This window comes from Aquarana catesbeiana, linkage group LG01 (assembly GCF_042186555.1).
Source record: "Aquarana catesbeiana isolate 2022-GZ linkage group LG01, ASM4218655v1, whole genome shotgun sequence".
NCBI lineage: Eukaryota > Metazoa > Chordata > Amphibia > Anura > Ranidae > Aquarana > Aquarana catesbeiana.
Window position 1 is genome coordinate 597008625 of NC_133324.1, and position 144179 is coordinate 597152803.

Here is a 144179-nt window from a genome sequence, read left to right on the forward strand (position 1 = left end):
TTTAGGGTCTAAGGGTATCAGTATCTGGAAAACTCTATTAATAGTATCAATGACATTATTCCAATAGAGGTGCAGTTTGGGGCATCTCCATAAGAGATGGATGAGATCTCCGTGATCTCTGGAGCATCTGGTGCAGGTGGGGTCAGTACCTATTCCCATACGGGTCAATCTAGCCGGCGTGTAGTGTACTCTGTAAAGTATATAAAGCTGGGAGAGTTTTTGAGCAGCATTCAACGAGCACATGGGAACTGCCTGTAAGGCTTCCTCCCATTGTTCCTCTTCAAATGCACCAACATCCTGTTCCCATTGAGACACAACCTTCAAAGGTGTGTCCCTTAGGAAGAGATTCAGAAGCATGGCATAGCAATCAGATATAAACCCTTTATAAGTAGTTATTTCAAATAGGTGATTAAAAATGGCCGTGGGCTCCAAGGTCCAAATGTCCGTACCTCTCTGGGCATCTATCGCGTGTTTGAGTTGCCTATAATAAAAAAACATAGACCCCGGCAATTGAAAGGCCTCTCTGAGCTCCGAGAAGGATCTCAATGTGCCATCTCTGAATATATGTATCATGTGTGACACCCCATATTGTTTCCATTTCAGACCATATGGTATTTTAGCTATCTCTAAGCAGTGATTATTTTCCCAAATGGGGCTATATTTGGTAAAGCCCTCCACCCCCTGGAGCATCCTGACCTTGTTCCAAATCTTCTGCATAAGAGCGTAAGTTGGGAAGAGCTTATTGGATTTAGTGTATTGTAGGGCCTCTAAACCATCCACTACCTCTCTCTTGGACTTGAACCGGAGTATTTGAACCGAGGAGTCCCTCAGATTCATTTCCAAGTCTTGTCTAGGACTTATGACTCTTGCAATGTGTTGCAGTTGGGAAGCTAAATAGTAAACCCAGGGGTTAGGCAACGCTAAGCCCCCATCGTCTTTGGGGCGCTGTAACTGCTCAAGTTTAATTCTAGGAGGTTTTGATAGCCATATGAATGTCCGGAAAAGGGAGTTAATAATTCTAAACTTTTTCAAAGTGATGACTATTGGGGAGTTGTGAAGCACATAAAGTAATTGTGGCATGAGGATCATCTTTATTAGGTTTATCCTCCCTACTTGGGATAGTTTCAATTTACTCCATACTTTGACACGATCGCGACAGCGATTGATCAAAGGGGTTAGGTTTAGGTTGACGTAGTCCAGTGTACGGGCTGTAACCTGTATGCCCAGATATTTAAGGGATGTCGAGATCGGGATATCCTGCATATTTCTTTGGGATGGGGACGGGTCACGGTCTAGCAATAGCAGAGAGGACTTGGTCCAATTAATAACTAGACCTGAGTACTTCCCGAACTGGCTAATGACCCTCATTGCTTCCGTCAGTGAAGTAGATGTATCACCAAGCAGCAACATGGTGTCATCAGCATACATGATGACCTTTTCTTGAATGTCCCCATATCTAAAACCCTGTATCGAGGGATTAGTACGTACCATAGCCGCTAGGGGCTCAATAGCCATAGCGAATAGGAGGGGAGACAGGGGGCAGCCCTGCCCCGTACCTCTATGTAGTTTAAAGGGTGACGAAATCTTCCCTCCTTCCCTAATGGCTGCTATTGGAGACGAGTAAAGTAGTTGTACCCACTTAATGAATCCTTCGCCAATGCCGAATTTCCTCATTACTGCCCATAGATAGTCCCACTCGACGCTATCAAACGCCTTGTGGGCATCCAGTGACAGCAATGCTCTATCACCCCTATTATCTGCCTGGGATTGGATGTTGAGAAAAAGTCTGCAAAGGTTTATCGCAGTCGACTTTTGGGGCATAAACCCGGATTGATCCGAGTATATTATAGTGGAGATTACTTTATTAATTCGAATTGCCAATACTTTAGCTAGGATCTTTACATCATTTTGTAAAAGAGAAATAGGACGGTACGACCCCGGGTCAAGGGGGTCTTTATTGGGTTTTAATACCAGGACTATGTTTGCTCTGGTCATTGATTGAGGGAGGCTACCATTCTGTCTCGCTGCATTAAATACCTTCAGCAGGTGTGGAAGTATATGCTCGCCATATTGTTTATATACCTCAATGGGAAGTCCATCATCTCCCGGAGCTTTTGAATTGGGGAACAAACTGGTCGCCATCTGCAATTCTTCAATGGTTAAAGGGGCATCAAGTTCTACCTTAGATTCCGCCGTTAAGCTAGGGAGCTGGATATCATCCAGATACTCAGATAAAGAGTCTAATGAGTACGTTTGTTTAGATTCGTACAGGGAAGAATAAAATCTCACCAACTCTGCCAAAATTTGGTCTGGAGAGTTGGTTAGCCCACCGAGGTGCGTACGTAGGGCCCCAATAGAGGGGGAAGTTTGATGGGAATGGGCAATAGTTGCTAACAGGCGTCCAGTATGCTCACCCTCTTCATAGAATGCTGCTTTATGAAAGAATCTTTCTCTCCGCTGTAGATGCCGTGATCCTATACAGCGCGTCTTTCGTCGAAAGCCACGCCTCTTTGTTAGTTTGAGTTGGATCTGTAATAAATTTATTCTCAAGATCCTCTGTCATACGTTCTATTCCCTCCCTCTGAGCATGTGTCTTTCTTTTAATAGCTTGAATTTCGGCTATGAAAAGGCCTCTCAGGACAGCCTTAAAGGCTTCCCAGTTCATGGCCAACAATTCGTCGGCTGTATGTATGCGCCAAAAGTCAGTAATATGAGATTCTATTTGCTCATGGAAAGGGAAGAGATTCAACCAAAATGCATTCATTTTCCATGGAGCCTTTGCCACTGTGGAAGGAGGGCGCACCTCTAGAGTCACAATCAATGGGGAGTGATCTGACACACTCCTGAGAGCATATGTCATCTCAGAAATGTATCGTTCAGCCACATTGGAGCATAAACATAGGTCTATCCTTCACAGTGATGAGTAGGTTTTAGAAAAACAAGAGAACTGTTTCACTCCCAGATTTTTAGCTCTCCACCCTACTTCCTCAATAAATTTTCGAAGAGCTGTGTGGTGTACCCCCTTCCCACCCACCACAGGCGGATGCTTATCTAACAGCAGATCCGTATAGTTGTTGAAGTCTCCGAAGGCATACAACGGTATCCCCAGATACTTCATTTGGTATGCCACCAGGGCTCTCAACACCTGATTGTTATATGGGGGGGGGGGCACATATACAAAAGCTAGTATGCATTTAAAGGTAAACAATTTACAAAACAGAAAGACAAATCTCCCTTCTGCATCAATTTCAGAATCTAATTCCTCGTAATCTATGGAACTATGTATCATCACACTCACGCCTCGAGAATACGAGGTATGAGTGGAGTGATATGCCTTGTTCACCCATCTAAAATTAAGGCATGACAGAGAGTCCATTGTGAGGTGAGTCTCTTGCAGGGCACATATGGCCGGGAGGCGTTTCCGTAACAGAGATGATACCATAGTCCTCTTTAGGGGATCTTGCAGACCCCGAATATTCCATGAAAGAACAGTCACTGTCGTCATTTTTGAGTGTCTAGTAAGTAACTTGCAGGGGAAAACCATTTGTTGCTCCTCTTACTCCCACCTGGGGGGGGGGGGGGGAGGGGCTTTCATGTCATACCTTAAGAGTGCTGTCAATTGACGAATCAACCAGCAAAAGAGAAATGGAATTGCAGTTCTACACGAATACTGATATACCTCTAACGCTCTGGAACAAGCTTGTATGAAGGAGTACCTTCATACAACGGTGCGTGAACCGAACATAAATGCCTCTTCTGATGTAGGCTATCCATCATCATGACCTCGTCACACAGAAGGGCAAACATTTCTTGTAATCCAGGACACCGATGTGTCAACAGGAACAACAAAACTTTGTGGGACAACCGGTCCCTCCGACCCCCAGCGGGGTTCCGAACAGCAATAACATAGTTCCTGGTACTTACTAGTAAGTACATTGCCAGGATCCATCACATCTTTCGAACTTGCACTTTTATAGGAGAGAAATCAATGTAAGTTTCCGGCACTGCCCTCAGCCGAGGGAAAAATTAATAAAAGCCCCCGGGGCCATTGTTAAAGGTGTCAATCTCTGCTTTAGGTCTCCGGTCTTGAAGGAACTCATTTTCATTGGCATCCAGCCAGTCTGCGGCTTCTGCAGGGTGTTCAAAAAAGTGTACTCGACCCCTTAGGGTAATTCTGAGTTTCGCAGGATATAGCATTGCATAGGAGGCTTGTACTCTTTGCGGGCGTTTTTTGATCTCAGAGAACCGCGCACGATTCTTCTGGACTGCAGCCGAGAAATCTGGGTATAATGAGATCCGTGTGCCATTGTACTGGATGTTTCTTTTTTCTCTGGCTAATCGCAGAATAATCTCCCTGTCTCAATAATTCAGGAGATGGGCCAGTATCAGACGAGGGGGGTTTCCAGGTGGGAGAGGTCTTGTGGGTATTCTGTGGGCCCGTTCTACAGCGTATAAATGGGTGAGAGCTTCCTTGCCAAAAACCTCAGCCATCCATTGTTCTATGACCTGCGTGGGGTCACGGCCCTCCACCTTCTCAGGTAGCCCCACTATGCACACATTGTTACACCTGAGACGATTTTCGAAGTCCTCAGCGCGTGTATCTGTGGCTCTCGCTAAACGTGTGGTGGATTGGGAGTCTCTAATCAGTGTAGGGAGTTTCTCCTCAAGTTCACTTATTCTGCTTTCTGCTGCAGTGGTCCGTTCCTGGATTTTCTGAATATCTTGCCTGAGGTGACTGACCTCTTCCTTCAATCCACCAAAGCGTACTTGTAAATTATTCACAGAGGCTGTGCAATTATTAACTGCTTTTAAGATGTCAGCCAGTGTGGGCTGTTCACCCCCTCCTCCTCCTCAGGTTCTTCAAGCTCATCAACTGCAGTGACACTGACCTCCTCCTGAGTCATCATGGCGCCTTGTTCCCTTTCACCCTCCTCCTCCTCAGTGTCATTAAATGCAGGGCATTCACCCAGCGGCTGGGCTGCAGCCAAACCTGATTTCTCAGTCAATTTTTGAGCATAGTACCTCATATCCTTAGGGTGATCAGCGGAGCCATCCTTGGAGCACTTTTGCTGCTTAGTCTGTCCCTCCTTTGTCTTGTCACGCTTCTGTGTGGAGGGCGGAGTGGCGCCATTTTGAGGATCCATCCTGGAGCTTTCTCCTCTCTGTCCTCGGGTCATCATGCCCTGTGTGCGTATCTGGATGGGAGCGGAGCGTGGAGGAGATTCTCCCCGGGTGATCCAGCAAAAAACGGGTGATATATAGTGGCGGGAACCTGTTCAATACAGGATCACTGCGGGAGCTCTGTGACTAGACGTCTGTTCACATGCCGCGCTGGCCACGCCCCCGGATGAGTCCCTTGGTAAATTTAGTGGCAGACTTAAAATAAAACTATTTATTCCCAGTAAAAGGGCCCGCTATGGGGTGAAGGTATACAAATTATGTGACCGAGTCACAGGTTACATATATGCCTTTAAAGTCTACGATTAGAAGGACACCCAGATGCAACCCCCTAATTGCCCAGACTACTTGGGATCAAGCGGGAAAATTGTTTGGGACCTCATATACCCCCTACTGGAAAAAGGCTACAATTTATACGTAGACAACTTCTACACATCTCTGCCCCTGTTCCACAACCTTCACCGGAAGAAGACGCCAGCATGTGGCACCGTAAAAAAGAACCGGAAGGGCTTTCCGCAAAGTCTTGTCAATAAGAAATTGAGAAAAGGAGGAACAGCAAGTCTAGGAAACATCGAGATTTTGGCAGTGAAGTGGAGAGACAAAAGAGATGTCTACATGTTGTCTTCAATCCACAATGATACCTTCGTGGAATCCCCAGAAGGAATGGCCCCATACAAAAACCTAAATGCATCTATGATTATAATTTGTTTATGGGGGGAGTCGACTTCAATGACCAAATGCTGGAACCATACCTTGCCACAAGATGGACATACCATTGGTATAAAAAAGTCGCAATTTATTTTTTTAAATTGGCCATATACAATTCATATGTAATTTATGGTAACTCCACCCAAAACCCCAAACGCTTCCTTGGCTAACAGAAGGAAGTTTTCACTGTCCTTATATTCCCGAACGGCCCACCAGAAAATATCCGATCAGATGTTCTAAGTCGACTCTCCGAACGCCACTTTCCCGATAAAATCCCTCCCAAACCAACAGGCCAACGACGGCAAAAAAAATGTAAGGTGTGTACCAGAGCAGGATTCAGAAGAGACACATCTTTTTATTGTGCACAATGTCCTTCCGAACCAGGCCTCTGCATAGGTGAATGTTTTCGCCGTTACCATACTTCAGTAAATTATTAGTGAAGTATGGTAAGCGTAAGCCTCAGTTCCTGCAATTTACCCTCACACCCCTTATGCCACTGCCTGCTCGGTAGCTGACCCTGGCTTGTTTTTTGACCATGCTTCTGTCTGCCGATTCTGTACATACCTCTGCCTGATCTGGAACTGACCTTGGACTGTTTGACCATGTTTTTTGCCTGCCTCATGGACTGATCTTGTACCCTGCTACTGGACTAGTGGAATTCAACACAGGGGTCTCACATATGTGAGGGGCTCCAGAATTGTTTTTCTGGATGAAGAAAACAATTTTTTTTGTTTTCTCAATCCTAGATTAGGGTCTGGAGACTCGGAGGCTTCAAAGAGATTTGGGTGGGAGAAGCCTCTACCCCTGTCCCCATTCTGTCCTGAACGAGGCCCTACTTCTGCCTGTAGGACTTACTGCTGTCATGCCTCTGCCTGTCGCACTGACCACACCACATGGACCTGCCTACTACCAGGACCAATATTTTTGGCACTGCTGACAATATCTCTGCCTGCACTGACCCTGGACTTTATATGAACAGTAACCCTGCCTGCTGCCTGGACAATTGTGTTCGCCATTGCTGACCAAGTCCCTGCCTTCTGCCTGGACCGGTGCTATCCTCCTATGTACAACTGCACTACTACAACCACAGGCAATCTTTTGCTCAGCATACTGTATTTTGAGGTGTAATTCTTGGTTTGTACATGCTATGTGTCCCTGGAACACCTGACGGTGTCCCTTGCATGTTGGATCTCTGTATGTGGCCAGGCTGTGTAGAAGTCTCACACATGTGGTATCTTAATACTCAGGAGGAGTAGCAGAGTGTATTTTGGGGTGTCATTTTTGCTATCTAAATGCTATGTGTTGGAAATATCTTATAAACGGACAACTTTGTGTAAAAAAAAATGCGTTTTAATTTTTTTTCCACATTTTCCAAAAACTTCTGGAAAAAAATGAACCGTTCAAAAGACTCATTATGCCTCATAGATTATACATTGGGGTGTTAGCTTTCCAAAATGGGGTCATTTTGTGGGTGTTTGCATTGTCCTGGTGCTCCAGGGCCTTCAAAAGTGTAATAGGTGGTTGAGAAATGTGATGTGTAATTTATGCTCCTAGAACAACACCTGGTGGTGCTCCCTGCATGTTGGGCCTCTGTATGTGGCCAGGCAGTAAAAAAGTCCCACACATGTGGTATCGCTGTACTCAGGAGGAGTAGCAGAATGTATTTTGGGGTGTCATTTGTGGTATACACATGCCATGTGAGAGAAATAAGCTATTACAATGACAATTTTGTGGGGAAAAAAAAATCTCAATTTTGCAAAGAATTGTGGGAAAAAATTCAAACTTCAAATAACTCACTATGCCTCTAACTAAATACATTGAAATGTCTACTTTCCAAAAAGGGGTTATTTGGGGGGCATTTGTACTTTCCTGGCTTGCTAGGGTCTCAAGAAATGAGATAGGCCACCAGTACATAAGATGTGATAATTTTTTATGATTTGCACCATAGCTTATAGACTCTAAAACTTTCACACAGACCAAATTTCCACAAATTTTTGGTTATTTTTACCAAAGATATGTAGCATTATAAATTGTGGCCAAAATTTATGAAGAAAAATTACTAATTTGCAAAATTTTATCACAGAAATTAAGAAAAATTTGTTTTTTTTCAAAATTTTTGGTCTTTTTTGATTTATAGCGCAAAAAATAAAAAACCCAGAGGTGATCAAATACCACCAAAAGAAAGCTCTATTTGTATGAAAAAAAGGACAAAAACTCATTTGGGTACAGTGCTGCATGACTGAGTAATTGTCATTCAAAGCGTGAGAGCACTGAAAGCTGAAAATTGGTCTGGATAGGAGTGGGGTTTAAAGTGGTGTTCCGGCCGAAATTATACTTTTTAAATAAAAATACCCCTACAATACACAAGCTTAATGTATTCTAGTAAAGTTAGTCTGTAAACTAAGGTCTAATTTGTTAGTTTATAGCAGTAGTTTGTTATTTTATAAACTTACAGCAGGCCGTGGCCATCTTAAGTGTGGGCATCTGAAGCCAGACTGTATTTCTTCCTGGATCTCATCCTTGCAGATCTCGCACATGCTCAGTGCAGCACAAGCAGTGTAATAGGTTTCAGGTCAGGTTTCCATAGCAACGGCAGTTTCAGAGGAAGTTGCCGCCCCTTCCCAGAAGGCATTGCAAACAGGAAATGATGCGATGGGCCGCGGCCAGGGAGGAGGAAGTGAAAAATGAATACAGCAGATATACAGTAGGTGCTGAGAAAAAAAATTAAAAAATATCCAATTTGTTTACAGTGCACAGTTTAGTGAGGGATGCTGAAGAGTTGTAAAAGTGGGTGGAACTCCACTTTAAGTGCCCAGTAAGCAAGTGGTTAAATAAAGTTTCCAGCTTTTTGTCAGTTGGATCCTTAAATCCTTGCGCATTGTCCACAGGACAGGTCAGGCTCTTATTTACACAAGAAACAGCCGCATCTATGGCTGGGACTCCCCATTTCGTGGTGAAACTTTCCTCCACCGGATAAAGCATAGAAAACCTTTTAGAAGGAGAAAATTGTTTATCTGGGTGACCCCAGTCCTCATACAACATCTCATCCAGTAAAGGATGAGTTGGGAAGGCGTACACAGCCTGTGGGAATTTCCAGAATCCCAGGGAGGAAACAGGGGAAATGGCAGCCTCAGCAGAGGGCAATCTGTATGTGAAACGTACCAATTCACTATAGTTTTGGGGGGGGACCCTTTTCCTGCTATCTTTTAAGGAAGCTGTGACAAAGGTAGTAATCCTTCCTTCTAAACCATCCAATGCAGCCTTTAAAGCGTCTTCTGTGACGTAAACAGGGACTGAAACATTGGGAGAGGCTGCAAAACCTGACAGGGGTAAAGACTCATCCTGTGAGGCTGCCTCCAGTCTTGCAGGGCGGGGGGTATTGGTATCCTACAGGTATGTCCAGAACCCCTAGATGTAGGCAGTGATTTTCTGGTGCCTCTTTTACCTCCCCCTGGAGTCCACTCTCCATATGGGAGGGGTTATATAAGGGAGGAACTCACTTTGTAATTAGGGTTACCAGTGTCCAATCACCTGAAGGCACTATCTAACCCACTAAGTAATTACCAAGCCTCTGTGTCCCATGTTGTATGAACAAGAAAGCCTGGCTTTCAAGTGGCTAGACTTTGCAGTGGTTCCCTGGTGACTCCATGGGATTGGTTCAATCTGATCTATGCCTTTCCTCCTTTGAGCCTGGGTTCATACTATTGTGAACACAGACATCACATGTGATTTGCACCCACACTGCTGTGCCGATCACATGCGATGTCTGTGCAATGCAAGTTTAGCCATACAGTTGTATGGCTGAACTCACATTGGATTTGCATAAAAAAGGTGCAGGGGCTTTTTTTTCCCACACTGGAATCAGATCGCATGGGTGTTCACACCCATGCGATCTGATTCCTGTCCGAATCCATAGTTCACACTGCGATCTGTGAACCGATCTGGGGGTGTCATTAACATTGTATTGACACCCACAACGGTTCACAGAGGGCAGTGTGAACTGCCTGCGGGAGAGATGTGATGCGGGAACCGGCGCTGGAATCGCGCTAGTTCCCGCATCGCTACAGTGTGAACCTAGGCTGAATCTTTGCCAGAATGAGATGGAGGGCATCCCAGTGATTCTTATTGCACCAAATTAACCCAGGCAGATGTGGTACTTGGACCTCCTCAGACTGCTGAGAGACTCCCCCATTGCCTCCCAGATCCTCTGTCCCAGGGATCGGTTTACCACCCTGCTTCCAGGTTGCTAGCTTTACAATTCACGAGTGCCACACTGCATGTTGCTGCAGTACCATGTAACTCAGCGTGGCGCAATTTAAAATAGGGTCAGGGACTGTAAGACAGCCCATTGAAGTGACTGGGCTGCCTATATGCACAACGCAGGTTGCAATGATATAAATGTAACCCCAGATCCTTCATATCACAATCCCATTAATACATCAGTATTCTCAGTCCCCCTGCATATCACCCCCCTTCATATGTCCCTACCCCCTTCACATCCCTGCCCTCAGTCCCCCTTTATATCATCCTCCCCCTCCTTCACATTCCTGTCCTGGCACCCCTTCATATCTCCCCTGTATTTCTGTATTGCTTTTAGATTCCAGTCCTCTTTTTTACAGTATCACCTCCCTCACAACTCTGTCCTCAGCCCTACTTCATATCACCCCCCCACTCATTTATATTCCTGTCCTCTGCCCCCCAATTTTATATTCCCCCCCGACTTCCCCATACAGCACAGCAGTGGTTCAGTACTCTCCCTTGTCTTACCTTACACAGGGCTGAGTACAGCAGACACAACAGGTCTAGAGCTGACATAAGGAGGCAGGACTGTTATGAATGGAGCACAGGCCCTGCACCACTTTTTCTGTTAATCGGCTTGTGATTGGTTGCTAGGAACGCCTAGCAACCAATTACCCGCTGCTTAACTTGAAAAGTTAACTTTGCAGCACTGCCCTCCTCCAGAACTGTCTTGCCTCCAGATGCCGATAGCAGCATGTAGGGATGTCAGCGGTGGTGACGGCTGAAGGGGTGAGCCGGCTCCTAAATGGCAGGATTGCGGCGGGCCAGGTGGAAGAGTGTCTCGGTCCTGGTTTGGCCTGCGGTCCGTCATTTCATGATGCCCGGTCGACATGATCCTGCAGTGGAAGCAAGCACACTGAATACTCACTGTCTTTCTGAAAGTCCATGCCAAAAGAGCTGCCATTGACCAGATATAACAATCTACTTCTACATTCTTTTTTAGTGTATGTTGCCCAAGAGTCCCACCATTCCTAATGGATTTTATACCATATAAAACAAAATATTGCTGTCCCCTCAAAATAACAGACAGCCATTAATGTCTAAACCGCTGGCAACAAAAGTGAATACACCCTTAAGGGAAAATGTCCAAATTGGGCCCAAAGTGTCAATTTTTTGTGTGGCCACTATTATTTTCCAGCACTGCCTTAACCCTCTCGGGCATGGAGTTCACCAGAGCTTCACAGGTTGCCACTGGAGTCCTCTTCCACCCCTCCATGATGATATCACAGAGCTGGTGGATGTTAGAGACCTTGAGCTCCTCCACCCTCTGTTTGAGGATGCCCCACAGATGCTCAATAGGGTTTAGGTCTGGAGACATGCTTGGTCAGTCCATTATCTTTACTCTCAGCTTCTTTAGCAAGGCAGTGGTTGTCTTGGAGGTGTGTTTGAGGTCATTATCATGTTGGAATAATGCCCATGGTTCCAGTAATCCTTGTCTTCAGCAAACCGGTTGCAGGCATTTCTTGTGGATCATCTTTAGAAGAGGCTTCCTTCTGGGATGACAGCCATGCAGACCAATTTGATGCAGTGTGTGGTGTATGGTATGAGCACTGACAGGCTGATGCCCCACCCCTTCAACCTCTGCAGCAATGCTGGCAGCACTCATACGTCTATTTTCCAAAGACAACCTCTGGATATGACGCTGAGCACATGCACTCAATTTCGACCATGGAGAGGCCTGTTCTGAGTGGAACCTGTCCTGTTAAAACGCTGTATGGTCTTGGCCACTGTGCTGCAGCTCAGTTTCAGGGTCTTGGCAATCTTCTTATGGCCTAGGCCATCTTTTATGTAGAGCAACAATTCTTTTTTTCAGATCCTCAGAGAGTTCTTTGCCATGAGGTGTCATGTTGAACTTCCAGTGACCAGTATGAGAGAGTGAGAGCGATAACACCAAATTTAACACACCTGCTCCCCATTCACACCTGAGACCTTATAGCACTAACGAGTCACATGACATTGGGAGGAAAAATGGTTAATTGGGCCCAATTTGGACATTTTCACTTAGGGGTGTACTCACTTTTGTTGCCAGGGGTTTAGACATTAATGGCTGCGTGTTGAGGTATTTTGAGAGGACAGCAAATTTACACTGTTATACAAGCTGTACACTCACTACTTTACATTGTAGCAAAGTGTCATTTCTTCAGTGTTGTCACATGAAAAGATATAATAAAACATTTACAAAAATGTGAGGGGTGTACTCACTTTTGTGAGATACTGTATATTATATGTTTTGCTTCTGCTCCTAAATGCCAAAAGTGATTTTATAGTACAGTTGTCAAGTTTTGAAAAGCAAGGAAATAACTTTCTAGGGGCAAATCTTAAAAACCTGTGGCTGACCCTGGAAATATAAGAAATGTGATTATGGTGCCTGCACACAGCAGCAAAACATCCAAAGAATGTGTTGCTATGGTAATTCCTTTATTCTTATTGACTGTTTCCATGTAAAAAAAATCATGTTGTCAGTAGGCAAATATTTACATCCTTGCTTCTGTAATCGCTCACCCTCTTCAGTGTTTAATTGTGCAAGATAAAAGCTTCACTGAGTTTTCTTTAATCTTCTCACGTAGGTGGGTGGGGCGTTTCTCCTAGAGACAGATTCTTAATGTAAGACAGACAAACATAACATTGCACTTTTTAATGCTTGTACTAGTGCAGTATAATATATGTGGGGGAAAGATTACAGAATTACTTTACTGCAGAACATAAAATTCCATCACGGTGAGTTAATTTATTCCTTTTTATATCTTCTGTTTGCCTGCTATAGAGGAAAGTGCAAAGTATTACCTACTAGAACCAGAATGCTATAATTATTTTGCATGCAAGACGTAAAACATTACAAAAGTATATATTCATAACAACCATGACATCTTGCCAAGGAGCAGGTCACAGATTAGCATTAACATTTTTGTCACAAGTCCTGTAATACCAATAAGATACAGGAGGATGTTTCAGGAGCTTATGATTCCTGCACAAATATCAAATAAAACTGTTACTATGGGGATTTCTTCCTTCTGCTACTGTATCAAATCAATATTTGGTGTGCCCACCTGTTGCCTTAAAAACATTATTAATATTTTTAACCACTTAAAGACCATGCCTTTTCTGGCACTTTTTGTTTACAAGTTTAAGGCCTGGTTCACACCTATGCAGGTTACAGTTTGCATATTCCAGTTGCCTTTTTCATTTTGCAATACACATTTTTGATCCATTGCCTATGGAACCAAAAAAACTGAAAAAAGCCCCTGGCCCTTTTCATAAAATGCACAGACGTGAACATGATCCATAGGAAACCATGTTAAATGGACTGTAGTGTGCTTCTAGAAAACTACTTATAACCCCCAAACACTATATATAGTGTTTTTAGCAGAGACCCTAGGGAATAAAATGGCGATCGTTGCAATTTTTTTTATGTCACATGGTATTTGCACAGCGTTTTTTTAAACAATTTTTAATGAATTAAAGAAAAATAAACACAATATACAGTTGTGCTGATACGTTTACATATCCTGGCGGATTTTATGATTTCTTGGCCATTTTTTAGAGAATATGAATGATAACACAAAAACATTTCTTTCACTCATGGTTAGTGTTTGGCTGAAGCCATTTATTATCAATCAACTGTGTTTACTCTTTTTAAATCATAATGGTAACAGAAACTACCCAAATGACCCTGATCAAAAGTTTACATACCCTGGTGATTTTGGCCTGATAACATGCACACAAGTTGACACAAAGGGGTTTGAATGGCTATTACATGTAACCATCCTCATCTGTGATCTTTTTGTAATTAGTGTGTGTGTGTAAAAAAGGTCAATGCATTTCTGGACTCCTGACAGACCCTTGCATCTTTCATTCAGTGCTGCACTGACGTTTGTGGATTCTGAGTCATGGGGAAAGCAAAAGAATTGTCAAAGGATCTATGGGAAAAGGTAGTTGAACTGTATAAAACAGTAAAGGGATATAAAAATATATCCAAGGAAGTGAGAATGCCAATCAGCAGTGTTCAAATTCTAATCAAAAAGTGGAAAATGAGGGGTTCTGTTGAAACCAAACCACGGTCAGGTAGACCAACTAAATTTTCAGCCACGACTGCCAGGAAAATTGTTCGGGATGCAAAGAAAAACCCACAAATAGCTTGAGGCGAAAAACAGGACTCTCTGAAAAGATGTGGTGTGGCTGTTTCAAGATGCACAATAAGGAGGCGCTTGAAGAAAGATGGGCTGGATGGTCGAGTCATCAGAAGAAAGCCATTACTACGCAAATACTACAAAGTATCCAGCTTACAATACGCCAAACAACACAGAGACAAGCCTCAAACCTTCTGGCACAAAGTCATTTGGAGTGATGAGACCAAAACTTAATTAAAACTTTTTGGCCACAATCATACTTGATTAAGTTTTACGACCGCTCTGTGATTAGTATCCCCCCCCCCCCCTGCATTCCCCCCTAGCTCTCCCTCTGTCTTATCTCACTAACTCTGCTGCTATCTTTATTACCATTGATTTGTATGTGTTTGGTTTTCTCTTTCTTTTTTTTTTTCTCTTCTTTAACATTCTGCTTAAAAATTTGTGAATCAGTACTGCTTGGACCTTGAAGAAGGGGACATACCCCGAAAGCTTGTCCTGAAAAATTGTATGTTAGTGCAAATAAAAAAAGTATCACGGACAGTACTCAATTTTCTCGGCCACAATCATAAATACAACATCTGGAGAGGAGTCAACAAGACCTATGATGAAAGGTATGGAGGTGGATCGCTGATGTTTTGGGGATATGTGAGCTACAAAGGACCAGGAAATTTGGTCAAAATTGTTGGCAAGATGAATGCAGTATGTTATCAAAAAAATACTGGAGGAACATTTGCATTTATCAGCCAGGAAGCTGCGCATGGGATGTACTTGGACATTACAACACGACAATGATCCAAAACACAAGGCCAAGTCAACCTGTCATTGGCTACAGCAGAATAAAGTGAAGGTTCTGGAGTGGCCATCTCAGTCTCCTGACCTAAATATCATTGAGCCACCCTGGGCAGATCACAAACGTGCAGTTTATGCAAGACAGCCCAAGAATTTACAGGAACTCAAGGCTTTTTGCCAAGTGGAATGGGCAGCTTAACTATCTGAGAAGATAAAGAGCCTCATCCACAATACCACAAAAGACTTCAAGCTGTCATTGATGTTAAAGAGGGCAATACGCAGTATTAAGAACTGGGGTGTGTAAACTTTTGATCAGGGTAATTTGGGTAGTTTATGTTGCCATTATGATTTAAACACAGTTGATTGATAATAAATGGCTTCAGCAAAACATTAACCATGAGTGAAAGAAACGTTTTTGGTTTATCATTCATATTCTCTGAAAAATGGCAAAGAAATCATAAATTCTGCCAGGGTATGTAAACTTATGAGCACAACTGTATACCCCAATTTTTTTGTGTAATAGAAATAGATGATGTTAAGCTGAGTAAATGGATGCTGAACATGTCACACTTTAAAATTGTGCATGCTCGTGGAAAGGCGACAAACTACAGTACTTAAAAACCTCCATAGGCAAAGTTTTAAATGCCTTTAAAGGTTACCTGTTTAAAGTTATAGAAGAGGTCTAGCGCTAGAATTATTGCTTTCGCTCTAACATTTGCGGCGATACCTCACATTCGAACACCATTTACATATGCATGCGTGACTTACGTATGTGTTCGCTTTTGCACGTGAGCACGGAGGGATAGGGGCACTTAAAATTAATTTTTTTTTATTATTTATTTTATTTTTTATTTTTACATCAACCTTTTTTTTCCCTATTACAAGGAATGTAAACATGCACAAGCAATGGGGGGGGGGGGGGACCCCTCCCTAAAAATTGGGTACTTAAAGTGATTGTAAAGGCTCGTTTTTTTTTTTTTAAATAACAAACATATCATACTTACCTCCACTGTGCACTGTCCCGATGGGGTTCCCTTGCAGGCGCGCTCCCGAGTCCGGCATTTGCGTCCATAGACACGAATGCCGGACTTGGCCCCGCCCCCTGGCGTCATTGGATTTGATTGACAGCAGTGGGAGCCAATGGCTGCACTGCTATCAATCTATCAAATCAAGAGCCAAGAACCCTGGGCAGAGGAAGAGCACGTCCCTGCTGGGTGAAATTCCAGAGCTCAGGTAAGTAAAACGGGGGGGCTGGGAAGCCCAGTCACTGCCAGGTGTTTTTTCACCTTAATGCATAGGATGCATTAAGGTGAAAAAACATGAGGGTTTACAACCCCTTTAATGGGATTAATGTGGCATGTATCCAGACTGAGTAAAAGGTATTAACGTTCATTTCAATTTAAATTCAACATATGTGTGTACGTATCAAAAACATCCCAAATCTCTTCTTGACCTTTTTAAAGCAAAAGATCAAAAAAAAAAACATTTTTGATTTTTTGCTTTTAAAAAAAAGGAATTGTTTACTTTCGCCCTGGACCAAAAGTGAGGTCCTGACGTTGTTTCGGTCCTCCGAGGCCATAGAGGTGATCAAAGCGGATCTACTCTTTGATCGCCTGTGTAGCCAGCTGGCGGAACCGTCGGATCATTTCTTGGGCGGAAACGTTAACCTGAGTAAAACCAGGAAGCTTCCGAAAGCATTCCAGCGGTTCACGAGCAAATGAAAGACAGCCACTGCTGAACAAAAACAATACTGGTGTTATGGCTGATAGCTTCAGCTATAATCCCGGTAAACCACTTGCAAACCACAATGTACAGTATATATACGTATTGCGGTCAACAGGTGGTTAAGGAACTCAGCAGGTAAATTGTTCCAAACATTAACATTCTTCCATGGATTTAGGCCGTCTCTGTTGCCTCGGACTCTTCATGTAATCCCAGACACACTCAATGATGTTAAAATCAGGTCTCTGTGAAAGCTACAGTATACCATCTCCTCCAGGACTTTTCACTGAACATAGTTCTTTATGACTGGCTCTACATTTGGTGTAATTTCCCTGCTGCAAAATTAATGATGGATAAGTATTTGTACAATTCAGTATTGAGGAAAGCAATGATTCTGTCCAAATCTCCAACTTCCTGTGCAGAAATGCAGCCCCAAACCTGCAAGGAATTTCCACCATGCTTCACTGTTGCCTGCAGACAGATACTCATACTTCAACACTCTTCGGGCTATATGAGCTGATTGTGCCACTGGAAATCTTTTGATTGCTAAGGACAGTCAGCATGATATGTCTTTTATTTGCTCCACTAAACTTCCTTATCACAAATAACAAACAATTTCCCAGCACACTTACCAGCTAGCTTGCAAAAAAAACAACCAAATTGACCCTGTTTTATAATTGTGAGGGGTTGGTTAGCTCAGTGGTAGGTGCGTTTTTCAGTGAAGTCTGTGCCTGTCCAAACTGTGTTTTAAGGGCCTGGTAACCCACTTTTATTAAAACAGATCCACAAACTTGACCATGCAGGGGTTTCGGTTGCACGCAACATAAACAGGTAACAAAATAGCAAGCTACCTGGCTCTCTCTTCAGTAGTACTTCTGCTCTCATTAATTGGTCCCTCAAACCATCTGCACTTCAATGCAAATAGCTTTAAGCCCGTCAACGCGCATTGATCTTCCTTAATGCACACAGCTCCCCTTCAATGCACACTGCAGCACACAGTGATACCGGCTCATAGCTGTCTCCTATGGTGAAGCCCTGTCTCCAAAATCGGAGCCCACCTCTCTCCTTGCTGTAGCTCTCAGTCCTTTCATAAAGGCTGTGTGCACCTCCACAAACACCCTGCTGGTCTTCAACAAAACCTGGACACTGGGTTGGAAATTTCTTCTCTCTCAAGGCACTTCAAAATCTCCAAACTACGGAGCCAAATCCAGGGATACCAAAATCCAGGTTAAGCTGTAAAAACAGTTTTCCTGGTGCCTTCATGGTAGCATGCACATGGTGGGTTGTTCCGCCAAACCACAGAACCATAAGAACTCTCTAAAAGAGAGCTACGCCTCCCTGCCTCCATACTTTCTCCATCTTAAAGAGGATTTAACTTTCCCCTTGATGGAAGAGATCAAGGATGTTGTTCTGGAAGAAATGGAGAAGGTCAGCAAGAGACTGGCACCATTCAACCGTTTCCAAAAGCTATATCCCCTGTCAGATACAGATGCAAAGCAGCACCGAAACTCACAATAGCTGAATGGATTATGCAGATTATACACAGGGCTTACTGGTTAGAGGGCTTCCTGTTCCTCAGGAAGTGAATGTGCACTGGACTAGAGGGATTTCATCATCTTGGGCAGCCTTGGCAAAGGTCTCCCCAGAAATAATCTGCAAGGAAGCAAGCTGGTCCTCTTTTTCCTTGATTATGGCTCACTACAGCCTAGATCCAGCTAGTGTTACTTCCCGGGATTTTGGGAGGAAGACCTTGCAGTTTTGTGACAGTCAATTAATATTTTGTCTTCCATCAGCATTCCCTCCTTGGTAGCGAGCTATTTACCATGCATATGCTGCCATGAAGGAAAATGGAATACTTACATTTCCTTTCCTGGTGACTATCCATGACAGCATATTTCCCTCCCTCGTTCTTATCCTTGTGGCTGGTTTGAGTCTAGTTATGAGAATTTGGGTGTGGGGGCATCACTCTCTTTCATAGAGTTATTATGGTCCTGTGGGTTGGCGGGGGCGAAGCAACCAACCATGCGTATGCTGCCATGAAAGGCACCAGGAAAAGAAAATTACTGAAAAGTGAGTATTCCATTTTCTGAGCTCAAAATCAATACTTTGGAGTCCAAGATTCTGCACACGTGCAAACCCTTTTCCCTTTGTCCAACCATTTTCCCAGTGGCAGGGCCTCACACTGTCAGGCTGGGTTCACATTTACAGTGCCTTGAAAAACTCTGAACTAAAAACGGACTTGCATACAGTGCCTTGAAAAAGTATTCACACCCCTTTATATTTTCCACATTTTGTCATGTTACAACCAAAAACGGAAATGTATTTTATTGGGATTTTATGTGATAGACCAACACAAAGTGGCACATAATTGTGAAGTGGAAGGAAAATTATAAATGATTTAAAACATTTTTTTACAAATAAATATCTGAAAAAGTGTGGTGTGCTTTGTAGTCAGCCCCTTTTACTCTCATACCCCTAACTAAAATCTAGTGGAACCAATTGCCTTTAGAAGTCACCTAATTAGTAGAAAACGTCCACCTGTGTTTAATTTAATCTCAGTATAAATACAGCTGTTCTGTGAAGCCCTCAGGTTTGTTAGAGAACCTTAATGAACAAACACCATCATGAAGGCCAAGGAACACACCAGACAGGTCAGGGATAAAGTTGTGGAGAAGTTTAAAGCAGGGTTAGGTTATAAAAAACTATCCCAAGCTTTGAACATCTCATGGAGCACTGTTCAATCCATCACCTGAAATGGGAAAGAGTATGGCACAACTGCAAACCTAACAAGACATGGCCGCCCATCTAAACTGACAGGCCGGGCAAGTAGAGCATTAATCAGAGAAGCAGTCAAGAGGCCCATGGTAACTCTGGAGGAGCTGCAGTGATCCACAGCTCAGGTGGGAGAATCTGTCCACAGGACAATAATTAGTCGTGCACTCCACAAATCTGGCCTTTATGGAAGAGTGGCATTGTTAGAAGAAAGCCATAAGAAGTCCCGTTTGCATTTCCCGAAAAGCCAAGTGGGGGACACAGCAAACATGTAGAAGAAGGTGCTCTGGTCAGATGAGGCAAAAATTGAACTTTTTGGCCTAAAAGCAAAACGCTATCTGTGCCAGAAAACTAACACTGCACATCACCCTGAACACACCATCCCCACCATGAAACATTGTGGTGGCAGCATCATGTTGTGGGGATGCTTTTCTTCAGCATGGAAAGGGAAGCTGGTCAGAGTTAATGGGGAGATGGATTGAGCCAAACACAGGGCAATCTTAGAAGAAAGCCTAAGCCAATCTAAGAATAAAGGGCAAGGGTTCGCCTTCCAGTAAGACAACGACCCTAAATATACAACCAGAGTTACAATGGAATGGATTAGATCAAAGCATATTCATGTGTTAGAATGGCCCAGTCAAAGTCCAGACCTAAATCCAATTGAGAATCTGTGGCAAGACTTGAAAATTGCTGTTCACGCTCTCCAATCTGATAGAGCTTGAGCTATTTTGCAAAGAAGAATGGGCAAAAATGTCACTCTCTAGATATGCAAAGCTGGTAGAGACATCCCCAAAAAGACTTGCAGCTGTAATTGCAGTGAAAGATGGTTCTACAAAGTATTGACTCAGAGGGGGCTGAATACAAATGCAGGCCACACTTTTCAGATATTTATATGTAAAAAATGTTGAAAACCATTTATCATTTTCCTTCCACTTCACAATTATGTGCCACTTTGCGTTGGTCTATCACATAAAATCCCAATAAAATAAATTTACATTTTTGGTTGTGACATGACAAAATGTGGAAAATTTAAATGGGTATGAATACTTCTTCAAGGCACTGTATGCAGGTCAATTTTTGGTTCAGAGTACGGTACGGTTTCCAATCAGTGGTTCAGGTGCGAATTTGACACTGAACCGGACCCCTTTTAAAATTTGCATCGCAACCAACATGCATATATGTAAACCGGCCCCATTGAAACCCAGTCTGGGTCAAATGTTATGCAAATCGGATGTAGTTCAAAACGCATCCAATTCGCATATATGTAAACCGAGCCTTACACAATTCACATTAAAAACAGAGGGTTTATTTGCACATATTTGCAAATATATATGAAAACTGCACTGCCTCGCCAAGGCACCTCTGTATACTGCAGTTCTAACTCTATATTTTAAAGCAAACCGATCAATATACGCTTATTGCAATTTTTTTAACCAAAAATATGTAGAAGAATACATATTGGCCTAAACTGAGGAAATTTTTTTTTTTTTTTTTTTTTTTTTTTTTTAAATTGGGATATTTATTATAGCAAAAACTTTAAAATATTGTGTTTTTTTCAAAATTGTCGCTCTTTTTTTGTTTATAGCGTAAAAAATAAAAACCTCAGAGGTGATCAAATACCACCAGAAGAAAACTCTATTTGTGGGGAAAAAAGGACAAAAAACTTTGTTTGGGTACAACGTCGCACGACCGGGCAAATTGTCAGTTAAAGCAACGCCATGCTGTATCGCAAGAATTGGCCTGGTCAGGAAAGGGGGAAATCCTTCCGGGGCTGAAGTGGTTAAAGGCACAGGGACACACTGTAAGCCTAGCAAGAGCACAAGGGCAGCTGAAGGCATCCAATTTGTCCCCACACCAAATCCAGCAAACAATCTGTACAGATAAATGGTAAATACCCCAATCTTTAACTAGATTATACAGTAAGATGGAAGGGCTTTGCACATCATAAACAACAGAAAATTTACCAGCACACTTAACAGCCAGCGTGCAAAAATAAACCAAAAAAACCCCCCTCAACTTTCTTGGTCAGTCACTGCATTTATAGTCCCCATATTGCCTGTTTCTTTGTGCTTCTGCAGAAGAGCATGGCCAGCACATCTGGAAACACCAGGGCCATCTTAAGAGCATTATAGGCCCCCGGGCAATACAGTGCACTGGGGCCCTGTCTACACAATCACGTACGAGAATAAAAATGCAAATTATCAATAAGGCTATATTTATTGGTACTTCCATCAAATTCAGTGTTTAAACATTAACACAACGTTTGGACAATATAACACGAGTTTAATGGGCACAGTGGCAGCATTTGATAGGCACAGTGGCAGCGTTTGATGGGCACAGTGGCAGCATTTGATGGGCACAGTGGCTGTATTTGATGGGCACAGTGGCAGCTTTTGATGGGCACATTGGCTGCGTTTGATGGGCACAGTTGCAGCTTTTGATGGGCACAGTGGCAGCTTTGATGGGCACAGTGGCTGCGTTTGATAGGCACAGTGGCTGCATTTGATGGGCACAGTGGCAGCTTTGATGGGCACATTGGCTGTGTTTGATGGGCACAGTGGCTGTGTTTGATGGGCACAGTAGCAGCTTTTGATGGGCACAGTGGCAGCTTTTGATGTGCGCAGTGGCTGCGTTTGATGGGCGCAGTGGCTGCGTTTGATGGGCACAGTGGCAGCTTTTGATGGGCACAGTGGCAGCTTTGATGGGTACAGTGGCTGGGTTTGATGGGTACTGTGGCAGCTTTGGACACAGTGGCTGTGTTTGATGGGCACAGTGGCTGTGTTTGATGGGCACAGTGGCTGTTTGGGCACAGTGGCAGCTTTAATGGGCACAGTGGCAGCTTTTGAGGGGCACAGACAGTGGCTGTTTTTGATGCACAACTTGAACTTACTTAAGTAGACAGTGTTAGACTTACTTGAGGCTGCCGGTCTGGTGCAGTACAGTGTGTCACTCACAGCAGCAAGGCAGCACCAGCTATCAAGGGCCGTCTTTCCGCTCCGCTCCCTCTCCGCGCTGCATGAAGAACATGGCAGAGGTGGGCGGAGCTTGTTCACTAGCAGCTTGGGTGGCCGTGGCGCGCTATGAATGCTGGGGCGGCCGCGGCCTCTGACTGACGTCACTGGTTGCTAGCTAGACGCCGGGCGGCCGGCGATCCTAGCAAGTGAGAAACCAGTGCAGATAGTGAACTTAAGCAGCAGATTGCAGCACTGAGGACCGGCCCTGCATGGGGCCCTCCAGACAAGTGGGGCCCCCGGGCAACTGCCCAGCATGCCCAGTGGAAAAAACAGCCCTGGGAAACACCAATCTTCCTTGAAATTTCAGCCTGTGAGAGATCCTGTTGATGCAGTCTGACCATAATGGTTTTTGCTGTGCTCAGTCATGCAATTGTGTAGGATGTTAAGACTGAACTGCCTTCATTGACCTTAAATTGTTAGTAGACAATGGATTTTCCATGCCAAGTTTCATTCCACGTACTCAGCTTACTCTGTTTGATTTAATGAAGGTATTTTATCCCACATGTAATCTTGTTGATCATTACCATTGATCTGGAATAATTGTTTAATCACGTGCTGGACCATATGCCTGCAGAAACCTTAAAGTGGTTCTACAGGCTGAAGGTTTCTTTGCATACCTTCAGTGTGCAGCTCCCCCCTCAGCCCCCACTAATACTCACCTAAACCCGATCTAGCGATGTCCACAGGAGCAGAGCTCTCCCGTGTCTCTGCCTCTTCATTGGTTGAGACACAGCAGTGGGAGCCATTGGCTCCCACAGATGTCAATCACAGCCAGTGAGGAGGGAGCGGGGGTTGGGGCCAAGCAGAGCTCTGTGTGTCTCAGACACACAGAGGTGACTCGAGTGCGAGCACGCACAAGTGCATATCAAGCAACTTGCTATGGAGGCATTTAGCAGGGGGGAGGGGCCACTTGTGGTTGTGGGACACTAAAAAAATAAGTGGCTGAGCTGTGTTTTTACCACCCTTAACCATTCCCTTTAAGTTGCAAAGGCAGCTGGATGGGGTTGCTCACAGGCTCATGTTCGGCAGGCAGTATTGCTCTGGAACATGACCTGAAAAGCCTGCGCCAGTGCTTGTGGCGTGGTGTTGTGGGCTTTACAGGGTTAAAGCAGGTGGGGACAAGGTGAAGATATTGCTTTATTTCATTATTTTTGAAAACATCCTCACTTTCTATAATTTTTCACACGTGCCTAAAATTTTTGCATAGTACTGTATGATGTAAATAACTGTCCTGTGGTCATATACATATAGTTTCAAAGAAATATTAGTGTGTGTGTATAATGTGTGTACATTACTAGTATTTTGTTTAATATTACATACTAACGTTCTGCTTCTTGCTTTGCTGAACTGCACAATGGTTATACTTTCTAAAGCTTAGTGCACACAATAAGATTATCAGACGAACAATCATCCGTTTTTACATGCATAGGCACAATGTCACATGATAGTACAATATAAGTAACTTATAAAACGGATAATAACAAGATAAAAAGTAAGTATCTAGTCTGGCCATAGATAGGCACAATGTTGCACATATCTAGATGTTGCTGTGAATGAACGATGCATGGGTACAGCATCAGTAGCTCGACGCGTTTCGTGGTTGATATGTGTGTACATATATGTATTGACTCTATATGTATATATATGAAATGCATCATAAGACTCATAGTGCTGTGTGTCTTGTTTATTTATTTTTTTATATGGAATAAATTTGATACGAATTATTATTTATTTTATTGTACATGTTTAATTTAAAGTCCCAATCCTTTATTCAGTTTTTCAGCTGAGAAAGCTCCTTCTCCAGATGAAAGAAAAAAAAAATCACAGGAAGACTCATGGGATGACGTCATTTTGGCCTAGGCCAGAAACCAGGAAGCAACTGTTAAGCCGGCAATAGACAGTTCTCAGCCGGTTCCTGCTGAATCAGCCTAGATTCGAACTGTGTGTGGGCAGGCTGAATGTACCAAGTTGACTGATCTATCAACTTGGGTACAACCAGCCTGCTGGATTCACTTGTGCTTATCGTTAGCGGCTACTATAGCTACTAGCAATATTCACTGCCTTCTCCCAGTGGGGACGGCTTCCCCCGCCCGCTCCCGGCCCCCAGGATTCCCCTGTCAATACTGTGTTGATAGGGGAACTGTGCAAATTTCTTTCAGTTGCAGGAAAGAAATTTGCACTGTCTATGACCTGCCTTAGACCTGTTTGTTATTGGGGTCTAACTCACTGGTAAGTGGCTGTGTGGATCTTTGGTGGCTGGTACACAGTGGTGTTCATGTTATGAGAAGAATTATTTTCATTGACTTATGCACTTGGGATTTTCAAAACGATTACAGACCTATTGATTTGAGAGGAGCTTAGTTTCATGTGTTTATTTATTTGGAATTGTTTGTCATTATTACAATTGGGTTTATATTATTTAAAGTGATAGCGCAACCCAATTTTTATTTATTTTATTAAGATATACCTTATGTGTTGAAATACCGGTGAGTGCTGCTGTTAAATTTAAATTCAAGACTTGGTTTGTGGAGCACTTTAGCATGGGTTACATCAATTCATTTACTTTTGTAAACAGAATCATTGTTGCTAACCTTCCCGGTGTCTAGCAGCTAATCTACAAATCTCTGCATTTAATACATGAATAAAACATGGAAAGAGCAAGCTTGTAAAAATGAGCAAGTCTCTATTCAAAAGTATTTTAAAGTGAACTCTGCACTAATAACTCTAAATATGTGCTAATTAACTACTTCAGCCCAGGACCATTTGGCTGGCCAAAGACCAGAGCACTTTTTGCGATTCGGCACTGCGTCACTTTAACTGACAATTGCGCGGTCGTGCGACGTGGCTCCCAAACAAAATCAACGTCCTTTTTCCCCCACAAATAGAGCTTTCTTTTGGTGGTATTTGATCACCTCTGCGGTTTTTATTTTTTGCGCTATAAACAAAAAAAGAGCAACAATTTTGAAAAAAACGCATTACTTTTCACATTTTGCTATAATAAATATCCCCAAAAAATATATAGAAAAACATTTTTTTCCCTCAGTTTAGGCTGATACGTATTCTTCTACATATTTTTGGTAAAAAAAAAAATCACAATAAGCGTATATTGAGTTGTTTGCACAAAAGATATAGTGTCTACAAAATAGGGGATAGTTTTATGGCATTTTTATTAATAATTTTTTTTTTACTAGTAATGGTGGCGATCAGTGATTTTTATCGTGACTGCGACATTGTGGCGGACACGTCGGACAATTTTGACACATTTTTGGGACCATTGGCATGAATACAGCGATCAGTGAGATTAAAAATGCATTGATTACTGTAAAAATGTCACTGGCAGTGAAGGGGTTAACACTAGGGGGTAGTGAAGGGGTTAATGTGTGTCCTATTGTGTGTTCTAACTGAAGGGGGATGTGGACTGTGCAGGGAAACTAACAGATCCTCTGTTCATACTCTGTATGAACAGAGGATCTGTCAGTTCTCCCCTCAGAGAACCAGAAACTGATCCTGGTTCTCCGTGTGCCACGAGCGATCGCGGGAGCCTGGCGGTGATCGAGACCGCCGGGCACTCGCATCGCCTCGGGGGCGAGCGGGGGGTGTGCGCGCGCTCCTCTGGTGGCGTGCACGCGCCCCCTAGTGGTCACAGGGCGAAGCAACGTTACCTAATGTCGTTTCGCCCAGCCGTGCCATTCTGTCGCAGTACAACTGCAGCGGCTGGTCGGCATGTGGTTAAATGACATTGCTTTTACTCTTTTCCCTTTGCGTTTTGATAGCAGTAATATATTTTATTGTATTCCATTTTCTATTACATTTGAGCCTATAATCCAGTTGAAAGATAGGTAACCCAACCATAGAAAGTTAAGTGGTACAAATGCAGTGTTTATACTTTAAACCATCCTTTAAATTCCATCATTGGTGTCATTGGGAAGGATTGTGCCCCTTCATTGGTTTCAGTGGGGGAAATTATGGCCCACTGTTGGTATCAGTGGATGAAAAAGTGCCCCAAGGGCCGAATAAAAGCAAACAAAGGGCCACATCTGGCCCCCAGGCCACAGTTTGGAGACCACTGCTTTAAACTGTACATGTACTCACTGGCCATACTGATTTTTTACTAAAACACTATTAACCTCTTATATGCTCTTATTTATGGTAATTTTTACTATTTCCTGTTGATTTCTGCTTGCATAGCTATTTAGGTATAAATATATATTCTTATTAATTAATTCTATGTCATCAATACAAAATTAATTTATATTTTATAGAATCTATATGATGATTATGGTGGTATATTATCGACAATGGAAAACAGTTTAATGTATCATTTGGATGAAGCAGACAGTGGATGCCCAAGGTATAGTTCACTTGTATATATAAAGATGTGATGTGCTTTTTACAGGTGGATGTGAGTGGCAGGTTTTGGAGATATATCCCTGTTTTTTGGGAATCTGACAAACTGTGGGATTGGCAATGATAGACTCAGTTTGTGAAGTTTGGGGTTAAGCATGGAACATTAAGGGGGATAGGGGCTGTGAAGCCCAAGAGAGAATGTCAGAGAGGACATGTACAGTGCCTTGAAAAAGTATTCATACCCCTTGAAATGTTCCATATTTTTACATGTTACAACCAAAAACATAAATGTATTTTATTGGGATTTTATGTGATAGACCAACACAAAGTGCCACATAATTGTGAAGTGGAAGGAAAATGGTAAATGATTTTCAATTTTTTTTTACAAATTAATATCTGAAAAGTAATGGCGTGCATTTGTATTCAGCCCCCTTTACTCTGATACCCCTAACTAAAATTTTGTGGAATCAATTGCCTTTAGAAGTCACCTAATTAGTAAATAGAGCCTACCTCTCTGTAATTTAATCTCAGTATAAATACAGCTGTTCAGTGAAGCCCTCAGTGGTTTGTTAGAGAACCTTGGTGAGCAAACAGCATTATGAAGGCCAAGGAACACAACAGACAGGTCAGGGATAAAGTTGTGAAGTTTAAAGCAGTGTTAGGTTATAAGAAACTATCCCAAGCTTTGAACATCTTACGGAGCACTGTTCAATCCATTATCCAAAAATGAAAAGAGTATGGCACAACTGCGAACCTACCAAGACAGGGCCGTCCACCTAAACTGACAGGCTGGGCAAGGAGAGAAATAAGTGGAGAAGCAGCCAAGAGGCCCATGGTAACTCTTGAGGGGATGCAGAGATCCACAGCTCAGGTGGGAGAATCTGTCCACAAGACAACTATTATGCCCTGTACACACGGAAAATGTACGGAATTTCCGACACACAAAGTTTGAGAGCTTGCTATAAAATTTTCCGACAACAAAATCCCTTGTCGGAAATTCTGATCGTGTGTACACAAATCCCAAAGTGCCACGCATGCTCAGAATAAATTAAGAGACGAAAGCTATTGGCTACTGCCCTGTTTATAGTCCTGACGTACGTGTTTTACATCACAGCATTCAGAACGATCGAATTTTCCAACAACTTTGTGTGACCATGTGTATGCAAGACAAGTTTCAGCCAACATCCCTCGGAAAAAATCCATAGATTTTGTTGTCGGAATGTCTGCTCAATGTCCGACCATGTGTACAGGGCATTAGTTGCGCACTACACAAATCTGACCTTTGATCTGACTTTTTACAATTTGGCACTGCATCGCTTTAACTGCTAATTGCGCGGTCATGCAATGCTGTACCCAAACTAAATTTGCGTCCTTTTCTTCCCACAAATGGAGCTTTCTTTTTATGGTATTTGATCACCTCTGCCATTTTTATTTTTTGTGCTATAAACGGAAAAAGAACGAAAATTTTGAAAAAAAATGATATTTTCTACTTTTTGTTATAAAAAAAATCCAATAAACTCAATTTTAGTCATACATTTAGGCCAAAATGTATTCAGCCACATGTCTTTGGTAAAAAAAATGTCAATAAGCGTATATTTATTGGTTTGCGCAAAAGTTATAGCGCCTACAAACTAGGGTACATTTTCAGGAATTTACACAGCCTTTAATTTATGACTGCCTATGTCATTTCTTGAGGTGCTAAAATGGCAGGGCAGTACAAAACCCCCCCAAATGACCCCATTTTGGAAAGTAGACACCCAAGGAAATTGCTGAGAGGCATGTTGAGCCCATTGAATATTAATTTTTTTGTCCCAAGTGATTGAATAATGACAAAAAAATTTACAAAAAGTTCTCACTAAATGATCTATTGCTCAAACATGCCATGTGCATATGTGGAATTACACCCCAAAATACATTCTGCTGATTCTTCTGAGTACGGGGATACCACATGTGTGGGACTTTTTGGGAGCCTAGCTGTGTACGGGACCCCAAAACCAAGCATCGCCTTCAGGATTTCTAAGGGCGTAAATTTTTGATTTCACTCCTCACTACCTATCATAGTTTTGAAGGCCATAAAATGCCAAGATGGCACAAAACCCCCCCAAATGACCCCATTTTGGAAAGTAGACACCCCAAGCTATTTGCTGAGAGGCATGTTGAGTCGATGGAATATTTTATATTTTGACACAAGTTGCAGGAATATGACAAACTTTTTTTTTTTGCACAAAGTTGTCACTAAATGATATATTGCTCACACAGGCCATGGGCATATGTGGAATTGCACCCCAAAATACATTCTGCTGATTCTCCTGAGTACAGGGATACCACATGTGTGGGACTTTTTGGGAGCCTAGCCGCATACGGGGCCCCGAAAACCAAGCACCGCCTTCAGGATTTCTAAGGGCGTAAAGTTTTGATTTCACTCCTCACTACCTATCACAGTTTTGAAGGCCATAAAATGCCCAGATGGCACAAACTCCCCCCCAAATTACCCCATTTTGGAAAGTAGACACCCCAAGCTGTTTGCTGAGAGGCATGTTGAGTCCATGGAATGTTTTATATTTTGACACAAGTTGCAGGAAAGTGGCAATTTTTTTTTTTTTTGCACAAAGTTGACACTAAATGATATATTGCTCAAACATGCCATGGGCATATGTAGAATTACACCCCAAAATATATTTTGCTGCTTCTCCTGAGTACGGGGATACCACATGTGTGGGACTTTTTGGGAGCCTAGCTGCAGACGGGGCCCCGAAAACCAATCACCGCGTTCAGGATTTCTAAGGGCGTAAATTTTTGATTCACTCCTCACTACCTATCACAGTTTGGAAGGCCATAAAATGCCAAGATAGAACAACACCCCAAGCTATTATCTGAGAGGCATGGTGAGTATTTTGCAGCTTTTCATTTGTTTTTGAAAATTAAGAAAGACAAGAAAATTTTTTTTTTCTTTTTTCAATTTTCAAAACTTTGTGACAAAAAGTGAGGTCTGCAAAATACTCACTATACCTCTCAGCAAATAGCTTGGGGTGTCTACTTTCCAAAATAGGGTCATTTGGGGGGGGATTTGTGCCACCTGGGCATTCCATGGCCTCCGAAACTGTGATAAGCAGTGAAGAGTGAAATCAAAAATTTACGCCCTTAGAAAGCCTGAAGGCGGTCCTTGTTTTTCGGGGTCCCGTACGCGGCTAGGCTCCCAAAAAGTCTCACACATGTGGTATCCCTGTTCTCAGGAGAAGCAACAGAATGTATTTTGGGGTGTAATTTCACATATTCCCATGGCACGTTTGAGCAATATATCATTTAGTGACAACTTTATGCAAAAAAAAAAAAAAAAGTGTCTTTTTCCCACAACTTGTGTCACAAGATAAAATATTCCATGGACTCGACATGCCTCTCAGCAAATAGCTTGGGGTGTCTACTTTCCAAAATGGGGTCATTTGGGGGGGTTTTGAACTGTCCTGGCATTTTATGCACAACATTTAGAAACTTATGTCACACATCACCCACTCTTCTAACCACAAGACAAAGCCCTTTCTGACACTTTTTGAAAAAATTATTTTTTTTTGCAAGAAAATTACTTTGAACCCCCAAACATTATATATATTTTTTAAAGCAAATGCCCTACAGATTAAAATGGTGGGTGTTTCATTTTTTTTTCACACAGTATTTGTGCAGCGATTTTTCAAACGCATTTTTTGGGGAAAAAACACACTTTTTTAACTTTTAATGCGCTAAAACACACTATATTGCCCAAATGTTTGATGAAATAAAAAAGATGATCTTAGGCCGAGTACATGGATACCAAACATGACATGCTTTAAAAAGTGGTGACAAACTAAATACATTTTTAAAAGCCTTTAAAAGCCTTTACAGGTTACCACTTTAGATTTACAGAGGAGGTCTACTTCTAAAATTACTGCCCTCGATCTGACTTTCGCGGTGATACCTCACATGCATGGTGCAATTGCTGTTTACATTTGACGCCAAACCGATGCTTGCGTTCGCCTTTGCGCGAGAGCAGGGGAGGAAAGGGGTGCTTTTTTTTTTTTTTTCTTTATTATTTTTTTTCTTTTTTATCTTATTTTTGAACTGTTCCTTTCATTTTTTTTTTTTAATCATTTTTATTGTTATCTCAGTGAATGTAAATATCCCCTATGATAGCAATAGGTAGTGACAGGTACTCTTTTTTGAAAAAATTGGGGTCTATTAGACCCTAGATCTCTCCTCTGCCCTCAAAGCATCTGACCACACCAAGATCGGTGTGATAAAATGCTTTCCCAATTTCCCAATGGCGCTGTTTACATCCGGCGAAATCTAAGTCATGAAATGCTCGTAGCTTCCGGTTTCTTAGGCCATAGAGATGTTTGGAGCCATTCTGGTCTCTGATCAGCTCTATGGTCAGCTGGCTGAATCACCGGCTGTATTCTCAGGTTCCCTGTTGGGACAGGAGAGCCAGAGAAAAACATGGAAGACAGTGGGGGGGCATTCCCTCCCACTGCTTGTAAAAGCAGTCTAGAGGCTAATTAGCCACTAGGATTGCTTTTACATGAAAGCCGACCGCTGGCTGAAAAGAATGATACCTAAATCTGCAGGCATCATTCTGGTATAACCACTCAAATTCCAGCAACATACCAGTACGTTGCTGATCCTTGTTGGCATATATTGTAAACTTTTTTTTCATGCAGCCTGTGGACTGAACGAAAAAAAGAGATTGATCGGTGGGTATGCCCACCATTCGAATACCACTCTTCATCCACCCACTTCTAATGATGGGCATACATGCACCGTATATATGTCGAAGCATGGGAGCATCCTCCCGCAAAAGTTAGGAGCAAATCGCTCCTCCACCCACTGCTGCCCCCACGCTTCGGCATATATGCTGAAGTATGTGACTGTGGTGGTGAAATCACCTCCGACAGTGCTGGAGTCACGGCTTTATGTATCATGGGAGCAAACGCTGTTGCTGTCAAGATAAATAAATCCACGCTGCAACTGAATGGCGTACCTGCTAAGCAAATGATGGTTAACAATAAAACAAAATAACATTACAGTATAACAGTAAGACTTACCATATCTGCAAAGCAAATACAAAAAAATATAGTAAAAAAATAAAACATTTAACGCAACCTGTGCCTAAAATATATATATGCCGAAGCATGGGGGCATCCTCCTGCAAAAGGTAGGAGCAAATCGCTCCTCCACCCACTGCTGCCCCCACACTTCGGCATATATGCTAAAGTATGTAACTGTGGTGGTGAAATCACCTCTGACAGCGCTAGAGTCATGGCTTTATGTATCATGGGAGCAAGCGCTGTTGCTGTCAAGATAAATAAATCAGCTCTGCAGCTGAATGGCGTACCTGAAAACAAAAAAATCGTTAACAATAAAACACAGTAAACAGTAAAGTATAAAAAAATTGCATATCTGAAAAGCAAACATGGTAAAACATAATAACAATAAAACATTGCAGAATAGAATACAGTAAAAAAGAGCAGAACAATAGAGAGAGAATAGAGAGAGAGAGAGAGAACAATAAAACGACAACTATTTTTGTTTTTTTTATTTTATATTTTTTTGTGTTTTTATTTTTTTTACTTTTTTTTTTTTTACGATTTTTTTTGTAACTATAACTTTTGTAACTGGTACCAGGTTCGGGTCTCTCAAAATGCGATGGCATCTTGGGAGACCCTATGTTAGTGTGCCTAGTCTGTGCAGTGCTGTACCCTACGCTAATACTCAACTAGTGAATGGTAGCGTTCAAAACATTCACCAATGCAAAGACCAGGATTGTCAGGACAGGAGGGACAATAATACCGGGTGTCACGCCTATATCCGTGCTTGCTGCAGACACGACATCTTCTTTGGGGGGCTCGTTGTGTAGGGGTACTCGAGAGGACATACGGAAAATGCCTCTCATGCAGCCGGCTTACTGCATTTGGTTGGGGAAGGTGAGGTCGAGCACCGTCTGGAAACAGAAGGGCTCTGACGATCTCTTCCTGGAATTTAAGGAAGGATCCAGTCCGTCCTGAAGCTCTGTATAGCACATAAGCGTTCAGCAAAGCCAATTGAAATAAATAAATAGACACTTTTTTGTACAAGCGTCTGGCCTTACGGGCAACTAGGTACGGCGCCAACAACTGGTCGTTGAGGTCCACCCCTCCCATATTTAGGTTATATTCGTGGACACAGAGGGGATTCTCCACAACACCAGTCGCCGTAGTAATTTGCCGTCGTGTCTGCATGAAGGTAGGTAAGAACGAAAACATTCTTATTATCCCTCCACTTCATAGCGAGCAAGTTATTACACTGCAAGCAGGCTCTCTCCCCAGCCTAAGACGGGAATCTACAAGCCGCTGGGGAATACCCCGGCGATTAGATCGATTAGATCGCACGGTGCCACATGCTCCAATTTGATGATCAAACAGGTGACTAAAAAGTGGCACACTCTTGTAATAATTGTCCACGTACAAGTGGTACCCCTTTCTGAATAAGGGTGACACGTGGTGGTGGCTCTACGTGACTATATTTGCCCTCGTAAACCATAAAACTACATTTATAGCCTGTGGCCCTGTTACAGAGCTTATACATCTTGACCCCGTATCTAGCACGCTTGCTGGGAAGGTACTGTTTGAATGACAAGCGGCCAGAAAATTTAATCAGGGACTCATCAACGCAGACAACTTGATGGGGAGTAAACAAGTCTGCAAAACGTTGGTTGAAGTGGTTTACGAGGGGCCGAATTTTGTAGAGCCGATCGTATTCAGGGTCTCCACGAGGACAACAGAGTTCATTGTTGTTGAAGTGCATGAACTGCAAAATCTGCTCGTATCGTGCCCTGGCCATGGAGGCAGAGAACACGGGCATATGGTAAATTGGGTCAGTGGACCAATATGACCGCAACTCACTCTTTTTATTTATGCCCATGTTGAGGGAAAGGCCCAGAAAGATCTTAAATTCGGAAACCGTAATTGCTTTCCAATCTCTGGCAAGGGAGGACTAGGGATTAGCGGCGATGTGTTGACCAGCGTACAAATTGCTTTGGTCCACAATAGATCTATCTATCGGTGAAAAACAGCGAATAAAAATCCAGTGACGTAAAATCAACTGTTTCCACCTGAATGCCGGGTTGGCCAGTGAATGGGGGAAGTACGGGTGCTGCAGAAGTGGTGGGTTCCCAATTCGGATTGGCGAATGCAGCAGGAAGGGCACTATGGGCACGACGTGCCTGTGTTCATCTTCTTGGTGGCAGCGGGACACTACTTGTGCTTGCCACCTTGCCAGCTTGAACTGCACTTATGGGACTCGCCACGTCACCAAGTGTTACTGCAGTGCTGGATGTACGACCAGGGTGTACTAGGCCGCTGGTGCTTGCCAGTTCACCAGAAGGAATAGCGGCGCTAGTACTTCTCTGCTCCATATGAGGGACCTGCGGTTCTTGCACATCAAGGACAGAAGAAGAAGTTCGGGGTCTGGTACGCCTGACCTTGGCAGGGATCACAACTCCGTCGTCAGAGCTATCTGTCATAGAGCCGCTGTCTTCTACAGGATCGTATTCTGAGCCTGAATCTGACAGATGAGTGACTTCCTCTTCACTTTCTGTCATGCTCAGAAACGTGTAGGCCTCTTCACTAGTGTACCTTAGATTTGCCATTTTGGGCTCTAAATTTAGTGGTACACTAGTGAGACTCACAGGCAAAAAAGCTCCTGACTGTTAGCGACTGTATCAAAACGCTACCAAAAAAACTGTTAGCGATCGCAGGGATCAGACCTGACTCTGCGAATGCTGCAGTTACGTGTGTTTAGTGTTTTGTAAGTGACAATGATCGATCGATACTGCACTTGGGTGGGCTGGGCCGAGGGGCAAAACGCAGGTGCTAGCAGGTATCTGGGCTGATCCCGCTAACACTGCGTTTTTGGGAACCCTAAACTGCTGGGGACGCTAGTATAGATCTGATCGGATCAGATATTGATCCGTTCAGATACTATAGCACTAAGGGAGATGTATGCTGCGTGCGTGGGTGTTAGCAGTACTGGCGCTAACCTGACGCTGCCTGGGGCGACGCAGACCTTATCTGACCCTAAAACCCAACTTATATCACCGCCGGGCAATCAGGGGGTTAAATCTTTATAAGGTAATAAACAGCGGGTGCCCTGAAACTATAAAAAATGAACTAACTAACCAGCGTCACCCGTAACAGTTATACGGTGATCGCTGGTGAAAGGGTTAACTATGGGGCAATCAGGGGGTTAAAACCTTTATTAGGTAGTATATGGGGGTCCCTGTCGCTATAAAACACTGACGGCGAACCTATATACTTACCTCCCTAACTAGCGTCACCTGTGTCACTAATACAGCGATCAGAAAAACGATCGCTTAGTGGCACTGGCGACGGGGGATGATCAAGGGGTTAACCTTTATTAGAGGGGGTTAGGGGGTATCCTAGACCTAAAGGGGGCTAACCCTAACTGCCCTACCACTTATAACTGTCACAAACTGACACCAATGCAAAAAAAAAAAACAGCTATTGGTGTCACTGTGACAGGGGGTACAGGGGGGTGATGGGGGGTGAAAAGTGTTCCTGGTGTGTTCTACTGTTAGTGTAGTATTGGTGCACTTACTTGGATGTCTTCTCTCCTCGGCGCCGGAACGAAAAGACCGGCTCGAGGAGAGATGACATCACTTCCTCTGCCGCTGTTTACATTACAGCAGCAGAGGAAGCATTCCATTGGCCGGGAGCGATCGCGAGGGGGTGGCCACGTATGGAAGGCCTCCCCCTCACCTCCGATCGCCGGGGGAGAAATACCGACCGCCTTGGGCACCGGGGGTGGTTCGATCGGACCCCCCCGCCCGCGGCAGGCAAAGTAACTTTGCCTGACCGTGCCATTCTGCTGGCGTATATCGTCGTGAGGCAGTCGGCAACTAGTTAATACTCCACACAACCTCCGATCTGCTTCTGGAGTCTCATCAGGCAATTACACAACAGTGTGGCACATCAGGGGCACATCAGACATTACGTATGATGAAACGTGTAGGGTGGAGGCGGAGTGCACGCTACTGCGCATGCATGAACAGCCACGGCCATTTTGTTTTTGGGAAACTTGATGTGCATTTATCCTTATTAACATTGTTGTATCCATGGATTTACACTATGGAGGGTATTGTTTTCTTCCTTTATGGTATCATTCGTGTATAAAGCCTCATTGCATACTGAATTGCGGGACACACTGTGGTGTATTTGTCTGATGAGACTCCCAGAAGCAGATTGGAGGTTCCGTGGAGTACTAAACAAGCACTGTTTTACCTTTCCTTAGTAAGGGTCATTGGAATCTGGTAAGCCCCCACTCTTCACGCACTGTGGTGGTTTGTATTGTGGTCCTAGTATTAAGAAGTTTTGAGGCTTTTTCTTGGGATTGACTTTTTTTCTATCATATACAGGGAAGATTACCTTATCAATTTCTTGCTCTTCATTGGGACTTTTATTGATCTTTTTTATGTCTTATACTCATGGAATTATACACTACATTGTCAAAAGTATTGGGACACCTGCCTTTACAAGCACATGAACTTTAATGGCATTCCAGTCTTAGTCCGTAGGGTTCAATATTCAGTTGCCCCACCCTTTGCCACTATAACAGCTTCAACTCTTCTGGGAAGGCTGTCCACAAGGTTTAGGAGTGTGTCTATGGGAATGTTTGACCATTCTTCCAGAAGTGCACATGTGAGGTCAGGCACTGATGTTGAACGAGAAGGCCTGGCTTGCAGTCTCCGCTCTAATTCATCCCAAAGGTGTTCTATCGGGTTGAGGTTTAGGACTCTGTGCAGGCCAGACAAGTTCCTCCACCCAAACTCGCTCATCCATGTCTTTATGGACCTTGCTTTGTGCACTGGTGCCCAGTCATGTTGGAACAGAAAGGGGCCATCCCTAAACTGTCCCTACAAAGTTGGGAGCATGAAATTGTCCAAAATGTCTTGGTATGCTGACGCCTTAAGAGTTATCTTCACTGGAACTAAGTGGTCAAGTCCAACCCCTGAAAAACAACCCCACACCATAATCCCCCCCTCCACCAAATGATTTGGACCAGTACACAAAGCAGGGTCCATAAAGACATGGATGAGTGAATTTGGGGGTGAGGAACTTGACTGGCCTGCACAGAGTCCTGACCTCAACCCGATAGAACACTTTTGGGATGAATTAGAGCGGAGACTGCGAGCCAGGCCTTCTCATCCAACATCAGTGCCTGACCTCACAAATGCGCTTCTGGAAAAATGGTAAGACATTCCCATAGACACACTCCTAAACCTTGTGGACAGCTTTCCCAGAAGAGTTGAAGATTGTATTGCTGCAAAGAGTGGGCCAAATCAATATTGGACTCTACGTACTAAGACTGGGAGGCTATTAAAGTTCATGTGCATGTAAAGGCAGATGACCCAATACTTTTGACAATATAGTGTATGTTCACAATCATTATTTATGTTTTTGCTTTTTTGTACTATACACAGCATATGCATTGTTCATTATTTGCACATACTGTATGTGTTTTATAACTTCATAAGCGCTGCACTACTGTTCTTGAATTTATGTATGCCCTGTATTAGGGTATTGTGCTAGCTGCTTTGAACTATTACAATTCCTTGGGCTCTTAGCGCATTTTTTTGATTATAATTCAATAAAGCTGCTGCGCCACTTTTCTGCCGCTATTCCCTCTTGTAGTAGGTCAAATTCATTAAGCATTTTTACCACTTTTGGTTCTGACAGCGGCTCGTGCACCAAATTCAGGTAGTTCTAAAATGTGTCACTTTTACATTGTAATTGCATTGAATGCACCAAATGTAAAAGTGGAGCTATTTTAGACCAACTCTCTTTTGGTGTAAGGAGGGAAAAAAAAGTGGCGCAAAGTGAGCCAAATTCAAGTACAAACAGGTACATTCTTCAACAAACATTCTAAACAGGTACATGGATTTGGCATATTCTTCACCACTTTTAGAATGCGAGACAAAATCACAAAATCTGCCTATGCCAGTCTTTATGAATTCCAGGGATTGTCTTGCTCTTGTAACTGGATCTTCCAGTTATGTACGCAGTGTACATTATTACAAATCTATGCAAAGTGACTCTGTCGTTGGATGAAGCTGGCCTTTAAATATCCTTAACTGGTGTTTCTTGTCATTTCCAAAGTTGTTCTTCAAGTCCGAGATATTTTGAGGATGAATTAAAAAATGAGTTTGCTTGGTCAGAGAAGAGGCGGTTTGCTCTTCACCAGAGCCTAAGGAACGCTCACCATGCCTTACAGCATCAGAATGACTGCTTACAACAGCAAGAAAATGACATAGCCAGCAGCGATGTGACACTTGAACATTTGTTGCTGAGACAAGAGGTAAATTTCAAAAATGGCATATTTGTAAACTAGACTGTGCACATATAAGTCACAGTTTTAACATAAATGATCTAACCATACCATTATTAGAAAGAAAAGTTGAGCATAATCTTATGATACATATTCCATGTTATGTTTTCATATGTAATTTTTGTTTTGTGATTATTGTTTAACCCATTTCTGACACCTCCTCTCGACCCTTTAGGAGCTTCTAACTGGAGGCGGGCATTTTGGTCATGTGACCACTGTGATTGGCTGTCACAGCGGTCACATGATCGGAAAGCTCCCAATTGCAAGAATGCATCGGGAGGTTTCTGGTCCCCACCGGTGACTGTGCTGGGAGCACACAGGGCACGCTTTCTGAGCACAGAAGAGTCTTTACATAGGTCCGCATAGATACGGCTTTCGGTCTTAAAGCCCACCCACCAAGAAGCCGCATATATTCGCCACATCAACGGGAACAGATTAACCAAAAATATAAGCATAGTAAATACAGGTTCTTTTGATGGCAATCTACCAAGACTGTAAACAAATAAGTTTTAATTTAGACACTCGGCATCTGGAAATTAGTAGCTGAATGTAGAAATTTTAAAAGGCATTGTACATTTTCAAATGTTTTTGTTGTTTTAACTAGGTATTAGTGTATTCCCCATGTCATTTGCTTGCCTTGCCTTGTAATGATGTTCACAAAAGCATATGTAACGGAGACTTACTCATTTAAAAATGAACATGTTGAGGCATGTACAGTATCTTACAAAAGTGAGTACACCCCTCAAATTTTTGAAAATATTTTATTATATCTTCTCATGTGACAACACTGAAGAAATGACACTTTGCTACAATGTAAAGTAGTGAGTGTACAGCTTGTAAAACAGTGTAAATTTGCTGTCCCCTCAAAATAACTCAGCATACAGCCACTAATGTCTAAACTGCTGGCAACAAAAGTGAGTACACCCCTAAGTGAGCATGTCCAAATTAGGCCCAATTAGCCATTTTCCCTCCCCGATGTCATGTGACTCATTAGTGTTACAAGGTCTCAGGTGTGAATGGGGAGCAGGTGTATTAAATTAGGTGTTATGGCTCTGACTCTCTGATACTGGTCACTGGAAGTTCAACATGGCACCTCGTGGCAAAGAACTCTCTGAGGATCTGAAAAAAAGAATTGTTGCACTACATGAAGATGGCCAGGCTATAAAAAGATTGCCAAGACCCTGAAACTGAGCTGCAGCATGGTGGCCAAGACCATACAGCAGTTTAACAGGACAGGTTCCACTCAGAACAGACCTCGCCATGGTCGTCCAAAGAGGTTGAGTGCACGTGCTCAGCGTCATATCCAAAGGTTGTCTTTGGGAAATAGATGTATGAGTGCTGCCAACATTGCTGCAGAGGTTGAAGGGGTGGAGGGTCAACCTGTCAGTGCTCAGACCATACGCTGCACACTGCATCAAATTGGTCTACATGGCTGTTGTCCCAGAAGGAAGCCTCTTCTAAAGATGATGCACAAGAAAGCCAACAAACAGTTTGCTGTAGACAAGCAGACTAAGGACATGGATTACTGGACCATGTCCTGTGGTCTGATGAGACCAAGATAAACTTATTTGTTCATATGGTGTCAAGCGTGTGTGGCAGCAACCAGGTGAGGAGTGCAAAGATAAGTGCGTCTTGCTTACAGTCAAGCATGGTGGTGGGAGTGTCGTGATCTGGGGCTGCATGAGTGTTGCTGGCACTGGGGCGCTACAGTTCATTGAGGGAACCATGAATGCCAACATGTACTGTGATATACTGAAGAAGAGAATGATCCCCTCCCTTAAGAGACTGTGCCGCAGGGCAGTATTCCAACATAACGACCCCAAACACACCTCCAAGACAACCACTGCCTTGCTAAAGAAGCAGAGGGTAAAGGTGATGGCCTAGCCAAGCATGTTTCCAGACCTAAACCCTATTGAGCTTATGTGGGACATTCTCAAATGGAAGGTGGAGGAGCGCAAGGTCTCTAACATCCACTAGCTCCGTGATGTTGTCATGGAGGAGTGGAAGAGGACTCCAGTGGCAACCTATGATGCTCTGGTGAACTCCATGCCAAAGAGGGTTAAGGCAGAGCTGGAAAATAATGGTGGTCACACAAAATATTTGTCAGGGCTGGGCTCAGCCCTTCCTTCTCTGAGCTGGCCGCTCAGCTGTCGGCTAATTGCCAGCTCCCATCTCTCTCCACAGTTACCCAGCTGTTGTTGATTCTGCTCGTCAGCCCTGCTTACTTAAAGCCGTCCAGCTCAATTGATCTCTGCCTTCTCCTTTGTCAGCATCACAGAGACTTTCTCCTGCGTTCCTGTTGAAGACTTGCTCGGCTGACATTGCTTCTGGCTCTGTACTACTATGTTTATCTCTGTCTCTCTGACATTTGCTTGGAGAAGTACAAAAAGAGAGAGGCGCCTCTGGGTGTAGACGTAAGAACAGTTAATTCATAAATCACATGTCAAAAAAACTCACATTTTGGAAGTCATCAACAGCATGTAAATGTGCAACATCCATCAAGGGGTAACCATCAGATCAGTCAAGGGACTCTTCCTGCCTGCTGGATGCTCAGCCTGCGTGTAGAGGACACCGCTAGAATGGTGGGCCGGCCATGGTGAAGACGAAAAACAAAGCGAGGCCTGGAGCGCAGATGGACAGCAGGCGGGGAGAGATAACGTCACTGGCAAGCGACGCATTTCATGAGCGTACGGGCTGCAATGACATGACAGCCGCGCTCCTTCATCAAGCCTTGGATAACACAGTTATCCTTATGGTGGTTGACCGGTTCTCAAAGATGTCTCATTGTATTCCACTTAAAAAGTTGCCGACTCTAAGGAACTGGCTTCTATTTTTGCTCGGGAGATCTTTCGCTTACATGGGCTACCCAAGGTGATTGTCTCGGACAGGGGTAGTCAGTTTGTCTCCCGGTTCTGGCGAGCCTTTTATGCACAGTTGGGAATTCAGCTTGCTTTCTCCTCTGCGTATCACCCGCAGTCTAATGGGGCCGCAGAACGAGCCAATCAGTCTTTGGAGCAATTCCTACATTGCTATATTTATGACCATAATAACAACTGGTCAGACCTATTACCATGGGCAGAGTTTGCTCACAACAGTGCCTTTAATTCTGCTTCCCGATTGTACCCATCTATGGCGAATTATGGTTTCCAACCTTCCATGTTGCCTGACTCATTTGTTCCGCAGAGTATTCCTGCGCTAGAAAAGCATCTCTGTGGTCTTCGTTCCACTTGGGCACAAGTTCAGGAGGCTTTGCAACATGCCAACGATAGGTACAGACTCCATACTGACTGCAGACGCCTGCCTGTGCCTTCCTACCAGGTTGGGGACAGAGTCTGGCTGTCGTCTCGCAACCTCAGACTTCGTGTTCCTTCTTTGAAGTTCGCACCTCGGTTTATTAGGCCTTTCCGTATCCTTCGCAGGATTAACCCAGTGGCTTACGCCTTGGACCTTCCTCCTAGTATGCGCATTTCAAATGTGTTTCATGTCTCCTTATTGAAACCTTTGGTCTGCAACCGCTTTACCACCTCGGTGCCACAACCTCAGCCTATACAGGTTGAGAACCATGAGGAGTTTGAAGTACAATCCATTGTTGACTCCCGTATGTTCCGTAGCAGACCTGGTGCATTGGAAGGGGTACGGTCCAGAGGAACGCTCTTGGGTCTCATCCTCGGACGTACATGCCCCTGTCCTCCTCCTTGATTTCCATAGATGTTTTCCCCTCAAGCCTGGTGGTCCTCCGAGGGGGAGGGAGGGGTCATTGAGGAGGGGGTACTGACAGGGCTGGGCGCAGCCCTTCCTTCTCTGAGCTGGCCGCTCAGCTGTCCGCTAATTGCCAGCTCCCATCTCTCTCCACAGTTACCTAGCTGTTGTTGATTCTGCTCGTCAGTCCTGCTAACTTAAAGCCGTCCAGCTCACTTGATCTCTGCCTTTGCCTTTGTCAGCATCACAGAGACTTTTTCCTGTGTTCCTGTTGAAGACTTGCTCGGCTGACATTCCTTCTGGCTCCTGATCCTGCTTGCTGTACTACTACGTTTATCCCTGGCTCTCTGACATTTGCTTGGCTGACTACCCGATCCGGTTACTGAACTCTGGCTTGTTTTGACTACGTTTATTCTGTTTACCTTACTATTTTTCTTATTATTAAACAAGTGTGATTTAACTATACTTCTGTCTCGTTCTGATTCATGGTTCCTAAAAAATATTGACACTTTGGGCCCAATTTGGACATTTTCACTTAGGGGTGTACTCACTTTTGTTGCCAGCGGTTTAGACATTAATGGCTGTGTGTTGAGTTATTTTGAGGGGATAGCAAATTTACACTGTTATACAAGCTGTACACTCACTACTTTACATTGTAGCAAAGTGTCATTTCTTCAGAGCCCATTCACACAGGGGCAACTTTGGATCCGACTTCAAGTCGCCCCAAGTCGCCCCTAGTCGCCTCAAGTCACGCTACATGAAAAAATCTATGTAAGTGAATGGATCCGTCTCAATGCACACTACTGCAGTCGCTCCGACTTCAGAAAAGGTTCCTGTACTACTTCAATCTGACTAGAAGGCGACTTGTACCCATTGATTTCAATGGAAGTTGCCTCCAAGTCTGATCACTGTTCATACTGAGGCAACTTTACAGGAAGCAGAAAGGAAACAGAAAGTAATTTACTCCACTAAACAGCCAGCCCCCTCCTTTTCACACACAGCTGATAAGCTCTGATTGGACACTTGTAAAGTTCCCTGTCCTGGAGGCGACTTCAAGTTGTGTTGTAAGTTGCCCCAAGTCGTGCTGTGATTCATACTCAAGTCATGTCCAAGTTGCCTCCCAAAGTCGCGCTGTAAGTCGTTTTGCCCCTGTGTGAATGGTGTTGTCACATGAAAAGATATAATAAAATATTTACAAAAATGTGAGGGCTGTAATTACTTTTGTGAGATACTGTATGTGTCTATTAAACTTTTGCTTTTGGTGCAGTGAGTAAAGTATATTTTGTGAGTAGAAAGACTGTGGCATGTGGGACGTGTATAGAATGAGTGGGCTCAAGTTTTATTTAACCATGCACCTTTAAGCTCCTTCCAATGTTACTGCAATTTGGCCACACTCACCAATATCCCTGTGAGCTGCTGTCAATTTTCACAAATAATTATTCCACAGTGCCTGCAGTTACAGAGGTCAGTAAGGGCTTGTAATAATGCTAATATACCGATTGTTAAAACTTGTAATATTTAAATATCTGTATTTAATTTTAGGCCGCGCTCACACCATAGTGCAGAGACATCAGTTTTTCTGCAGGCATTCTGCATGGGCTCACACCGCGCTGATTTTTTCTGCACAGGAATCTGCAATGTGTATGCAGTTTTCGGCAAGGGAACAGGGCACATAAATGACGTGCATGAAAACTGATGTCAATGTGCATAGAAACTCACTGAAATGCTCATGAAAACTGATGTAAATTGATGTGAAATTGATGTCTCTGCAAGTGAAATCTGCACATCAGTTTTTATGCATGTATGGTGTGAACGAGTCCTTAAACATGTCATAATACAGTACTACTGTGGAGCACACCAGTTTATACCATTTTCACACAGAAAATTTGGAGTTTAAGTGAAACCCTTTATTGGCGGGCTTAAAGGGGTTGTAAAGTTTCATTCTATGCTTTAAGGTGAAAAACCTTCTGTGCTTTAGCTGCCCCCCAGACCCCCCTTTTTCTTACCTGAACCCGATCGTTCCAGCGATGAGCACAAGCCCAGTTCGGGTTCTCATTGGATTGATTGACAGCAGCGGGAGCCAATAGCCAAATCCAGTGACAGGAGAGCCGGGGGGGGGGGGGCAAGTCCTGTAGTCTGTGTCATTGGCGCCCCTATGGAAAGCGGCTCTCCGTGGGGGCACCCAATGAAAAGGAGGAGCACCGCCAGGTCATCCCAGAAAGGGAAGATCGGGGGTGCTCTGTGCAAATCCTTTGCACAGAGCAGGTAAGTATGACATATTTGTTATTTAAAAGAAACTAACTTTTACAATCATTTTAAGCTATGAATGATACAAGTTTTTGCAATGACATATACTTTCTTCAGATTTTATTTAACCCCTTTTTATATAAAACCTGAAGAAGGGATCTTAGTCATCCCACAAGCTTGCATCTTTACTAATTTAAAGGTAAACTAAAGGCATTTTTTTTAGATTTGGATAGAGTGATGAGGGGCCAGAACTAATATCAGGTTTTTGTTGCTTTCTGTGTCCCATGGGGAGATTCAACCCTCTCTAACTGTCCTGATCACCAAGGTCCCCAGGAATGAAAGTTAGGGTAAATCAATATTTTTGATTTGTCAGCAAAACATTAATAGAGGGAAAATATTCCAATGGGGAAAATTGTTCCCATGACAACAGTCTAAGATGGAATTTTCCTCAACTTGTAAAGCTTATCTCACGTCCTGTTGATTCTACAGAACAGGAAGAAAACGGTAATCTTCCTAATGAGACACAGATGACAAAAAATTCCGGATTTTAAATCTCCACTACTCTATCTGAAATAAAAAATAAATATTAAAAGGTTTAGGCTTTAGATATACTTAAGGGTATCACTTAAAATCCAAATGTTCTGTATAAATTGAGAGCTAACACAGTACAAGTTTCTACTATTACTGTTTTAGTCTTGACATGAGATGAAGGAAATTAAATTAAACAAAGGAGTCAAAAACAGAATGCTTGTTTATATACAGTATTTGAGGGATATTATCCAAAATTACTGTACAAATTTGTGTGGAACACATAGAATGTGAACCTTTGCTTCCAGTAACTGGTGTCCCCTACTTTGGGCAACAAAAACTACAACCAAACTTTTCTTGTAGCTGTTCATCTGTCCTGCACTTCAGCTTAGAGGAATTTTAGCCCATTTCTCTTCACAGACCAGTTTAAACTCAGGGATGTTGGTGGGATTGTGAGATGTTGGTGAACTGTCCACTTTAGGTCTTTCCACAACATCTCTGTCAACTTATGGTCAGGACTTGACTCAACAATTCCAAACCATTAACTTACTTCTGCTTTAATAATTCTTAGGAGGATCGTGTGTAGTTTATTTCTGCATTACTCATTTTGTTCTGAGCTGTAGTTCATGATACTCTGAAAGATACTCTAAAAAAATTCCTGCAGAATTGTCTGGTACAATTCAGAATTCATGTTTTCATTAATGCTAAAATGTAGTGTTTGCCTTTCTCCAAACAGAATGCGTTTCATTCAAGCCAAACATTGCTATTTTGGTTTCATTCATCAACAGAACATTCTTTCAACAGACTTCTAGCTTATCTACTTGGTCTTTAGCATACTGTAAATGGACAGCAATCTTTTTTGATAGAAGTTTCTTTCTCCTTGTAACCCTGGCATGCATTATTTTTCCGTATTTCCCTGATGGACCCATGAACATTCATTGATTCAAAAGATGCCTTCAGTTCCCTACACATTAGGGGTTCTTTGAGCTCTTCCCAAAACGTACTAACCTTGCTCTTGTTTTGATCCTTGTTTGCCAAAAACTCCTGTAGGGACTGACAATGATGTTGAATTGCCTCCTCTTACACATGATCTGTATGATCTTTTTCAGCCTGGTATCAATACCTGTTTTTCGGAGGTCTTTAGAAGTCTCCTTTGTTCAAGCCATATTTACACAAAACAATGTTGTTAGGTTTAGACATGGATAGCGAGGACGCTGAATTCCATTGTTTAAACAAAGCAGGGCTTTCCACCCTTACACCTAATTATCTTACCATTAATTGAAGTACCAGACTTCCCCCCTCCTCAAATGAACTGAGAATTACATACTTTTGCAACAACCCAATATGTAACTTTGAATAATTTCCCCCAATAAATATTATTTAGCATTTATAAAGGTTAAAAAAACACTGTATCTGGGGAGAAAATACCCAGTGGGGATTGATTTATAATGAATTCACATAACCATTCATGCAGTTAAAGTGCATTTGAAAGTGAATTCACCCATGGACTATGCAAATGGGGCAAAATGCAAATGTAAAACGGCTATATCCTGTGCTGTTTGGTTATAAATCATTGATTTTTAACCACTTGCAGACCGCCGCACGCCGATGTACGTCCAAACTTTGGCGGCGGATATCGTTGTTATGACAGCAGCTAGCTGCCATAACCCTGGTATCCCCGTCTACTTGCGGCGGTCGGCTTTAAGATAAAAGTGGTCTCTGCAGCGGATTCGCAGCGAGATCACTTTTATCGGTCCTCCCGCCATGATCCGGTGCCCTCCGCCGCTTACCGGAGCCGTCGGTAGCGGCAGAGGCAATTGCGTCCTTCTCCGTGCTGTGCCTGGAGACGAGTGAGGCTAAAATAGCGCCCACTCGTCTCCATGACACTGCTGGGCGGAAGCGACATCAAATCGTCACTTCCGCCCATACGTCTTAAAGGCACATTTTTTTCAATGTAATTTTTTTAGATTTATTTTTTTTTTTTTTATTGCATTTTGGTGTAAATATGAGATCAGAGGTCTTTTTGACCCCAGATCTCATATTTAAGAGGTCCTGTCATGCTTTTTTCTATTACAAGGGTTGTTTACATTCCTTGTAATAGGAATAAAAGTGACACATTTTTTTTTAAACTGTGTAAAAATAAATAAAATCATGTAAAATAAATAATAATAAAAAAAAAAATTTAAAAAAAACCCCCGGTCCCGACGAGCTCGCGCGCAGAAGCGAACTCATACGTGAGTAGTGCCCGCATATGAAAACGGTGGTCAAACACACACATGTGAGGTATTGCCGCAACCGGTAGAGTGAGAGCAATAATTCTAGCCCTAGACCTCCTCTGTAACGCAAAGCATGCAACCTGTAGAATTTTTTAAACGTCTCCTATGGAGATTTTTGAGGGTGAAAGTTTGACGCCATTCCACGAGCAGGCGCAATTTTGAAGAGTGACGTGTTGGGTATCAATTTACTTGGCGTAACATTATATTTCACAATATAAAAAAAATTGGGCTAACTTTACTGTTGTCTTATTTTTTTATTCAAAAAAGTGAATTTTTTCCAAAAAAAGTGCGCTTATAAGACCGCTGCGCAAATACGGTGCAAAAGAAAGTATTGCATTGACTGCCATTTTATTCTCTAGGGTGTTAGAAAAAAAACAATATGTAATGTTTGGGGGTTCTAAGTAATTTTCTAGCAAAAAAAACTGTTTTAAACATGTAAACACCCAAAATCCAAAACGAGGCTGGTCCTTAAGTGGTTAATCTAAAATACCAAATTTGGCTGTTAGTTGGGGCTAAGTATCAAAGGAATTTCCTATAATACTTAGCGTGGCAAAATGCGATATCTTCCATTGAAAATAAATGAATCAAACAGCACAGGACATAGCCTATTTACATGTGCTTTTTGCCCCATTTGCACACAACAAATGTACATCAACTTTCACTGGGTAAATGGCTGAGCAAACTCTTTCTAAATCAATCACTGTTGAAAATGCGCTATGCTTTTCCTTTATATCAGTTTGCACAAATGGAAAAACTACCATTTATTTTTTTTCAGCTTTTGGAATCAAGATTTTCTTATTTGAAAAACAACAATTTCAGCCCAGGGTTTGTCAGTCGAGATGTAATGGGAACTAAAGAAAACCATTGTATTCATTACTTACCAGCTATCACTGATTCCAACAGGTATGTAAAAAGAGATCATAATATCACATGAGATGCAAATAAATTATACTGTACCTTTTTTCAAAACATATTTATGGTGTTTGCATTTTAGGTTAAGAAGCATTGGCCTAGGTTAGTGGACTGATGCTTATATTAGATTTATATCACTTTTCTTTGACAAAGACTGAAAACAAAAAAGCAATATCAAACATGTGCTTTCATGATCTCCTCCATTAATACTTTTGTACATTATTATGATCACAATTATTATTTTTTACTAATAATATTATTAAATATTATATTAATGCATTTAATATAGAATATTTCACAAAAAATATTCTAGCATGCTAAAATATTATAATGTCTTGTCTGGATTTTGCTGCAATGTTAATTGTATTCACCAAGTGATTACACAAATGCACTAAGTGTTAAAAAAAGGTGTAAAAATTGTACGGTTCTATGTCCCTAAAATATGTTTTTAGGTTGTCATTAACTACACACTTTGTGGCTATGTATTTATCTGTGCTTTGTGGTGTCAGATAAGCATGGATTCAACCACACAGGCCATTTGACTGGCAGTACCAAAGATAGCATATGTATTTCAGATATAGCAAAAGTTTCCTTTTCTGTAAAAATCAACTCACAAATAGCACAAATGGCATGGTCACATGCAAATAGGTGGGCATGAAATCTGAAATTTTTAAAAATGTATTTATTTATTTGTTTTTTGGGGGGAGGGTGGAGTGGGAAACTGTTAAAGCTTTTTGTTTGTTTTTTTAATTTATTTTTTTATCTCTATCTATGCCTCGCCGGAGACATAGCAGGGTGCGAAAATACCCTTTAGACCAGACTTTCTCAATCTTTTAACCACAGAGGAACCCTTGACATAATTCTCAGGGAACCCCTGTTAAAATGACTTAATCAGGGTCATTGGGAAATGTCCCTTACATTGGTGGTCAGTGAGAAGAATACACCCTTTACAGGGGTGGTATAATAAATGTCATCTTTACAGACAGCTGAAAAGATCACTGGTATCCTGCTGCTGGCTTTGCAAACTGACGTTGAACCCAAAACTATGCAGGAACCATCAGATGGGAGATCAACCAGCCATAGCTCAAGGATCTCCTTAGCAACCTCTGGAGGAACCCTAATTGAGAATGGCTGCTTTAGACTGTTGTCACCAACAGGTGCAAGATTTCCCTTCCCTTTCGTCTAATGACAATTAGACTTTTGGATTTTCACTTAGTGTCCTAAAGACAGTGGTCACCAGGACATATAGAGAGGGTGAATCTCCCCTGTGTGGAATTAGCAATAAAAACTAATATAGGTTCTCACCATTCACCACCCTATGCAAAGAGCTTAACATGTGTTGGCTTTAGAAACACTATAAAGCCCAACTTAAAGCAAACTTGTTTGTTTCTTACCCAGTAGCACATACCTTTTAAACTGTAACCCCTCTATTCCATTTAAAAGCAAATTCCTGGAATTTCCAGGCATAAAGAATCATACAACTCACTCCCATTCATGTGACAGTGCTTGTGCTTGGCAGTTGGTCCAATGCTGTCACATGACAATGGATATAGAATCCTCAGCCCTGTGTAGGCTCTGACTGGAGCAACTCCTTGTTTACACAAGGCTTCCTCTTTTTAGTGGATGTGCAAAGCTGTGGGAACAAGAAGGAAAGATAATTATGTTTTGTTGGAGAGGGGGAGCACTAAAGCAAACTAGCTGTATGCTGTACTTGGTATTCAAAATAATTATATCTGTTTATAGAATTACTGATTTAGAAAGGGAGATAAATGACATCAAAATGAAGATGAGAAGATATTCTTTATTAAAGGAAAATAATGTACATAGATGGAACTTATATGAAGAAAGAAAAAACAAAGAAGCAGAGGTACATTACAACAAATTGCAATAATGTTTTGCCATCACGGATATAACACTCTCTAAAAATGACACGATCACTTACAGAAGCTTCTAAAAGTGCTTATTGATTTTTTTTACCTCTCTGTCTATATAGAAAATGTGAGAAAATTGATGAATGCTCCATATTTTATCTATCTTCATTACCATGAAAAAAATGACATCCCAAATCTGTGGCTACCCTCAGAGGCTGTTGTCATTGACAGAAGTTTACCATGATATGATACAATACCTAGACTGTGTGTTAGGCAAACCTAACTAGATTTCATTACAAGCATAAAAATCTTAAATAAACAAAATAAATACATACATATGTTTCTAAATAATAATACATTTTAATAATAGTTCATATTTCAACCTATAGAGATTCATTTACAAAGAGGCAAATAGACTGTGCACTTTGCAAGTGCCATTGCTCCAGTGCTAAGTAAATGAGGGAAAGCTCTGCTGACCCTCATCATCCAATAATTTTCAATTTAAATCAAACATTTTTATAAATTTTCCCTGCATGTTATTGCGTATTCTTTGCAAAGTGAATCGTCACCTGGTTTACTAAGCTCCGGAACAACTACACTTGCAAAGTGTACAGCATATCTGCCTTTAGTATATCTATGTTTTTGCCCTTCTATGTGCTCCTTGCTGTGAAAGCCAGGTGGGGGCAGGGGCCATTTGTTTGTTACTGGTGTAAAATATGGTCCAGGGACACACTGTACACCTTTGCTGCCATTGTGCTCTTGCTGGGTGTCCAGTGTGCTCCTCTTCCTTTAAGGGGGATTGGGCTGCCTCCAGGCCCACCTGCGCCTCATCTATCCATTTAATGCATGTGCTTCCATTGTGGAGAAGCTTATAAATTCAGTAGCATTAGGACTGCAAGCATACACAGGGTGCCGTGAAGAGGCCTTGCAGCTTATGCATGCGTTTGTAAATGCGTGCTAACTAAATCCCTGTTTTTAACGCAGACTGTTGGACAGGTTAATTTGGTCAGTTGGCAGACTGGTTGGTGAGTTGAGCTATGGAATGTTCTGTTTTTGCCTTTTTTAGTATATCTACCCCATAGTGTCCATAAAGATATATTATACAGTATGTGAAGCAATAAATCAGTGCCTATCCAGAGATATAATCCAGTTTCAAATTTCACATTTTCCCCTTTTTCATACAGTGTACAGTCTTTACAAGAAATGTTTGTCTCCCATTTCCCTCGACCCCTTAACTAAATACATAGGTAAAAAAAAACAAAAAAAACACTGGCTTATGATAAATAAATACACATGATAATAATCTGTGTTCCTTCCCCTTTATGTCCCCTATGCAAACTGCATTGTGAGGTATAAGAAGAGGAGAAATGCACAGCGCAACTTCTTTACATCACACAAATTAATACCACTGACAAATATAGTGCTAAAACCCAGCACTAAGGATGAACACTTAAGCCTCGTAAACACAATCGGATTTAACAATGGGAAATGTGTGATGACAGGCTGTTGGCGGAAAATCCGACCGTGTGTATGCTCCACCTGACAATTGTTGTCAGATTTTCCGCGGACAAATGTTGGATAGCAGGTTTTAAAATTTTCCGTGGACAAATGTCTGTTGTTGGATTTTCCGAACGTGTGTACAAGAGTTCGTCGGACAAAAGTCCAAAGTATAAACACGCATGCTCGAAAGCAAGGACGAGCCAGAAGCGGTATTGTAAACTAGCGTTCGTAATGGAGAATTAACATTTGTGATGTGGCAAATTATGAAATCTCGAAATGCAGCGCACATTCTGTTCTTCTTTAATGGGATAATAATGAAGCCGCTTTGCTGGTGATACTGATGGAGTTATTGCAAACAAATTATCAAAGGCTTTTTTTTTCTAGTGATATCAAGAATAATATTATTTTTTAATTTTTTATTTTTTTGGGCAAGTTACCACAACACTACCACAACACTATTATCCTGTAGCTTTTAAGATCAAGGATACAACTATGTTGGAGTCTCTTGTCAATTTTACATTGTATTTTTTTAAATGTAACTGCCTACTCCCAAACTGTCATTTGAAGTAAAACACATAGCCAAGTATTATTCTCCACAATTTTTTTATTGCGCATTAAAAAAAGAAAACAAATAAAATTAGACATGCTATTTGCCAATAGAACTTAACCAAAAACTGCATTCTACGCATCCAAAAATATAGAAAATATACCAAATCAAATCATTATTCAACCAAAAAAAAAAGTCAAATCAATAACAAAGGCCAAAAATAAATAACATGTTATCTCTTCCGATTCCACAACATGTCGGGTTGACGAATAGCCGTTCAGAAACAAACTGCAAAGCACGAAATGAAAAGCGTGAAATGAAAAGCGCGAATCAACACTCACCAAACTTCTACTAACACGAAATTAGCAGAAGGAGCCCAAAGGGTGGTGCTAAAGAGCTGAAAAACCATGTAGTACATCACTACATTTGTGATTGTTGGCCAACAATTGTGTGCTGTGTGTATGCAAGACAAGTTTGGGCCAACTCCCTTGGGACAAAAGTCCACGGTTTTGTTGGCCAGTAATCCGATCGTGTGTACGAGGCTTTAATCCGGTCTAGGAGTGATGCACCATCAGCTCCTACTTTCATGCTTGGTGCATAAGCTTCATTCAACTTGTTTCATCTCCAAAATACTTTATCAGAAGCATCTACTTGATGCATATGAACACATTTAATATGTGTTTATGGACACTGTTCTGTCATATTTGTATTTTTTTGTGTTGTATTGAATTGCATAATGTATCTTATTGTTGTGATGTATGCTGACATCTAGTGGTGGCTTAGGGCCATTACAATTTATTTGCTTTTGTATTTTGGTATCTTCCTCTGTCCTCCTCTCCTGTTTAGTGCTGGTTAGTTCAGTGCTTGCTATATCTTCTCTGTTTCTTCCATATTACCTCAGTTGATGTTAGTATTTTAGAGGGCTTAGGAAGCCATTGTCTACTTACACATCAGGAGACTAGGAAAACATCCTCTGTACTGCAATTATGTGAAGCAAAATTGCAATGGAATCAACTTCTGTGTCTTATTGAAGAGTAAAGCTGCATGCGGATGGTGCTATGTCAGCATGTGACCATACTGTCCAGACAGACTGGATCTGTCACGTACCAGGTGTGAGGCCGAGATGCTGAGAGGGCTCGCCTTGCGGCTAAGTGCAGCGCTTCCCTGAAAGTGGTACAGGGAGAGCAGTGCCCAGAGAAGCACGGTTTGCCAGGTACTGAGATGAGATGAGCTGGTCACCGTGATGTAGCAGAAACAGGCTGGATGAACTGTAAAGCTGGTGTGCTTGCAGAGTACCAGGTAAGCTTGACAGAGAAGAACCAGAGACAGAAACGAGAGCCAGGCCCGGGGGTCATACACGGTAAGATCAGTTCAGATGATGAGATTGGATAGCCGGGGTCATACACAGGAAGATGGATCTGTAGCAGAGTCGATAAGCCAAGCTAAGGTTAGACACAGTGGAGCAAGCCAGAGAGAAGTCAGAAGTACAAGCCAAGGGTAAATCAGGAGATCAGGATCACAGGGCAGAGCAAGCCGGGTCAATAACAGAAGTTCAATCAGGATACACAGGGACACAGTATCAAGGAGAAGCTGAAAATAATTCAGCAATGAGCAGCTCCAGCAGCAGGCTTAAATAGAGCAGGAAGTCAGTCATGTGATCTGTTCAGGTTACAAGGAGGAAGTACCGCTCACATTAATCACACTGTGCACCATGGCGGCCATGATTGTCTTGGGCGGAATTGCCAGTCCTTCTTCGGCCATTTCTCTGACAGTGCTCCCCCAAGGGGCAGCCTCCGGATGCCTAAACAAGCCCATTTTTCAGGATGTCTCTCACGGAACTCCTGTAGTAGTCTAGAGGCATGTATGTTATCCACTGGTTCCCAAGAGTTCTCCTCTGCTGAATACCCTTTCCATTTAATAAGAAATTGGTTTTGCCTACCTCTCTACTGACAATCCAGGATAGCTTCTACCTCAAATTCTGGTTCATCGTCCACAAAGACTGGAGGAGGTGGTACTTCATCTCTTCCAGGAAAAGGGCTTGGCGTGACTGGTTTAAGCAGCGAGACATGAAACACCGGATCAACCCAATACGATGTTGGCAGTGCCAGTTCAAATACCACAGGATTAACTTCCCTCTTGACCTCAAATGGCCCGACAAACTTTGGCCCCAATTTCCTGGAAGGACAAGACAATTTGAGGTTAACAGAAGAGCGCCATACCTTGTCCCCGACTTGGAAGCTAGATTGTCTCTTGAAGTCCTCTTGAGCTTTCTGCATAGTCTCTTGGCGGGTCTGATAATTTGTTTGGATAAATGTTATGCGATCCTGAACTGCGGGTACTGAGGCTTCAGGTATGGTGTTTGGCAGGAATGAAGGATGAAATCCATAGTTCACCCAAAAGGGTGACTGATTGGTTGCTGCATGTACTGAGTTATTGTACGCAAACTGAGCACATGGAAGTAAGGGAAGCCAATCATCTTGGGAAAAAGAACAAAAGCACCTTAGATACTGTTCTAGAGTTTGGTTGGTTCTCTCGGTTTGCCCATTACTTTGTGGATGATAGGCAAGGAAAAGCAAACATCTATTGCCAAACTTCTGCAAAGACTTGAGGTAAACTGGACCCCTCGATCCGAAACAATGCTATCAGGAAGTCCGTGTAGTCTGAGTACCTCTCTAATGAAGATATTTACTGTATCCATAGCTGAAGGTGTGTCTATCATAGGCAGGAAGTGAGCCATTTTAGACAGGCGATCCACTACTACAAAAATAGTTGTGTACCCTTCTGATGGGGGTAAATCCACTATAAAGTCCATTGAAATTTTTTTTCATGGCTGCTCCTGGACTGGTAATGGCCTCAACAAACCCCTAGCCTTGGCATTGAACCCTTTGTTGCACTGACAGATGGCACAGGACTTCACATACCTCCTACAATCCAATTTCAAGGTGACCACCAAAAGGACTGCTGAATGAGTTCTGTTGTCTTTCGAACCCTGAAATGCCCAGCAAGTTGATGATCGTGGAGGGTCTTTAAAACCTGTAACCTGGTTTGTTGAGGGACAAAGATCTTATCCTGATGCCACAAGAACCCTTCTTGACTTCTTAGAGAGGAAGCCTCTGATTTTGTGCATTGGACTGAGGATTGTTCAATTGATGCTCTTAAATCATGTTGAAGTAACAAGAAGTTCTGGCTTGGCAGAATTGTGTCAGGTATTGTTACCTCTGGGGTGTCAGGAAACATCCGTGATACATCATCGGCTTTTCCGATCTTTGACCCTGGCCGATAGGTAATATGGAAATTGAATCTGGAGAAAAACATTGCCTGAGGAGTCTGTTGGGGTCACGTTTGGCTGTTCGAAGATGTTCCAGATTTTTATGGTCAGTGAAAATCATAATAGGGTGTGCGGCTCCTTCCAAAAAAATACCTCCACTCCTCTAGGGCTGTCTCTATAGCCAGGAGTTCTTGGTCCCCAACATCATAGTTCCTTTCTGGCTGACTCATTTTGCATGAAGAAAAGGCAACAGGGTGGAGTAACACTTTAGAACCCTGACGTTGTGACAGGACTGGCCCTGTGGCTACTTCTGAAGCCTCAACCTCCAAAACGTAGGATAAAGCAGGATCAGGGTGCTGGAGAACTGGAGCAGAAGTAAACAGGGATTTTAGTTTGTCAAAGACTGCTTGGGCTTCAGACGACCACTGAAATCAAAAACGATGGCGGGTGACTAGTGAGATGATGGCAGAAAAGTTCTTCATAAATCTTCTGTAGAAGTTTGCGAATCCAACAAACCTTTGTACCCCCTTTTTATCTACAGGTGCGATACATTCATTCCAGAATAGCCTTGACTTTTTGTGGATCCATGGCGACTTCTTCTGTAGAAATGATAAGCCGCAAGAACTGAATTGACATCTTTTCAAAGTCACACTTTTCGGCTTTTACATATAGTCCATGTTTCCTTAAAGTTGACAACACTTTCTCCACATGTGACCTATGAAGCTCTAGGGTAGCTGAAAAAATGAGAATGTCATCAAGGTAGACAATGACAAAATGATACAGGAACTCCCGAAAGATGTCATTCACCAGATGCTGGAATGTGGCTGGTGCATTACAGAGTCCAAATGGCATTACAAGGTTTTCGAGGTGCCCGAATCGTGTTCTGAATGCCATCTTCCATTCGTCACCTTTGCGAACGCAGTTGTAGGCACCTTGCAGATCTAGCTTCGTAAAGACTTGAGCATTACGGAACCTCTGAAAAAGCTCTGGAATAAGAGGGAGCGGGTAACGGTTTTTAATAGTGATTTTGTTCAGCTCCCTGTAATCCACACATGGTCTGAGGGTCTTATCTTTTTTTTTCCACAAAAAATATGCCACCCCCGGCAGGAGAGGAAGATGGCCGGATGAATCCCTTTTCCAAGAGAGAGGAAATATGCGGCCAAAGGGTATTTCAGAACCTGGAAGGAGCTCTATTGGGCAATCATATGGCCGATGAGGTAGAAGAACATCGGCATTTTACTTGAAGACATCTGAGAATCCTCGATAGACTGATGGTATATTCTTATGGGTGCTGGACATTGGTTGGACAGTCAAGCAGTTAGCAGACTTATTATGCATGGGAGTGAGACAGTACTGATGACAATATGAAGAGGGAAATAGAACTTCTCCTTTAGACCAGTCGATCTGCGGATTGTGTGCCTGTAGCCATGGGACACCTAGAATGACCGGGAACATAGGTGAGCTCAGAACATCAAAGCGCAGAAATTCTTGGTGACCAGTCAAGGTGAAAAGAGGTGCAGTCTCTTGGGTAACAAGCCCAGAACTGGGCAGGGAGCCATCAGTAGCTAGATGAACTGTCAGTTGTTTTTTCCTGTAGAGGGGAATGCCAAGTTTCATTGCCAAAGTCAAGTCCAGAAAGCAGCTGCAGGCTCCAGAATCAATTATTGTCGGAAGCTGAACCTTCTCATCTGCTATCTGCAGGGAGACAAGAAGGACAAGATGAGAGGAGGAAGATTCTGCCATCTGGGAATATTACAGGAAGACATGGAAGAGACTTACGAGGTCTTATGGGGCAGTTGTGTAAGAAATGTCCAGTTCCGCCACAGTAAAGGCAAAGATTAGCATGCAGGCAATGAAGTTTCTCTTCAGGGGTCAGAGCTTTGCACACTAGCCCTATTTGCATAGGTTCAACTTCTGAAGTGGATGCAGAGGAAGGCATGGTTGCTGGAGATGAAGGAACCTTGCGTAACATCCAAGTGGGTCTGAAGGCTTGGGCTCTTGTGGAACGTCGCTCCCACAGGTGCCTGTCAAGTTGAACAGCAAGCTGAATAAGGCCTTCCAGGGTGGAAGGAGACTCTACTCTAGCCAATTCATCCTTGAGAGATTCTGACAGGCCCTGGCGATACTGATATTTTAAGGCTGCCTCGTTCCATCCCATGTCAGCGGGCCATTTACGGAAGTCTACTGTATAGTCCTCCATGGGGCGCCTTCCTTGTTGAAGAATATGTAGGACAGCTTCAGCAGTGGTTACCCTCTGTGGGACATCGTATAATTGTGCCATAGAATCAAAAAACAAGTCCACAGAATTGATGACAGATTCTTTTGTTCCAATAAGCTGTGAGCCCAAGCCTGGGGTTCGTCTGTTAGTAATGAGACAATGAACCCTACTTTGATAGTCTCAAGAGAGAAAGTCCATGGTTGTAGGGCCAAGTACAACAAGCAAGCATTCTTGAACGATCTAAATTTTTTCCGGTCCCCGGAGAATCGTTCAGGAGTTGGTACCCGTAGTTCAGGTGGAGGGACCACCACTGTATGGGTAGTGGTGGTGTGTTCTTAAGCTGGTTCAGCGGTTGCAGAACTGGTGGAGGGTAGAGCATGATCCGCCTGGACAGGTGGCCCAGTCAAATGCTGCAGATGCCCTTCCAAGCTGGAAGTAGCCTTCCTGCAATCTTTGTACTGTTTGAGTGAGAGCAGTGACCTGTTGGCACAAAACCTCCAGAGGGGAAGCACCTCTGTCGGCCTCTGACATGTTGGCTGCATTATGCTGACACGTATCAGGTGTGAGGCCGAGATGCTGAGAGGGCTCCCCTTGCGGCTAAGTGCAGTGATTCCCTGAAAGTGGTACAGGGAGAGCAGTGCCCAGAGAATATTCAAGGATTGACTAAGTCAAAAAATTAGCGGACTTTGTGGGCACATAATGAGAGAGAGAATCAATAAAAAAGTATAAATTTTATTACAACATAGTTAAAAAACATATAAACAACATACAAACAACACCCTATATGGACACAGTTACCAGTTACCCAATAATGCAGTTATAGAGGACTGGATCTATGGTACAAAGATTAATTTAATACTGTATCAGGTAAAAGAAACATTTCTGATCCAGTAATGCCTCCAAAAACGTGCTCGTCAACGCATTTCACTAAAAAAAAAAAATAGCTTCCTCAGGACAAATACTGGGTAGGTGCTGGTATATTTAAAAACAAGAAAGTACATGTGTAAGTATTCAATGTAGTATATATCTACATAAGTATGAATTATGATTATTACAAGGTTTCTCCAGGAGGAGTACGTATACACAGAGACTAATTAATTATATACATAACAACGTGTATGCTTGCCTGGTAAACTTGTGGCTCAAGGTGTGGGAGAACTTGACCAAAATGACAAACAGCCGAAAAAACAAAATTGCATATGTTTGTCTAAAGTAGTGGGATACACATATATCATGTGGTCTATAGTAGATACCACTAAATAAGACAAAAAACAACAAACATATGCATTATAGATTAAGGTGCTACTATAAAGGTCCCCCAATTCAAAGACCGATTTATACTAGACTTGGCTCTCACCTGGTATATAGTAGTCATGTATAGGTATTTGAATATAAATCACACACAGCGGTAAGTGGTCACAAATTCCCACTATAAGTGTGTTCAATACAAAAAATAAACCAAGTCAATAATCAGATATTGACCCTTTAGATAGGGTATATATAATAAATAAAAATGATCCAGATATTAAGATATCCAGAGAGTATATACGAATGATACTTACCAATAGTATCAAGAGATAGCCCATGGATACCGGACCATGTTATTAAATGGATAATTATACAGTCCCCTTAAGTATAGAGGTGCATGGAATATCTAAGAGAGGGGGCATAGCAAACTGTTAATTATTTGGCATATGAAAAAAAAACAAAATGCACGGACCCACCTGAATGTGTAAAAACTGCGCTTATCTCATAGGGGGAGACCTTTTGTTGGGGCTCAAGTTGGTATTGTCGCATACATAGGGGAAATGTGTGCCCCTGTAATAGAAGCAATTGAATGGAATAAATATCCACTTTAGGACATAAATTTGCATAGTGTTTTCTGGAATGGTTGAGCAAAGATACGGCTTACCTTTTAGTGCTACACCCCTGTGGACAGCTTTCCTTGCTGTGTGTGGCCCAGACCCATGTGCATACCAACTTATATAGAAGGAGAGGAAGTAGAGGGGTGTGGCAGCCTGAAAATTGTGCCAAAAAGCTGAGTTATGTGACGTAGAATAGCTCCACATGATCATAGGTCACATGCTCAAAGTCATGTGACCACCTGCATCACCATCTGGCATAAAGAAAGCAGAGGGATATCTGGTCACATGGCGTATAACATTTCCATGTGATTGTAGTCATGTGGGTATAGTCATGTGACCACAAACCCATCTTTCAAATGATTAAACAGATATCAACAGGAAGTGAGCAGGGCTATGCGACCATAAAGAAGTATCTGAACACATATACCATCAACTGTGTGATTATAGTCATGTGAACATGGTCATGTGGCCAAACAAAACACTTCTCAAATGGTTCAGCAAATATCTACAGGAAGTGAGCGTGGTCACAAGACCACAACCATTTAGCCAGTGATTAGATAGCTGTACACAGGAAGTGGAGAGATACATAGAGCAGTATAATGACACATATCCACGCAGACACACACCAAGTGGCCAACGCCAAAACTCTACCCCCAGATAAGTGGACGGACAAAAACAATCCCTCCATAATATGGCATATGCGGCAAATAGTGCAATGACATATCGCACAAACGCAAAACAAAAATGCATCAACATCATGGATCCCCGAAAACAGGAAACTCCCGCCAACAAGCAACCGGCAAGCTCAGGACAAAATAGACATACAGATAAATGAAAAAATAAACAAATATATATATATATATATATATATATAAATAAAAATTAAATAAATATAAATGTACATGGGGCCACTGTGGTCAGACCAGAAGATGGTTCCGTTACACCCTGTAACAGATCAGTACAGACAGCAAAATGAAAAGAAAAGGCTTGTAGCTAATAGCATCATTGAGGCCAGGGGCAGTGGTAGCAGCCAGAGTGTGAATCCATCTAATTTCCCTTTGTAGAACCTTTTTTATCATGACTACCACCTCAGGAGTTAATTGGAATGTTTTCTAATGCTACAAATTTTACTACACTGCTGTCACCAGCATGCATTTGATTTACATGTCGTCCTATAGGTGTCAGCAGTTGATTATTGTTGATGTAATATATATATATGATCCTTAATTTGACGCCGAAAAGCTTGTTTGGTTTTGCCCACTAGGAAACTACTATGCAAAACATAATATACACCACGCCCTCCATCTGACAGTTGACGTGGTGTATCGTGGTGTATCGTAGAGTGTAATCTGCCTTTTGGCAGATACATTGCATGGTTTTTATATCATATCATATCCATGGACAACAAGCGCATGAACCATATTGCCAGGTTCCTCTCGAGGTGGTGTCTTCCCTGGCTCTCTCAGTAAAATGGCTCTGTATCAATCTATCCCTGAGTGATCTTGCCCTCTTAAAAGTAATGTTGGGTTTAGAATCGGTATATTTACAAAGGATGGGATCATTGGTAAGGAGATACCATTGTTTCTTAAGTATTTCTCTTATACATGAGTGTTGGCAGGTATAGGTAATAATCATCCTGGTGGTATCTTCCTCATTTTGTCGGGGTCTCTTACGTAGAGCTTCCTGTCTCGTCTGTTTAGATGCTCTTTTTGTAAGCCTTTTTAAGCGTTGTCTTTGAGTATCCCCTATCGGACAGTCTCATTCGTAATTTGTCTGCTTCTTGATTGAATAGTATATCATTAGAGCAGATTCTGCGTAACCTGAGATATTGTCCGTAAGAATACTATTGATAAGAGGGGTCGGATGGAAACTGTTAGCGTGTAAGAGGTGTTCCCTGCTTTCTCCTTTCAATATAGAGTGGTGTTGATATTCCCGTCACCTTCAATCACAACTGTGATATCCAGGAAGGGAATGGATTTCTTACTTTGATGCATAGTAAATTTTAAATGAAAGGCATTCTGATCTAAATGATGCATAAATTCAGCTAGATCAGCAGAGGACCCAGTCTACAACATCAAAACATCATCTATATACCTATACCACATTAGGATGGAGTCCCAATATTTGGCATACCTGTCATCAGAGAAAAGCATGTATTCCCACCCCCCAGGTACAGGTTGGCATATGATGGGGAACAGGAGGTCCCCATCGCAATCCCCTGCACCTGGAGGTAGTGGGAATAGTTTAAGGTGAAAATGTTGCCTATCAAAATAAGCTTCAAAATAGAAAGAATAAATTTACTGAAGGACCATGTGTCCTGAGTCTCACTCAGGAAATCCTGTATGACAGACAGACCTGAAGAATTTGGAATGCTTCTATACAGGGCTTCGATGTCAATAGCCACTAGTATCCATCAGTACCTGAATATTTTCCAGACGTTGTAAAAGATCTGGTGTGTCCTGAACATATTAAGGAAGTTAGAAAACATGGGAGCGGAGATATTGGTCAACTAATTGACTAGCCTGTTAAGGCTGAGATGCTGAGAGGGCTCTCCCTGCGGCTAAGTGCAGCGCTTCCGTGAAAGTGGTAAAGGGAGAGCAGTGCCCAGAGAAGCACGGTTTGCCCGGTACTGAGATGAGATGAGCTGGTCACCGTGATGTAGCAGAAACAGGCTGGATGAATTGTAAAGCTGGTGTGCTTGCGAGTACCAGGTAAGCTTGACAGAGTAACAACCGGAGACATAAACGAGAGCCAGGCCGGGGGTCATACACAGTAAAATCAGTTCAGATGATGAGATTGGATAACCGGGTCATACACAGGAAGATGGATCTGTAGCAGAGTCGATAAGCCAAGCCAAGGTCAGACAGTGGAGCAAGCCAGAGAGAAGTCAGAGGTTAATTCAGGAGATCAGAATCACAGGTCAGAGCAAGCCAGGTCAATAACAGAAGTTTATTCAGGATACACAGGATCAAGGAGAAGCTGAAGATAATCCAGCAATGAACAGCTCTAGCAGCAGGCTTAAATAGACCAGGAAGTAAGTCCTGTGATCTGCTACAAGGAGGAAGTACTGCCCACATTAGTCACACTGTGCACCATGGTAGCCATGATTATCTTGGGTGGAATTGCCAGTCCTTCTTCGGCCATTTCTCTGACAGGATCTATGGCGGTATGTTAATGAATAAAGTGGCATTTGAAACATAACAGTAAGAAAACATATTTCTATTTTTAGAAGCCACTGAGAATTAGATTACAGTTATCTGCAACATTCTAATGTGTTTGATCTCACTAATTAGAATTAAAACTTTCCACAGTTTGTAAAGCTGTGCATGCATTGGATTATTGTGTATACTGAATTTGCTTGGGGAATTAAAGGAATGGTTGTTGCTAGACATTTTTTTTTTAATTCTTTATTTTATTTTAATAAATATACACCATTATATAACAAAGAAAACATAATAAATTATTACTTACTACTCATATTCTCACCATTTACCTTAAGACCTACCCACCCCCCCCCCCCCACCCCTATCTTGCAGAAACCACTAAAGGAAGATGTTTAAACTATTTATTTTCCCATCATTATCCCCTTTCTCGTTATCTAGTGATCTCTTCAACATATCTCCACATTTTTTTAAACTCAAGCCACATTTCCCATTTATCTTTACATTCTGTCCCTTCTGCCAGTTCAACTCCCTTATCATCTAGACTCTCTAAATTATATATTTCATTTACAGAAAAAATCCAATCCCTAATTTTAGGGCTCTTCACTTCCTGCCATTTTTTCGGTATTTGCCCTTTTGCAGCGTTTAACATGATGGGAATAATAGATGCTTTATATTGTCTGTACTGGAACAAACATATCCACGGATCTTCCATAATTGCTTTGTTGGTAATAAACCTTATAATCTGTAAGACTTCCTTCCAGAATTCCTTAAAGATGGAGCACTCCCACCATATGTGGGCCATTGTTCCCGGAACCTTACACCCTCTCCAGCACTCCACGGACTTTCCCGGTTGAAATTTACTAACCTTATGGGGTGTAGCATACCACCTTGCCAGGCACTTATAGTTTGTCTTGGACGTTTTTGTATCTACAGCAGAACAATGTGTCAAATTTAAAATTTTCTCTAATGTGTATTTATTACATTGTGAACCCAATTCATCTTCCCATTTCTTGATATATGGCGGAGTAACCAGCTCCTCTCCAATCATTCGCGATATATTATTTTTTGAGTTTTCTCTCATGCATAGCTGCTTCAACGGCCTAAGATCTTCTACATCTCTAATTGGCTGTGGCAATTTTTCAACGAAGTGGGTCAGCTGTATAAACTGCCATGTATCAATCGTCATTAGTTCCGTGTCTAATCTTAATTCTTGATAAGTGTTTATTTTACCCTTCTTAGTTATATCTTTCAGTTGTGCATTTCCCCTTTTTATCCAGTTCCCCCCATCCGACCTCATCCCTGGCTCAAAAAACTCATTGTCCTTTAAATAAATCAAGGCTGAATTATATTCCCAATTATTTTGTGTGTGAATCCTATCCCATGTTTTTAGTGTGTTCCGTGTTAACTCGTGCATATTTGGTCCCAGTGCCCTATATTGTGGGGGACTCCATATTATGTGACTTAACTGTGTATTACTCATAGTGTTTTCTATACTAACCCATCTCTTTTCTTTGGACTCTTTTGCCCATTCCACCACCCTAGAAAGGACCACTGCAATAAAATACTTTTTAAAGTCCGGGATCGCTAAACCGCCCTGTTTTTCCCCTGCTCAGTACCGAATATGCTATTCATGGTTTTTTATTACACCAAATACATTTCAATATCAGACCTCTTAAGGCTGTCAAGTATGATTGTGGGAGTGGTATTGGCAGCATTTGAAACTTGTATAGGAATTTCAGAGCAAGCACCATTTTACTGTATTAATACGACCAATCCATAAGAGAGGGCGCGTTGATATTTTTTTGGCTTCCTTCTTAATTTCATCTAACAAAGGGATATAATTTATTAAATATATTTTCCTCAGAGAATCTGATAATCTGACTCCAAGATATTTTATGTCCTTTCTCCAAGGGAAATTAAATTCTTTAAGGAGTTTGGCTTCTTCCAGCTTAGTTATATTTATACTTAAGGCTTCTGACTTGCTGAGATTAATTTTAAAGTTTGAAATCTCACCATATTTTCTCAACGACTCCAGCAAATTTGGAATCGTAATTCTAGGATTAGTGATGAAGAAGAGTACGTCATCAGCAAACACCGCAAGTTTGTGCTCCTCTGCATCTATCTTAATCCCACTAACATCTAAGTTGTTTCGGATTGAAGCAAGCAGAGGCTCCAAGGCTATCATGAACAGAAGGGGTGACAGCGGACACCCCTGTCTGGTTCCATTTTCCAATGTAAACGATGAGGAAAATACCCCAATCACCTTCACCGTCGCAGGAGGATGGTTATATAGTACTTTAATCCATTGGATCAATCTCGGGCCTATCCCCATGACGTCCAATGTTTTCATCATGAATCCCCAGTCTACCCTGTCAAATTCTTTTTCGGCATCTATTGACAGGAATAGACCTGGGGACCCATTTGACTTGAGAGACTCAAGGAGGAGCAACGACCGCACTCCGTTGTCCCGCCCTTCCCTTCCTGATATAAAACCAACCTGGTCTGGATGTACCAGGGCGGACATCCTTTCCTTCAGTCTCATTGCCAAAACTTTTGCATAGAGTTTAGTGTCTGCATTTAGTAGGGCTATTGGCCTGTAGCTAGAACAAAGCGTCCTATCTTTGCCCTCCTTCAATATCACTGTTATTGCTACAGACAATGCTTCTTCTCCCATTTCACAGTTTAAACCTAAACCATTCCAATACTGGCAAAGCTTCGGGACTAAAATTTTCTTGAATTTTTTGAGATAATAAGTTGTAAATCCATCAGGGCCTGGGCTTTTTCCCGGTGCAGATTCTTTTAATACTATATTTATTTCCTCCTATGTAATAGGTCTATCCAAGTCTGCTCTATCTCTCTCTGACAGGCACGGCAGTCCAGCAGCATTTAAAAATTCTTTGACTTTGTGCATATTTTCTTGTTCCCTTGACCCTTCTGTCTTACTGAGTATAAGGCTTTATAGTAGTTTCTAATTTCTTCCACTATCTCTTTAGAGGTATGGACCACGTCCCCCTTCTTATTTTGCATTCTTTCCATAAAGTTAATTTCTCTTTTCTTTCTCAGCATCCTAGCTAGGTGCTTACTTGTCTTATTACCCCAAAGGTACCTGTCTCTGGCTGAGCTATTAAATATCCTTCTAGACTCTTGTTTCATAATATCTTTCAGTTCTTCTCTCTTATTTTTCAATTGATGAAAGAGATCCTGATGGTGGCTCTCAGCTTTTTTATGATCTTGCTCTAATCTATGAATTTCCTCAATGAGGCAATTCCTTTTTCTTCTTCTCTCTTTTTTTCTTCCAGAACCGATAGATATGAGGACTCCCCTAATATAGGCTTTATGAGCCTCCCAAAGGGTGGAACCCGGTATTTCCCCTGTATCATTAACTGAAAAAAGGGTTCTGTTTCTTTCTGTACTTTTTCTACTATTTTGTCATCTTTTAGAAGGTTTTCGTTCAAACGCCATGTAAACGGTTGTCTCTGGGTCGCCCGGAATCCTCAGTCTCATTGAGACCGGGGAATGATCAGATAGTGTTGTTATTTCTATCTTAGTTTCACCTACTAGGTCTAGTAGACTATGGTCTACCATTATGTAGTCCAACTTAGAGTACGTCCCGTGCACAGGGGAGAAAAAAGTATAGTCACATGTTTTAGCGTGTTGTACCCTCCACATGTCCATAATTTGACATTGATGCAATATAAGCCTAATCATATTTAATGAAACTCTACTCATCCCCTGCGCCCGGGACGTACTATCCAGAGAAGGGTTCAAGCAAAAGTTAAAATCCCCCGCTAAAATAACCTCTCCTGTCTTATAGTCCATTAGCTTACTCAATACCTGTTTTAGAAATCCAATCAGATATTTGTTAGGACAGTATACGTTTGCCAGAGTAAATGTCTTATTACCTATACTTCCCTTCAAAAAGAGATAGCGACCATCAGGGTCTGTCATTCTGTCCACCAACGAGAACTTTGTCGTTCTTACAAACCCAATGGCCACCCCCTTGGCCCTCTTGGTTGACGAATCACCATAAAACCAGGTCGGGAAATCTTTAGAGCAGAGTTTAATGCATGACTCATGAACCAAATGGGTCTCCTGCAGGAACACCACATCTGCCCGATACTGCTGGAGTTCTTTTAAAAGTTTATGTCTCTTAACTGGGGAATTGAGACCTTTAACATTGTATGACAAAAAATGTATTTCTGTCATTTATAATAATCTAATAAGGGCCCTCGTATCAATGTTTAAACTTGTCTTCTGCATGTATGTTTATTTATTTCTGCAAGATAAATCTCCTCCCTCTCCCCCAACCGACACCCCCACCACCCCTCCCCAAGGCCGTAGATCGGCCACAAGTCCACAGTAGAAAATCCATATCGATCTCACCCTGCAGACTTCTTCTCCTAGGGTGCGGCTCCAACCACGGCCACCCATGTCCATGTCCCTACTCCCCCCCAGCCCTAGAGGAGGAGGAGGGACCGAGCGTACAGAGTTGGCCCTATTCCCCCATGAACCTTCAACCTCCCACCTCTCCCTGTCTTTATATGTTAAACCTTCACCCCCCCCCCACTCCCGCATCCACTTTGATTATATTTAATTTAAAGTAGAGAAATCCTACTTTGAAAGTTACAGTAATACCCTTCTACCACTATGTTTGATCTTATTCTTTCTATCTAGGGATGTTTGGGACTGAAATGTCCAACTTTTTGCAAAAGTCTTGGAGATCTTCCAAGAACTTTAGTCTGACTGTTCTTCCATCTTTTTGCACTATTAATGATATTGGAAAACCTCAACTATATCTGATTTTGGCCGTCCTCAGTTGTTCCAGAAGGGGTTTTAGTTGTCGTCTCCGAGCCAAGGTTCCTGCTGATAGATCAGTAAATATTTGTAAGTCCACTCTCTCATATTTCACTGGGGGTGCTCCTCTAAGTTTGTTCCATATCTTGGCTTTATCTTCATACAGATGGAATTTGATGATAACATCCCTTGGTATTTCCTCTCTCAGACCTGGGGGCTTTCTGACCCTATGTACCCGGCCAATCTTTAGATCGTCTTCAACCCTTCTATCCAAAATTGGATTAAATATTTTTTTCATTTTAGTCTCTAGGTCCTCCCCTTGTTGTTCTGGTAAGGCTCTAATCCTGAGATTTTGCCGGCGACTTTGATTTTCTTGTTCTTCTAATTTATATAGTATATCTCAATGGTCAGTTTGCATTTTTCTCATTTGTATTTTTAAATCTGATATTTCTTGGGCCTGTTTTCCTGTTAATTCCTCTGCTTCTTCAACCCTCCTTAATAAGTGGCCCATATCCATCCTTACATTTGAAATCTCCATTTTGATCGAGTTTTCTAATTTAGCAAACATTTCCAGCATTTCTATTTTCGTTGGGATTAAAGTCAAATTTCTTTGTTCTTCCATTTTGCTGAGATCAAGTTCTCCCATCGAATCCGACTCTTCTCTGGACTTTTCACCTTGATCTACTTTATGTTTCACTGGTTCCCTCTTCTTTTCTTTTGTACCCAGCTGCTTTTTTTCCAATCTGGGACTTTTTGAACTCGCTTCTTTTAAATATTTCTGGATTGTGCTCATGTTCAAGCTCTTTTTGGAGGTCTTAGGTTCTGTCGTATTTTAAGACTGACCTCTCATGTTCTCTTTTATTTTTTCTCTTCCCTCCCCACTTAGATCTCAGTATTCCAGGAGTTCAAGGAATTTCACCCCCTAAGGTTTCCTATTTAGTCCCTTTTAACGCCTTACGCCCAGCTATAGGGTCAGTTAAAGACTGTATTTACTGATCTCTTGTTCACTTTCAAGTTCCTTGTGACGGTATAAACTGCTATTTAGTTTTGTTTCTCAGAGAAACCAAATCTTCTCATATATAGAGTGTTAGTAAGCAAGATACGAACAAAAGGGCGCAGGCTGTGAACAATGGGATGGAAAAACCAGTGTTTATGCTCTAGATCCCTCTTATAACGTAATATTCTTGGTATAATATAACCATTTGTATAACCATTTGTGGCCTCACATCTTTAAACATTAATTCCGTTCCATTTATTTCATTAGAAACATCAATTATTGCTTAAGAATAAACAGTTCATTTCTAGAGCAATCTCACAGGGGCGTCCTTGGGGTTCGCACTAAGTAGTGTGGCCCGACCTTTGCTTATGATGGCTTTGAAGTACAGTTTTATCAAAACAAAAACCTTTCTTTTTCCACTGCCTTCTTTCTAGCTGTATAACAGCAGTCATATGCCCTTTTTAAAGTTCAGATGCAAAAACAAGTATAGTTCTGAAGCTCAATGTGCACATTGAAGGACAACAGTCACAGTACATTGTCAGCAGTATGTTACACAGATTAACTCAGCTCCATTTGTTTTCTAGTTCCTGTTTTAAACACTGCAGTTAGTATTTAGGCCCTTGAATATAACTTTCACTAAGGTCCCACAAACAATTATAACAGTTCTAGAGCGTTTACACCCACTTCTGGGGTCCAAAAAAAAAAACCTTTTATCACCCAATTCGTGTTTTGTTGCTATGTTCAACACTGACTTTAGGACAGGTCTCTTCAGGAAGTCTCTGGGATGTTTATAGCAGCAATGATTTTAATTGTAGAGGCAAAAGTCATACCTGGGGGGGAGTTTCTTCATACTGAATTTTTCTGGCTCTTACCCTTCAGCATAGATCTGGTCCCGCTGTTTATGTGAAGCAGTAGTATCCCTCCAAAGACCTCTTGTTCTCCTTAATGCATCCACTCCACATACAGGAGCTGGCAGCACTCTTTTCTCCCTTCAATCGTGATCAGTTTGGGTGAGTATGCAGCAGGCAGATAAGATGAGGGGGGGTGGACTTGTAGTCAGGCTGGCTCCGGCCGGTCCGAGAAGGAACGCTAAAGATAAGACACTCCACCGCTCCAATAGCCAACTATGGGCATTCTGCTCCTGTACTCTCCGCCCCCCGGTGCCGAGCCCGAGACCGCCGCTCTCTGTTGCAGGTGAGAGGTATTCATCCGCTGGAGCGTCCGCGATCTCTCACCTCGCTCTGCTCCAGCTGGTTCATCCAAGCCCCCTCTGTCCGCACACCACTGCACTGCTGTCAGGCCCCTCACCTAACGCTGACACGTCACGTCAGCATTGTCAGCCCCTGTGAGGCCTGCAAGACTTGTTTCTAAACTTAAAACTATAGGAGAATTTCAGTAAAATATTCTTCTCTTCTATGGAGTCTCTGCAAGAGTTAAATAGTTCTACTACTCTTAACAAAGAAAGATGCATAACATCTTTGGAAGCTAAGTCACAGGTAGATTACAAGATATCATAACTGTATGTAACTGCATTGTGCCACTATACTTCCTCCAAGCACGCTAAGGTATCCTCCAGATCACTAAGGTCCCACTCACAGCAATTGTCACTATGACCCTGCTCACAGCAATCATCTCCGAGTAACCCACTGATATTACCTTGGGCAAAGGTAGAGGCAAGAAAAGTGCAAGCATGCTGCATTAAGAGGGAAGCAGCCATCAAAGCACAGGCTGTCCAAGCTTGTGCACAGGCAGAAGAGTAAGCTGCCCAGGCAAAAGCACAAGCCACTCAAGCTCCTGCACAGGCAGAGGCACAAGCTGTCCAGGGAGAAGCGTAAGCTGCCCAAGCTCATGAAAAAGCAGAAGTGCAAGCTGTCCACGCACTAGCCCAGGTAAAAAAAGAAGCTGCCCAGGCAGGAGCACAAGCTGCCCACACACGAATGCAAGCAGAAACAGCTCAAACAGAATCCCAGCTAGAAGTGCTTAAAGCAGAATTCCACCCACTTTTGAGAGGTGGTCTTAAACGAAAGACCACCCCTCGACCCCTTGTTTTTGAATATTGAAAAAAAAATTTTTTTCCAATAATACCTTTTTTGGAAGTATAAGTGTACTTCCGATTCAGCCGGGCCGCGGCCCAGGACGTCATGTCCTCTTCTTCGGCGACCACCCCCGTTGTTTTCTGGGACCTGTGTGTGTGCCAGAAGACAGGCTTGCCATTCACAAAGCACTGCGGGACTTGTGCATGAGCAGACGGAAACCTTTGTTTCTCTTAGTTAGAATGGTGGCGCCTGCACCCGATCCAATGGCTTGATCAGCCTCGGGGGGGGGGGGGGGCTGAAATCGTGGGCTCCCTGGACAGGTAAGTGTCCTTATCAAAAGTCAGCAGCTACAGTGTTTGTAGCTGCTGACTTTTAAAAAAAAAAATTGCGGTTGGAACACCGCTTTAAGAAAGAAAGAATGAAAGCAGCAGTCATAGCTGAGCTATACATTTTATAACAACCTGCAGAGGAAGAGGTCCATTGTCCCATTGTGACAATCTGCTGCTCCTGCAAGGCAGACCTTGCAACTTATCCTAAGCCAGAATGATGTCAACACAATTGCAAAGGACACTTAAAATATTGTACACCAACCCATAGTACATTTGCCATTGGGCAAAGTTGCAGCAATCAGTCACACCTGTCATCCTGGTGCAATAGACAGTTCTCCACCTCCCAAACTATTATCATCCTATGGAGCAACTCATGTGTCATAACAGACCCTCCTGAATCTAACTCACCAGATTATCTTAAAACCACCTGAAACTGGTCACACTATTCTTGAGACTCATCTGAGCCTTCACCTGGAGTGAACCTGTCTGCTACTCTTTTCTCTCCTTCAACACCTAAACACCGGGTATTGATGGTTGTCCAGAGAACAATAGAAGCTGGAGATCAACCTTTAACTCAGTAGTCCAGGACCTTAGCATCCCACATATGCATAAAATTAGTCTGTTGATAAGCTGATTGGACCTTAATTTGTCAGATTGTATTAGAAAGCTTAAAATAGCTCACATCCATAAAATCAAGCAGGGACCTTAATCTTGTTCGAGAAATCATATTTTTGGGAGCTCTGAAGTTATTAAGCTTGCCTGGTTTAGGAGACTGCAGAACTTTGCAAAACTATCCAACAAAAACAGATGGTAGCTAGAACATTGTTGCTAATTTTTATGGACAGTTTGCTGACTGGGATGGTACCAGCTGATTGGAGAAAAGCCAACGTGGTACCAATATTTAAAACAGGGTAACCGTGGTACCAATATTTAAAAAAGGTAGCGTGCAAGCTATGGGAGGGGATGATAAGGGACTATATCCAAGACTTTAGTAATGAAAAGGGTCATTTTAGTGGTAATCAGCAAGAATTCATGAAGAATCGTTTTTGCCAGACCAACCTATTAACATTCCACGAAGAAGTGAGCTGCCATCTAGATAAAGGAAGGCCTGTCAATGTGGTGTATCTATATTTTGCAAAGGCATTTGATACAGTTCCCCACAAATGTTTATATATACACACACAGTGCAGTCAGTGTAGTATATATATACAGTGTACAGTGCAGGCAGTCTAGAATATATATATGTATATATATATATATATATATATATATATATATATATATATATATATATATATATATATATATATGTGTGTGTGTATATATATATATATATATATATATATATATATATATATATATAGTGCAGTCAGTGTACAGTATGTAATACAGCATATTGAAGTGGTTAAGGGGAACCCTATGACAGAATTAAACAAAACAAAAAAACAGCCTGGGTTCCTCCCTCAGTCCATACCAGGCCCTTTGGGTCCGCAATAGATTTTTAGGGGAACTCCACGCCAAATTTTAAAAAAGAAAACAGCGTGCCCCCCCCTCCCCCAAAAAATCTATACCAGGCTTTTTGGGTCTGGGATAGATTTTAAGGGAAACTCCATGCCAAAATGTTAAAAAAAATTGGCGTGGAGTCCCCCCTCAAAATCCATACCAGACCTTTATCCAAGCAAGCAGCCTGGCAGGCCAGGAAAGGGGGGTGAGTGAGCGCCTCCCCTCCTGAACCATACCAGGCTGCTTGCCCTACACATGGGGAGGGTGCTTTGGGGTCCCCCCCAAAGCACCTTGTCCCCATGTTGATGGGGACAAGGGCCTCATCCCCACAACCTTTGCCCAGTGGTTGTGGGGGTCTGCGGGCAGGGGGCTTATCAGAATCTGAAAGCCCCCTTTAACAAGTGGGCCCCCAGATCCTGCCCCCTTCTATGGGAATGAGTATGGGGTATATTGTACCCCTATCCATTCACCAAAAAGTGTCGAAAAGTAAAAACCACAAAAGACAGTTTTTGACAATTCCTTTATTAAAAAAGAAAAAAAAAAGCGTCCAGCAATGTTCATCCATCTTCACTGACGCCGCCCGATGGGCCCGAAAAATAGTAAAGAAAAAATAAAGCTACGCCTCGATGGGAGGCGTCCCATCGACTGGTGTCTTTTTGTGGTGACAGCTGTTATATAGGCAAGGGCGGGGTCACCAGTGATGTAACCGAGTGACCTGCCCCTTCTGACATCATGTGCCATCAGAAGGGGTGGGGTCATCTGGTTTCGTCAGTGGGTAGCCCTCGCGCTTGCCTTTATAAAAGCTGTCATAGCCAAGAGACAGCAGTCGCCAGGAGGCCTCCCATGGAGGTGGAGTTTTTTCATTTTTTTCTATTTTTCGGGTCAATCGGGCGGCGTGATTGACGATGGATGTACATCCATAATTCCTTTTAATAAAGGAATTCTCAAAAACTGTCTTTTGTGTTTTTTACTTTATGACAGTTTTTGGTGAATGTGTAGGGGTACAATGTACCCCTTACCTATTCACATAGGGGGGCAGGATCTGGGGGACCCCCACAACCACCAGGCAAGGGTTGTGGGGATGAGGCCCTTGTCCCCATCACCCCATCAACATGGGGACAAGGTGCTTTGCGGGGAACCCCAAAGCCCCCTACCTATTTTGAGGGCATGTGGCCTGGTATGGTTCAGGAGGGGGGCTCGCTCACCCCCCCATCCTGTCCTCCAGACTGCATGCTCGGATAAGGGTCTGGTATGGATTTTGGGGGACCCCCCCGGGGCAATTTTTTTTTTTATGCAGTCCCATTTGTTCTCCTTTCTTTCTCTTTTATCTCTCTCTATCCTAATTTCTTTTTTTTCCCCATACCTCTCTCTAGCCGTCTTTCTTGTTCTCTCTCATTCTTTCTCTCCCTTTTTCCTTGTCAAAAGAAGTTTATTGAGTATACAATGTTATAAAGATACATAAAGTAAGTTTACAAGGATCTATAAAGTAAGCTCATTGTTTTACAGTAGGGTTTATATAGGTAAATATCATGAAATTTCAAATATTAAACATTGGGTTCACGTAAACCTAAATTAAAGATATATATCATTTCCTTAGTTACTTTTGTAGGTATTTAAATGATTTATACCTACTATACATATTGTTTACAAGTAGAGTGTATATAGGTCAAATAAATTCTGATAATGAGCTTTAATCGTAAGGTGGAGAAAAGGAAAGGAAAGAAGAAAAAGGGTAGAAAGGCAGAGGTATGGTCCACAAGGTTGTCCCGCTCGTCAGTTTATTATTCTTTTTAGTTCTCTTTGAAGCCTTAGAATGGGTGTCTCTGTAAGTCATTTAATCTGTTACCATGGCAACAGGACAGAGTCATTGAAGTTTGACAGGAACTGTTGTTTTATCCAAGGATGCCAAAGTTTTTCAAATTTTGGAATTTGATTTTGATCGATGGCTACCATCTTAGCATGGGACATTGTATTATTCATTCTGTGAATTGTTTCTGCTAGTACCAATGTAGGAGATTTCCATGCCTTGGCCACTGTTTGTTTTGCAGCCGTTATTAGTTGGATCATAAGTTTGAATTGAGAGAGTGTTAACCATTCCGGTTTTAGATTAAGTAAAGTTAAATATGGATCTGGTTGTATTATTTTTTTAAATATTTTAGATGCAATCATGAAGACTTCCTTCCAGAAGGTTTGGATTACTGGGCACGTCCACCATATGTGTAAATATGTGCCTATTTCTGGGCATCCCCGAAAACAAAGAGCTGAGGTATTAGGTGAATATTTTGCCACTCTAGCGGGTACAAGGTACCAGCGAGTTAGGACTTTATAATTTGTCTCCAGTGCTAAGATGTTGGGTGAAGATGACTTAGATGTGAGCCATATGTTAGACCAGTCCGTGTCTTCTAAAGTTCGTCCCAGGGCCTCCTCCCACCTCTGAACGTAAGAGGGTCTATTAAGATTTGCTACTCCATATAATTGATTATAAAGTGATGAAATTGTACCTTTAGCAAATGGATCTTTTGTACAGATTGATTCAAAAATGGATAATTGGGATAATGGTGTATCCCCCTTTAGGAATGGTGTATAGAAATTTTTGATTTGGAGATATCTAAATATCTCAGAGTTTGGTAGATCATATTTTTCTCTAAGCGATGGGAATGAAAGGAATGATTTAGATGCTATGAAGTCATTTAGTGTCTGAAAGTCTGATGTTGTCCAAGCTCTAAAAGAATTTGGGTAGATCCATGCCGGATAAAAGGCCGGATTTCTGATAAAAGAAAGGAGAGGATTGTGTGGAGATTGTAACTGATATTTGGTTTTTAGTTTATCCCAGAGAGATAAGAAGTGTTTAGTTATGGGATTATGAATTTTAAAGCGGTCTTTAGGATCAAGCCATAATAAATTTGATATTAATAGAGGGTCATTTTCTGAAGCCTCTATAAATACCCACAATGGGATTTCCTGTTTTGCATGGTATTTGGACAGACTGGCCAAATGTGCTGCTCTGTAGTAGTTAGTAAAATTAGGGTATCCCAGGCCTCCTTTATTTTTGGGAAGATGTAGTGTGTGTATAGGTATACGTGGTTTAGAAGAGCCCCATATAAACGAAGTTGCTCTTTTTCGTACTATTCTCAAAAAATAGGAAGGAATTGGAATAGGGAGGACTCTGAATAGATAAAGCAATTTGGGTAGAATAGTCATTTTGATTGTATTAATCTTCCCTATCCAGGATAAAGGAAGTTGCGACCATTGTTTTATTAGATTTGTGATCTGTCTTAATACAGGAGGATAATTGGTTGAGAATAAGTCAGAATGAGATGCTGTTAAATGAATTCCAAGATATGGGATTGATTTTTCTGCCCATGTGAATGGGAGTGCAGCCCTAGCCGGGATCAATTCCATGTTTGTGAGTGAAATATTAAGCACTAGGCATTTCTTAGGATTAATCATAAGGCCGGATAGGGCTGCAAATCCATCAAGAGCTGGTATTAAGTTAGGACCAGAGACCTGTGGTGATGATAGAAAAAGTAATATATCGTCTGCAAATATAAATAATTTGTGTGTAATACCTCCTACTTCAATGCCAGTTATAGTTTGGTTTGTTCTGATGTATTGGGCCATGGGTTCGAGTATAAGGGCAAATAATAAGGGAGATAATGGGCAACCCTGTCGGGTACCTCTTTCGATATTAAAGGCTTCAGATTTGTATCCAGCATATTTTATATAGGCTTTGGGTTTATTATATAATGCTTTGATCCATGTTAAAAAGTGGGGTCCAAAACCCCATTTTTGTAATGAATATTGCATATATTGCCAGGATACTGTGTCAAATGCCCTCTTAATATCGAGAGATAGAAAACATAAAGGGATTTTCCGTTTTTTAGCAATATGTGCCAATAACACTGCCCTGCGTATATTATCGCCTGCCTGTCTATTTGGCATGAAGCCTACTTGATCTCTATGTATTAATTTTCCTATAATGCTATTGAGGCGTTTTGCTATTATTTTTGCTAATAATTTAATATCGAGGTTTAACAGAGAGATAGGCCGATAATTCACACAGGAAGTATCATCAGAAAGGGGTTTTGGGATCATACAAACAATTGCCATTAGTGTTTCTTGCCGAAAAGAATGTCCATCTAGAAGTTTGTTAAAAGTTTCAGTGAGAATGGGAGAGAGTATTTCTGAGAATGTTTTATAGTATAAAGCTGAGTAGCCGTCTGGGCCTGGTCTTTTGTTAAGTTTTAGGTCTTTTATGGCGTTAGCAACTTCATCTATAGTTATAGGATCATCCAAACTGCTTTTTTGATTCTGAGATAACTCAGGTAAGGTTATTTTTGAGAAGAAGGATTCAGCCTCTGTAGGATTAAATTCATTGTTTGTCTTGTATAAAGTTGCGAGATGTGAGTGAAATTTATGGACTATTTTAACTGGATTACAAGTGTAAACATTTTTTGATAATTTCAAACGTATTGGTTTGAAAGATTTGTTAGTTGAATTTAATGCCCGAGCCAAATATGTACCTGGTTTGTTTGTATTCATGTAGAAATTGTGTTTGGAGCGTTTGAGGGATTTATCAACTGACTCAGTGAGAAGTAGATCGTATTCCAATCTAGATTTTTCCAGATGAGATTTTGTACTCTGAGATGGATTATCTTGAAATGATATGTAGGCTGCATTAAAATTGAGTTCTAGTTTTTTTGCTAGATTTTTGCGTTCCCGTTTAAATAGTGCCATTTGTCTTTGTATTGTACCACGCAAGACAGGCTTATGAGCTTCCCACAGTGTTATTGGGGAGATGTCTGTTGTATTATTAATTGATATGTATTCCTTTAAAGCTTGTTCAATGGCCATCTGATGTAGTGGGTGTTTGAGCATTATGTCCGGTAAGTACCACGTTGGGTCATGCGCTTTTGGTATGGCTGAGGCTATAGTAGTGTATACTGCATTATGGTCAGACCACGGAATCGGAATTATATCTGATGCAATAATTTCTGGTATCATTCCTATTGTTAGAAAAATATGATCTATTCTGGTGAAGGTTTGATGAGGGTGTGAGAAATAAGTGAATTTCTTTTTCATTGGGTTACTTTCTCTCCACGAATCTACCAGATTGTATTTGGAAAGAAGTTGAGAAAAAGGTAATCTAGAGGTTATTTTGGATGGTGTAAAAGGTGATTTATCTAGAAATGGGAGGAGGACCTGGTTCGAATCCCCACACATTATCACTGTTCCTATTTTGTGTGTATTAATCACTTGTAATATATGTGAGAGGAATGGTGTAGGTTGTTTGTTAGGAGCGTAGTAGGAAATCACCGTGATTGCTGTATCCATTATATAACCCATGAGTATCAGGTATCTACCTTCTGGGTCTTTAATTTCTGATGATAAGGTGAATGGTGTGGATCGGTGAAACGCAATTAGAGTTCCCCTTTGCTTGGTACAGGCAGAAGCCGTGTAAATTTGTTGATAAAAAGGAGAAATATATTTTGGAGTAGAATCTTTGGTGAAGTGTGTTTCTTGGAGGCATACTATGTGAGCCTTCTTGTTATGGAAAGTACGGAAGGCTTTGGTCCTTTTTTGAGGGACATTTATTCCCTGAACATTCAGGGAAATTATATTCAGTGGTGCCATGGCAACAGATCAAATAGTTTTGACTTACTTTTTGTTCTGCAGAGCTGACTGCGCAGATCAACCTGTGTGGACTGAAGAGATGAATAGATAGAAAAGAAACCAGTGAATTCTGGAGTAAAGAGTAAACAAAAAACATATGAGATTAGATGATACATTGTATAAATTATTTTTTGCAAGTAATCACAATTTACCCGTGAAAGAGAATAAATATCTCTCTCAGGGGAATAAGTGCATTCGTCACACTCCCACATAATATGGTTGGGAGAATGAGGAGGGCTAATGGGGGTACACGGATCTTCCGCTTACAGGAGAGAAGTGCTATGTCAAAAGACATCAAAATGATGTTTCATTAATTGGAGTGCAGAATATAGTTTTTGTTGAAATTATTTATTCCAGGGTGGTTGTATATGGTTAGTCTTGCCCTAGGCTAAATAATTCAGTTAGAAAGGTACTGTTAATAACTTTGGTATTGATGAAGATAGTTTGAATTATTTTGGGATTTTAACCCTTTTAGAGTAAACAATTACATATTTTATTCATATGTAACTGTTTAGATATGTTAACTCATAAAATTGAGGTTGTATTGCTTCAGATTAGAATAAACAAAAACATAATTCTAGGAACTAGTTAGGTAATAATATATTTGTTTTAAGAAAAGAAAGAAAAAGCTTCCATTACTTCTGGATTATTGAACATATTTGTCCTAAAAAGTAATAAATCTATTGTTATTCCCTAGTAATATATAACTGAACAAGAATTTCCTTATTTCACTTATGTATTCTAAGGCTATATGAATCAGAAGTAATAAGAAATATAACTGGAATGTAACATGATCCCACACAGTGTGTGACTATCAGAATGCAGTTACATTCAGTTATAAATACAGGTTTTTTATAGAGAACCATCTCTTAGTATAATAAATGAAGAGATATCAGGAATTAGGATGTCAGTCCATTGAATCTTCTTGGTCCATGGATGATGTGGCATAACGGCCTCTTTTGTGAGAATGATGATTCCCATTTTGTTCTGAAATTTTCTGGGTGCTGCCTGAAGGTGAAGATGATGCCATTCTTCTACGTGTGGGAGAGTTGCTGCTTGTGGGTTCTGTCAGATTTAATTTTAAAAGGGTTTGTTGTAGTTCATCTGCTGATCTGCTTCTGTAAATTGTACCTTGGTAGTTAAATCTGACTGAAAAGGGGAAGCCCCATTGATACATAATGTTGTGGCGTTACAGTTCCATTAGTTGGGGTTTCATGGATCGTCTTTTAGTAATAGTAAGTTGGGATAGGTCAGCAAAAATTTGATAATTGTGTCCTTGAAAATTAAGTTCCTTTTTTTCTCTTGCAGCAATTAGTATTTGTTCTTTCGTTCTGTAATAATGAAATTTTGTGATTATATCACGTGGGGGTCCATCTTTCTTTTTGGCTGTGAGGGCTCTGTGTACTCTGTCCAGTTCTAAACGTTCAATAGGGATATCTGGCTTTAGTTCTTGTAATAGAGCAGTAATAGTAGATTGCAGGTCTGTCACAGTTTCAGGTATTCCCCTTATGCGCAAGTTTGAACGTCTGGCTCTATTTTCGTAATCTTCGAGCTTAGTTTGAAGTATTAAATTCTCTTCTTTTAATTGTTCCAATTCTGTTATATTTACTTGGGTTGTAATTTCAATTTCATTCATTTTTATTTCTAGGGCTGCGGTGCGGTTTCCCAGCTCTCTTATTCCTTTGGTTAGGCTTTTTGTTATTTGGTCTGAGGTTTGTTTTAAAGCCTTATGAAGCATCTTTTCAAATTGTAATAATATTACTGGGGATGCTGAGGAGGCTTGTGGAGAAGTTTGTGAGAGGATTTGTTCTGTATCTGACTCAAATGGAGAGTCTTGCTGTGACATTTTCTGTCTGTGAGAGCGCCCTGATGCTGTATCTTGTGAGGTGACTGGAGCTGCTTTAGTTGCAGTGAGTGCCTGTGAGCTCTTTGTGAGGTGATTTTTATTTCTGCCATGGTTTCCTCCCAGTACCATATTTCCTGCCCAAACTTTCACAGTTTGTTCCCTGGGGCAAAAAGGTTCAAATGGATACCTTTTGAGCCTGCAGGCTCTGCTTTGTCCTTCTCTTCTCTCCTCAGCGGTGCGGAGCTCTAACAATGCATGTCTGCTCCGCTAGGCTCCGCCCATCTCCCCATTCTCTCCCTTTTTCTTTGTTCCTCCCCCTCTTTTCCTCTCCCTTCCATGTATTCTCTATTTTCATTCCTTCTCTTACTCCTTAGTGGGGGGGGGGGGGGGGTCAGCTGACATTTCTCACCAGTCAGCTGACCTCTAGTCTCTGCCCCCACCCCATGCCATGAACTGAATGGGTGGCTGTGAAGAGGCTGAGTGGGTGGCCGTGGGCTCCAGGAACAGCCCAGCTGGGCGGCCACAAAAAGGCTAGGAGAGTGGTGCATGCTTCAGGAACAGCCCAGGATTCGTTGACCCCTGGCTAATCATCATTCGACCCCCAGGTTGAGAACCACTGTTGTAGTGCATAGCAATAAAATGGAAGTAGCAAAGAAAAAAAAGGAGCATTCCAGGGTTTTTGTTTTCTTACCAGAGGAAGCGGTCTTTGTTGGTGATAACTGAAGACAATTTAGTTTTTTCCTTTTGTGTCATTTTTCGATTTTTTTTTGTATGTTTTTGGTGTATCTTTTATAATTTGAGTTTTTTTTTTTAACTATAGAAAAAAGGGAAGAGAAAATATAAATGTTTAAACTTTTAACAGTCAATATACACAAAAAAAAGAAATGTTTTGTACATTTTTCATTATTTTGCTTTTCTGTTTTCATCACAGCATGATCACCCAAAAAAATACTCCTTCAGTAATTAAAATTATTTAGTTTTTTGTTTTAAGTACCCAAGCCTTTTAGTTTTATTTTACATAGGGGAGATCACACAGAGAGTGAAAGATTGGATCTGCTCAGTCATTTGCGGTAAATTTAAAGGTGTACCAGATTTACCAGTTAAAGTCTGAGCGTTTAGATTTTAAAAGTATGTTATTGAAAAGAAACACCTAACACCTAAATAGTAAAAAACAAGGTTACAGCGGGCTAAAGAAAAGCAATCATGGACTGTGGATGACTGGATGAAAGTGATATTCAGTGATGAGTTACGGATCTGCATTGGGCAGGGTGATAATGCTGGAACTTTTGTTTGGTGCCATTCCAATGAAATGTATGAAAACGACTGCGTGAAGAAAACATGCAAATTTCCAAAATCATTGATGATATGGGGTTGCATGTCAGGTATGACAGTCATTAAATCTTCAATAAATGCATATTGAGATTTTGGACACTTTTCTTATTCCATCAATTGAAAGTATGTTTGGTAATGATGGCATCATTTTTCATGATGTAATCTGATGCAGATGTTTGTTTTACAACTGCAAACTACATGGTGATTCCATAATACTTTCGTCAGAATTAGGTGATTCCATATGTTTTGCCCTCTGCTTGATCTGCAAAAACAGTTGCAACTGACTACAGTTTTCTTTCTTTTCTCTGTGCGAATTTGCACAGGAGCCCTGTGCGTATTTTGGTCCATTTCAGGTCCGAATTTAGTCCAAAAATTCAGGCTGAAATCAGACCTGAAATGGTGAACGGGGACCCCTGCTGTGAGCCGCATGCAGCAATAGTGTGAACCCAGCCTAAATGTCTAGAAGATTTAGGACTGTTTTGGAAAAAAGTTGCCAATTTTTGTTTGGATACAAACATTAGTAACCCTTACTTTAAAGGAAACTCTCATTTTGATGAAAAAATGATATAATATATAAAAGACTCTACTCAAATCATTTTGCAATGTAATAGTTTATTCTTTTTTTCTTTTTTCAAGTTTATTTATTTACTTTTTTATTTATTATAGGTATTTATATAGTGCTGTCAATTTTTGGAGCGCATTACATATATATTATACATTGACATTAGTCCCTGCCCTGAAGGAGCTTACAATCCAAGGTGCCTAACTCACATTTATATATATACATACTAGGGCCAATTTAGACAGGAGACAATTAACCTACCAGCATGTCTTTGGAGTTCAACCAGATATTATTTTCTCTAACTTCCAAAGATGAATTTGTCACTTCCATACGACAATGGCATCTATGGGAATAATGGATGCATATTGTACACTCTGTGTGTAAGCAATGGCCTCAGAGATCTAAGTTTCTCCTCGTGTGGTTGGATCACTGCCATTCCTAGCACTGGGTGCGGTCATGGAATTATAGCAGGCACATTCTCTCGTGTAGCATTCCTTAGCAGTTTTTTATTGGAATCATGATATGTTACCTCTTATGATGACTATTCAACTTTAATTGATTTATTTAGATTGATCTGTGAATTACTGCTATTAAACTCGGAACTCTGTACTGGAAAAATGTTTATATCTTGAAATCTAAAATATACAAACTTATCGTCCAGACAGCTGTCGTATGCATAAAAAATTACGCATATTTAGAGAACCTGTACTTAGGAACCCTGTGTTCAGGATAAATAGAATTAAATAATTTAGAGAAAATTTTATTATTTTTGAGGTTTTTTTTATTTTTAATCTAATTAAAAAAACTACCAAATATAGACGTTATGTGTGCTAAAATATGGTGTTAAAATAATTTTGCCATACAAAGCAGTTAAAAGGTTTTTTTGTTGAGTATACCAGTGTATATAAAAACATACACATTTAGTCTGGATACAGAGGTTTTGATTACCTTTTGAACCTTGTATTTTGCTTTCATTAAATGTAAAGATTTTTTGGGATATATGTTACTCTATTATTCATCTTTCTTGGTGTCTACAAATGTGTTTCCTTATGCCCTTTCCTTTTATTCTATGGTAAAATGTAACATGCAACATTATTAGTGCTACACAAAAGGTATCCATGCACAGAATAAAATGGTTGCACGTTATTAATGTCTTTGGTCAGCGATCACGTGGCAGTGCTGACCAATCAGAATTGCTCTGATCTGTCCCAGAAGCCCTACAGAAAGAAGAGGAAGAAATGCAGGGATTTAAAATCCCCAGACCCCTACACTGGCTGCGTGGGCACTAACAGCTCATCTCCCATGGAGGTAAGTACAGCAGGAACCGGGGGGTTGGGGAAAGTTAGGATGTTAGCTAATCTTTCAATTTTTTCTAAAAAGGTGAACTTACATTTCAAGCAGAAATGAAAAGGTCTGTTCTAATCATTAATTTCTACGATCTGTCCTTACTATGTGCAGATGCAAGAAGAGCTGAGACAACATGCAGAACTCGTGGAAGCTAAATGCAACAATGCACAACGTGAGAAAGATGCCCTAGAACTAGAGATCACTTCACTTCATTCTGGACTTCACCAAGAAAAAGTCACCTCCAAGGAACTGGAGAAGAAATGTGTGAAACTTCAGTCGCAAATACTGGCCAACAGAAATGTTAGTGCATAGACAACAAGTCATTATAGTTCCTTCTTGATTTAGCAGCATATTAATGCCGTTCAGGGGCCTTGTTGCCAACTGCATACAGATCCCACAAATTTATTACAATTTTAAAGATATGACATTCTCAGGTCATGTGTCGACAGCTTTTGTTCACCATCACAACTGCTTTTCTCCCTATACATGCCTAGAGGAACATAAAATTAGCTTGAAGCAGCTTAGAAGGAGCTCAAATGCAGGCCAAATACACCTGTCAATGAACTCTAGTTGATCTAAGAGCATCTCAACTGATGTTACAGGCAAGCCGCATACACCTGAAAGAATCTAGCATTTGCCCATTGACGGAAGCCCTAAGGCTCCTTCCACACAGGCCACCAGGGGGCAGAATTTTTTTTTTTTTTTTGACATGCCTCATTAGCCATCTAGAGGCAGACATGGTGCTACTTGGGTGAGTACACATTGCTGCAGGTGTGATGCTTTGCCTTGTGGTGCATCAATTTTAACTTGACATGCCAAGTTTGACAGACAGCACTGGCTGTCAAACTCACTCACGGAAGTCAGTGTGACCGCCTCACAACCGTGATCCAAATGCTAGGCTTGCAATTGTGGCATGATGCCTCACTGCAAAAACCTATGTTTGGTAGTTAAAAAAAAGCCTTAAAATGTCAGGAGGTGGCAGCATCGCCTCCTAAACGAATGCAAACCTCCTCTCATCAGCCTCTAAAAAATGATCCACTACAGATAGCTTTTCAGGGGGGTGATAATCACTGCTACCAGTGTGAAAAGAGCCAGAGATATCTCCCTTCCCCTGGAGTTTTAAACCTTCATTCCTACTCTACATCTCTATAGCTATAACCTTGATACAATTGCAATTTTTTCTTGAAATTATTTCCTAATAATGGCTAATTTTACAATTTGGTTGTCTTCACAGTCAAATTTAGTTTTGAGCTATGATATCCTTTGCAATATTCAACAATTGACATGCAGTTTGCATGACATGAAAAAAAGTCCACTACATGTGAAGATGACCAGCGCTGCCTGCTACTAATCTAATTCAGTGTAATTTATTCTGACTGTCCAACACATGACATTAGACTTAAAAAAAACCTCACATTTTGAAATACACTAGACTTATTGTATGTACTCTTGCAGGAGATAATCTTATGACATAAAAAAGCTGATTTATTGTTCCTGTTGTACCATAGGGCATTCTGAATGCTAATATAACACATCATATTATATTGTAATTTATGACCAATGAAGGTAATTCAATTACTTCTAAAGTAATAGTATTGTGTAAATTAAAACCATAGGGTCTTGTGCTGCATCTGAGTGACATCGAGGGGCCTATTAATTAAGGCATCAATGATAAGGGAAAATATAATACCATCTTAGTGGATATAGGATAAATGTCACATGTGTTTTAATTGAAAACAGATTAATGAGAGTCTTCATCTTGAAGTGTCAGCTCTGAAGAAGCACAGCCACACACTGGAAAATGCTGTCACAACATCTGCAAGTGAAAATAAATCACTCCATTCACAAATAAAAAATCTACAACAAGAAAATCAGAGTTTGTGTTCTCAAAAAGAACTTCTGTATAGCATAATGAAGAAAAAGGGTAAAAGGAAACATCACCGTGAGGAGCAAAGCAAAAGGTACAGTAAATCTAAACATTTAGTGGCAGACCCATGTACAGCCATGTGCGAGAGCTCCTAGTGTAGTGTGTTTTACAGTTTTAAAATTGGTGAGCATATTTCAAATTTGTTGCACAAGAGCATTGATACTGTGTGGGAGAAAGTGGAACATGTTGTTTAAAGTGAAGAAAAGATCACAAAGATATGAAAGAGTTTTAATAAAAGATACGGTTTTTATATATTCATTTTATTCTACTATTGCATATGGGCATATAGGACTGTATATTTGTACACATATATAGACTGCTTGTCACGATTTAGCCTGCAGTTTTCCTGCCTGCCTAATTCTTACTGCCTTGCTGCAGTGCTTTTCCTAGTCCTCTGATTCCTTTCTAATATGTTGTTTGGCTTCTAAGCTCACCTATGGGCGCTGCCTGCAATTCTGCAGGTTTATATTTTCTTTTCCCTTCCATCACTTTTTGGCCCACCTTCCAGTTGGCTTTCTTATATATACATATGATCAGTGCACCCAGCGTTGCCTGAGCAACTTCTCACTTCTCTGAGCTCCTGTTTCCTTATTATTATGCAGCCTACACACGACCAGTTTTGCCGTTGGAATAAACTCTGAAGGTTTCTCCGACGGAACTCCGAGGGAATTCCATTCAAGCGGTCTTGCCTACACACGTTCAACCCAAAGTCCGACCAAAGTCAAGAACGCGGTGACGTACAACACTTACGACGGGACTAGAAAAAGGAAGTTCAATAGCCAGTAGCCAATAGCTTCCGTCTCGTACTTGCTTTGGTCCGTCAGAACAGCATAAAGATGATCGGTTTTCCCGATAGGAATTGGTTCCGTGGGAAATATTTAGAACATGTTTCATTTCTAGGTCACGTCAGAATTTTCGAAAAGAGAAGTCCGATGAGACCTACAAACGATCGGAATAGACGATGAAAAGCTTCTGTCGGACTTTTTCTGTCGGACATTCCGCTCGTGTGTACGTGGCTTTAGGTGTATTCTTGGTCTGACTTCCTGTGCACTGACCCTGATTCGTCTACTGTCTGTGCTTGCCTGCCGCTTGCCCTGACCTTGGCTTGTTTCCTGGATTTCCTTCTGTCTTTTGCTGTTGTACTCTGCACACATGAGTGGTCGCCACATCCTCTGCTGAGCGTACCTGGGGGCCACAACCTGGTTCTAGCTTGCTGCAAGTCCATATCCACCATCAGGGGCCCTGGTGAAGAAGTAGGCTGGGGTTTAGACTTTGCACCCTTGAGAACCCTATTTGGCAATCTGCAAGGGCTCACTATCACAGACTCCTGACACTGCTCCCATGTTATAATTTATAGAAACAAAGCAAGTTTCCCTCTGAATATGCACCTAACCTAACTCACAGTAGTATTATTCTCAATAAAACCTGCAGTCCGCAAACAAAACAATGTAACTTGTTCTTCTGATATTTACGCCATATTTAGGGTGACTTTGAACCCTTTTGTAGAAATATCTCAGAAAGTTCCTGCATGTTTTCACTGTGAGTGGTATTTGGTGAGATTAGTTTGCCCCTCTAACTAATTACCCTGCAGACATCTTCAAACTGAAAATGTACAAAGGAGACTACACTGCATATGTGTAGAATGTTTAGAATCTTGTTATTGTCTTTGATCATTGCTGACAGAAAAGATTTCTATACACCTTGGCTTCACACCAAAAAACAAAAACCCCAAAAAACTGGGAATGCCAAAAAGGCTGCTTCCGGTGCTCAATAGGGTGAGCCATTTTATGTCTATTTTATCTGAGGTTTTATGGAACAGAGAGCGATGCAAGTTGCGTAAGACCATCTAAGTGCATCTTTAGCTGTACTCTACCCCTCACCTTTTAAGTTTGACTTTTTCAGGGGGTTCTATCATTTGTGTCCTGTGTGGTCTGCAGGTCTATTTACATTCCTTCTCTAATACCAGCCTGTTATAAGCAACACATATATTGCCCAATTTAGGCCTCAAAAGTCTAGAACAATCTGCAAAACATTTTGAAGTTGATGCTTGTATGTGCGCCTTAACATGAACTATATGCTAATTTATAAAATGCATCAGTGGATAAATTGTTCCAGGGAATGACTGTAAGGGACAGCTGTAACGATATCACGTACGGGACATGAAAAGCTGTAGCTAGCTGCCATGTTGTGTGGAAGTAGCCATGACAGTTTGGCTAACCATGTAACATTACAGAGAAATCTGAACTCCCTCCTCCCTCCTCCCTTGTCTTAGGAATTCAAAGCTTTTTAGGTTCAACAGAAAAGGTTATCTCAACAGAGAAAACAGAACCAGGCTAGGTCAGTAAAAAGCAGCTTGTTGAAAGGGCAGAGTGTTCAGGCCTGTCGTAAAACTGTCACCCTCTCCATTCAGAGACCTAACAGGCCCCAGTTGTAAATTGTCTGAATACACATCAAGCTTAAAACAGTGGAATAAGTATGAAATTTCAGCATGTTTCATAACTTCCAACTTAGTAATAGCACAGCCATAATATGGACATATTTAGTTTTCCTCAGATAATATGTAACGTTTCAAGTCCAGACACCCCTATGGCAGGTCATATGGGAAACCCCTGGTACCACTTATTCCTCCTAAGCAGGCTATACATTATAGATATGGCATGTTTAGACTTGTTTTGAAAGAAATCTCACGTTGAATAATAATATGCATATTTGCAGTCTGTAAACACTATAGATGCAGATATATGAATATGTATCACAAAATCTACCTGGGACGTGGTCATGAGTGTAGACACCTCCCAGCAACCAACCCCTAAACAAGATGACCAGACGATTGGTCACTGGTCGCTGTCAACACCCCCTTTGATTTGACAGAAAAGAGGAGATGCCAAGACAATAGTCAGTTCTCCTTTTACCATCCAAGAAGAAACATCTGCCAAGTCGAGAACCAATTACCTAGCTCATCGATCGAACTCTGATCAACCCTCGTACATTAATTGCAAATATTCTTTCTTCCCAATTCTACCTTATTGCTTTGTGGCTGTATATTGTCTTTATCTTTTTGAAACATCTTTTTTCTGTAAATGTTTTATTTGCATCAACTTTGACCTTTTCATAATAAACCCTTATGTTGAAAAGTGTTAACCTTCTCTCTAAAGCTCTTAATGCAAACTATAAACGAACCTGCCTCATGAAGGGCGCTACTGTTGTAGAGTAAGACTCTGAGCACACCTGTCTGTGGTGGCAGTGTGTGTGGCAGACGCTTATTCTAAAATTATAATTGGTATTGCTAAAATTACGAGTCTCCCCCGCCTCGGTCTTTTAAAACGGGGGTGGTGGCAGTTAAAGGGTTAATTGTGTAATTAGCCCAGTGACAATCACTCTCAGGCTGCTCGCACCTAGATTGTGGTCCCGCAAGCTGGAAAATCTTTGTGCTGGGCGCAACTGAGAGTGGCATTGTTACGTAAGTGACAGCGTGGTGTGAGGTTGGCCGGTCCTTCGTTGCAAGTTAGCGAGGAGAGCAGGGATCTGACACCCGCGTTCGCCACAACAGCCATTACTGGTGTCATCAAAACAAAACATTTTTTTATTACCCACGGTCAGGATAATTATTAGCTCTGTGGTCACGTTGTTTTTTTTTTTTTGGATAAACAGAACAGTTTCAGAGGTAAGATAAATTCCTAGGATTGAAAGACTGTAGCCTTTTTTCTACCTTATTAGGTTGCTGTTTGTTTCAGGGCTACTAGAGAAATCCAGATTGAGAAACCTGAAGATAACAGTTGTGTGAGCCCTATACATGGCAGTTTACTCTCTGGGTCATCATGTGATTCTAGCTTCAGGAATTCTAGGAGGCCACAAAAGCTAAGAAGAAAAAAGGTATATTGTACTAAAGGAAGATTTTTTTTATAATACAGTGGGGACGGAAAGTATTCAGACCCCCTTACATTTTTCACTCTTTGTTATAGTGCAGCCATTTGCTAAAATCATTTAAGTTCATTTTTTTTCTCATTAATGTACACACAGCACCTCATATTGCAGAAAAACACAGAATTGTTGACATTTTTGCAGATTTATTAAAAAAGAAAAACTGAAATATCACATGGTCCTAAGTATTCAGACCCTTTGCTGTGACACTCATATATTTAACTCAGGTGCTGTCCATTTCTTCTGATCATCCTTGAGATGGTTCTACACCTTCATTTGAGTCCAGCTGTATTTGATTATACTGATTGGACTTGATTAGGAAAGCCACACACCTGTCTATATAAGATATAAGACCTTACAGCTCATGTCAGTGCATGTCAAAGCAAATGAGAATCATGAGGTCAAAGGAACTGCCTGAAGAGCTCAGAGACATAGTTGTGGCAAGGTACAGATCTGGCCAAAGTTACAAAAACATTTCTGCTGCACTTAATGTTCCTAAGAGCACAGTGGCCTCCATAATCCTTAAATGGAAGATGTTTGGGACGACCAGAACCCTTCCTAGAGTTGGCCGTCTGGCCAAACTGAGCTATTGGGAGAGAAGAACCCAAAGATCACTGTGGCTGAGCTCCAGAGATGCAGTCGGGAGATGGAAGAAAGTTGTAGAAAGTCAACCATTACTGCAGCCCTCCACCAGTCGGGGCTTTATGGCAGAGTGGCCCGACGGAAGCCTCTCCTCAGTGCAAGACAAATGAAAGCCCGCATGAAGTTTGCTAAAAAACACCTGAAGGACTCCAAGATGGTGAGAAATAAGATTCTCTGGTCTGATGAGACCAAGATAGAACATTTTGGCCTTAATTCTAAGCGGTATGTGTGGAGAAAACCAGGCACTGCTCATCACTTGTCCAATACAGTCCCAACAGTGAAGCATGGTGGTGGCAGCATCATGCTGTGGGGGTGTTTTTCAGCCGCAGGGACAGGACGACTGGTTGAAATAGAGGGAAAGATGAATGCAGCCAAGTACAGGGATATCCTGGACAAAACCCTTCTCCAGAGTGCTCAGGACCTCAGACTGGGCCGAAGGTTTACCTTCCAAGACAATGACCCTAAGTACACAGCTAAAATAATGAAGGAGTGGCTTCACAACAACTCCGTGACTGTTCTTGAATGGCCCAGCCAGAGCCCTGACTTAAACCCAATCGAGCATCTCTGAAGAGACCAAAAAATGGCTGTCCACCAACGTTTACCATCCAACCTGACAGAACTGGAGAGGATCTGCAAGGAGGAATGGCAGAGGATCCCCAAATCCAGGTGTGAAAAACTTGTTGCATCTTTATCAAAAAGACTCATGGCTGTATTAGATCAAAAGGGTGCTTCTACTAAATACTGAGCAAAGGGTCTGAATACTTAGAACCATGTGATATTTCAGTTTCTCTTTTTTAATAAATCTGCAAAAATGTCAACAATTCTGTGTTTTTCTGTCAATATGGGGCGCTGTGTGTACATTAATGAGGAAAAAAATTAACTTAAATGATTTTAGCAAATGGCTGCAATAAAACAAAGAGTGAAAAATGTAATGGGGTCTGAATACTTTCCGTCCCCACTGTAATACTAATGATGATGAATATGAAATAAATGATTGTTTTACCACACCAGCGACCCTGTGTTTAATTATTGTAATTTTGAATTTTCTTTATTCCAAGAAAGTTGTGAAATGAGACATTTGGTTGATGTGTAAAGGGGTAAATATAAAGCAAACAGACTGCACAAAATAAACTGATGCAGATCTTAAACAACAAGCACCTTTAGGTTCTTTTCACACTTATTCCCTGTACACACGATCGGACATTGATCGGACATTCAGACAACAAAATCAATGGATTTTTTCCGACGGATGTTGGCTTAAACTTGTCTTGCATACACACGGTCGCACAAAGTTGTCGGAAAAACCACTCGTTCTGAACGCGGTGATGTAAAACACGTACGGGACTATAAACGGGGCAGTAGCCAATAGCTTTCGTCTCTTAATTTATTCTGAGCATGCGTACCACTTTGTGCGTCGGATTTGTGTACACACGATCGGAATTTAACCGATCGGATTTTGTTGTCGGAAAATTTTATAGCCTGCTCTCAAACTTTGTGTGTCGGAAATTCAGACGGAAAAAGTCAGATGGAGCCCACACATGATCGGAATTTCCGACAACACAATCCGATCGCACTTTTTCCGTCGGAAAATCCGACCGTGTGTACAGGGCATTACAGGTGGTTGATCTGCATTTTTACCACACCCTGACATCCTACTGCCTACTATCTCATATGGCATAGCAAAAGAGATAAACACAGGGGTAGAGCAAGAAATTGAATCACCCAAAGAAGAAAATGCCAGCAATTATGCAGTAAATGCAGCATTATTGTCAAATTACCAACATTCTGGTTACTTTCATGTTTACTTTACACTGCTGGGCGGCCATGGACAGCACCAGAGATGTTTGTTTCTTGGAGACAGACCCCCCCAAAATAGGAATGAATGGTAATCTTATGGTAGGTTGCTGAAATTGCATATCAGATCACCCCAGTATTAATGCCTCTCAGGGTGCTTACTGAATAAAACAACCTAGAAGTGTCTGCTACTTTACATAGCAGTTTCAAACCCAACTCTGGGCAAAAAAAAACTGTTTTCCTATGCAGTGGGGCTGTGCCCGCACTGCATAGGTCAACTACTCGTTTTTGTCTAGGGGATTAGAAAACAGCGATATACATACTTAATTCCCTGATCCTTCCCACACAAGACCAGTCCCTGTGAGTCCTACCCCCAGCAGTCTAGCGGTCTTGTGCTGTGGACTGTTCCTGCTCTGGGCGGGAGGACTTCAGGAAAAGTCTACCGCTGGATCATGGCAGAGCGTTTACCAATGGACCGGAGGATCGTCGGTTGAATAAACAGCTTTCTCCTCTCCCCTGAACCCCTTCAATTATGATGGCGTCTCACCATTATTGAATAATTTTTTTTACATTACAGAAGATGCAGCAGAAATATTGTGACTTTATTGTTTGCTTCATAAGGGCAATTAGGGCTATTTTCATAAAGCTCTAGATTTCAGAAAGATACACAGTGCCAATTCATTATTACTTCTACACCCACCTTTCCTATATCAGAGTATAACCTGTGATGAACTTCTAAAAAGAAAACACTGTCAGCTACCTTTTGCAAATAATTTAGATTGATAGTAAAAATGTTTCCTTTGCCATGTAAATACTATCTAGCCATATCTAGTCACAATCTTTCCACAGGAAGTGAAACGTGAGTCAAAGGTTGATGACCGTAAATATGGAAATGGACTTCAACTGGATTGTGAGAGGTATATAATTTATGATAAATGGTATATTTATTATTATTATCATTACTATTTTTACAGTGGTCATATTTCTGTATATGCCAGACATGTTGTGGCCTAGAGTGACCCAGGTGGTGTGCCAAGTTGACTTATTGCCATGCTTTTGACAGTTCTATTCTAAAGTAGTTTCAGCCTTACACGTTAGTGTCATAAGTGGTTTGATTTATTAGTGTGAAAACCTACAGTGCATCCAGGAAAGTATTCACAGCGCTTCATTTTGTCTACATTTTGTTATGTTAGAGCCTTATTCCAAAATGCATTTAAATTCATTATTTTCCTCAAAATTCTACAAACAATACCCCATAATGTCAATGTGAAAGAAGTTTTTTTGAAATCTTTGCAAATTTAATAAAAACAAGAAAACCAAAAAAAATCACATGTACATAAGTATTCACAGCCTTTGCTCAATACTTTGTTAAAGCACCTTTGGCACCAATTCCAGCCTCAAGTCTTTTTGAGTATGATGCTACAAGCTTGGCACACCTATTTTTGGGCAGTTTATCCTATTCTTCTTTGCAGGACCTCTTAAGCTCCATCAGGTTGGGTGGGTCAGTGCACAGCTATTTTCAGATCTCTCCAGAGATGTTCAATCGGGTTCAAGTCTGGGCTCTGGCTGGGCCATTCAAGGACACTCACAGAGTTGTCCCATAGCCACTCCTTTGTTATCTTAGCTGTGTGCTCTTGGCTGTTCGAAGATAAACCTTCGCCCCAGTCTGAGGTCCAGAGCACTCTGGGGAAGGTTTTTATCAAGGATGTCTCTCTACATTGCTGCATTCATCTTTTTTTTAACAAGAAATTGCTGCATTCATCTTTACCTCGATCCTGACTTGTCTCCCAGTTCCTGTCGCTGAAAAACATCCCCACAGCATAATGCTGCCACCTCCATGCTTCACTGTAGGGATGGTATTGGCCAGGTGATGAGCAGTGCCTGGTTTCCTCCAGACATGATGCTTGCCATTCAGGCCAAAGAGTTCAATCTTTGTTTCATCAGACCAGAGAATTTTGTTTCTCATGGTCTGAGAGTCCTTCAGGTGCCTTTTGGTAAACTCCAGGCGGGCTGTCATGTGCCTTTTACTCAGGAGTGGCTTCCTCCATCTGGCCATTCTACCATACAGGCTTAATTTGTGGAGTGCTGCAGAGATGGTTAATCTTCTGGAAGGTTCTCCACTCCACAGAGAAACGCTGGAGCTCTGTCAGAGTGGCCATTGGGTTCTTGGTCACCTTCCTGGCTAAGGCCCTTCTGCCCTGATCGCTCAGTTTGGCTGGGCAGCCCGCTCTAGGAAGAGTCCTGGTGGTTCCAAACTTCTTCCATTTACGGATGATGGAAGCCACTGTGCTCATTGGGACCTTCAATGCTGCAAAATTTTTTCTGTACCCTTCCCCAGATCTATGCCTTGATACAATCCTGTCTTGGAGGTCTACAGACAATTCTTTGGACTTTATGGCTTGGTTTGTGCTCTTACATGTACTGGTAACTGTGGGACCTTATATAGATAGGTGTGTGCCTTTCCAAATCACATCCAAGCAACTGAATTTACCACTGGTGGGCTCCAAACAAGTTGTAGAAACATTTCAAGGATGATCAGTGGAAACACGATGCACCCGAGCTCAATTTTGAATGTCATGGCAAAGGCTGTAAATACCTAATTACATGTGTTTTTTTTCATTTTTTTTTTTAATACATTTGCAAAGATTTCAAACAAACTTTTTTCACGTTGTCCTTATGGGGTATTGTTTGTAGAATTTTGAGGAAAATAATTAATTTAATCCATTTTGAAATAAGGGTGTAACATACCAAAATGTGGAAAAAGTGAAGCACTGCAAATACTTTCCGGATGCACTGTACATCTCACCTACCACTATCAAGCTGGTTCACACTGGATGCATTTTATTTTACTGCATAAAAAAAAAAAAAAAAAAAAGAAAGCAATCAAATTCATTGACAGGATAAATATATTGTTTCCAATTTGATCTTTTGTTGCAGTAGTTAAGAAAACATTCTTGCATAAAGCCTAAGTTAGAAGGGGTTAAAAAAGCAAAAAATAGCACAAACATAGCTTGGTAATATACAAGGTTGGGTAGTAGGTAGCTTGTCAATGTTTGGAAATGCTAGCATCAATAAGAGATGTATACCTTGTTATAATCCAGCTGTGGGCAGGAATCTGCATTGTTATGGATCAAGTAGATCAAAGAAGAAGTATGTCTCACCCGGGGGTGGAACTGGAATACTGTGAAAGAATCTTGTCCTCCAAGTTGTTGCATGCTGATAGGTGAGTATTTTCCCTCCAAGAGTCAAGTAACTCTTTTAATGTAACAATTTGGGAAAATATTGCATAAGATGGGTTAAATGTTCCCATAGTACACATAGTAATTATTGTATTCTTACCCTAGTTTTGTTTGTGATAATTATAGATTATACATTTAGATTGGAACACATTACTGTTGTGCATACCAGTGTAATTTTCAATTAACATTTTAATGTGTGCTGACTGCTCCTAGGTTTCTGTAGTCTTGAACACGTTAATTACAAGATGTGAGCTGAAATCAGCATTGCTTCATTCATTTTTGGGTACTAAGACATTTTGTTTTCTTTCCAGTAAAAGATCTGAAATGAATACAGAGATTATTCTTTCCTGCTATCAACATCTGGCAGATTTACTGAGGAAACTGGAATGTAAGTTTGGGTTGTACATATTGAAATATTGTACAAATGGCAGTAGAGATGAACATCATTTCTAGTAGTGTTTAATGTTCTTGTTATTTTTATAGGTCATCTCAAGAGCAATGTAAAATTAGATAAGGAGAAAGAACAGATTTTTACATTTCTTTTGGGAACTCTAAAGGAACTTAAGGTAAGATATGTAGGGTATCATAAAGGTAGAGTAGACACAGACATGAATGTTATGTCCCTACATTAATATATTCTGGGTCTTGAAACAGGGAATTAATTGCAAAGATTTTTGGGTTTGGCAAAATATTAAAAGGATGAGAAGGGTGCTGAAAAGTGGTACAGTTGCAAAAGGGTCTTGAGGGGTGGTAGGGCCCAGAGTAATACCTCTTGTTACCTGCCACTGTGAATATTTAGACATCCCCATACATCATTGTTGTACATATGTAGACATTAGAGTAGGGTTTTTTGTACGCAAGGAATCAAAATGGTATTGAATACATTCTTTAAACCTCTTCCTATATATGTTTTTTTTTATAAGTAAATGCCTCTTTAAGGTGTTATTTTTTCTGTTTAATTAAGCTTTGACAAACACAACTGGAAGTTGAGTGGTTTCTATGCAGAGCTGCACCAGATTTTGCATTCTCTAGTTTTAGTAAATCAACCCCTATTTTTCTGTGGAAGTCCCAATGTCTGACTGCCAGCAATAAACACCAATAATAAATAATTTATTTAGTAGAATATATGTTATTTCATGGAAACAAGACACAGCGTTCACTCTAATGGGGTTAAAAAAATGTGCTGTTAGGAAGATTTTGGAGGTGAACAGCAAAGCCCATAAGATGATAGACAAGGTTAAGGACTCTTAGCTCTGCTCTTCTGGAGGGAGAGTAGTGTTTCAGGGGTTTGTTCACCAGAGGGGTCTAAGGAGCCCTCTGTGACAAGTTGCTCAGTGCCACAGCCCTCTTGAATGGATACTGGCATTTAGACACAGGTGAAATAACCAGTGAGTTCTGGAGCCTCCTGTTTTTTTATCCCCACTTCAGTCCATCATGAACGCTGCGGCCAGGCTCATCCACCACACAAACCGCTCAGCGTCTGCTACACCCCTCTGCCAATCCCTCCATTGGCTGCCACTCAGTCACCGAATTAAATTCAAGATACTAACTATAACTTACAAAGCCATCCACAACTTGGCCCCTAGCTACATCTCTAACCTAGTCACAAAATACCAACCTAATCGTTCTCTTCGCTCCTCCCAAGACCTCCTGCTCTCAAACTCCCTTGTCACCTCATCCCATGCTCGCCTTCAGGACTTCTCCAGAGCCTCCCCCATCCTCTGGAATGCTCTACCCCAATCCGTCCGTTTTTCTCCTACTTTATCCACTTTCAGACGATCCCTGAAAACTCATCTCTTCAGAGAAGCCTATCTGGCCCCCACCTAACAACTGTACATTTATCTTCTCAATCAGCACATCACCCACAGTTATTACCTCTTGTATCTCTTGACCTCCCCTCTTAGATTGTAAGCTCTAAGGAGCAGGGCCCTCTGATTCCTACTGTATCAAATTGTATTGTACTTGTACTGTCTACCCTCAAGTTGTAAAGCGCTACGTAAACTGTTGGCGCTATATAAATACTGTATAATAATAATAATAATAATTGTTGCATTAGCTTTTTTCTTTAACTTCCTTTTCCTCATTGTATCACAGGATGGTAAGCTTTCAAGTGATAAAAGCAGAGATCAAGTGGAGGAACTTCTAAATGAGCGTAAGGACTTGCAAGAAAATTACCACATGAGACTTAATCAGGTAGATGATATAAAATATATACTGTACCTTTGTCATAAATCAATAGTAGAAAGTTGGCTCACCAAAACTGATAATGTTTTGTTAGCCAACTTGGGGGATGTTCTTTCAGAAACTTCACCTTCTGCAGGAAAAAAATGGATTTTTTGACAGTGAATTACCAGTAAATTTAGTTTGATCGACTCAAAAATGTTCCAATTTAGGGCAGGAATAGGGATGAGCTTCGTGTTCGAGTCGAACCCATGTTCGACTCGAACATCGTCTGTTCACCCGTTCGCCGAATTGCGAACGATATGGGCCGTTCGCGCCAAATTCGTGTGGCGCGTCACGGCCCATAATTCACTGTGGCATCGCAGTGCATTGCTGGCTGATGATTGGCCAAGCATGCACTATGACCCGCATGCTTGGCCAATCACAGCGCCGTCTGAACAGAGAGCCGTAATTGGCCAAAGCCAAGGAGGCTTTGACCAATTATGGCTCTGCGGATTTAGCACACGCCCCACACTATATAAGGCTGCCTGCACGGCGGCCCTGTGTAGTGTGTGTTCCGGCGTTCATAGATAGAGAGAGAGAGAGACAGACAGTGTCATTTGATTTGAGTTAGATAAATTAGGCAGAACAGTCAGTCAGTTAGCTGCACTTACAGTGTGTTGTGTATATATATGCATCCCAGGTGTTGCATATATATATATATATATACACTGTATTCAGTTTAGCTAGATCCGTTCCTGTTATCTTCTTACTGACAAGCAGGCTTGTCTTGTTACAGTATTTACAGCTACCTGAAGAAAATTGCTGGTGTTCTTTTGATCCTATTAGTACCACAGTCAGGCAGCTAGACTATTTACAGTTAGTGCAGTGCGTCTTGCTCACAGTGTTCAGCTAAAACTACAAGTTAGTGGGGTGCGTCCTGCTCACAGTGTTCAGCTAAACCTACAAGTTAGTGGGGTGCATCCTGCTCACAGTGTTCAGCTAAACCTACAAGTTAGTGTGGTGCGTCCACCTCACAGTGTTCAGCTAAACCTACAAGTTAGTGCGGTGCGTCCTGCTCACAGTGTTCAGCTAAAACTACAAGTTAGTGCGGTGCGTCCACCTCACAGTGTTCAGCTAAACCTAGAAGTTAGTGCGGTGCGTCCTGCTCACAGTGTTCAGCTAAAACTACAAGTTAGTGCTGTGCGTTCTGCTCACAGTGTTCAGCTAAACCTACAAGTTAGCGTAGTGAGACCTCTGCACAGTGTTCATCTAAAGCTACAAGTTAGTGCAGTGCGTCCTGCTCACAGTGTTCAGCTAGATCCGTTCCTGTTATCTTCTTACTGACAGGCAGGCTTGTCTTGTTACAGTATTTACAGCTACCTGAAGAAAATTGCTGGTGTTCTTTTGATCCTATTAGTACCACAGTCAGGCAGCTAGACTATTTACAGTTAGTTCAGTGCGTCCTGCTCACAGTGTTCAGCTAAAACTACAAGTTAGTGGGGTGCGTCCTGCTCACAGTGTTCAGCTAAACCTACAAGTTAGTGGGGTGCGTCCTGCTCACAGTGTTCAGCTAAACCTACAAGTTAGTGTGGTGCGTCCACCTCAGTGTTCAGCTAAACCTACAAGTTAGTGCGGTGCGTCCTGCTCACAGTGTCCAGCTAAAACTACAAGTTAGTGCGGTGCGTCCACCTCACAGTGTTCAGCTAAAACTACAAGTTAGTGCGGTGCGTCCTGCTCACAGTGTTCAGCTAAACCTACAAGTTAGTGGGGTGCGTCCACCTCAGTGTTCAGCTAAACCTACAAGTTAGTGCGGTGCGTCCTGCTCACAGTGCCCAGCTAAAACTACAAGTTAGTGTAGTGAGACCTCTGCACAGTGTTCATCTAAAGCTACAAGTTAGTGCAGTGCATCCTGCTCACAGTGTTCAGCTAAAACTACAAGTTAGTGTGGTGCGTCCACCTCACAGTGTTCAGCTAAACCTACAAGTTAGTGCGGTGCGTCCTGCTCACAGTGTTCAGCTAAAACTACAAGTTAGTGCGGTGCATCCACCTCACAGTGTTCAGCTAAACCTAGAAGTTAGTGCGGTGCGTCCTGCTCACAGTGTTCAGGTAAACCTACAAGTTAGTGTAGTGTGACCTCTGCACAGTGTTCATCTAAAGCTACAAGTTAGTGCAGTGCGTCCTGCTCACAGTGTTCAGCTAAAACCACAAGTTAGTGTGGTGCGTCCACCTCACAGTGTTCAGCTAAACCTAGAAGTTAGTGCGGTGCGTCCTGCTCACAGTGTTCAGCTAAAACTACAAGTTAGTGTGGTGCGTCCACCTCACAGTGTTCAGCTAAACCTACAAGTTAGTGCGGTGCGTCCACCTCACAGTGTTCAGCTAAACCTAGAAGTTAGTGCGGTGCATCCTGCTCACAGTGTTCAGCTAAAACTACAAGTTAGTGCTGTGCGTCCTGCTCACAGTGTTCAGCTAAACCTACAAGTTAGTGTAGTGAGACCTCTTCACAGTGTTCATCTAAAGCTACAAGTTAGTGCAGTGCGTCCTGCTCACAGTGTTCAGCTAGATCCGTTCCTGTTATCTTCTTACTGACAGGCAGGGTTATCTTGTTACAGTATTTACAGCTACCTGAAGAAAATTGAAGAAAATTGGTGTTCTTTTGATCCTATTAGTACCACAGTCAGGCAGCTAGACTATTTACAGTTAGTACAGTGCGTCCTGCTCACAGTGTTCAGCTAAAACTACAAGTTAGTGGGGTGCGTCCTGCTCACAGTGTTCAGCTAAACCTACAAGTTAGTGGGGTGCGTCCACCTCACAGTGTTCAGCTAAACCTACAAGTTAGTGCAATGCGTCCTGCTCACAGTGTTCAGCTAAAACTACAAGTTAGTGCTGTGCGTCCTGCTCACAGTGTTCAGCTAAAACTACAAGTTAGTGGGGTGCGTCCACCTCAGTGTTCAGCTAAACCTACAAGTTAGTGCGGTGCGTCCTGCTCACAGTGTCCAGCTAAAACTACAAGTTAGTGTAGTGAGACCTCTGCACAGTGTTCATCTAAAGCTACAAGTTAGTGCAGTGCATCCTGCTCACAGTGTTCAGCTAAAACTACAAGTTAGTGTGGTGCGTCCACCTCACAGTGTTCAGCTAAACCTACAAGTTAGTGCGGTGCGTCCTGCTCACAGTGTTCAGCTAAAACTACAAGTTAGTGCGGTGCATCCACCTCACAGTGTTCAGCTAAACCTAGAAGTTAGTGCGGTGCGTCCTGCTCACAGTGTTCAGCTAAACCTACAAGTTAGTGTAGTGTGACCTCTGCACAGTGTTCATCTAAAGCTACAAGTTAGTGCAGTGCGTCCTGCTCACAGTGTTCAGCTAAAACCACAAGTTAGTGTGGTGCGTCCACCTCACAGTGTTCAGCTAAACCTAGAAGTTAGTGCGGTGCGTCCTGCTCACAGTGTTCAGCTAAAACTACAAGTTAGTGTGGTGCGTCCACCTCACAGTGTTCAGCTAAACCTACAAGTTAGTGCGGTGCGTCCACCTCACAGTGTTCAGCTAAACCTAGAAGTTAGTGCGGTGCATCCTGCTCACAGTGTTCAGCTAAAACTACAAGTTAGTGCTGTGCGTCCTGCTCACAGTGTTCAGCTAAACCTACAAGTTAGTGTAGTGAGACCTCTTCACAGTGTTCATCTAAAGCTACAAGTTAGTGCAGTGCGTCCTGCTCACAGTGTTCAGCTAGATCCGTTCCTGTTATCTTCTTACTGACAGGCAGGGTTATCTTGTTACAGTATTTACAGCTACCTGAAGAAAATTGAAGAAAATTGGTGTTCTTTTGATCCTATTAGTACCACAGTCAGGCAGCTAGACTATTTACAGTTAGTACAGTGCGTCCTGCTCACAGTGTTCAGCTAAAACTACAAGTTAGTGGGGTGCGTCCTGCTCACAGTGTTCAGCTAAACCTACAAGTTAGTGGGGTGCGTCCACCTCACAGTGTTCAGCTAAACCTACAAGTTAGTGCAATGCGTCCTGCTCACAGTGTTCAGCTAAAACTACAAGTTAGTGCTGTGCGTCCTGCTCACAGTGTTCAGCTAAAACTACAAGTTAGTGTGGTGCGTCCACCTCACAGTGTTCAGCTAAACCTACAAGTTAGTGCGGTGCGTCCTGCTCACAGTGTTCAGCTAAAACTACAAGTTAGTGTGGTGCATCCTCCTCACAGTGTCCAGCTAAACCTACAAGTTATTTTTTTGCGAGCTCTGCACAGTGTTCAGCTAAAGCTACCTGTAGAAGGTTGGTGGTGTTTTCCTGATCCTATCACTACCGCAGGCAGCTAAAAAAGCTACAAGTTAGTTTTTTGTGAGCTCTGCACAGTGTTCAGCTAAAGCTACCTGTAGAAGGTTGGTGGGGTTCTCATACTACAGGCAGGCAGTTGATTTTGCTAGCTGCAGTATCAGTACATATATATATATATATATCCCAGCTTAGTGCAGCTACAGGCCATTAGTATGTCTGGAAGGCCAAGAAGGAGAGGCAGACAGTCACAAGCCAATAAGAGAGGGCAAGCAGGCTCTGTGTCTAGTGCTGGTCGTGGAGACGGTGCATCCTCATCAGCACGTGGCCGTGGGACACGCTTGGCCTTTTTTTTGGCAGCTGACCGTGTTGAGCCGCAACATGCGGAAGACTTGGTCAAGTGGATGACCAAGCCGTCCTCATCCTCCTCATCCTCTCTCACCCATACCCAGGGTACTTTGTCTGGCAAAGCAGCAGCCTCTTCCCTTGGCTCAATGTCATCAGTGACTCCTTCCCTAGCCCCACCATGTCCTCCTGAGGATTCCCTCGAACTGTTTGACCACAGTGTTGGGTACATGCTCCAGGAGGATGCCCAGCGTTTGGAAGGCTCTGATGATGATACTGAGCTCGATGAAGGCAGTAATGTGAGCACGGACAGAGGGGGTGCCCAAGAAGGACAGCAATCTGGCAGTCATGCTCCCCCTGCTGCAGCATACTGGGGATGATGAGGTCACTGACTCAACGTGGGTGCCTGATAGGAGAGAGGAGGAGGAGGAGGCGGCACATCACCAACGAGGCAGGATGCCTTCCAGGGGCCAGCCTAAGGGCAGCACCTTGACTGCATCACACCCCAAAGCTCCACATGTGCAGGGCGCTGCAGTCTCTGTGCGTTATTCAAAAAGTTCTTTGGTGTGGGCCTTTTTTGAGACGAGTGCATCAAATCGCACCGCTGCTATTTGCAACATATGTCTCAAGCGTATCTCGCGTGGCCAAAACATCTCCCGCTTGGGTACCACATGCTTGACCAGACATATGTTGACCTGCCATGCAGTTCGTTGGCAAGCGTATCTAAAAGACCCACACCAAAGAACAAAGAGGACCTCTCCTTGCTCCTCATCAGCTGAGATCTCCAACCCCACTATACCTTCAGTCCTCTCTGAGACCTGCACTGAGAGGAATGAAGGTGTAGAATTAGGTGTGTCACAGCCAAGTACTTGTGGGCAATCTGCTTTTGGTACACCGACGTCAGATTGTACCAGGCAAATTTCCCTGCCCCAGCTGCTGCACCGCCGAAAGAAGTTTGCTCCCAGCCATCCACATGCCCAGCGGTTGAATGCTAGCTTGGCAAAATTTCTAGCACTTCAACTGCTGCCTTTTCAGTTGGTAGACTCTGCCCCCTTCCGTGAGTTTGTGGAATGTGCGGTTCCTCAGTGGCAGGTACCCAATCGCCACTTTTTCTCACGGAAGGCGATTCCAGCTCTCTACCGGCATGTGGAAGGCAATATCCATGCCTCGCTGGACAGGGCGGTCAGTGGTAAGGTGCATATTACCGCTGACTCATGGTCCAGCAGGCATGGACAGGGACGTTACCTAAGTTTCACGGCGCATTGGGCGACTCTGCTGGCAGCTGGGAAGGATGCAGGACAAGGTGCAGTAGTGTTGGAGGTTGTTCTGCCACCACGCCTCCAAAATGCTAATGATTGTGACACACCTCTCTCCTCCTCCCCCTCCTCTTCTTCTTCCTCCATGGCCTCTTCCTGTGCTTTGTCCTCGGAACCAGCGGTGCTCCGTAGCCGTTCAAGGGGCTACGCAAGTACGCAGGCCAAAAGATGCCATGCGGTGCTTGAGCTGGTGTGCTTGGGGGACAGGAGCCACACTGGGGCAGAGGTTCTGTCAGCTCTGCAGGGGCAGGTTCAGAGGTGGTTGACGCCATGCCAACTTAAGGCAGGAATGGTGGTTTGCGACAATGGCACCAACCTCCTCTCTGCCCTCCGACAGGGACAAATGACCCATGTGCCCTGTTTGGCTCACGTCCTTAACTTGGTGGTGCAGCGGTTCTTGTGCAGGTACCCGGGCTTACAGGATGTCCTGAGGCAGGCCAGGAAAGTCTGTGTGCATTTCCTTTGGTCATATAATGGCAGTGCTCGGCTGACGGACCTCCAAAAGGAGTTCAACCTGCCCAAGAACCGCCTAATCTGTGACATGCCCACCAGGTGGAACTCAACGTTAGCCATGCTGCAGCGGCTGCACACGCAGCAGAGGGCCATCAATGAGTACCTGTGCGACTATGGCACCAGGACAGGGTCAGGGGAGCTTGGTTTTTTTTCCCCACGCCAGTGGGCCATGATCAGGGATGCATGCACTGTCCTGTCACCATTTGAGGAGGCCACGAGGATGGTGAGCAGTGACAGTGCATGCATCAGTGACACTGTCCCCCTTGTCCACCTGTTGGAGCACACGCTGCGTGGAATAATGGACAGGGCAATTGAGGCAGAACAGAGGCAGGAAGAGGAGGACTTCCTTAGCTCTCAAGGCCCCCTTTATCCAGACAGTGTTCCTGCGTGCCCGCCGATCACACAGGAAGAGGAGGAGGAGGAGGAGGAGGAAGATTGTGTCAGTATGGAGGTGGAGCCTGGCACTCAGCATCAGCAGCAGTCTTTAAGGGATCAGTCCCAAGAAACACATGGACTTGTACGTGGCTGGGAGGAGGTGGCTACGGACCATGTCTTCCTTAGTGACCCAGAGGACTCCGGACCGAATGCCTCAGCAAATCTATGCTGCATGGCCTCCCTGATCCTGCAAAGCCTGCGTAAGGATCCTCGTATTCATGGTATCAAGGAGAAGGACCAATACTGGCTGGCAACCCTCCTTGATCCACGTTACAAGGGTAAGGTTGCAGACCTTATCTTGCCATCGCAGAGGGAGCAGAGGATGAAACATCTTCGGGAGGCCTTGCAGAAAGGTCTGTGCAACGCGTTCCCAGAGACTGGGAGGTTACAAACTCCTGTTTCTGGACAACGTGTTGCTGAGGCTTCGGTCAGTCAAAGAAGGAGCGGTGGAGAAGGTGGCCGTCTGACCGATGCGTTCAGACAATTTTTTGGTCCGCAGCCCCAAGGTATGATTGGTTCCAGCAACCATCGCCAGCGTCTGTTTTACATGGTGCAAGAATACCTAGGGGCAAGATCTGACTTGGACACGTTTCCCACCGAAAATCCTCTGGGTTACTGGGTCTTAAGGATGGATCACTGGCCAGAGCTTGCACAGTATGCAATTGAGCTACTGGCCTGTCCTGCATCCAGCGTTCTTTCGGAACGCACATTCAGTGCTGCTGGAGGCTTTGTAACCGATCACAGGGTGCGTCTGTCCACCGACTCGGTCGATCCACTGACCTTCATAAAAATGAATCAGTCTTGGATCACCACCAGCTACCAAGCACCTGATGGTGATGTAACTGAATAATTTTTTTTGAAATCTCAGATCCCTTCAAAGACTGCCTATGCTGATGCTGAGTGACTATCCCTGAGTAATTATCCTCTTCCTCCTCAATCATCACGCTGATAGCTTGTAAGAACATTTTTGGTTCTGGGCGCCACCACCAGTGCCTAAGGCCCAATTTTTCAGCCCCTGTTTAACAGGGGCGTGTAATTACAATTTTTGATGCAATACTTTGCAGCAGGGCTCATTTCTGCGTTCCAACTAGAGTATCTGTGAGAGGTTGCAGTGTTGTGCACCAGCATCAGTGCCTAAGGCCCAATTTTTCAGCCCCTGTTTAACAGGGGCCTGTAATTACAATTTTTGATGCAATACTTTGCAGCAGGGCTCATTTCTGCGTTCCAACTAGAGTATCTGTGAGGGGTTGCAGTATTGTGGCACCAGCACCAGTGCCTAAGGCCCAATTTTTCAGCCCCTGTTTAACAGGGGCGTGTTATTACAATTTTTGATGCAATACTTTGCAGCAGGGCTCATTTCTGCATTCCAACTAGAGTATCTGTGAGGGGTTGCAGTGTTGTGGCACCAGCACCACCACCAAAGGCCCAATTTTTCTGCCCTTGTTCAACAGGGGCATGTAATTACAATTCTTGATCTAATATTTCACAGCAGGGCCCATTTCTGCACCCACCAAGAGCGAGTGAGGACTTACAGTGTTGTGGCACACTAGCACCACCACCACCACCACCACCAAAGGCCCAATTTTTCTGCCCTTGTTCAACAGGGGCATGTAATTACAATTCTTGATCTAATATTTCACAGCAGGGCCCTGTGAGGGCTTACAGTGTTGTGGCCACAACAACACCTAAGGCCCAAATTTCTGCTGAGTATATAGGGCAGGCCCCTACTTTCAAACATCTAACTTACAAACGACTCCTACTTGCAAACGGAAGGAGACAACAGGAAGTGAGATGAAATCTACCCCTAGGAAGGGAAATTCTCTCCTGTAAGAGTTAATATGGGAAAAACATTTATCCTTTCCACTGATGCTTTCCAATCCTTGTTCCACAAAAAAACCCAAATTTTCAAAAAACATTTGTCATTGGGACAAAAAGTGAGGTGAAATCTTCTGAAGAGGAGGAAAGACAGCAAAACAAATGTCACAGGGGTGATAACCCTTCCCTATGTTTTCCAAAAAGCTTAAAGATTTTTTGGCTGGAGCTAAACACGTTAAAAATGTACCCATTAAAAATTACAAACAGATTCTACTTAACAACAAACCTACAGTCCCTGTCTTGTTTGCACCGCCTGTATACTGCTGTTCAGAATATATAGGGCCTGGTGGCCCCACACCTTTCCTTATTTTAATTTGGGTGCGGGGTTCCCCTTAATATCCATACAAGACCCAAAGGGCCTGGTAATGGACTGGGGGGTACCCATGCCGTTTGTCTCACTGATTTTCATCCATATTGCCAGGACCCAACATTACAAGCAGTTTTAAATGAGATTTTTTCCTTTAAAAATGACATTTTGTGCAGGGACTGTTCTAAACACCGGAAACACGCGCCACTTTACAGGCATACTATAGACACACCCCAGGTACGATATTTAAAGGAATATTTCACTTTTTTTTTTTTTTTACTTTAAGCATCATTAAAATCACTGCTCCCGAAAAAAACGGCTGTTTTTAAAAGTTTTTTTTGCATTGATACATGTCCCCTGGGGTAGGACCCGGGTAGGACAATACCATGCAAATTAGCCTTTAAAATGAGCACTTTTGATTTCAAACGTTCGAGTCCCATAGACGTCAATGGGGTTCTAACGTTCGTGCGAATTTTCAGTCCGTTTGCAGGTTCTGGTGCGAACCGAACCGGGGGGTGTTCGGCTCATCCCTAGACAGGAATATAAGATATGAAGGAGATCACCTTGAGAAGTTGTACATCTCCAGCAGCAATCTGATGTGTTCAAGAATATGAGGTGGAGTTAAGATTTTATATACTGATCCTTGGTATGTGTTGCTAGCGGAAAATTTGAGGGACAAGGAAAGGAATTGGGTGCATGTTTTTGCGTTAAACTGAAGATTAAGGTCTTCCTTCTGTTCAAGAAGGGGAGGGGCATCAGGGTCCTCTTGTAGAAAAAAATAAGTGAAAGATGGGAAATGTGGGGCTGGGTCAGTGTTATAGCACTTCTGTTTAAAAAATATCAAGAGACAGTCAAAAGTAGAGGCACGGAGGAGTGAGCAAAAAGGGTGAGAGCTGTCTCTGTCTCCAATGTCCCGGGGAGTGGGGGCATGGTCAGTAGACATGGTAATTTGGATGAGCCACTGGTGATCTACAATAAGTGTGAAGCTCTATGTCTGTCTGCCTTTCTTAGTAGGGATGGAGGGAAAGTGGTATTCCCTAGAATAGAGAAACTTGAAGAAGGTCACAGAGATGCCCTTCCAGACAAGAAAATACCCAGGTAGGCATCAGAGTTTGGTGCCATTTAAGGTCTAGTGGGAAGTACTGTATTTATTGGCGTATAACACTCACTTTTTCACCATGAAAATTGGGTGCAAATAGCGTGTGCGTGTTATACGCCAATGCTTCAATTTTAGCTGCCTCGGAAGGGACAGGGAGGGGGGTGGGACGAGCGCCGTCAGACTACATACAGTGAGAATCACCTGTTTACTTGGTGGCCTCTGTAATAGAAAGTTCCATCTCCTGGGCCGCCATTGGACCACTGTTCTGTCTATCATAGGAGATTCTCACTGTATGTAATCTGTCGGTGCTCGTCTCGCCGCCCTCCCTGTCCCCTCTAGGCTGCAGATGGGCATCGATCAGGCTGCACTGATGGCAATGGTGAGGCTGCTGCATTGATGGCAATGGTGAGGCTGCTGCGTTGATGGCAATGGTGAGGCTGCTGCATTGATGGCACTGGTGAGGATGATGCATTGATGGCACTGGTGAGGCTGCTGCATTGATGGCAATGGTGAGGCTGCATTGATTTGGACTGATGAGGCTGCATTGATGGCACTTGTGAGGCTGCAGATGGGCATTGATCAGGCTGCATTGATGGCAATGGTGAGGCTGCAGATGGGCACTGACCCTAATTTTGCTTCAAAGTTCCTTATTTAAAAAATATTTTTTTTCCTGAAACTTCCCTCTTAAAATGAATGTGCGTGTTATACGCCTGTGCGTGTTATACTCCGATAAATACGGTATGTTACACCACTGGAGTGCATCTACTACTCCATCTCTCCAATTTCAACATTTTGTGGGCTAATGTCTACACCAGTCTGTGATTTTGGTATGGTGGGCTGCAATATTAGAGTTCAATATATGGCAGGAATTTGCCACCATTTAGCTGGCAAAGAATGGTTTGCTTTGATCTGGCAGGTTTGTTGGTCCATAAAAATTTAGAAGGCTCTTTTCCCTTCCCTCCTTCTTTTAAAAAGAAATCAGAACTGATATAGGTAGGACCTGCAGTAGGTGTAGGATCCATGGTATAATGTTTTGCATGATGACATTACACCTGCCAAGCCACGAGAAAGTTCCTTGAGTCCAAGAATTATTATCTTGTTTTTTTTTGTTTTTTTTTTAAATGAGTGGTAGGAAGTTGAGGGAATACATTTGGTACAGAGCCCTGTGTAGGTGGGCTCTGTGGTAATTCAGGAATGGGGACATCCATTTGAAAGGGAAGTTTTGCTTTATTTTAGAGTATTGGGAGTGGGAAATAAAACTATTCATTGTTTCTGATTTTAGTTTATCTAAAAGTCAGTTAGCTCTTAATATATCTAAAAATTCTGCCATAAGAATAGGTATAGGGATGTCTGGAACATAATAATAAATAATTAAGATCATCCACTTAAGCAGATATTTTATATTGGGCTCGCCTCATCTTAATTTCCTTGATGTTGGGGTTAGCTTTTACTGTCTTAAGAAAAGCAAGGGGACAGCCCTCATTGGTCCCATTTGTTATAGGGAACGCATCTGAGAGGATACAAAGGAACCACCTTTTCTGAAGGAGTGGAATAGAGTGAATGGATTCATGTCAGCATGTGTGGACCCAGCCCAAAAGACTTCAAAGTGAGGAAGGACCAGTCATAAGTCTTCCTTCTGAGCTCCTTCTGAGCTTTAACAGGCCTGAGTGTATAATGTTAATGGCACACGTTTTATTGTCGCTCGCCTCTCTGTTAGGTGTCTTATTACCTGTTTACCATGAATAACATTTTGAAGATGTGGTGGCAAACTGCTATTCTGTAGAGTGTACTTTTTTGTTGCCTTGTTTAGAGAAGAAACAGATTATAAAAGATTTTGATTGCTGGAGCCAAAGAGCATGCACTAGAAGCTTGCTGCACTGATTACTGTATTCAGAAAAGTTTAATTGGCACTTCACCAGAGTGGCTTTGACTTTGGAAAGGTAAAGAGATTTCAAGGATTCCCGAAGTTGTATCATCTCAGCTTCTATGTCAGTGTTTTGGAGATACTTATGTGTTACTTATAGAATATAATGCAAACGTTTATTGTAATGCAGCTCACCAATTCTTAGATGTGGTGGCTGCATTAGTTTTCTTTTTTAAGGCTTTCTTTCCTTTATTTTCATCTGATGATCTGCCCAGCAAGTCTGTTTTTTTAACAGAACAAGCTGCCTTGCAGATGTAGCAGTTAGAAGGCTGAAACAAACCATTTGACAGGGGTACTTACAACGATACGTTTCTTTGTTTATGTAAAACCTTTATTCCAAAACAAAACTGTTGCTGTAAGTGCTTTTAAAGTGTTAGATGGAGTTTGGCTTCAATTTGTTAGTGCATCTAAATCTGCTAATACGTATAATACTCCCCTTCCCCCATATTAACATTGCAAGGTGCCTTTCTTGTTCCTTCATTCAGAGTGTAGACACTCTAAGACAGGAGGCTTATTACTGGCTTTATTAGGTGAAAACAAAGGGAAACAAACTAAAAAAAACCAAAACTAATGCAGCCACCACATCTAAGGATTAGTAAACTGCAATATATTACATTTTGGTTTTTGGTTTAATACCACTTTAAGTTTGGATCTATGTTCAATCAGGACTCCCTGAGTGTGTGCTTAATTTGCTGCCCAGATTAGAAAAGAGGACATATCTGAGGTATAGTTGGTTTTGTTTCAAAATATGATTTGAGCTCCTTCATTATGTCCAGCGCAACCTCAATGTTTTTTTGTAATGAATTGAATTTAGTTTCCCAAAGGCAAGGTCTTAAGGTGTTACATCAACAGAGATAGGAGCATAGTCAGAGAATGTGATGTTACCAATATTCATGCATGTGACCAAGGGAAGCTACGTCTGTGAGTTTGTGTAAATGCAGACCCTTTTTAAGTTGTTTAAAGTGTTTGTTACCCCAACATTCATATTTCTGCTCTGTGCCTGCTGTACCATGTACTTGTATGAGAAAGTATCCTGTTTTCTTTGTATTACTTCCTTTGTGTGAAATATCTGGTGTTCTGCCTGTCCCTCTGCTCTCTTATTAAAAACTGACCACACTAAGCAGTAAGCAGGAGAATACACTGTGGTAAGTTCTCTAACTGTGCTGGGAACTCAGCCTGCTCTCTTCCAATGATTAGACTTGTCCTGACACACCCCACCTGCACAGCCTTTCACAGGGAAGCTCAGTGTAATGCTCCTCCTCCCCCCAGCTCTTATGCAGCTGAGAACAGATAGAACAGGGGGAATGTAATCACTTATAAAAAAAAGGGAAAAAGGTATTTATAATTTTTTTTTATATCTATACACAAATGTTTTGCCTTTCAGTTCTATTTTAAACTGAATGGGCTGTTTTACAAGGCGATAGTTTGCAATCACTTTAAGAGCTACATGGGAGAACCTGGAGGACACTTTAGAGGAGTCTGGAGCACGGTTCAGTATGAGATTAATATCACCCCTCAGAACCAGTACTTTTTAAAATCTGCCAGGAATCTGAGGGTCCAAGACTGGATTTGGTTTTAGTTTGGCAAGTACGCACTAGCTAATAAAACTGTTTGAGTGCCAACAGTGCCTTTGTCAAAAATAATCCAACCCTCTTCATCCTTGAAGCTGTTTATCAAAAACAGAGGTATAGCTGGAAATAAGAATGCTCACACCTGAAGACTTTTAGTCCAATTTGCCATTATGAAAGACCCTAGGAAAGGATCTGTCTTTCATAAAAGATTTTTCCTGTCCGAAAACAAGTTTCTTGAAAGGAAGTAATGTGCCTGCATTGTTCAGGCACATTAAGGCCCTAGGTATTCAAGGATATAATGCACAGAGAAAACATGCTCAATGGAGTTTATTTAGGTGCCGTGCAGATAATGTGAATTGGGGGTGTATTTGGGAGTATTTTGGATATGGAGTAGGCAAAAGAGAGATGAGCAAGGTTGGGAAGTAGAGGATCTTGGGATGGAAAGATGGTGGGAGATATAGGGGGAAGGAAGGATTAAGAGAAAAAAATAAGATAGAGGAAGGGAAGGAGAATGGAAAGGACAGGGGTAAAGGGACAGGCCAATTGCTCAGAGATGAGCAGGAACAAGCTGCCCCAGAGAAAGATTAATACTCTAACAGGTGAACCAAAGCTCTGTGTCCCCTCGACTGTTCTAGACAGGCTATGAGTTTGTAACTATGGTGGGCAGGAGACTGCCTTAATGCACTAGTAGCTCTTATCTCAGAAAGCTGACAGGTAAGATTAGTTGAGGGGTGTAGCAATATAAAGGAAGTTGTCCAGATTCGGGATAGTTTGTGGGGACAATACTGAGCATAGCAGGTGAGCCTGTGAGATAGCAGATTATACCAAGATCAAGGTTGGGTGTACATATCCTTGGCCAGTGGGGATTCTGCCACCACCTTGGGACTTATATTAGTTTTGAGGAAGTGCCATCCAGATAACATCTCCTTCACCCTGCTGAAAGTAGGTGTGATGTTCAGGCTTTTAAGGATCCCTGTGAGAACCGAGTTTATGTGAACCACCACATAGAATGGGGCAACACGGTGATGGGCATGTCCCTAAGCAAACAGAGAAATAGTGGAAAGCTGAAATGTGAAGTCTGGGATCACTGTATAACTTTAGGATGTGAACATGGAGGCCACAAGAGGGGTCAATCAGACTGTTGCAGGTGTAAGGAAATGTAAGACAGGGCACAACTAAAGTTACCATGAAGTCAGGGGGTGGGGGTATTGTGCAACACAAAAGGTAATGGAGTAAATTCTCACCCTCCATCATGAGTACTCCACTGGATACAACAAGAAGAGTCAAGGGAAACCCACTGTGTGGATTGAAAGATGCTTAGGAGAACATAATATACCCAAAGGGGCCTTAAATACTCATTGTGTTGAATGTTTTCCAGTTGAGCAGATCATGAACAAATGCAGATCTGCTGTTCCAGTGGCATTGCTGTTTGCAGTGAACGTTGGTGCAGTTTCCTTGGCAAGCATGTGACACTGCTAGTTCTTCAACTGAGGTGGCATAATATTTAGCATGTCATAAGAGCATGGTGTCTGAGAGAGTTCCTTGAAATATTTGGCATGATTTACAGTTGTGCACCATCACAGTTGATTTACTCTGCTACCAGGTCTTTCAAAGCATTGCCTTGTTTACTGTGAAAAAATTGACCCAGCATAGTGCACCGCAGAGTCTGTTGTCATTAGCCTATTGGCCAAAGGCCCTATGGACCCTGTCTAACTTAATGCCAATAGAGTTGGTGTTTTCTATAAGACGGCTGAGGATATCCTGGATTCTGACCTTAAGCTGCAAAGCTGGAGTAAGCTCCAGAAAGCCCTTGATCCTTAAATTCTTTCCTTGCCTGCTGTCCTCAAGATGAGCTGCTGAATCTGTGTGAGCTGAGAAACAATGATTATGTTGCATCTTTCCAACTGACCTATGTGGTCCACCATTTTGTCTGAGTCTGCTATATCTCCTGGACTTGCCTTTTTATAGTACATTATGCACTATGGTGACCAGTGACTTGAAATCCATCTTGGTTAAAATGTACATTGTATTTTTGGAGAGAACACAGGTTGTCCAGAATGTCCGTTGGCCATTTGTATGTGTCTGGTAAGGAGGAGTCCACAGAAATCTGAATATCGGTCCAGCTTTATCTGTGGGTTTTTGCTGGGAGCATAGGTGTGCACAGCCTATTGTATTAGAGTGTGCACCCTAAAGCTCAAGCACACATGTGTGTCTACATATATATGACGCAGACAGAGAGATCAGTCTCCCTGCAGGCACAGTGAAAGAGAAGTGTGTAAGTACTTTTCTTATAGCAGAGCCAGTAAGATGGAGATCTTTCCCATCTTCCTGCTGGCACACAGAGCGATAATGCTAACGTGCATGGGGTGATTACTGTGTTCCCAGGCACACCCAGAACATCCTGTGCGCAACCTATGGCTGGGAGACCTGGGTTCACGAAAAGCAGCTGATGGGCATCTGCTAGCCTGTGAGCTAAAGGCATGAGGAGGCATGTTGGTGTCTGATCTCGCTAGTGAGTCTGCTGGCATAGCAGTAAAGTACTTAAGAAGGACAGTCACAAATATGGTGTATGGCTGCTCCTAGCCTTTCCAGTCTTAGGCATACCATTGTGGCACTGTTAGGACACAGTAGTGGTGTACAGTCTTTTCTGAAAAGAGAAGCTGTCATAAGTAGGACATACCCCTAGGCCTTACTTTTCCAATTTTTGGGGTCCTTGTTCGGTTAAAATTCTGCAGTGCAATGCAATGCTATTATTTTGTCTCAAATTGATGGTGCACATTTGCCAGCTTGTTCTGCAGGAAGACCTATATGTTCCTTGGCATGTCCCACCACAGGTTTCAGTGCCTTCTTGATTCATCTGGAGATATTATTATTAACATAGTATTATCCGAGTAATATTAATAGTATTTTTTTGTTTTTTGAACAGAAAATCAACTGAACATTTTTGCTATTTATACATATTTTTGCAGTGGCTCATAACCACTTTTTTCAGCACACCTATTAGTACTTCCAATTTTGTAGCAATGACACAAACATTGTCTCTGTACTATATTCTGTATTCATTTTATATTTCAGGCATTAATAAGTTGTGATGTTGGAGTCTGCACAAAATTGGAACTGTCAATATAATCCTTAATCCTTTATCAGTAACTGCACTGCTGCTAAACACACAAGTGTTATGCCGCGTACACACGGTCGGATTTTCCGACGGGAAATGTTCGATGTGAGCTTGTTGTCGGAAAGTCCGACCGTGTGTATGCTCCATTGAACATTTGCTGTCGGAATTTCTTCCAACAAATGTTTGATAGCAGGTTCTCAAATTTTCTGCCAACAAAACTTGTTGTCGGAAAGTCCAATCGTGTGTACACAAGTCCGTCGCACAAAAGTCCACGCACGCTCGGATTCAAGCAGAAGGAGCCGCACTGGCTATTGAACTTCCTTTTTCTCGGCTCATCGTATGTGTTGTACGTCACCGCGTTCTCACGCTCTAAATTTTTGGCCAACATTTGTGTGACCGTGTGTATGCAAGACAAGTTTGAGCCAACATCCTTCGAACAAAAATCCACGGTTTTGTTGTTGGAAAATGTGATCATGTGTACGCAGCACAAGGCATCATCTCTTGGTGAGTTCAATACTGACGGGGAGCGGTTCTTGAGACACGCATAGTGTTGTATGAAGATTCTTTGCATCCTTTGGAAGATCATTCATATGTTTATGGACATTCTTTTTTTCATTACTATTGATTGACTGTGGACTCTACTGCATTTTCTATCTATCTATATTTTTTTTCATTTTCTGTATCCGCATTTTTGGTATGTGGTTATTTTAGCGCTGCTGAGCGCTTCAAGTTTTCTTAGGTGATATTTTACATTATTGATTTACTTACAAGCAGCTGCTTTTTTATGCATTTATTTGTTTATAGTTGTGATTTATTTTCTTTGGCGCAACGGTGAACTAGTGATTGGTTTAATCATTGGTTATTTTTACACATATTTTATAGTGTCTGAAATATTTCTGGAGGAGTTTTGTGGTCACAGCATACACTTTTTTTTTTAAACATCAGCATTGTAATAGCAATACAAGCAATTGATATTTGATAGGCCAAAAAATACTTACTTAAAAAATCTCCATTCATGTTCTGAGTTCTTCCTGTGTGCTGGCCATCTCTTTCCATGACCTCTAAGGGCCACAAATCCCATTGTACCTAGTTGCCTGCAAGCAGCGATTCCTGTATTGACTTCTAATTGACTTCCTCTCAGTGCCCCTGTAGTCCGGAAGGCAGGCTCTGTGAAATATGTGATGCAGCCTACTAACATTAAAAAGGTGTCATAGAATTTAAGGAAGTAAAACTGACTGAGATTTCTTCATAAAGAAAGTTTACTTCAAGATTGTTTGGATTAATAGGAATAGGCTAGAAAAACTTGAAATACAATGTAGAAATTAATATTATGGCATTTTGACTATGGATACACTTTAACTCTTAATAGATTACAGCTGTTATAATTGAACTGAATCATCTTGGACAAGCATATAATGGGATTTTAAAGAATTCTTTGGATCCTGATGACAGGGATGCAATAGCGTGGATAAGCAGAGTACAAGCAATTAAGGTAGGAGTTCCCATAGCTAAGATTTGCCATAAAACAAAATGGTTCCTCTAATATAGTACACATCAAGAATTCCAAAAATTGTGGACAACATGATTGAAATGTATTGTTTAGACTCACCTCAGTGCCATTGACTTCTTAGTATAAAACATTTAGAGTTCCAGTTCCAAAGTCCTTTATCAGCACTGTTGTTTTAAATGGGCATATCTACTACCTGTGTGGCCTTGTGCACAGGAACCCAAAAGCACCATGGTGACCCAAAAGGCGTCTTCACATAATAAGGAAAATTCTTAGGGTGGAAGAGGATCTTCTCCTGTGGTACTCATTGTCTACGCTGCTCTGTATTGGGACCTCATCTTTGTAAGAGTTTGTTCATACCAGTTCAGTTAAGCTATGTTGATTGTCACAGATTAACATAGGCTCAATGCCAGGGCACACAAAAAACAATTGCTACAAAATGATTTGCTGCAAAATAGCAAACATAGATTTAAAAAAGAAAAATCATCTTCAAGTCCTGACTACAATGATTACAAAACATACATAGAAAGCCATTATATAATTTCTTTAGGTAAAGAAAATCTTTGAAATATTTTTTGCAAATTGATTTTACAAGCAAAATACTACAAAAATAGTAAATAGATACTAATGAAAGTATCTAATGTCTTTTCTTTAGTGAATTGTAGCCAGTGTAGCTTGTATAAGAAACATTTTTGACAGACAATGCATGCTTCAACATAATTTTCAATTTCAGGACTCACTAAAACTCCTTAAACTTCACGATCAAGCAACTATGAATTCACAGAAAGGAGGACATTTTCTAGAAGAATCACGCTGAAATGTATCAAAACCTACCAAAAGTTTATTCACATTTCACACTTTTTACTAACAATGATTATTTTGGTGTGGCACGTTTTACCTTCTATTTTAAACAAATTTGTTGATTTTAAAAATGTGTTGTTGCTAATTCCTTTGCGTAGAATAAAATCCAGTATAACATTATGTTATTGAATTACATCATGAAGTACACTACCATCATTACTACATGGTTGATATAAAATCAAACACATAAAGCTATGCAGTACAATTTTTAAATTGTATTTACCGTATTTATCGGCGTATAACACACACCGGCGTATAACACGCACCCCAATTTAGGAGGGAATTTTAAGGAAAAAAAAACTTTTAGGAGGGAAGTTGAAGGGAAAAAAAACTTACATTTAAACGCCCATCATTGCAGCCTTCTCAGTGCAGCCATGTCAGTGCAGCCTTGTCAGTGCAGCCATCCCCAGTGCAGCCTTCCCCAGTGCAGCCTTGTCAGTGCAGCCTTGTCAGTGCAGACTTCCCCAGTGCAGCCTTGTCAGTGCAGACTTCCCCAGTGCAGACTTCCCCAGTGCAGCCTTGTCAGTGCAGACTTCCCCAGTGCAGCCTTGTCAGTGCAGACTTCCCCAGTGCAGACTTCCCCAGTGCAGCCTTGTCAGTGCAGACTTCCCCAGTGCAGCCTTGTCAGTGCAGACTTCCCCAGTGCAGACTTCCCCAGTGCAGCCTTGTCAGTGCAGACTTCCCCAGTGCAGCTTTCCCCAGTGCAGCTTTCCCCAGTGCAGCTTTCCCCAGTGCAGCCTTCCCCAGTGCAGCCTTCCCCAGTGATCCCAGCCATTCTGGGCTTCAAAATCGCCAATCGCGATTTGAAAATGGCGCCGCCGGCGCCGAAATACACAGAGCCGGTCCTCGGCTCTTTCCGGCGGCTGTCGTTCACTTTCGGCTCCACTCGTAGTCCCGAGCGGAGCTATCCGAACCTAGCCGAGTAGGTTCGGATAGCTCCGCTCGGGACTACGAGTGGAGCCGAAAATGAACGACAGCCGCCGGAAGGAGCCGAGGACCGGCTCTGTGTATTTCGGCGCCGGCGGCGCCATTTTCAAATCGCGGTCGGCGATTTTGAAAATGTGACAGGTTGGGATCGCAGGGGATCGACGTATAACACGCACCTGCGATTTTCCCCTGGTTTTAAGGGGAAAAAAGTGCGTGTTATACGCCGATAAATACGGTATTTGCCACATTTTTTATTTAGTAGCTCTAATGTTAAATGCACAATATTATTATTATTATTCACAAATTATATAGAGCCAACAGTTTACGCAGCGCTTTACAATGTATAGGGGGACAACACAATTACAGTACAGTTCAATACAAAAGTAAAGGAGGGCCCTGCTCGTAGAGCTTACATTCTAAAGGGAGGGGAATATGCACTAATCAATATGCACTAATCCATAGCAGCAGGTAAAAACTAGTTTTACCTGTTACTTGTTTTACTTGTTATGGTCAGTATTTCATTGTTATTTGCACAACTTTACTAAATTAAAGCAGACCTTCAGTCATTTTTTTAACTTTCTGTCAGTTAAATCTGCCTTTGTTTTAACTTTGGATAGTAAAACATTTTTTTCTGGCAGTAAATATCTTATACAGCCAACTTCCTGTTTCTTGTCTGGTCATTAGCTTAAGCTTATGACATCATGCATAGCTCTCTCTCTCACTCTTGTGAGAGTTTGCCAGGAAGGGAGGGGGACGAGTCATAAGAGGGCCAATAAGAGCTGCAGAGCTGGAGATGTGCCTCTGTGTGTCTGTGTAAATCCAGGAAATACAGGCAGCAGTTTCAGCTGCCCACAGTTAAAATGGCTGCAGCCAGACTTAGTGGAGGGAGATTTCTGCAGCATATTTAGCAAGTACAGAATCACAGTATATATAAAATAATATGCAAAGTGGTTGGAGGGAAGCTTCAGAATGGCAAAGATGTTTTTATTACAAATTATGTGAGCAGACTGCAGTTCCTCTTTAAGCTTAGTGTGTTATGTGCACAATAGTGGCAAATGCAATATCTCAATGCCTAGACTCTAACACTCAAGTCTTTTTTTACAGCAATCTCCTAACTATAGGAGTACCACAGAAGTCAGTAGATCTTTAGGAAATAGAGTGCAGTGGAGCACATTTGGATGAAAGTCTTAAGACACAAATTCAGTTTACATCACAAATTTTTCTATTTGACTTTATGTTAACATGTACTTGTGTTTAAAATAAATTAACGAAATGTTAGATTTTTTCAGGTGCTACACAAATGTATTACACATACATCAATTCTTTTTTTTTTTTAAATCTTTATTTTTTTTGACATAATCATATATTTAAATATTTTAAATGTTAATAATAAGCTATACGGTGTACTGAGTTATGAGGTCAGTCCAAATATATATTTAATAACATGAGTTGGCACATTTTTGTGATTGAATAGTTTGTACCTAAATCAAATAAACAGTTATAGTTCTAAAAGAAGCTGCGCTGTCATTTCTGTTGTACTATACTGTACATGGGGCCTAAACCAGTATGCTGCTTTCCCTGTTTACAGTTGTATACATATTCTGTAAGACCTGCTGTATGCAGGAAACATTTTTTTGATGGTTTCAAATGCATTGTTGCTACTAGGAGTGAAATGGCTATAAGTTTCATATCATAGAACATGACATTTAAAATAAGTGTTAACCGCTTGCCGACCGTATAATTTACAAATACGGCAGCAAGGCGGCTCTGCTGCGCAGGATCTAGTACGTGATCTTGCATATCCAGGTTTGGGGCATGCATGCGCAACGCTGGCGACCCGCTCCTGCTGTGATTATTTACAGCAGGGGCTGATCTACAGGTACCACAGACTCTATGTCCCCTGGCACCCGTCGTTCATTAGGCAGAGAGCCAACACGGCTATGGAAACAAGGCAGATCACCGTTCTGTCAGTAGTAAGGCATTGATCCTGTGTTCCTTCAAAGCCTTCCCCTAGTAAAAGTACACACAGTACACAAGCACTGGCTAGGCACACAGTTAACCCTTTGATCGCCCCTTATGTTAACCCCTTCCCAGCCAGTGTCATCAGTAGAGTGACAGTGCATTTTTTTTTTAGCACTGATCACTGTATTAGTGTCACTGGTCCCCAAAAAGTGTCAAAAGTGTCAGTGTCCGATTTGTCCACTGCAATATCGCAGTCCCACTATAAGTTGCTAATCGCTGCTATTACAAGTAAAAAAATAAGAATAAATAAAAATTCCATAAATATATCCCATAGTTTGTAGATCCTATAACGTGTGTGCAAACCAATCAATATACACTTATTGGGATTTTTTTTTTACCAAAAATATGTAGCAGATTACAAATTGGCCTAAATTTATGAAGAAATTTGATTTTCTTATTGGAAATGTTTTATAGCAGAACATTTTTTTTTCTTTTTCAAAATTGTCGGTCTTTTTTAGTTTATAGCGCAAAAAATAAAAAAACGCAGAGCTGATCAAATACCACCAAATTAAAGCTTTATTTGTGGGAAAAAAAGACATACATTTTTTTTGGGTACAGCGTCGCACGACTGTTCAAATGTCAGTTAAAGTAACACAGTGCTGTATCACAAAAAAATGGCCTGGTCATGAAGGGGGGGGGGTAAATCTGCCAGGAGTCAAGTGGTTAAACATACCAGTGTTCTGAGTAGGTTAAAGTAAGTTAAAGTAGACAAAAGTGGAAAGATCTACTCGAACAAATAAAGATGGCACCACTGTATCATTAATCTCTCATATTATCATGACATTATATATCACTTGAAAGAAATCAAAATAATGTTAATAGATTTCAGAAGGCGCTAGAGTAAAAGTAAAATTCAAACCTTAAAGTGTTACATTTTCACAGTGCGATGTTATTAGAGTTTTATGATAATATGTAAGTTCATTCTTCCCTCATCTTCTTAAATGCACAATTCTTACATTATTGCAGTGTGTTACTTCCTATTTTAACATGCATTGTGTTAAGGCATTCAGTTTGAATGAACATTTCACCTTGTGTTTCTGCAACATACAGTTACAATTTCAGATTGGTTGATTTAATAGGTGCTCAGTGTCTAAATGATTGGTGCGGGTTTTCTCCCACAGCCCAGGATTATTTTCAGAATTATTTATATGGCAATATGTACCTATATGCACCAATCAACCATACCATTACGTTGACCCACCCAATACTGAGTAGATCCCCCTTTTGCTTGCAAAGCAGCATGGATGCCATTACACCTCTGATGGTATTCTGTGGTATATGGCAGCAAGCTATCAGCAGCAGATCCTCTAAGTCCTGTGAGTTGTGAGCTGGGGCCTCCATGGATCAGACTATTTTTCGAGCACATTCCATAGATGTTTGATGGATTGAGTTCTAGAGAATTTGGAAGCAAAGTCAATACCTCAAACTCGTTAATGTGTTCCCCAAGCCAATCTTGAACAATTTTTGCAGTGTGGCAGGCTGCATTATCCTACTGAAAGAGGTCACTGCCATCAGGGTATACCATTTTCATGACGGGGTGTACTTGGTCAGCAACAATGTTTAGGTTGGTGGCACATATCAAAGTAATATCCACATGAATAGAAGGACCCAAGGTTTCCCACAGAACACTGCCCAAAGCATCTCACTGCCTCCACCAGCTTGCCTTCTTCCCATACGGCATTCTGGTGCCACCTCTTCCCCGGGTAAGCTATGTACATTAACCCAGGTGTCCACATGATGTTGAAGTAAACATGATTCATCAGACCAGGCCACTTTTTTCCATTGCTCCGTGGTCCAGTTCTGATGCTCACGTGCCTATTGTAGGTGCGTTTGGTTGTGGACACGGATCAGCATGGGCACCCTGACTGGTCTGCGGTTACACAGTCCTATACACAACAAACTGCAATGCCCATTTTTTCTGCTTTCAGCACATCAACTTCATTTAATCAAGATGGAGGCAACATTTTCATGGGTTACAGCTTTAGCAAGAGCAATGGTGTTCAATAAGATATGACAATGAATTAGTATTTCTCCAGCTTTGTGTAGGTAAATGAAAGTTGACCTATCAATATTTGTCATGGGTTAGATCAGACTATTTGCTTCATCTTATTAAATAAGCCATTTGGCCTGATTTACTAGAAAAACTACAATTTAGTATGGGAAAAAATCAACTTCATTTCTGATTCATGAATACTTGTGTGTACACCAATAAGAGGCAACACTGTGTACATTACTCTTCCCATGTCATTTGCAGATGAAGTGAAGCGTGTTCAAAGTTGTTGTGTGCATAAAGCTTTGTATGCACAAATATTTTATGGTGTTCCACAGTTGGACCTTTCAGCTAATACTCTTTCACCATACTTGAGGTGTTGTGCCTTACTCAGGACACTAGATGTCACTATTCATTCATAACTCAAAGTGAACACTAGGAAAATCTTTATACTATGTAATTGGTTTATCAGAATGGTTCTAAAATGTTAGGACAAGCACAGAAAGTCTTAACATAACTACACAGTTGTTTACTGACTCCTTTCCAAAGCCTCTGTACTTACATGCTATGTTAGTTGCACAATAAAGTTGATTTACTGAGGCCCTATTTCACTTTGCAAGCAAAGGTGTGATCTGCAAGGAAATTTTCCGTACAGCTAAGTAAATGGGGTGAAATTTCACTTTGTAAAGAATACCCAATCATGTGCAAGGGAAAAAAAAAACAATATTGGGTGATGGAAGTCAGCAGAGCTCTGGGGATAATCCCCCTGCCGAATGCAACAGCACTTACAAAGTGACACAGTCTATCTGCTTTTAGCAAATCAACCCTAATGTGTCTGATTGGTCAAGTGAACACATTCTCCTCCAATCTGTTTTAAATTAAACTCTGGGGTTGATTTATTAAAGGTAAATAGGCTGTTCACATTGCAGGGGAAGTTGCATTTTGCAAGGGAATTATCCCCAAAGCTTAGTGAATGTGGTGAAATTTCACCTTGCAAAGAAAAAAAACCATAAATTTTGCTTGCACATGATTGGATGATGGAAGTGAGCAGAGCTTTACCTCATTTACTAAACTCTGGGGAAAATTCAGTTGCACAGTGCAACTTCCCTTGCGAAGAGAAATAAATCAACCTCTTTGTCTGTACATATACAGACTGACTTGTGAATGTTAGGCTGTTACTAAAAAGGCCTGTAATTCTATAAATACAAATTAAAAGGAAATAAAACACACATATATGGATAGTAATTGGATATAGTACCAAGAAATATTCCAGTGTTAGCAAAATATGTGAACAATATTGCAGACCATCGTACAAGGTCTCCAGCAGTCTCCAGCAAATAATAAGCATGAGTAATTTCTCCTCAAATTTTGTTTGGTGCACTCCTTTCTCTCTCTCTTTCAATCCAATTCAACCCTTCTTGATTCCTTAAAGCGGAGCTCCAGCTCCCCCCACCAAAAAATGTAAAGCCAGCAGCTACAAATACTGTAGCTGCTGACTTTTACTATTAGAGCACTTACCTGTCCAAAGATCCCACAGTGTCCTCACCCAAGCTTGTAGGGCCATGCAGTGTCTGGTGTATGAAGGAAAAGGACTTGTTAGCCTTACTTAGTGGTACAGTGAATTTACTGAACTAGTAGGCTGCACAGAGAAGCATGCCATTCCTTTCCCAGCCTGGACTTATTGCAGAGCTGAAGCCCTTTGAAAATAATATTACAGGTACATTTCACTGCAGCTTTTGGCACATCATACTGCATAGAGCATACTACAGAAACATCAAGACATGAGGCGTGAATTTATACCTTTACAAGTCATATCAGTAGCGAGAACTCAATTAACTTCCAACATTGTTCTCAGTGTGTAGCCCTTTTAGCAACATAGGCAGATGCTTCCACATAGTTGTTAACATGTTTTGCACCTGTATGGTAACTGAAGGCTGAACCTGTGCTCATTTGGGAGTATTCTTTGTGTATCTCTATGGTAGCAACGCCATTCATTTCAATCTGGTAAACTCAAGTGGGGCCCTAAATTTACATATACTGTGCCCCAGACAACTTTACTTACATAATTTGAATCTTAACCAGTCTTGGACCTTAGGGAAAAAAAATTGAATAAAAAAAAAAAAAAAAACAGAATATGTAGCATGTCTTATCTTTCTCTTGCTGTTGTCAATACACCTACACCTTGACCTTGGTTTTATTTAAAAAGACATTATATAACGGCTAAACATGTGTCTTTAGTTTGTTCAAACCTTAATACCATAAATAAAATCATGTTATGCGATTTTTACTCCAGGAGTATATAATGAGTTTGGAAATTCTAGAGAAATGCTTAAATTGTGCATTACAATTTAAATAAACCTATTCCATTTTAGTCAACTAAAATATGACTAAAGCTAAAGCAATTCAGATGACTAAAATACAACTAAAACGGCAAAAGACTATGACTAAAATGAAAATTTGACGTCAAAATGAACACTGCCGACAGCGGGACTTTATTCAGTTGTGACCTACAGGAGAAATATAGTCAAAAAATCTTTTTTTCTATACTTCTCCTTTAACCGGTTCCGGAAGGCCTTCCACACATTTATTGTGGTAAAGTGGCACGGCTGCGTGAAATGACATACCTGTACGTCGTTTTGTGCAGTAGCTCTGGAGGGACGTGCGTGCTACCAGAGGCGCGATCGCACACTGATTGGACAGAGGGGGGGGTGAATTAGTGGGCCCGGAGGACCCAATGTCTGCCGGCCACCCGCAATCATTCCCGGAAGAGGCAAAGCGGTGATCTGCCTATGTAAACAAGGATCGCCGTTTTGTCAGAGGGAAAGAGAGAGATCTTGTGTTTCTGCTAAGCAGGAACATGGATCTCTTTTTTTCCCCAGTGAAATCATCCCCCACACAGTTAGAAAGCATCCCCTAAGGACACACTTAACCCTTTGAACGCCCCTGGTGTTAACCCCTTCCCTGCCAGTGTCATTAGTACAGTAACAGTGCATATTCTTAGCACTGATCACTGTATTAGTGTCACTGGTCCCCAAAAGAGTGTCAAAAATGTCAGTTAGGTGTCCAATTTGTCCGCCACAATGTCGTAGTCCTGCCAATAATCACTGATCACCGCCATTACTAGTAAAAAAATTAATAAATACAAATTCCATAAAAATATCCCATCATTTGTGATCAAATACCACCAAAAGAATTAAAACCACAGAGGTAATCAAATACTACCAAAAGAAAGCTCTATTTGTGGGAAAAAACGGACATCAATTTTATTTGGGTACAGCATTGCACGACTGCGCAATTGTCAGTTAAAGGAACGCAGTGCCGTATCACAAAAAATGGTCTGGTCATGAAGGGGGTAAAACCTTCCGGGGCTAAAGTGGTTAATTCATTTCAGCCTTAAATTTCCTCAGAAAATCTTTAAATATTTTTTTTTTTTTGGGAACATGCAGAAGAATAAAATATTGAAGATATGTAATATCCTCTATACTAAAGCCATCCACCCCCAAATCCCTACAACAGTTAATCCTCCTATTCCAAAACACTTAGCACCCAACCAACAGCTCCAGGTCACTGTTTATGATTGGGAGCCATTGAGATATGTGCTTGTTAACAAGATTAGAATATATACTTTATATACTTTATTATCATTGTATTCAATACAACATTTTACATGGTAACTCTCTGATAGCAGTAAAAAATACATGCATATATAAGGTGCATTTGCGTTTTGGGGAATTTATAAATGATGAAGTAATGGACGTTTGCAGATGCTGTAGCCCTTTTCCTTTGTTGGCCAGCATACACAGTTTCTAGGTTTGGTATGTCAGCACCAATGCACTGTTGTGATAGTAAAAAGCTATAATAATAATATTTACTAAACCCAAGGTAATATTCGTGCACTTGCAAAAAAAACAAACAAACAAAAAAAAGAACTGTAAACCTTAGTGACAAAAAACTGAATAAAACAAATACAATAAAAGCTCAATTAAATCAAATGGACAGGAGCATCTAAATCACCAATCCGAGTAGGATGTGTAACTAGCTGCAGCCAAACAATAATTAAAAGTGCGCTATCCTTGTGCTAGGTATAAGTTAATAAATCACATAAAAGACACAATAAAAGTGCATTAACTACTTCAACCCCGGAAGATTTTACCCCCTTCCTGACCAGAGCACTTTTTACAATTTGGCACTGCGCTGCTTTAACTGGTAATTGCGCGGTCATGCAGTGCTGTACTCAAACGAAATTTGCATTTTTTTTTCCCACAAATAAATCTTTCTTTTGGTGGTATTTGATCACCTCTGCGGTTTTTATTTTTTGCGATATAAACGAAAAAAGACTAAAAATTTTGAAAAAAAATTATATTTTCTACTTTTTGTTATAAAAAAATACAATAAACTCAATCTTAGTAATACATTTAGGCCAAAATGCATTTAGCCACATGTCTCGGTAAAAACAATCAATAAACATATATTTATTGGTTTGCGCCAAAGTTATAGCGTTTACAAACTAGGGTACATTTTCTGGAATTTACGCAGCTTTTGGTTTGTGACTGCCTATCTCATTTCTTGAGGTGCTTTAATGGCAGGACAGTACAAACACCCCAAAATGACCCAATTTTGGAAAGTAGACACCCCAAGGAATTTGCTGAGAGGCATGTTGAGCCCATTGAATATTTTATTTTTTTGTCACAAGTGATTGAAAAATGACAAAAAAAAAAAATTACACAAACTTGTCACTGAAACGATATATTGCTCACACATGCCATGGGTATATGTGAAATTGCACCCCAAAATATATTCTGCTGCTCCTCCTGAGTACGGGGATACCATATGTGTGAGACTTTTTGGGAGCCTAGCCACATACAGGGCCCCAAAAACCAATCACTGCCTTCAGGCTTTCTAAGGGCAAAAATTTTTGATTTCACTCTTCACTACCTATCAAAGTTTCAGAGGCCACAAAATGCCAGGATAGCACAAATCCCCCACAAATGTCCCAATTTTGGAAAGTAGACACCTCAAGCTATTTGCTGAGAGGCATGTTGAGTATTTTGCAGATTTTGCTTTTCGTCACAAAGTTTTGAAAATTGAAAAAAAAAAAAAAAGTTTCTTTTTCTTTCTTCATTTTCAAAAACAAATGAGAGCTGCAAAATACTCACCATGCCTCTTAGCAAATAGCTTGGGGTGTCTACTTTCCAAAATGGGGTCATTTGGGGGTTTTTGAACTGTCCTGGTATTTTATGCACAATATTAGAAGCTTATGTCACACATCACCCACTTGAAGACAAAGCCCATTCTGACACTTTTTGTTTACATTAAAAAAATATTTTTTTTTTTCTAGAAAATTACTTTGAACACCCAAACATTATATATATATTTTTAAGGCAAAGGCCCTACAGATTAAAATGGTGGGTGTTGAAATTTTTTTTTTCACACAGTATCTGCACAGCGATTTTTTAAACACAATTTTTTGGAAAAAAAAACACTTTTTTAAAAAAATTTTCATGCACTAAAACACACTATATTGCCCAAATGTTTGGTAAAATATAAAAGATAATCTTTTGCTGAGTTCATAGATACCAAACATGACATGCTTTAAAATTGCACACAACCGTGCAGCGGCGACAAACTACATACATTTTTAAAAGCCTTTAAAAGCCTTTACAGGTTACCACTTTAGATGTACAGTGGAAGTCTACTGCTAAAATGACTACCCTCGATCTGACGTCCGCGGTGATACCTCACATGCATGGTGCAATTGCTGTTTACATATGACACAAAACCGACGCTTGCTTTCGCCTTTGCATGCGAGCATGGGGGGACAGGGGTGCTTTTTATTTTTATTTTTTTTTAATTATTATTTATTTTGCTTTTTCATTTTAATTTTACACTGTTCCTTCATTTTTTAAAATAATTTTTATTGTTATCACAGGAAATATAGCAATAGGTAGTGACTTTTTAAAAAAAAAATAGGGGTCTATTAGACTCCAGATCTCTCCTCTGCCCTCAAGCATCTGACCACACCAAGATCGGTGTGATAAGATGCTTTTAAAATTTCCCAATTTCAGCCCACATGTATGCAAGACAAGTTTGAGCCAACACCCGTTGGAAAAAATCCATAGATCTTGTTGTCGGAATGTCCGATCAATGTCCGACCGTGTGTACAGGGCATAACTGTAATGCCCCGTACACACGGTCGGACATTGATCGGACATTCCGACAACAAAATCCTAGGATTTTTTCAGACGGATGTTGCCTCAAACTTGTCTTGCATACACACAGTCACACAAAGTTATCGGAAAATCCAATAATTCTAAACGCGGTGACGTAAAACACGTACGTCGGGATTATAAACGGGGCAGTAGCCAATAGCTTTCATCTCTTTATTTTGTTGTCGGAAAATTGTATAGCCTGCTCTCAAACTTTGTGTGTCGGAAAATCCGATGGAAAATGTGTGATGGATCCTACACACGGTCGGAATTTCCAACAACAAGGTCCTATCACACATTTTCCTTCGGAAAATCCGACCGTGTGTACGGGGCATAACAGTTCCAGGTTCGGGTCTCTCAAAATGCTATGGCATCTTTGGAGAGCCTGTGAAAGTGTAGACTGTGCCCTACATTAATACGCCACTAGTGTGTGGTAGCGTTGGAAACATTCACCGATGCAGAGACCAGGTTGGCCAGGACAGGAGGGACAATAATAGCAAGTGTCACGCCTATATCCGCGATTTCCACAGACACAACATCTTCTTTGGGGTGATTATTGGATAGGGGTACCAGGGAGGACATACGGAAAATACCTCTCATGCAGCCGGCTCACTGCATTTGCATTGGTAAGTTGGGGCACTGCACCTTCTGCAAACAGAAGGGCTGCGACAATCTATTCCTGGAATTTAGGGAGGATCCAGTTCGTCCTGACGCTTTGTACAGCACATAAGCGTTCAGCAGAGCCAATTGAAATAGGTATACAGACACTTTTTTGTACCAGCGTCTGGCCTTACGGGCATCAACTGGTCATTGAGGTCCTCCCCTCCCATATTAAGGTTGTATTCGTGGACACAGAGGGGTTTCTCCGCAACACCAGTATCTGCGTGAAGGGAGGACCGAATGAAAACAGAATTAAAACATTCCGATTATCCCTCCACTTCACTGTGAGCAAATTATAACACTTCAAGCAGACTCTCTACCCCGTCTAAGTCGGGATTCTACAAGCCGTTGGGGGAAGCCCTGGTGATTAAACAGTGCCACATGCGCCAATTCCATGATCAGACAAGTGACTAAAAAGTGGCACGCTCGTGTAATAATTGTTCACGTACAAGTGGTACCCCTTTCTGAATAAGGGTGATACCAAGTCCCAAACAATCTTGCCAGTAGTCCCTATGTAGTCTGGGCAGTTTTCAGGCTCTACGTGACTCTCTTCCCTCGTTAACCATAAAACTATATGTATAGCCTGTTGCCCTGTCACTTATATAACTTGACCCCATATCTGGCACGCTTGCTGGGGAGATACTGTTTGAAAGACAAGCGGCCAGAAAATTGAATCAGGGACTCATTAACGCAGGCAACTTGATCAGGAGTAAACAAGGCTGCAAACTGTTGGTTGAAGTGGTTTACAAAGGGCCGAATTTTGGGGAGCCCAACATATCCAGTGTCACCCCGAGGAGGACAGAGTTCATTGTCATTAAAATGCATGAACCACAAGATCTGCTTGTATCTAGCCCTGGTCATGGAAGCAGAGAACACGGGCATATGGTAAATTGGGTCACTGGACCAATATGACCACAACTCGCTTTTTTTTAGTTATGCCCATGAAGAGGGATAGGCCCAGGAAGTATATAAACAAAAATGTCAGTGCTACTACCCATACATCACATAGAAAGCAGAGATCCCGGGTGCTCGATCCACAGTTGCTGGCCGAGTAGGTTAATGAGGAGAAGATGATCCGCACTCCGGTGATTGCTCTTAAGAAGTATAATATTTATTGACAAGCCACAGTGACTAAAACGCAAATAAGAACAGTTGACGCGTTTCAGCCTATAAGGCCTTAGTCATAACCAGGGCCCAGGAAGGTCTTAAATTCGGAAACTGTAATAGGTTTCCAATCTCTAGCAAGGGTCAACTGGGGGTTAGCGGCGATGAATTGACCAGCATACAAATTGCTTTGGTCCACAATAGAGCTATAGAGATCTTCTGTGAAAAACAGTGAATAAAAATCAAGTGACGTAAAATCAACTGTTTCCACCTGAATTCCGGGTTGGCCAGTGAATGGGGGAAATACATGTGCTGCAGAAGTAGTGGACTCCCAATCAGGGTCGGCATATTCTGCAGGAAGGGCACTATGGGCTCGATGGGCCTGTCTTTGGTGGCTGCGGGACACTACTTGTGCTAGCCACTGCACCAGCTTGAACTGCACTTATGGGGCTCGCCACGTCACCACGTGATACTGCATTGCTGGATGTATGACCAGGCTGTACTAGGCTGCTAGTGCTTGCCAGTTCAGCAGAAGGATGAGCGGCACTAGTACTGCTCTTTGCTCTGGGGTCGGGTACACCTGACCTTAGCAGGGACCACTGCTCTGTCATCAGAGCTATCTGTCAGGGTGCCGCTGCTGTCTACTGGTTCGTATACTAAGCCTGAATCTGACAGTGAGGTGGCTTCCCCTTCGCTCTCATCTGTCATGCTCAGCAACATGTAGGCCTCTTCACTAGTGTACTTCTGTCTGGACATATTGGCCTCTAAATTTATGGGTACAACTAGTGCGACTCACAGGTAAAAAGAGTACCTGATTGTCATCAACTGCTTCAATCGCTACCAAAAAAACTGTTAGCGGTTCGCAGGGATCAAGCCTGACTCTGCGAACGCTGCAGTTATGTGTGTTGTGTTTTGTAAGTGACAGTGATCACTGCACTTGGGTGGGCTGGACTGGGCGGAGGGGCTAAACGCAGGTGCTAGCAGGTATCTGGGCTGATCCCGCTATCGCTGCATTTTTGGGAACCCTAAACTACTGGGGACGCTAGTATAGATCAGATCAGATCAGATATTAATCCGTTCAGATACTATACTACTAAGGGAGGTGTACGGAGCGCGCATGGGTGTTAGCACTACTGGCACTAATCTGACGCTGCCTGGGACTGACACTGACCCTAACGGACGCTAAAACCTAACTGATGTCACCCGCTGGGTTAAACCTTTATTAGGTAATATACGGCGGATACCCTGATGCTCTAAAAAACAAATTAACTAACCTGCATCACCGTGACACTAATACGGTAATCACTGGTGCCAGAGACTGAAAGGGTTAACTAGGGGGCAATCAGGGGGGTTAAAACCTTTATTAGGTAATATATGGAGGTACCCTGATGCTATAAAAACCTGTCGGTGAAACTAACCAACTAACTGGCTAACTAGCGTCACCTGTGACACTAATATGGCAATCAGAAAATAGATCTACTAGTGACACTGGTGACAGGGGGTGAAAGTGTTAACTGGGGGGGGATCAAGGGGTTAAACTTTATTAGGGGGTTAATGGGGGTACCCTAAAGTTACCTGGGTATACTACTAACTACCCTAACGCTGATTAGTGTCACAAGTGACACCAATGCAGTGATCAGTGAACAATCTGAAAACTGCAATTGGTGACATAGTGACAGGGAGTGAAGGGGTTGACTGGGGGGTGATCGGGGGGTGAAATGTGTGCCTATGTGTACTGTGTCAGTGTAGTGTTAGTGTAACTCACGTTTGGATGTCCTCTCTCCTCTCTCTGGTACCGAAAAGGATTCCACGAGGGGAGGTGACATCACTTCCTCTGCCTGTGTTTACAATTCACAGGCAGAGGAGGCATTTTATTGGCCAGAACCGATCAGCAGGTCCAGGCCAGAAATCATTGGCCTGGACCTGAAGACTGATCAGTTCTGCAAAGAATCAGATCGGCACGGGCACAGCGGGGGCGTGCCTCCTGCCCGCGGGCACAAGCAATGTACTGGTACTTCGGAAGGGGAGGGGGCAGTGAAATCTGAATCCCCAGACACATGCTCCCTCAGGGTGAACTGGCTTTGTATTATTGAAGCACCTTAAAGTGAGGTAAACCTGTACTGTTATTATTACTGTGTTAGGATTATTATTATCTTCACTTATTAGTAGGTGAATGCGGCCCTTCACGCCTTCACATACATTGAATCCAGCCCTTAAGTCAGTGGTTCTCAACCTTACTAGTGTCGTGACCCCTCGATAAAATTTCCCAAGTTGTGGGGCCCCTAACAGTAAAATTATTTTCGTAGCGTGGGTTATCAGCACCCAAGGCAAGACAAGTAATTTGCGCCCCTAACCTACGGAAATTTATCGCTCCCTGAGTCCCTTCCACTCGTACAGTATTAAAACCCCTTCTGGTACATGTTAGTATGTACCACTCTTTCTCTTTGTTCTCCTTTCTTTCCCTTTTATCCCTCTCTATCCTAATTTTCATTTTTTTTTCCTTATCCATCTCTCTAGCCATCTTTCTTGTTCTTTCTCTTATTCTTTCTCTCCCTTTTTCTTTGTTCCTCCCCCTCTTTCCCTCTCTCTTCCATATATTCTCTATTTTTATTCCTTCTCTTACTCCTTGGTGGGGGGGAATGGGATGAGTGACAGTGCTGGCGGGCAGTTGGAATGATTGGCAGTGCTGGGGGGAGTTCCGATCAGCTAACTTCAGCCTTGATCAAGGTCATCTGCTGATCTGAAAACTGTAGTGGGGACTTTTAATGGCAACTATAATGACAGGTAGTGTTACTCACTGTGTCTACAACTTTGTGGTGTCTCATAGCAGTGACACCTATGCCAAAATCAGGAGATAGGGTCTCCTAGAGCCCCTCCCACTTCACATTCTTCACCAGTCAGCTGACCTCTAGTCTCTGCCCCCCAGCCATGCCGTGAACTGAATGGGCGGCTGTGAAGAGGCTGAGTGGGCTGCCACGGGCTCCAGGAACAGCCCAACTGGGGTGCCGCAGGCTCCAGGGACAGCCCTGCTGGGCGGCCGCAAAAAGGCTGGGACAGCAGTGCTGGCTTCAGGAACAGCCCAGGATTCGGTGACCCCTGGCAAATCATAAATTGACCCCCGAAGGGGTCCCGACCCCCAGGTTGAGAACCACTGCCTTAAGTGAAAAAAGGTTGCTGACCCCTGCCCTAGGCCAAGATAGACTCCATGGAGGAAGTTAAAGTACAGAGGAAAATACACATAGTGTAGTATTTCACCAAGATTTTAATGTAATGATAAAATCACACTTACAATGTTTAAGGAATTACACAGCATGTGTTACAAACAACCAGCAGATCCAAGAGGTCAGGCTGAACAGCAGAATAAAATCACGTGTGAGGCCCTCCCAATGCATTTGTCTGTAAGCAGCGTTGTCTGGGGTTATGAGGCTCCTATCTGCTTACTTTCAATAGCACTAAGCCGTTGCACCTGCACGTGCCCCCCACAACATGTGATTGACAGCCAAACATGGTGAGCACATGACCAGTAAGCCCATGTACCCAGTACTAAGTTGCTAACTTTAAAGGGCCAGCCCCCATACCCTGGAAAGTGTTAGTTTTCATAATGTTATACAAACTGGAATTTTGAGCATATGGATTGCCATGTTTTTGATCACCTTTTGTAGTCTTAAACACAGCAATTTAAAGGCTGTTGCAACCACTTTAAAGAGGTTGTAAACCCACGGGGATAAATAAAAAAAAAAAAAAACCTGCAAGACAAAGGCATAATGAGCTAGTAGGCATAGCAGAAGAAAAAGAGATTAATAGGTGACGGAATAATAAATATCAGTGGAGTGAAACTAACAAAAGACAAAATCAAAGTATTGGATAAAGGTCTCAAATTTGCACCAAAAAAGAACTTGAACAAATTCAATGCTTATGTAGACATTAATAAATTTGCTAGGAGTCCTCATATCAAGAAATACATGTTAAATAATCCAGGAGAAAATATATCAAGAAACAATATTGTGGAAAGTGAGATCAAGTTTAGCGATCTAAAGAATAAATACTTATTTAACCCCCCATTGGGAACAGAAGGGCATATTTAAGTATTCCGAAGAATGGTCTTAAAGGATCTTCAAGATCTTAAGACCACAAAAATAAATGACCCTGTTGATATCAAGAATGGCATCAAAAAACTTGAAGAGAGGAAAGATGTTGTGGTAAGACAAGCTGACAAAGGGGGAGCGATAGTAATCCAATCAAAGAAAGACTATCGGGAAGAATTAAACAGATAATTGAGTGATGTTGACACTTATAAGAAATTGCCTGGTAATCCAATAGTACGATATAAAGATGATCTAGCCTACCTAATAGAAAGAGGGAAGCCAAAAGGTTTATTAAACAAAAAAGAAGCGAAATATTTGCAGCTGCGTGGATGTTGTATTCCAGTAATATACACTCTCCCCAAGATCCATAAAAATAAAGAAAAGCCACCGGGAAGGCCGATAGTAGATGGAATAAACTCAGTTGGAGCAAGACTAGGGGAGTATATAGACTGGTTTTTACTGCCGTTTTTATGTTTAATTACTTGAGACAATCACATTTGATGATAGACCAGTGTATCTTGCAACGGCAGATGTGGCATCGCTTTACACGATAATCAACCACGGAGAGGCAATACAAGCAACCAAATGGGCCTTGAAGGAATTCAGTGGATTGAAGGCTGTGCAGAGGAAGTTCTTGCTGGATTGTCTTAGATACAGCCTGGACCACAATTACTTCTGGTATGAAAGTGATTTTTATAAGCAGATTTGCGGAATAGCGATGGGCGCCAAATATGCACCCAGTGTAGCCAATCTCTACATGGCCGAGTGGGAGAAAGAAGCTCTTTATAACAAGAAGCCGCAGCAACTCCTCCTATTTAAGACATTCATTGATGATATCATTTTCATCTGGGCTGGTGACAAAGAAAGCTTGATGGACTTTGGATTTAATTTGAATTCAAACGATAAGAACATCAGATTGACATGTGAGATAAGTGATGAGAAGATACAGTTTCTAGACCTGGACATTTCAAAAGAAGATGGTAAATTGATCACACAAACACATTTTAAACAGGTCGATAGGAATAGCTACCTCCCATTGGACGGCTGCCATCATGCCTCTTGGTTAGAGAATATACCTAAAGTCCAATTCATTAGGCTAAGAAGGATTTGTACCAAACAGGAAGTGTTTATGAAACAAGCTGAATTTATTGGCGAAAGATTTGTCCAAAAGTGTTATCAATATGGCTTTATCAAGGAAAAAATTAAAGATGTAGGGGCCTTGGACAGAAGGATATTGATTGAAGATTCAGCTAGAAATATAGATTTTATGAATGCTGTACCTCTTGTTATGGATTACAGCATTCAGCATAAACAAATAGAGAACATTTTTAAGAAATATTGGAATATCGTGAAAGCAGATCGACATTTAGGAATAATACTACCAGAAAAGACAAAATTCACTTAACGGAGAGCACCGACCTTGAGGGATCATGTGGCAAAGAATGTGTTGGATCCACCTACTCAAAAAAAGTTTTCCTTCTTTGATGAGAAAGGATTCTACCCATGTAAGACATGTTATACATGTAGGCATACAAATGAAATAAAAAAGAAAAAAATCTAGTTTTAAATCTACCGTCACGGATAGGGAATACCAGATAAAAGACTTCATATCCTGCCGAACACAAGGGGTGGTTTATCGTCTGGAATGTCCGTGTCAGATTCAGTACGTTGGACGAACTAAAAGGGAACTCTGGAAGAGATTAAGGGAACATAACCAAAATATAAAGAATGGCTTCCCAAAACATAGTTTGTCTAGACACTATGAGCAGTTTCACAATAGAGACCCCTCTTCTTTAAAGGTATGGGGGATAGATAGATATAAACCCCATTGGAGGGGTGATAATAAAGTGTTCAAACTCAGTCAGTCAGAATCTCGCTGGATATATGAGCTTCGCACATTGGCGCCATTAGGACACAATGTGGAATCTGACCTCAATTGTTTTATTTCTGATTATTGAAGTTAGTTCCCTTTTTCTTTCAATTTTTTACTTTCACTCCCTAGATATTTTTATATTTTTTGTTTTTACCTTCTCCTATTTAAAAACAATTGAGATGGTTTAATCATTGCCCTCTTTGCCAAACATTATTTTCTGTAATCTATTTAGATGGCAGGCTTTATGTTATGAGGGGCCTTCTTCATGAAATCAATTGTTTGGTCTTAGTTTAAATAATTGATTTTGGCTATTTCTCATCTTCTATGATGAGTTTTAATTATTTATAGTTTTATTAATTTGAGTTAGTCATTTCTTCTTTATGAGTACTGCGTGGTCTTGTGGCTGTTGCAGTTTAAACCTTTTTAGTTACTGTATTAGAGCTATGAATTTTTCATTAATGAACCTTCCATTTAAGTAATTGACAGTTTTGAAGCAATAAATCAGTTGTCCACTAGATGGCAGGTTTACGTCATGAGAAAATGTTATTCCATGTGATTGTTTTTAGCTTATATTTATTTTGCCCACTAGATGGTGCTAGTATATTCATTATATTGATTAAAATCCTGATGTGATCTTATTAATCAATTTTAACATTATATATACTATTAGGACAGATATGCTTTTAATATATTATATGAAATGTTGTTATTGTGATTATTTGTTTTATATATGAAGAGTAGGGTTACTATGGTAACCGTCCTGCTATATGAGTCACCATTGTGCACCTGTCTCTATTCCCTTTGAGAAAGTCACCTGATCAGTGACGCAACGCGTCAGGGAAGAGAGGCGGGTGACGTTCGGCTTTACGATCACGGCCGGGATCGGGAAGCACTAGCATTGATACGCTAGCACTAGCATTGATACGCTAGTTTTTATTATTTAAATGTAAGGTCAATACCTTTATTAAACGTATTGGTTTTGAAATACTGCACCATGGAGTCCTCCCTCCCTTTCTTTCATATGATTCACCAATTATTTGGTTGAGAATTTGGGGCGCCTGGAGAACGAATCTGGTGGAAAGGCAGGAGATCCATAGGAGAGGTGCCACTGAGGGGGCTGCCGAACGGATTGGATTTATTCTACCTGTCAGCAGGGCTTATTCCGTTCTGCCTTGAGGTGAGAGACTGGGGGGACCACATTTGTTCACAATTGGAGATTGGCTGAATGGTGGCACCGGAAATGAACTGTTTTTTCACACATTGAAATCGAGATTGTCACAATCTGATTGCACCGTGCATGGGACTTTTTCATACATTTTTTTATTTTATTTGGGATTTTTTCCACTTTCCCTTTCACTTTTTAAGTAAGCACTTTGTTTTGGATTACAGTGAACTTCATTATTATTAATTTATTCTGTCATTATAGCAAGTTACACCCTTGCTTATTTTTACACGTTTATTACACGCCCTTTACTATTCATCTTGTAACTTGATTTATTTGTATTGCCTTTGCACTGATTGCGCATGTGCACGTATATTTGCACTTTATTATAGTGACATGCGTTTTTGGTGCGATTCAAAATTTTATTTGTTATTGTACTTTTTGTATTGTTTTTCTTCACAGATTTCAATTATTCACATTATTATGCACTTTATTAGTGAGAATTGCACCTATATTATGATTTAGTCCTTTATCTGTTATAGGAAGATTTTTTAATCAACTTTTATTATTTTTCACATATCAGGTTTAAGGATTTATTCATCTTACAGGCAATATTTACCCTCTCCTTAAGGGCTTTAGTATTTGCTAGTTTCTGAGTGGGGTATCCTTGATTCATTTATTGATGTAACATTGATTCTATAATCTTTGGTTACGCAATTTGATGGAAGATAAATGTTAGGACGCATCATCCGTTTGGATCTTCCTATTGAATCTTCATTAGATTTTGTCTCTGTACATTTTTTATCCTTTATTTATGTTTTATTTTTATGTTTAAGTAAGCGCCGCATAATTAATTATTTATACCATGTCTCCTGGAGTTACTTCCAGGTATCGCTGTGTTTGGCCGGAGCCGCGATGACATCACCGTCAGTCACTGCCGGTAACAGCATGCCAGCTGAAGTAACGGCATGAACGAGCTGCTGCTTCAGTGCGCATGTGCCGATGACATTGGCACATGCTGATACAAGGGATATCTCCTAAACCATGTAGGTTTAGGAGATATCCATGGTAGCTACAGGTAAGCCTTATTATAGGCTTACCTGTAGTAAAATGTGGTTGTAAAGGGTTTACAACCACTTTAAACTAGCTTTGGTTTACAAATACAATAATAAAGATCAAGTCGACAAACCACTGTTGCACTTTATTTGGTTGAAACAGTTAACTGTCGCTTGCAAGTTGCCCTTGCTCTGTATTTTTTGTGTTCCAAAGCTGGACGAAAGTGCCTGAAGATTTGGACTGCCTTAATACAATAACCCTCAATGCACAAGAAAATGTAAATGCATATCTTAATGCAATAGATCGTCTGAATGGACCATACGGTGCCTTGCAAAAGTATTCACCCCTCTTGGCTTTTTACCAATTTGGTTACATTACAGCCTTTAATTCAATGTTTTTTTAATTTGAATTATACGTGATGGATCAGAAAACAATAGTCTGGTGAAGAAAAATTAGAAAAATATATACATAAAACAATTTTTCAGAAATAAAAAACTGATAATTACCATGTGCGTATGTATTCACCCTCCTTTGTTATGAAGCCCATAAAAAGCTCTGGTGCAACCAATTACCTTCAGAAGTCACATAATTAGTGAAATGATGTCCACCTGTGTGCAATCTAAGTGTCACATGATCTGTCATTACATATACACACCTTTTTGAAAGGCCCCAGAGGCTGCAACACCTAAGCAAGAGGCACCACTAACCAAACACTGTCATGAAGACCAAAGAACTCTCCAAGCAAGTAAGGGACAATGTTGTTGAGAAGTACAAGTCAGGGTTAGGTTATAAAAAAATATCCAAATCTTTGATGATCCCTAGGAGCACCATCAAATCTATCATAACCAAATAGGAAAAGAACATGGCACAACAGCAAACCTGCCAAGAGACGGCCGCACCCCAAAACTCATGGACCGGGCAAGGAGGGCATTAATCAGAGAGGCAGCACAAAGACCTAAGGTAACCCTGGAGGAGCTGCAGAGTTCCACAGCAGAGACTGGAGTATCTGTACATAGGACGACAATAAGCTGTACGCTCCATAGAGTTGGGCTTTATGGCAGAGTGGCCAGAAGAAAGCCATTACTTTCAGCAAAAAACAAAATAGTACATTTTGAGTTTGCGAAAAGGCATGTGGGAGAATCCCAAAATGTATGGAGGAAAGTGCTCTGGTCTGATCAGATTAAAATTGAACTTTTTGGCCATCAAAGAAAACGCTATGTCTGGCACAAACCCAACATATCACATCACTCAAAGAACACCAGCGAAACATGGTGGTGGCAGTATCATGTGGGGATGTTTTTCAGCAGTCGGGACTGGGAAACTGGTCGGAGTTGAGGGAAAGATGGATGGTGCTAAATACAGGTATACTCTTGAGCAAAACCTGTACCACTCTGTGCGTGATTTGAGGCTAGGACAGAGGTTCACCTTCCAGCAGGACAATGACCCCAAACACACTGCTAAAGCAACACTTGAGTGGTTTAAGGGGAAACATGTAAATGTGTTGAAATGGCCTAGTCAAAGCCCAGATCTCAATCCAAAAGAAAATCTGTGGTCAGACTTAAAGATTGCTGTTCACAAGCGCAAACCATCCAACTTGAAGAAGCTGGAACAGTTTTGCAAGGAGGAATAGGCAAAAATCACAGTGGTAAGATGTGGCAAGCTCATAGAGACGTATCCAAAGCGACGTGGAGCCCCAAAAGGTGGCTCTACAAAGTATTGACTTTAGGGGGGTGAATAGTTATGCATATTGACTTTTTCTGTTATTTTGTCCTATTTGTTGTTTGCTTCACAACAAAAAAAAACAAAATCTTTAAAGTTGTGAAAATGTATTCTGCACTGGCCAAGGGTTAATGCGAATGATGTGAGATGAAGTAGAGGATATGTATTTAGAGAGGCGTTCAATAAAGGATCCTTGCCTCCCAGACTTTACCTGGTCACAATGTGAGCAGCAGGGTGCAGTTCTTTCCAGGTTGCTGCCTGGAGAGAATGTAGATTCAGAGCTGTCCAGTCTTTGCTCCCAAGCCTTTTGCCTGGATGAGAAGTGTTTGTTCTCCTAGCTGCCCATCTACTTCTAGAATGTCCTAAACTAGTTTGTGCCTGAGACCTAAAGTGTCCTAGCCTGGCCTGTGCATTGGCATCTGAAAGATAGCTGCTTTCCTGGGTCTAAAAAATATGTTGGGCTGTGGCAGAAGCCAAAATATCCCTAAAGCTGACCAATGGCAGAGGTCAAAAAGATACTGGAGGATAGTAGCCTATCTAGGCCCAAAGAGTTCACTGAGAAGTTTACTGAGTGGAGGGAATTTTTGCTGCTTATTTTGGGTACCCCGTACCCCTTTCTCCCCAAGTGATATGGGCCAATTTATTGCAAGTAACGTTTTGAAGGATACTGAAGTCTGTCTGTCGCTGTTGGTAGTTCGGCAATTACCCTGGTGCAGCTACATAGCAGGTCACTATTGGGAAGATTAGGAGAGCCTCCAAAAACCCAGTAGCTCCTAAGAGGTTATTGCTACATATACATAATTAAAATGTAAAGGATAGAAATATAAAGGGAGAAGAAAATCATGCTATTCATAGTCACATTTTTCCCAGCTAGCTGTGGTTTGGTATGACTAACTATATACACTGTCTTCCATTTGTAGCTGTCACACAAGAATACATTATCCTTCTGCATGTGCATTAAATAGAAGAACATGGAAGTTGTCATAAATGACTACTATGTACATTTCATTCAAAAGATAAAATATTTAAAGGCTCACATGATGATTTATAGGAGCACTGGCATGAAAAAGGTTTGGTGTAGGAGGAAAGCATGATAGTATGGCCTCTTTCAGGAAGTGTTTGTACTTGGTGTTTCTATGGAAACACATTACATTATTTACAGTGTGTAGAAGCATGTGCACTGTAGAACAGAATATAGAATCTGAACCAATTCATAATTTACATTTAAAAATCTAGAACCCAATATGACTTTTATTAGTACCATTACAAGATGTGTAACAAATGCCCCAAAAATGCCACATTAACACTGTTAAACAAATTTCAATTTAAGACTGATGTGTGCACAAACTTCACTGTTTTTTGTACGGTTTTAAAGTATAAGTAGCCATCTAGCTGTTTACTCCTTTACACCTCTAGCTATTACTCCTTTTAAAATAAAATTACAGTGATTTGAATAGATACACATTTTGAATTTGTATTGCAAAGTTTAAATGAAAATACATTTTGATATATTTTGTTATATTGTATATGATTGCAGGTTTATGCTTTTTTATTTCATTTTACATAATGATCCATAGGTTATTCTCCAACTTTGTGTTTAGTTGCCTGGTAAACACCTGCTGAAATATGCCACATAGAGAGTTTATTGTTTTAAATCAGTCTGAGTAGAGAGACTTGGCACCTCAGTGTGCTCTTTAACTTTTATGGGTTGTATTCCTTTTAGGACAAGGCATGTCTTATAGTATTCAGATGCCCTCAGGATAAACTGCCTAGTGACCTCCCGTTCAGTACCTTGTCAAGCAATGCTGCTAGAATCTGTAAGACCCCTTTCACACTGAGGCAGTTTTCAGGCATTTTAGCACTAGAGATAGCGCCTGAAAACTGCCTCCCATGCTGCCCAAATATGAAAGCCCGAGTGCTTTCACTCTGGGGTGGTGTACTTGAGGGACATTAGAAAAAGTATACAGCGCTCCCACAATGCCCCTGCCCATTGAAATGAATGAAGCACAACACGGGCGCTTTTAACCCCTTCTTCGGCCACTAGTGAGGGTTAAAAGCACCCCTCTAGCAACTGAAAAGCGCCACTAAAACGAGCGTCACTTTAGAGCTAACGAACAAGCGACCCCAGTGTGAAAGTAGCCTAAAGAAAGTGAATGCTGGTATTAGAATTAGAAGATTAACATAGTGTATAGGACCTGCTTTCTTAGCTAGGGTTCCTCCAGAGGTTGCTAGGGGTACCTTGAGCAGTTATCAATTTTTGCCTCTTAGTTAAGTTGGCATTCTTACCATTAAGCACCAATGTAAGGGACATTTTTTCCATTGACCACCGATGTAAGGAGCATTCATTCCTCCTTCTGACCACTGGGGGAAGGTCCCCTTGGCAGAAGTGTGAGAAAGTCCTTTTTCTACTGACTGCCAATATAAGGGGGCCCTTCTCCATTGGCCACCAATGTAAGGGAGTACTTAACTTTCCCCAACAAATAAAAAAAAGACTACAATTTTCACTATCTGCATCTCTTTTATGGCTATTATTACAATTTTTTTTAATTCCATTGTTATTACTGAAAATATTTCTGCCATTTAGAACAGCATTAAGTGTCAAATACATAAAGTATGCAACATTCCATATTATTTTATATATTCTCATATATCAAATTACTGTTCACCATAATTTATGGTAAATGGTAGATATAGTAATTATTAGCAGTGGTCCTCTAAAAGTTATTTCAAGGGTTTCTCAGAAAGTTTGAGAAAGACCATTATTAAAGTAAACTTGGATAAAAAGAAAGGAGTGCCCGCTGTCCAGAGAAATGCAGCTTCTAAAGCATTTTTTCATAGATGTTTATTAAAAAGTAGCAACGCAGGAAGGGGGGGGGGGGGGGCATTGCTGGAGCACACGGAAGATGGCTGCCTAGAAGCCGAGCTCCTCACCAGCACAGACAACTGGAGCTCCATACCGCACACAGGGACACAGGAGATCGCTGGTTTCTGCCTCACACGGTTGTGGGCACACATCCCAGACATGTCCTGCAAAAGAAAAGAGAAAAACTGCCTGAGGCGGCTGATGAATTTCCTCTCCCCGTCACCCAGACATAGCAGCCAAGATGGCGGCAGAGGCTCTCCATGCTCTCCAGGCAAGCAGCCTCAGAGGACAAAATCAACAGGGCTGCTGGGCAAAGGAGGATACACTGATTCTCAGCAACATTCCAAGGTGAGCTCACAATGTTCATCCAGTTTTACCAGCCCTGCTAAAACTTAATTATTATAAAGGAAAAAGAACTGCTCTATAAACATGAACCCTAAAAGCAGCAACAAATTGAGTTTCTCCAAAACATCTGCTATGATTAAGTGTGAAAAGGAATTTAATCTATCTATCTCAGATCAACAATTGGTGAAAGCTGTTATGAACAATATATTCTAGATGTGCCACGCATTGGGAATTGGCCAAAAAAATTCACCTTTGCTGGTATATTACTCCCTATGCCATTTCCAAATTCCCCCCAGAGAAGCTCTAACCACTGCTGGAGAGGCTGCAGACAAGTGGTAATTCTAGAACATATATTTTGGCTCTGCAGCCAATTGAGAGCATTCTGGAAAACTGTATACCAGCTTATTGCAGCTGTGACAGGGGTGGCTCTGCCAGCATCAGCACCATAGGCGTGCGCACGGGGTATGCCTGGGTACACCCTAATCACCTCCTGTTAGTGTAGCTGCATGCCGGCTGTCTCCCAAGTTCTCCTGTGAAATGCTGCAAGACTGTATAGCACTTTCACATTGAGCAGATCGCCAGGCTTGTAAGAGCCACTAAGTGCCTTAAACTGTCATGTAATGTTCCTGCTTGCAGAGACCATCTGTCAAAACTCGGCGGTGGTGTCGGGGGTGGGCGGGGTCAAACAGCTATCATACACCAACCAACGGGATAGGGGCTTGGCTGCCGCTCCATGTATGTGACTCTGCCCCTTTTTATGCAGTTCAATCACTGGCTGGTGCTTGATAGCTGATAGAAAGGGACGGAGCCACATACACGGAGTGGCCCTTCCAGCCCCTATCCTGTTGGATGGCCCATCCCCGACATCACCGCCGAGTTTTGACAGATAGTCTCTGCAAGCAGGGAAGTTACATGACAGTCTAAGGCACTGAGAGGCTTTTACAAGCCTGGTGATCTTCTCAACGTGAAACTCCCCCTCTCCTCTATCAGTGCCAATCAATGCCACTTGTCAGTGCCAATCAGTGCCAACCAATGCCACCTATCAGTGCCAATCAATGCCACCTGTCAGTGCCAATCAGTGCCAACCAATGCCACCTATCAGTGCCACCTGTCAGTGACAATCAATGCCAACCAATGCCACCTATCAGTGCTAATCGGTGCCATCTGTCAGTGCCAATCAGTGCCACCTGTCAGTGCCAATCAATGCCACCTATCAGTGCCAATCAATGCCACCTGTCAGTGCCAATCAGTGCCAGCCAATGCCACCTATCAGTGCCAATCAGTGCCACCTGTCAGTGTCAATCAGTGCCAACCAATGCCACCTATCAGTACCAATCAGTGTCACCTATCATTGCCTATCAGTGCACATCAGTGTGCCTATCAGTGCTGCCAATCAGTACTGCCTATCAGTGCCAACCAATGCCACCTATCAGTGCTGCCTATCAGTGCCCATCAGTGCTGCCAATCAGTGTCACCTATCAGTGCCAATCAGTGCCGATGAGTGCTGCCTATCAGTGCCAATAAGTGCTGCCTATCAGCACTGCCAATAAGTTCCCATCAGTGCTGCCAATCAATGCCCATCAGTGCACGGAGTGCAGGGATGGGGAGATGAACTCAGCAAACAGGCACATTGTCCATGGGGGGCCGGCCTGGTGGGGCACAACTAAAATCTGTTGATGTTTATTAATGCCACATGCCAATCTTTAGTAAAATAGGTAATCACCAGACTACTATTTACAATAAGCTACTGGAGGTAAAATAAAAAAGTGTCAGTAAAAGTCCTGCTGCTAAGCACTGTTATGTGTTCCCACACCACAAAAAAAAAAAGTGTAGCGCTAACTTACTAATCAACAACTTAACAATAATCTCTAATGTATGGAAATCTCAATAAACGTCAATATTACCACAATACCGGTCTCTGTGATATGTAACGTCACATATAATACACATCAAACTGAAAAAAGACATAAAAAATTAAACTCTGCAGGGATGGTGGAAACCCCTCTACAGATAATTATAATGTGAATTTTTGCACTTGAAGTTAATTTTCCACCACCCTTGCTAAGTCCATGTCTTTATTGACCTTACTTTGTGCACTGGTGCGCAGTCATGTTGGAACAGGAAGGGACCATCTCTAAACTGTTCCCACAAAGTTGGGAGCATGAAACTGTCCGAAATGTCTTGGTATGCTGACACCTTAAGAGTTCCCTTTACTGAAACTAAGGGGCCAATCCCAACCCCTGAAAAACAACCCCACACCATACTCCCCTCTCCACCAAATGATTTGGACCAGTGCACAAAGCAAGGTCTGTAAAGACATGGATGAGCGAGTTTGGGGTGGAGGAACTTGACTGGCCTGAGTCCTGACCTCAACCCGATAGAACACCTTTGGGATAAATTAGAGTGGAAACTGCGAGCCAGGCCTTCTCATCCAACATCAGTGTCTGACCTCACAAATGCGT

At 41.9% G+C, this 144179-nt stretch overlaps 1 protein-coding gene across 3 annotated transcripts; it reads left to right on the forward strand.

The window, feature by feature from the left end:
• Positions 1 to 12767: 12767 nt before the first annotated feature.
• On the forward strand, positions 12768 to 118110 carry LOC141107625 (uncharacterized). Of its 3 annotated transcripts, none has more exons than XM_073598502.1 (14): positions 12768 to 12903; positions 26872 to 26960; positions 38137 to 38335; positions 47891 to 48018; positions 49771 to 49894; positions 82991 to 83179; positions 84620 to 84840; positions 88541 to 88679; positions 92013 to 92080; positions 94714 to 94790; positions 94886 to 94968; positions 96497 to 96595; positions 114707 to 114829; positions 117737 to 118110. In XM_073598502.1, the coding sequence occupies exons 2-14, from the start codon at positions 26908 to 26910 to the stop codon at positions 117812 to 117814; spliced, it is 1581 nt and encodes a 526-aa protein (XP_073454603.1). In that variant the 5' UTR covers positions 12768 to 12903; positions 26872 to 26907; the 3' UTR covers positions 117815 to 118110. The 3 variants fall into 3 exon arrangements, with proteins under 3 accessions (XP_073454603.1, XP_073454596.1, XP_073454610.1); XM_073598495.1 differs by lacking the exon at positions 117737 to 118110 and adding an exon at positions 115578 to 116437; XM_073598509.1 differs by lacking the exons at positions 12768 to 12903; positions 38137 to 38335; positions 117737 to 118110 and adding an exon at positions 115578 to 116440.
• The last annotated feature ends 26069 nt before the right edge of the window (positions 118111 to 144179 follow it).

Excerpts from the sequence above, each read along its gene's own strand:
- LOC141107625 (XM_073598495.1), top strand. The coding sequence starts at position 26,908 with ATGGAAAACAGTTTAATGTATCATTTGGATGAAGCAGACAGTGGATGC. Across the intron at positions 26,961-38,136 it reads GCAGACAGTGGATGCCCAAG|TTGTTCTTCAAGTCCGAGAT; the intron begins GTATAGTTCACT and ends TCATTTCCAAAG. Across the intron at positions 96,596-114,706 it reads ACCACATGAGACTTAATCAG|ATTACAGCTGTTATAATTGA; the intron begins GTAGATGATATA and ends AACTCTTAATAG.